Here is a 103342-nt window from a genome sequence, read left to right on the forward strand (position 1 = left end):
GTTTGCTCATTGCGAATTGGTGCCTCGAATAGTGCTGACTCAGTGGATATCCGTGAAGAAATGAGTGATGGAATCAAGTCACTTGCTCCCTAATCATGTCGCCATACAAACATAATCATAAATGTACCTGCCAGATAGAAAAATTTCCATGTGCCACCCAACCCATTTCACCAAGCACCAGTGACAAGCAGTTCACAACTTAGGGAGCATCATCTCAAACCCGGATCCCTCCTATTGTTCACCCTGATGGACCTGCCCATCCCTCCTCACCTGGCTGTTTCTGGGTGCAGGACCCCTCACTGCCTGAGGCTAAGGCCACCTGGGACCAGATCCAGAGCCCAGGGCTCCTGCCTCTTCCAGCCTGACTGTCCCTCCTGCTCCCTCAGTTCAGGGCTCTTAGCCTGACAGCCTCCCTCTTAGCTGGAGATGCTGACATAATTAGCATTCATTCTGCATTCCACCTGGATTTGCATAATCGTGCACAGTTAGTGACCTCATCAGTGCCATAATTACCAGACTCTGCTCTGACATTTCAAACGTCAGTCCCAACTACATGTCTCTTCCTCCTACATTTACTTCAGTGGGATATTTAAGGGGGTTTTTGCAGACCTTGCCTTTTCCCAGACATGACTCTGGCTACAAAAATGCAAAAAGATCAATGTCCCTTTATGTAAGCATTTCTGCCTCTAAAATTGGAGGGAGGGTGGACTTTGGTCCCATTACATTTAGTACGGGGGAGAGGGGAAGCCTGTTGCATTTTCCATGCAAACATCTGTTCCCTGAATACACACAAGTCCCTCATTTTCCCCTGTAGAGAGGGGAAAATCAGATAGGACACCTTGGCTGAGATCTGCATGACAGCTGAGTCAGACAGAGGAGTGTGCAAGCTGGATGTCCTATCGACTTTGAAAAAGCTAGGTGTGCAAATTCTCCAGAGCAGACTTTTTTCACTTTTTTGACTGTGCTGCAGACTCCGTGTTTGTGTCCTCCCAAAATTCCACTGTTGAAGCACTAACTCCCAGGGCGGCTGGATGTGGAGCTGGGGCCTAAGGAAGTAATTTCAGGGAAATGAGGTTATAAGGGTGGAGTCCTGATCCCACAGGACAGTGGCTTCATAAAAAGTTATACCAGAAGGCTAGTGCTCTTCTCTCCACCCTTCGCACCGAGGAAGGGCCATGGGAGTGCACACAGAGAGAAGGCCGTCTGCAACCCAAGAGGGAGCCCTCACCAAATACCAACCTGATGGCACCTTAACTTTGCACTTCTAGGCCCAAAACCTGTGAGAAAATAAAAGGCTATTGCGTAAGCCTCCCAGTCTGTGGTAATTTGTTCTGGCATCCTAGCCAGAACAGGCAGTGCCCCTCGGCCAGAGATGCACATTTCCTCAGACGTGGTGCAAACGCAGGTGTGCAGTCACACACATGCTGCATGAAACAACAGCAACCTCCCCACATATGGGCATGAGGCATTTTCTCTCCTGTTCCATCCTATTTCGTATATATTTTTTTATCTTTTTAGGGCTGCACCTGCAGCATATGGAAGTTCCCCGGGCTAGGGGTCGAATCAGAGCTGTAGCTACTGGCCTACACCACAGCTCATGGCAGCCCACTGAGCAAGCCCAGGGATTGAACCTGCATCCTCATGGATACTAGTCAGGTTCCTAACCCGCTGAGCCACAACGGGAACTCCTGTTTCATACTTTTTAAATGCTGATTAGGACCAGCTAAATTGATTTCATGATCCGTGACTAGCTGGCAAGTGCAATCTGAGAACTTTGTTCTATGACAGCACTGTTCTTGCTTTGGTTTTTGAAAGTCCAGCCCCTCCAGATGCTTCCCTGGAAGAGACCCCAGGAGGTAAGCTAAGCACTTTTTCTATGAATTGCTGGCATCAGAGGATCATAGAATAACAGAATTTTTTTTTTAATGAAAAGCTCTTGTCTCCAGAGGTGCAATCAGCAAATTCCATAATGCAAGAAGTAACCATTTTTCTTCAAAAAAGCAAATATTGAGGGGAAAAAAAAGAAGGGTGTTATATAGTAGTACTGTCCAGTACAGCTGGCAGTAGCCACCTGTGGCCACTGAGTACATAATATGTTCTAAGTGTAAAATACACACCTAATTTTGAGGACTTCGTATGAAAAAAAATATTGTAAAGTATCACAAGAATTTTTATATTGATATATGCTAAAATAACATTTGGATATACTGGGTTAAATAAAACATATCAAAATTAATTTCACCAATTCTTTTTTAAATTTGCCATCTAGGAAATTCAAAATTATACATGTGGCTTGTATTTTTATTGAATGGTTCTTTTTTTTTTCTGCACTTTCTAGGGCCGCTCCCATAGCATATGGAGGTTCCCAGGCTAGGGGTCCAATCAGAGCCGCACCACCAGCCTATGTCAGAACCACAGCAGTGCCAGATCCAAGCAGTGCCTGGGACCTACATCACAGCTCACGGCAATGCCAGATCCTTAACCCACTGAACAATGCCAGGGACTGAACCCACAACCTCACGGTTCCTAGTCAGATTCGTTGACCACTGCACCACGACGGGAACTCCTGAACGGTTCCTTTATAAACTAAAACAAACTCAAAAGACACATGAATTAAAGGAAATATATAGACCTTGTTTGGATCCTAATTCAAAGAAACCAAATGGAAAGAAGACACAATTGGGTAAATTTGAAAACTGGGCATTTGATGATATTAAAGTATTAAAAATCAGAATTTTAGAGATGGTGATTATGATACAAAAGAGACTTTTTTAGAAAAATGTACAAATTAAGTGATACAATATTTGGGATTCACTTCAAATAAATAAATAAAGGGGGGGGGAGGAGAGGAGGCTGTAGGTGAAACAAGTTAGGCCATAGGCATTGAGGGTGAGCACTGGGTACATGGGACTGCATCACATCAGTCTCTTTGCTTTCAGATGTGTTTTAAATTCTGCAAAATATGAAATAAAGTTTCATATTTTGAAATATATTTGAAATATATTTTTTGGCTGTGATGTAGACCAGGAGCTGTAGCTCCGATTTGACCCCTAGCCTGGGAACCTCCATATGCCAAGGGCGTGGCCCTAAAAAGCGAGGAAAAAAAAAAAAAAAGGTAAACAAAATCAAAGCAACCCCCATACAGACCACATGCGTATTCATTCCATGAAGTAAGCAGTGGCTATGAGGTAGTCTCCAGAGCAGGACTGCCGGCTTCAGGTCTGCACTTTCCCCCACCAGTGAGCTGTGTGATCTTGAGCAAGTGACTAAGCCTCTCTATGCTTCAATTTCCTCCTTTGTGAGTGGGGATAACAGTATCTACATGACAGGGGTACTGTTTCCAATGGCTGCTGTAACAGACTGCCACACACTTAGCGGCTAAAAAGAACACACTGGAGGTCAGAAGTCTACAATCATTCCACAACACCACACTCCTTCTACAGGCTCTCAGGGAGAACCCGTGTCCTTCCCTTTTCTGGCTTCTGCAGACAGACTGCACTTCTTGGCTCAAGATCCCTTCTTCCAACCTGAAAGCAAGCAGCACTGTGTCTTTTCTTCCTCGGCCTCCTGCGATGGCCCTGAGCCCACCTGGATAATCCAGGCCAGTCGACCCAGCTCAAGAGCCTTCTATCACACCTGCGACGTTTCCTTCTCCAGGCACAACAACATATTCACAGGTTCTGGAGATGAGGACATGGCCATCTTCAAGGAGACATTATTTAGTAACCACAATGGGATTGCTTTGAGAGCTACATATGTGGAATAAATACTTTTTTTTTTAAAGTGTACTTGGCACATGGTAATCACTAGTTAAATATTAACTGTTAATCAGCGATTATTACATAGTATTTGTCAATCAAGTTTTAAAATCCTGAACCTGTCAGAAAAAAAGTTGCAGCCAAGGATGGCTTATAACTGAAGGAGTAAAAATGGAAACTTCCTTAGAAGAAACCTGGAGTGTTCCCTTGTCCCCATTCGGCTCCATCTCTTCCTCTTTCCTGAGGGCTGGATAGCGGGACGCGCTGGAGCTGGGGCCACCACTTCTGACCATGAAGTAACCCGGGGAACAGAGGCCTCCTGTAGCAGAGAAAAAAAAAAAAAATAAAGAAATGGGGCTCCTTGAGAGCTTGGTTGAGCAGAGCTCCCACCTCCAGCCTGTTACACGAGACAAAAATAAATTTATATTGTGCTTAGGTTTCTTTCATCTGGGGGCTTGGTCACTCACAGAAGAATGTAATCCTACTGATACTTTAATTTCCATCTGTTTCCCATACATCGTAAGAGGTGCCAAACATGCGGAGAGGCCACAAAATGAAATAAGGAAACAGTCTGCATCTGGAAACCCACAGGGCTTTGTTGTTCTCTTCCCAATATATGAACCCGAGAGGGGAGCCGATGTAAGCACTCCCGTTTGTCCCAACTAGGTTTCATGTATTTCTTCCTTTTTGATCATCTTTTTAAACATCATGATCCTTGATGTGGCAAAAACAATGTGAGAGGAAAACTGAACTCAGGCTATAAAGCCACGTGTGGGAAGAAATGCATGGTTCAGGTGGGAAGTACCAGTGAGTGAGGTTCTGAAGCATAAAGCCCCAGAAGACTGGTGCTGCCTGGTGCCCAGGTCCCCGGTGGGCAGAGTGAAGAGGGAACAGAGACTGAGGAGAGGGGGCCAGAAACAGGACAGAGAGAAAGGGAAAGACTCACCTCTTTGAGAACACACCCTTGATTCCTTCTAGCCCATGGATGCCCAGGAGAACTACTTGTGTGGTTTTCATTCTTTGTACATCTTTGAAGCAACTCTGGGGAGAGGAAAGACCCATCCAAGTACTATGTTAAATGCCTTTGGAAATAGAATCATTTCAGCCAACACACACATTAAATATGCTTAGGCTGGTACCCACGGTGATCAAGACACCTTTGTGACTGGGCAGGGGTGGGTATGCTGGCAGCTAATCTGGCATCCCCTACCTCTATCCTCGAGACTAAGCAGTCCTTGGCTTGGTCAGGAGTATCCTGCTCCCCTCTGCATCCTGGGAGCCTCAGGGAGACAGACGCCACCTCTGCTACAGAGCCACTCCAAGGGTAATCCCGTCTTCCTTGCCTGTGTCGGGGGAAATATAAACCTGTGACCCAACCAAGGCCAAAGACATTCTAGGAGATATTTGCTGGAGGTTTATGAGCAATGCCCCCTTACTCTCAGAAGAGAAGTGGCTTTGTTCCCCCTCCTGGACAAGAGCAAAGAGGTCACACAGGAAGGAGATAAAGCCTAGACTGTGGCCAGCAGAGCAGAGACAGAAAGAACCTGGGTCCTGAAGGACACCTTCACGGTGCTGGATCAGCCACTCCTGCAGCCCACCTGCCTCTACCCTTCCACGTGGTGTTATGGATTAGCCTTTATGAAGTTTGGGCAAACTCATCTTACTTCACAATGAATTCACTGTGTGTAGTGGAGAACTGTGAGCTGGCTTTTTCGCTGTTGTCATTGTAATCATCGTCATTTGCTTTGTTTGTGTACTTTTAGCGCGAATACCCAGCACCATGTTTGAAAGTTACCTGACATCCATCACCACGGATATCACGAAGGGAGAACACCAAAGAGAGATGATTCTTTAATGATCAAGAATGAGTGGAATTTTGAAAATATAATGGTGTTTAACAAATAATGAATAAAAATGATTGCAAGCTCTTCCTAAGGTGATAAATCACCTAAGATGATTTTGACCTGAGACCAAAGCTTTCTCTGGCTCCATTGGCAGCTACAGGTGACCCCTGAACAACTCAGGAGTTAGAGGTGCCAACCCTCCGTGCAGTGGAAAATCCATGTATAACTTATAGCTGATCCTTCCTACATCCCAGTCTTCTATACCTGAGGCTCCATATCCACGGATTCAACCACTCTCGGGTCTTACAGTGCGGTAGTGGTTACTGTTGAAAAAAATTCACATATAAGTGGACTACTATTGATCAAGGTTTAACTGTACTTACTTAAAATTCTTTTTCCTGGGACCTTTTCAAATTGGCCCTTCTGCCCATGATCAGTAATGAGGGTGTGGAAAGATAAAAGTTATGATCTCACCTTTTTTTTTTTTTTTTTTTTTTGGTCTTTTGTCTTTTTAGGGCCACACCCTTGGTATATGGAGGTTCCCAGGCTAGGGATCTAATCAGAGCTACAGCTGCTGGCCTACACCACAGCCACAGCAACGCCGGATCCTTAATCCACTGGGCGAGGCCGGGGATTGAACCCGAAACCTCATGGTTCCTAGTCTGGTTCCTTAACCCCTGAGCCACGATGGGAACTCCACCTTTCTCTTTGATTGTTGTTTGTCTGTGCCCAACATGAGTGTGCAAGGGATACATGGTGAAACAGGAGGAGAAAAATGCAGCTCACATCTCCAAATTCTCCAACTCCCAATTTTTTTTTTAATCTGTTGACCTTCCTGCTCAGCTCCACCCCCGGTGTGGTGACATGATGGAGACACAAAGAATGCCCTTACTGGTTTTAGTTCCAAGATCCAGACGAGGAGAATCCCTTTGGAAGATTTTAACTAGAATCCTGTTTCCTATAGATTTGCCAATATAATTCCCAATGTAATCCATATGGATTTTTCTTTTGTTAAGAGTAAATCGGAATTTGGTGAGAAGGTTGGTCTCGGAGATGCTCCCCCCGCCCTCCACCCCGCCTTGCACTCAGTACTAGATTCAGGAGAGAGAGGCTGTGTTCAATACAAATGCAAAACGCTCCACTCAGAATTATCTGTGCTCTGCATGAGTAACGACAGCAGCTTGCAAGTGGGCAGGACTTGGCAGAGAGGCCCCATCACAAATCCAGCGCCGCACCAACATGCTCCACAGAAGCGCCTGTGAAATCTGCCTTCAGTCGCTAATTTCACACTCCAGGGACAGAGCTGTGAACAGTTTAGAGCACCAATTTCCCATTTTCATAATAGTTTCCTTACCCCTCAGACACCCTTTTAGTGGCTTTTGCAGGGGGTGCCCACCTTTTAAAAATCAGAATGTTGGTTCCTTTAAGGTTACGTACTGGGTTTGCTTTTACTTAATTATCTCTTTAATTTCATGACTTTACAAATCTCAGAGATATTTTGTCTTTAGATATTTTGCAAACCTCTCCCTGGCTGGGTTGTATTTTCTAAAAATCAAAATGAATCACTCACATATCCTGCATTCATTATTCCCTCTGCTGCAGCTTTCTAAATGACGAAGGGCCTTTAGATGCTTCCGTGATGAGCACGAATGCATTTGAAATGTGCCGTTAAGATATGCGTTTCATATCCTTTCAGATCATAAAATGAGTTTTCTTCTCTGAGTTTCTGCAGACCTGAGAAATACTCTTCTCTTCTAGAAAGAGTTGCAAGACATGGGGAGGGACCTTTGAGACAGACAGGGGCTGAGTCAGAGTTGTCCGAGCTGATGAGATTGACGGATGGGAAGGCATCACTCCAAAGAGGGGAGTTTGTAAGACTCTTGGTGGCCAGGGGTGTATTTGGGATCAGGGTTTGATTATTCCTGTTGTCCTTGACTTGGTTGTGCTTTTCCATCAGTGACGAAGCTCACATGGGACAACTATTATTCAGATCATGCTCAGGTGTTTCCCCACCTATCACACCTTCCATTTCCTTCTGCTCCTATGAATCCTTTAAAACTAGCTCATACCTCTTCTCCTCTGAGAAGCCTACCCTATGTGTGTGAGCTACGCTGGATCCTTTCCTCTCCTGACTGCCTCACAGTGCCTGCAATTTGAATGCTTCATGTGTTTTCTCCATAACCCACCTGATGCCTTTCTCCCCAAATGATGTCTCTAAATGCAGGTATCACCTCTCCTTATAGAGAGTTCAAAGACTTAGTTTTGATACCCACACCAAAGATGCAGTTCCTCTTTGGGAAGAAAGTAGCTTCAGGCATGGCTGGATCAAGTAGCTCAAGTCAGGGCTCCACTTCTTGACTCTTGTTTTTCTCTGTGTTGTCCAGATATACATGCAAACCTTCTCAACTTGGTGGCCTCGTTTTACATCCTTACAGTAATGAGTTCTGGTTTATTTTTCCAAGTAGCTCTCATTGGCCTGGTTTGGGTCATGTGATCATCAGTGAATGACTTTGGCCAAGGAGAGAGAAGGGTAGAATATACTGATCAGCCAGGCCTGAATCATGACTATAAATCCAGAACTGGAAGCTAGTGGGGTCAGTCCTTTCACATGGAGTAAAGAGGGGATAGGAAGAAATTGGTCACTAAAAAGAAAATCAGGCTGAACTTCCAGGAGAAGAAGAAAGATGCAGGGCAGACAAAAGCAACAGCTGTCTCTTTGTGAGTGAACGAGGCAGGAAAGAAACCCATGTTCAGTGTTGAACATACTGTGAGGAAAAAAAAAAGATGAAACTGGAGACAGGGAAAGAATGCATTTAAGAGAAAGTCAGCAGGACTAGGTATTTATGGGCATTTTGTTATTGTTGAGTTGAGAAAAGACTTGTAATGATGTGTGACATATAAATACTTATTAATGGAGGAAAATGTGCAAAGGAGTGTGTGTAAAGTATGACATACTATGCGAACAAAAGGCAATGTGGCTATTACTGCCAGTAAATCCTTATTTTCCTCAGGATCCCCAGTTTCTATGGAGAGATTAAGTTTTATTTACCTGTTTTTAAATATTAAACTGGCAATTTGGGGCCTTAATTCCTTGGCCAAGAGAAAGAATGTGTATTTTTGTGTAATCAGGATCACCGGCTCCATTTCATCTAATGTTCTGTCTAAATCGTCAACTTGATTTAGGGCTTGGCTGATAAACTTGGATGTGTTTGCTCTTAGCCTCTGTTAAACAAAGAATAATGTCACAGGCAGTAACTGACTAAAGAGGATGGGCTTCAGTAGTGGTGGTAAGTTACGTAAGAAAATTGGTGATTATAAGAAAATTCTCCTCTCCCCTGATAATAAGAGTGGTCAAAAAGGAAAAGGAATTGAGAACCCAAAACCTCCACTGTGGCTGCAGGAATCAAACATCACTATTCTCTTCCTCTCACCTGGCAGTTTGTAAAGTAGGTACATGTCCCCACATCCCCCAGTCTCACTACGCCCCAGGCTTCACAAGCACTAACCTGATTTCTGGTCCTTTGAATTCCCAGACCTGTCCCCTCCTCTGAGCCTTTGCATTAGCTGTTCCCCCTGCCTGGCACACTGTTCCCTCAGATCTTGCTTAACCTTCAAGACAGCCCACACACCTCCTCAGAGAGGCCCTCTCAGACCATCTAAAATGAGAGACTAGCCCCACCACAAGTCACTCTATCCCATCACACAATCTATTTCCTTTATTGCATTTTTCACAACCTGAAATTATGTTCATTTGTAAATTACCCAACAAGGCTGGGTAGACTGAAACTCCTGGAAATAGATGAACCTTGTCTACCTCGTTCACTGCTGTTTGCTTAGAACCTAGCCTAGCAGACAATGTAAAGTAGGCACTCGATAAATATCTATCAAATGAATTCATTACTTCATTCATGGAAAGTGGGGTCAAGCATCTTCCTTTGGGGTTGCGTTGCTTTGCCTTTGGGTTGTTCCACTACCAGTATGTGCATCTCATCTCTAGCAAAAGGACAGTCCCCTGAGGGAGTCAGCCTTTTGCATGAGACCAGAGTTTCTTGGTCTCAACATAGTGACATTTTCAGCCAGGTGACCTTTGTTGTGGGGCCATCCTGTGCATCGTGAGAGATTCACCAGCATCCTTGGCGTCTACCCACTAGATGTAGTGGCACTCCATCCCAGCCGTTACAACCAGAAATGATGCAGGCATTGCTGTTATCTCCTGGGGGAAAAGCACTCCAAGTAGAGAATCCCTATATTACACCAGTGCCAAGGTCAGTGCCAAGTGCATGCCCTGTTTACCCTTGTTGGCTGAAGATGTGGGCTTCAGTTTTATCTCCTTTGAGGACTTTAGGCCATTGCTTTTCTAAAACTTTGTACCTTTTCTAGTGCATCAGTTCCCCCATAAAGCAATATAATAGCACCAAGAAGAGGAGGCCAGTCAGTCAAACTGGGTGGTTGGAAGAGGACAGGTGGGCTTCATAAAGCAGAAGTTCAGTTATGTTCACAGCCATACCTCCAGACCATAGAACTTCCCCCTGGCCCACAGTAGGCTCTCAGAAATATCTGCTATTGAAACACCTCTCAGAGCAGAACAGATTGAAACACTGAAGCAAATGATAATACTGGTGACTCTGAATGCACTGAACAGGGTGCTATTTTTATTCTAAAGGGGGAGATGAGTACATTGGCTCTATCAGGGAATCTTGAAGTAGATCAGATTGGTTCTGGGGAAATCGCCCAGTGTGGTTCTGGGGAAAATCCCAATGACTAACCCTAGGTAAGGAAAGATGTTCAACAGCATGACAAACCCAGGAAATGTGGGTCCAAGCGACAATCAATTCCTTTGTGAATGTCTGAACTGGAGAAAGGGTATACACTTTTGTTGAATTCATATATTCTAGCGGTGCATTTAAACCACTGGGAAATCTTAATAAAAATGTTAACAATAATAATAGTTATTGAATATTACATGTGTGGTACATTGTTTTAACAATTATTTATTACTCAAGACTCATTTAACCCCCTCATATAACCTACCTCTATGAGACAGGTATTGTGACATTATATTATCTCTACCTGACAAATGAGAAAACTGGGGACCAGAGATTCACTTTCCCTAAATCACTTTGAACCCAGGCAGTCTCCAACAAAATCACAGCCATAAAAGTACAAAAGTTCTTTTAAACAGACCTAATAACTACTTTAAAGAATTTAGAGGAAAAGATGGATAAAAGACTACAAAGTGGAGAATTTCAACACAGATTCTGAAAAATTTTAAATAGACCCAAAAGGACATTTCAGAGCTAGAAATTCAATATCTGAAATTAGAATGTTTTTAATGAGCCTAATAACAGGCTGGACATAAAAGAAGAATCAGTGAACTCAAAGTCAGGTTGACAGAAATCATCGATACTGACTCAGAGAAAGAAAAACCTGAAGATTTTTCTAAAAAGAAGAGAACCTATGAGACATGTGGGACAATATCAAATAGTCCAACACATGCATAATTGGAGATTCAGAAGAAAAGGAAAGAGGCAAAGAAAGAGAAGACATGATGTTGGCAGTTATAATGGGTGAAATTTGCCCAGAATTGATTAAAGACATGAAGCCAAAGATTCAAGAAGCTCTAAATAGGATAAATACAAAAAGGCCACATCATCACAGTGGAAAAGAATCCAACTAGGAACCATGACGTTGTGGGTTTGATCCCTGGCCTCACTCAGTGGGTTAAGGATTTGGTGTTGCCGTGAGCTGTGGTGTGGGCTGCAGATGTGGCTCGGATCTGGCATTGCTGTGGCGCTGGCGTAGGCCGGCAGCTACAGCTCCAATCAGACCCCTAGCTTGGGAACCTCCATATGCTGCAGGTGCAGCCCTAAAAGGACAAAAAAAAAAAAAAAAAAGGCCACATCTAGGTACATTATAATCAAACTTCTAAAAATCAAAGGTATAGAGAAAATATTAAATATAGCTAAAGAAAATACATGCTATTCAACAAAACAATCAAAATGATGGCTTCTGACTTCTCTAAGAAACAGCAGGTGTTATAAGGCAAAGAATATTTTTGAAGTGCTAGGGGTTAAAAACAACAACAACAAATTGCCAAATTAGATTTCTATACCCAGCAAAAATAGTTTTCAAAAGTGAATATGAAATCAAGCTATTTTCAAACAAAATCTGAGAGAACTTGTCACCAAGTAAATTTACCCCACAAAGAATTGTAAAGGAAGTTTTCAGGCTGAGACAAAATGATCCCAGATGAAAGCACAGATCCACTGCGAGGAATATAGAACAACAGGAGGATAAATACATATGTAAATATAAAATACTACTTTAAATAAATTAAGTACTGACTTAAAGTAATAATATTGACAATGAATTGTAAGGGGTCCTGTCCACATGCCCCTGACCCCAGGGTCCCTCCACGGGGCCCAGGCTATGGTGTGTGGGTTCAGGGCGTCACGTAGAATGGGTTCTCGAGGCTGAGCACACACAGCCTCGTTCTTGCTGGAGGGTCAACAGGCTCCATGAGGACCCAGGTCACATGTGCCATGACATGTGTCGACACAGCAGTGCAGCCAGGGGACAGGGCACAGCTTGAGAGCTCCCAACCCCCACCCTGTCCCCTGTCGAGCCAGCAGGTGGAGTGGGCGATCTTGGGGATTTCTCCCCCGCACGGAATCCACCCACAGGTGCTGGGAGTCCACACCCTGTGCCAGCTTGGTACCAGGCCCTGGGGAGGCAGCCAAGATCCCAGGCCTGCCCCGCAAACTCTGCCCTCATCACGGGAGACAGACGATGACCAAGAAGGCAAAGCAACGCTGCAGGCAGTTTCAGCGAGCTGGACATGTACTGGGGAGAACCTTAACCAGACTGAAGTGGTGGAGCCACAGGCGGCCGGACTTGGATGGGGACTCCGGGAATGAGGAGGGGACATGTGACCTGAGTCCTGAAGAAGGAGCAGGTCATGGGAGGGGTCGAGAACCAGGCAGGAGCAGGCCCTGCGGGACCCCTGGAGAAACGGCCTCTCGCCGCCCCCATCCAAAGCCCCTGCAATAGCAGCCCAGGGCTCTTTTGAGGGGCTACAGAGAAGAGTAGATAAAAGCCTGGACCCTGGCAGCAAGTAGTCTGGGTTCAAATCTCAGCCCTATCACTTACTCATTAACTTAACTACCGCTCTGTGCCTGTTTCCCAATTTAGAAAGAGAACAGAACCGCTGCGAGGATCGAATGAATAAATCCTCACACAGCTTGTAGCCCAGGGCCGGCACGTGGGGGGCCCGAGTGGCTGGAGAACACATCAGCAGATGTCCTTGGAAGTCAGAGCAGGCACTTTTAAACCAGCCCACATTCAGATCCCACCTCTGGAGCATCTTTAATGAGAAAATTGCGCCTTTCCAGAATGGCCAGGAAATGAATACTCAGAGACTCCCAAATGTCTATATTCTGTCTTGACACCAAATGATCTTCCAGACACCCAAGGCTTGCTCTCAGACTTGTCTTCACTAGTGATACAGGAAGGGGTGAGTGAACCACAGACCCTAAACCCAGGAAGGACCTTTAGGACTATGGTAGTGGTTACAAGTCAGGGCTCTGAGGCCAGACTTGGGTTCAAACCACCACTCATCAGTTGTGTGACCTTGAACAAATTTTCTGAGCCTGTTTCCTCATCTACAGAATGGAAATAATCATCACAGAGTGACTGTAAGGCACAAATTTCCTAAATGCACACGTCCATCCATATAATAATGACGCAACACCACAGGGATGTGAACTGTCATGGTTCATCTTACTGTCATCACCCAGGACAAAGACAGTCTGAAATCCTCAATGTTAGTGAGGTTTGCAGACAAGGCCTCAGAGGTGGTGGGGAGAGACCCACACTAAAGACAATAATCACAGGGGCCCAGAGAGACGCCCCTGAGCCCCCAGCCTCTGGCCCACGCCCGCAGCTGGAATGGATGCATGTTTCTGTGTTCTGGTTACACAGAACTTGCTTGGGGCTCAGCATTGTGTTGCTGTGAGCCCCTCCACCTCGCAGACTCCAGGGACTGCCATCAGCCAGGCTCCTTGCCTTGTCCATTTCATCCTTCCTTGTAAAGGAAAACATGTGCGCTTGTCCTGCCTGAGTCTTCATCCCCCACCTCCCCGTACAAGGTCTCTGCAAACCTGACATTGTGTTCTTTCCCTTAGAGGGCAACCACTCTCCACCAGGATCCTCACATTCCTGCTGCAGGGGGGCTGCCAGCCGAGTGCTGCCTTGGGTCCCCTCCACAAATTCTGGGGGATGGAGAAAAGCCCCACAAATGGCACAGCGAATCCACAACTGCAGTGAAAGAGCCTGTGATTAAACCGAGATGTCAAAACCAATATGCAAAGAATGTGATTAAAAGACAAGCTTGGTTGGCACCAGAACATCACTCTTAACTGAGCCTCTGCCTCCGTTTTTACATGTGACAAGGAAATTAATGACAGCTTGATAAACCTTCAAGAAAAATTAATTACCCCTGCTGCCTGCCCCTCCCCTGTGTTGTTTAACCTGCACTCTCCTGCCCCCCCCCCACCTACCCCCTAGTGGGCTCCCCCCCTGGGGGGGTTGCTGATTATACAAAGGGGGGGCAGGGGGACTGCAACATTCAAACAGCCTCAGCTGTTCACCTCTCCGCTGAAGCTCCTCTCCAGGCTCTGAGTGAGTTTGTTTTTTGGGCCCCTCTGCACAGATGCAGCCCAGGAAGAAAGAGGCAGTGTGCCGGGGGGGTGTTTATGGCAGAAAGAACAGAAGGAATTAGATGGGGTGGGAATCTACACAGCATTGAAATGGGGATGGTGCATTGCATTGTCTGCCATGTGGCTCCCTCGGGGACTAGATTTATTCCCACAGGATGAGGGACAGAGGGAGGGAGAAGGGATGAATGTGGGGGTTTCAGGAGAGGCAACGGAGCTAAGGGGGGCGGGCCTAGGCTGAGGCCACATGTGTACAGGGGGTGAGGGGGTGTGATGTCAGGGGATTTACAACTCACGACTCACTGGGATTCAGGGCATAGGCTCCCAGAAAAAAGATAATGGGAATACGAAGGGCGGTGTTGGGGGGGAATTCATCACCACCTCCTCCACCCCTCTCCACCCTCATGCCGAGATGCAGGGTGAGCTTTCTGCAGGAGGCGGACACCAGTCCTGTGCGTGAACTTGGGCTGTCATTGCCGGACAGACACCAAAAACCAGGAGTGAGAGAAACAATCACAGGGATGGGGTGTGGGGAGAAGGCATGAGTGGGCAACGCCGAAGGGCCACAGTGCAGCTATGAGCATCACTGTCATGGCAGTGACCAAAGGGAGACAAAGAGACAGAGATCAGGAGGTTCCCTGGTGGCAGGTCCCCTCCCAGGACAGTGGATCTGGGGAAGCAGAACCCACCTGGGCCAGCCCTGTGAAGCCACCTCAGGCTTGCTGGTTTCTGCCTTTAGCAGCCCCGGCCGCCCTGGGACCCAGGTCTCAGCCCCAGCACAGGGGACCCGCCTCTCCCTCTCTCTGTCTTCTGGGACTTGTCTGAGCTCCAATGTCACCATCCAAACTTCCAGCCCTGGTGCCCACCCCCTGCCCCACTGTGTGACCTCCTCAGTCAGGTCCAGCACACCTGACCCCACCCTGTGCCCTTGCGCAGCCTCAGATGGGCACCCCTGGGGATGTGGAGGGCCTGGGACACGGCCTGAGGCCCCTTTCCACGGTGGGAAATGATGCTTGAATCACTTCCATCATGCCTGACACCAGTGTGCCTAGGACGCAGAAGGGGGCAGGAACTGTGTCCCCTTGGCCAGAACCAGCTTCCATCAGGGCAGGAGAAGCAGAAGAGGAGGCGCCGAGCTGATCCGAGCAGCCAAAGTCTCCAAAACATCTCCCACCCACAGACGAGCGCCCTGCCCACAGAGATGCCTGGGCGCCTGGAACCAGCAGATAATAGATGCCCCTGAACTTGCAGAGTCCTGCCCGGATTTCAGTCTTAACAAGTAATTTGCAAGAAGTAATTTGCCAGCACCTGGCGCCAAAGAAAGAAGACACGTTATTAAGGTCTGAGAGGAGTGGGCAGGGCAGGAAATGTGTAGATCTGCTTGAAAAGAAAAGATTCAACTGTCTTCTCGGAGCAGAGAGGGTCAGGACCACCTGACTCCCTCCCAGGGGGCACTCTCAGCCAGCGGGCACCAGGGAGATGGTGATCAGAGCAGCAGAGGATATGTAGCAGTTGCTAAATTCCAGCAGTCCTGCTAGGGGTCAGCTAGAGAGGGCCACTGTCACCAGGACTCTAGCCCTCTGACAGCAGGTAGACCTGGGGTTATGCCAACACCATGGGAGACTATAAACAAGCAACTGCAGAGAGACAGGAGAGTTATGGGGCCACCCTCAGACAGTTTTGTAGGGGAGCAGTGTCTGAGGGAAGAAAAGAGTTTCCATTTCTTCCCTGGGCTCTCCCCTGCCGGCCTGGAGCAGCTAAGGGACTGAAGAGGAAGGCGTGGGGCCTCCCTTCGAGGTGGGGGGGCTATGAACAGGCTGTGACCCACAGCAGCAGGACACAGGCTTGACAGGGTTAGGGCCAGGCAAGCAGGAGGTACCCTGATGACTTGTTTTATGCCCCCAGCCCACCTCCAACTCCAATCGCATCTGTCAAAACATGTGGTCTGTTTTCAAGAGCCTCTTCTTTCAAGCTCAAGTACAAACCTAGAGCAAAACCACTAAAATGATACTGGTTGAGGAGCAGAGGTGAAGGTGACGTTCCTCCCATGACAACTGTCGGCAAGAGACCCAAGAGTTAAGTGAGGCTCCAACATTGCTGGCATTCCCTCGAGAGACCCAGCCCCGCGGAGCCACGGGAGACACATGGATACTATTTAAAAATCCTTAACGAGATGCAGGCTGCTTGTTAACTAGAGGAGCTATGGCAGGGGAATGCTGGACATAGCTGCTCCCAGAGAGCCTGCTGCCTCCTCTGCCTGTGGGCCCACCATTCGCCTCATCAGTCTCCGAAGTCATGGAGGAGGGAGCAGGGGGGGAGGCTCCCACCTGCTGCCTGATGAATTCCTAATGCTGGAGTGGGGATATGAAACGGAGATGTTAGAGGGCTGATGATAAATAATTCTTACCAGCTCATCAACCTCAGCATTGTCCACAGGCAGTGCCTTCGGCCGAGACCGCCTGGTCGGAAGAGGCTTACCTGATTGTTGGCCTGGCCTTGCTGCAGGGGGCACGACACCCTGCTTGCCCTGGACAGTCTTTCGAGGTCTCACTGACATAAGAAAATATGCATTCAGAGCAGAACTGAGGATGGAGGGAGCACGCCCATGGAAGGGGTGACACTCTGGACAAGCAAAGCAACGGCCTCCTGCTCAGGTGCTCTCGCTGGTCTGTCTCCTGCCTCCCTCACAAGACCCTTGAAGGCAGCAGTAGCAGGTGAAGAATGGATACCTTTCATCAACTGCCAAAGACCTGTTAAGAGCCTCTTTGAGAAGGCCAGTCCCCTCAGGATGTCCACTCTCTGTCCCCACCCTGTTCAGTTACTCCCAGGAATGAAGGCCTGGAAGGAGTCAACTGCAAATGGACTCACTCCAGAGAAAAAGCCATTTGCTGATGGGTCTGCCTGGACTTCCTACACCACAAGCTCAGCTGCAAATGTTATGTACTTATATGTGAGATGGAATTTGAGTGTGGAATAGATTCCATTCCATAATTCCCGGAGTTATCCTAAACGCATCTCCACAATCTCGCCAGAGAAAAGCTGATACTTGTGTGAAGGACTTATGTGAAGGCTTCCTCACTGAATCCAATTTAAGGCTAGCCCCAGGCCTGTTTCCTGCATTTCTAAAATCCAGAGACAGGCCAGGCCACTTCCATGAGAGCTCTGCCCAGAATTTCCCCACGGAGAGAGTGAAAAATACAAGGGCACTCAAGACGGCCCATTTCTCAGGTTTACAACAGGTGCTCGATGTCAGAAAAACCACCACTTCTCAACAGAGCCTCAGGAAACGACGCTCCCTAAGGACTGGCTCAAGGCTGCTCCACTAAGCGGAGTGTCCCCTGGAAAGTGGGGAGGGGCACTTGGACACAGAGGAGGGTATACAGAGAATCAACAAATAATGTTTTATATTCTACCTCCCCAAAAAAAAAAAAAAAAAGAAAGAAAGAAAGAAGAGAAATAATTTGCCAGATTGAGCAGCTGCCAAGAATCCACCCTAACTGGCATTTTCCCTGGGCGGCTGTTCTCCTCGAAGGAACCAGACTGGGGCTGGGGGCTCCTCCTTGGCGTCACGGGCCCTCGCGGTCTGCGGGGAGTGACAGAGCGCAGGGCCGATGTAGTGCACGGGTCGGCTGCCCTGCAGGAGGCCGTCGCTTGGCGTGTCCCCTCCTGATTAAAGGGCAGCAGCAGTTGTTCCCCATCAGTGCTGACAAAAGAGGACGGCTTTGGTCCCAGGGAGCTCACGGGAGCGCCTCGGATGCCAAAGTCTGGCGCCTGCCACCTGGCGTTCTTCAAGTGACCCTTTCCAGAGAGACGGCCACTGTGAGGGAGAGGGTTTGTGTGGGGCCTCCATCCGGCCCCGGGAGGGGTTGCTCTGCCCGTGTGGGGGCAGGAGGACAATGTCCGGAACCTGACCCTGCCCTGGCCTTGCATGGGACAGGGCTACAGGTGCCAGTGCCCACAGGCCTGGGAGTCAGTCTCCTGCAGAGGCTGCGGGAGGGGCCTTGGCCCACAGGACGAGCCTGTCCCCAGCCAGGCGAGGCCCCTGGAACTACAGGCCCAACAGGGCCCAACCTTCTGGCCACCAGGGCAACCCCAGGAAAACGGAGGTCTCTGTCCACACCAGGACTTGAGCTATGTCAGGACAGGGCCTGTCCCATCAAGTCCCTGTAACCTGAGTCGTCGTCCCCCGCCCCCGCCCCCGAGAGAGAGCCTGCCTTCGCCACCCAGGAATGGAGCAGGCACCCCCTCTGAACCGCATCAGCCTGGGTGGGCAGTCACCCCTGAAATTCACTGACCTGCTGAGGGGGGGTCTACGTTCTTGGGAGAAAAGCCCTCCGTTCACACCACCCAGGCCAGAGCCACACACACCCCGAGGCTCCAACATTCCAGAACGCTTCTCCCCTTGGGTCAGAGGTCACACTGTAGACCAATCCCAGCCAGCAGATGTGTCTAGCTTGTCCCTCCTGGTATGTTTTGAAAAATGGGAATCCAAGGTAAAAACACAAGATTTCACTAGAAAATCTGGTTCCTTGATTCTCCAAAGGTCTCAGGAAAGCAGGCCACCTGGGCCCAAACTCTCTCCTGGTGGCCTTTGGTGGCACAAAGTCCAGGCTGTCCCTTCAGACAGGTGCAGGCCCCGTGGTTTGCCAGAGTCCCCACCCCTCCCTATTCTTCCCAACTTGGAGACCCAGGATCTGCCACCCCAGCTCCTGGGCTGCACTGGCCATAGGCCACTTGCTGGCTGCGTGTCCTGGGCCACCTCCTTCCCTCCCTGAGTGTGTCCCCTTCTACAACGGAAACCCACCCCACAGGGCGGGGGAGATGGCCTGAGTCAATACCCTGAACCTGCTTGCAGGTGTCTGGCAGGTCCTGATCCCTCAGGATGTGCTGGATAGGGGCTGGCTGGCTCTAGCCCTCCTCACTCCTCTGTCACTTGCCAGGCCCCTCTGGACACTGGCTTTGAGACCCTGCTCCCGACAGAGAAACCGGATTTGGCCATTTCTCTCCAGCTTTCTCCACGCCCGCCTCCTTCTCCCCAACCCCCACCCCATGTTCCACACCAGAGGGCGAGTCCCACAGAGCCTGCAGTCCTGCCACGTGGAGTCCTGGGTTCCCACCATCCTGATCCCACGTCACTGCAGGCCCCTCCGACGGACGTGTTCGGATTTGCTCCCACATCTCGGACCTGGAGGTGAACCCCTCCTTCCGCCAGCGATTTCAGGACCGCCTGCCTGGAGAGCTGGTCAGACTTGCGAGCGTGTCCTTTCTTCTTACGCTCACGCTCCATCCGTGAGACACTTCAGGCTTCACCAGATGGAATGCTGATATATGCGTTAGGTACTTCGAAAGCCATCAACTGTAATCCCATGACTACTGGCTGTACTTTTAATGCTCTTTGCCCCCAAGCCCCCATCTTAATTGTGGGCCAGCTCAAAACACCCACACACGGAGCACGAGCCAATTGTGTGCCTCGCTGCCTCACCTGACAGTGGGGGTCCTGAACAGTGAACAGCTGACCTGCATGAATTAACGTGTGAGCCCCTGTACGTCCGGGAGCTTTTAAACTTACAAACAGGTAGCAGCTGGGTTGCCATGGTGACCTGTGGACCGACGCCAGGGCTCACCCTCCGCACTCATGGCCTCCTCTGATCAGCAGGGTCACGCGAGCTCTGCGAGAAGGCAGAGGCATGGCCTGGCATCTTAACGACGCCGGACTTGCTGGGTCTGAGTGGCGAGTGTGTGGGGATGAGAGAGGGCGTGTGTGTATGCGTGTGCATGCGTGTGTGTGAGGCTGCACGCACGTATGTCCAGGCCCCACATGTATGGGATGAAAACTGATCAGCCCCAAAGAGCTGCTGGACACAGATCTCTTTCATGTGCTACCAGAGACCAAAGCTGTGAGGGGTCGCTGGATGGACAACTTGTGTCTCTGCGTCAAGGCAGCTACTGACTCAGCGCTGAGGAAGCCGCTCTGTGGGGCCCATAGAGACCCACCCACCCCGTGGCTCTGTCTCACCCCAAACCCTTCCCCCCTTTCTCTTCCCCCTCTTCCCCCTCCTGCCTCTCCCCACCCCCAGCCCTCTCTCATTTTCCTTCACTGCTGCTTTCTTTGTCCTGCAAATGCCGCCCCCCCATCATGGATGGGGAGATGAGACCTAAGTCCTTGCCTCCTACCACATAAGACCCTTGACACCACTGTACCCACCTTTTTGTCTTGCAAATCCACCCCAACTCAGGGAAAATACTTACACACATACAAACAAGCATACATCATATGCACAGAAAGTAAACCCAGACCAGAAGCAAGTCCTCCACCCAATGTTTTGGTTTCCCCAGAAGCCAACCCAGAGGCAAGGCTTCAAGCCCAAGAAGTTTATCTGGGAGGTGATCACAAACACCAGTCAGGATGTGGGGCAGGGAGACCAGGAGGGTTGAAGGCCATGAGTGTCCTGTCTGTCTGGGAACCAGCCTGCAGGTTGCTTGCGAGCCCGCAGAGCCCGGCCCCTGAGTGCCTGAGGTTCTCGGGAAGGGGCACAGGCCCACCTCCAGCAAGTTACATACTTGGGCAAAAAGAGCCCCATCCTGCTGGGGAGCCCACAGCACAAACAGGCACCACAGCCAAGAGAACCAAGTGTGGCCCCAACTCCATCAGACCTGGGCCCCAGAGGCATTACTTTCCCAGCTCCTCCTGTCTCTGGAGCTCCCACAGAGCCCAGCCTGGCAGCAGGGACCCTCAGGGCGACGTAGGGGCTGCAGCAGGAAGCCAGGCAGGGGACTCAGGGACATTCAGAAAGAGCAGCCCACCCTGCTATGCCACTCTCCAGGGCTCTCCCCTCTGCTGCAGAACCACCCCCACCCCCAGCCTCCAGACATCCTCACAACAGGTGACACACATGCTCCAGTCCTCAGTGAGCCCCTACTGTGTGCCAGCGCTGGGCTCAGTACATCAGGAAACGGGCTTCTGCTCTGGGGGAGCCGATGCTCCAGGTGGGCCAACAGATAAGAAACTAGAGCCAGAAACCACACAGTAACATCTGACCTGATGGGCATGCAGAAGAGCAGAAAGTGGGGACACAGGCTCCAGGAAAGTGACAACGGGCTGAAGAGTCTGAGCCAAGGAGGGAAAGAGAGGGAGCAGCCCAGGGACTCGATGGGCCAGCCCTGGAGCCATCTCCTGTGACCCATTCTTGCCCACTTTCATTTTCCAGGCTTTACAGTCTCCTTCCCGAAATCAACAGAGCCCAGACCTGCTGGGCCCTGGCGTGACTTTCCTGTTCTATGACACTAAGACCCTGGGACAGAGTGTCTCAAACATTTAACACAACCGCAATGAGAAACATTTCACATGGTTTCTCCCCACACACAAACATACCTATTTATGTAAAAACAAAGCAGGAGTTTTCCCGAACACGGCTTCTCTTCACTGCACGCCCCACACTTTGATATTTCCTGATCTATTCTATTTTGGTCTATTGCAGATTTTAAGTGCCAGGCTCCACTCTCTAAATTGATTTCAAGACCCACTAATGCATCACAGCCTGCAATTTGATAAACTCATCCGGTTATGGGTGTGTCAGACCAGATACCATTTGTCCTACAGTGAGGGGAGGCCAGGTTCATCCACTTTCTCCTGCAGTCAGAGGGAGGCGAGGAAGTAGCTGTGCCCCCAGGCCTTGAGAGGTCACCGCTCCAAAGTTTGCCCAGGAGGCTGCAAGGCGGAGGCTGGGATTGGGGGCCTGCAGCTGCTCGGCCCCAGAGCCTTCCAATCCCACCAGGGAACAGCTCCCCGGGATGGCCATGGGGGACTGGCCTGGAGGAAGGCCTCCCAAGAACTCCAGACCCACCCTCAGAACCACTCTCAGGAGCTTGCAGACAACCCCTCGGCCTGGAGAAACAGGCAGAAAGCTGCTCTTATACCCTGAGCAAAAGCTGCTTTTACTGCTGCCACATGGTTGTATCCCAATCTGTACGGCACTGAGCTCTGTGGCTTCCCTCCCTAATGGCCACCTTCAGAGGGACAGGGCGGAGGGCCAACCCCCACCCAGAGAGGGGCTGAGCCTCTGAGGACCCCAACCATCTGGCCAAGACCCGCCCCCCAGCTCCTGTGGGACCACCAATCCCTCCCGTGTACCCAGCATTACAGCCTCCAACTACACGCTACCCACCTCAGGGCGTCCCCCCTCATCCCCTGCCCTGAGCAAGTCCTCTGCAGACCCGTCTGCTGGGGGCAGGCCTGTCCTCCTTTCACCCTCTGCATCCCCTCTTGACAGACACTGCCCCACAACCTGGGCCCTAGGACACGGCACTTCAGACCTCTGAGTCCTGTGCCACCCTCCTGCCTCCCAGAGAAATCTCCACATTATTCCCAGGAAGACAGCCTCATTCCCTTTGGAGGCCTAGGGGGTGGCAGAGCCAACCAGGGAACAGCACGAGCTCTGGAGTCGCCTCCCTGGTGCAAATTCAGCTCTGCCACTTCCTGCTATGTGACCTTGGGTAAGTTGCTTAACCTCCATTTCCTCACTGGAACAACATACTATGCAATAATCTGAAGTGCAAGAGCCAAAAACTCAGCTCCTCAGGCATCTTCACCCACAGCCAGGGTGTATTGGTGGAGGGTGTAGGGGAAATTTTCTTTTTTGGTCTTTTTTTTTTTTTTTTTTTTTTTTAAGGCCACATCCACAACATATGGAAGTTCCCAGGCTAGAGGCTGAATTGGAGCTGTAGCTGCCAGCCTACACCACAGCCACAGCAACAGCAGTTCTAAGCCTCATCTGTGACCTACACCATAGCTCATGGCAATGCTGGATCCTTAACCCACTGAGAGATGCCGGGATCAAACCTGTATCCTCATGGATACTAGTCAGATTCGTTTCCACTGAGCCACAACAGGAACTCCCAGGGGAAAATATTTTTTAAATGAAAGTATTTACTAACACTTTAAAGTTAGATTTTACCTAAAAATAGAATTTCCATCTTCTCTTTAAAAAAGAGAACATCTGGGGAGTTCCCTTTGTGGCTCAGTGGTTAATGAACCTGACTAGTATCAGGACATGGGTTTGATTCCCAGCCTTGTTCAGTGGGTTAAGAATCCTGTGTTGCTGTGGCGTAGGTTGGCAGCTGCAGCTCTGATTCAACCCCTAGCCTGGGAACTTCCATATGCCACAAGTGTGGCCCTAAAAAGACAAAAAAACAGAGAGAGAGCATTGGTCCACACTGGGCCCCATACCTGCCCAGTACTGGAGTTGATGGCAACCACTTCTTTTAGACAAAGCAGAGGCTCTCCAGTCCTCCGCAGTCCCCACCACTCCCTATTGCCTTACTCCCAGCCCACCTCACGCCACCTCACGCCATTATAAGCTTTGGGTTTGCCACCCTGACACAGCAGCAGTGGGATCACAGTAAATAACCTGGAGGTAGGAATAAAAAGGCCTGACACTTACAACATGCCCAGCACTGTTCTAAGGACTTTACAATCATCACTTAAGCTCACCTGAGGGGCAGGGATGAACACCAGCCCTACTGGACAGGTGAAGAAACTGAGGCCCAGAGAGATTAGGCGACTCGCCCAGAATCTCACACACATCAGGCACAGCTCCGAGATAGGACCTGGGAGCCCAACTCCACACTCACCGGACTGGGTTAGATGGAAGGCAGTGAGCAGGTCCCCTTGCTCCCAGCTTCCTCCCCGCCCCTGCCTTTAACCTTGACCTTCCCTCCTCCTTTACTTCCCTTCTAGACCTTCAGCCCAGCATCTGCCTTCCTGGGCATCTCCTGTCCTCAGGTGCAGAGCCTGCTGGCACCCTGAACCCCTAATCTTCCTGCCTGCCCTCTGCCCAAGAGCAGGAACCAGGTATATAAGGACCCCGAGCGCAGGTGCCCCCTTCTTTCTGTCGTATTTTGGAACTGTCATCACACACCACCTTGAGCACTGCCCCCTCTCTCCAGCCTGCCCACTGATTCCAGGTTCCCACTTGGCCGTAAAGAAGAACCTTGTGGTCATCAGTGTGTCATCAGTCAGGCCCCCTTTTCTTCTGACTTACATTATCTAACTTCCAACACTTACTGAACAAATATTAACAAGCACCCCCTGTGTGCCAGGCACTATGCTGGGCACTGGGGACACAGCTGGAAATAGGCACAGACCCCGCTTTTGTGGAACCCACAACCCAGTGGGCAGACTGGTAGTAAAGCAATAACACAATAAACAAAAAAGTTTTCCTGGAGTTCCTGTCATGGCTCAGTGGGTTACAAACCCAACTAGTATCCATAAGGATGCAAGTTCGATCCCTGGCCTCGCTCAGTGGGTTGGAGATCCATTATTGCATGAGCTGTGATGTAGGTCACAGATGAGGCTTGGATCCCACGTTTCTGTGGCTGTAGTGTAGGCCAACAGCTGAAGCTCTGATTTGACCCCTAGCCTGGGAACTTCCATATTCAAGTGTGGCCCTAAAAAGCAGGAAAAAAAGTCAGTTTTCCTGACTATGGCACATGCTGTGAAGGAACCACAAGAGGCTCAGATGACTAAGAGTAGCAAGTGGAGGTGAAGGCTTTGAGGAAGATCTCCAAGAATACCTGAGACCTGAAGGTTGAGAAGGAGCGCTTTGTGAAAAGACAGAGAAGAGAATTTCTGGCCTTGAGAATAGCATGTGCAAAGGCCCTGGGGCAGGACAAAGATGGGGCAGGGCAGAAAGGAGGCCTGTAAGGCTGAGGCTGAACGAGGAGAGAGGTGTGTGGCAAAGAGGAAGAGGCAAAGCCTTCCACGGTGATGGAGACCAGGGGTCCGCCCAGACTTGATTTCTCTCCTCAGTTAGACCCTCTGACTGCTGTGTGGTGTGGACTGCAGGGGCAGAGGTAGCAGACCTGGACCAATGAGGAGGCTACTGCCGCCATCGCTGTGTAGATGGTGGGGTCTGGACCTTCAGCTTTGAGCAGCTCTACGTTCCTCCTTACAGCCTAAGCAGTGACTTAAAGGAAACCCTTCCTTTTGGAGGTCTGCCCTTCAACCCCGGTAGTCTTTACTTTGAGGCTACAGGACCCCAAGCTCCCTGCCCCGCCAGCCCCTCACTCATCACTACGCAAGCTTCACACCAGACTGTAGGTCCTTCTGGGGCTTGAACTGTCTTCCCCAAAAGATAAGCTGAAGTCCCAAACCCCCGCACTTATAAATGGGGCCTTATTTGAAAACAGGATCTGTGCGGACGCAATCAAGTTAGGAGGAAGTGGTCCTGAACACCACCATGGCTGGTGTCCTTGTAAGAAGAGGGAAATCTGGACACAGTCACAGAGCGCAGCACCACAGGAGGAGGAGGAGGGAGAGACGAGGAACGCCGACTTCCGGCGTCCACCAGAAGCGAAGAAAGGCGCGGGGCGGTTGCTGCCTCAGGGCCTGCAGCAGTAACCCACCCTTCCAACACCCTGATTTTGGACTTCTGATCTCCTGAACTGAGAGAGGATAAGTTTCTGTTGTTTGGAGCCAGGCCATGTGTGATCCTTTGTTGACAGCCCCAAGGAAACAGACAGCCCCTCCCACTGGTCCCCTCACATCCTGCCTCCTCTTTAAATTCTCCTCTGTTCCCCAGTCAGGGTGGCCAGCATGCCCGCTGCACAGCCCCCACTCCGTTTGGCCCGGTGGTGTCTGTGCTCGTCATATATCCCGGAATGCAGGACACTGCAAGGCCACCGTCTTGATCTCCCTCAACAGGTGGCTCAGTCACAGCCTGCAGGTCAGGGTTCATTCACAGACTGGTTTTTTAATACAACTGTTTTACTCTTTTAAAATGGAGGAACCTACGATTTAAAAAAATTAGGATGTTTTCTATTAAGATAAGGGTTTCTCAGGGTTTTCCCCAGAAAGACATGCCTTCTACAATGAGCTGCACTGAGTCACAGCTGCCCCTGGCTGGATGGGCGCCCACTCCCCCACGGCCACAGACCCCACCCAGCCTGAGTCCCCCAGACTCGGGGACCACACACATTTCTGGAGGAAGAGAGTCCAAGAGAAGAAAGAGCACATGCAAAGGCCCTGTGGTGGACAGATCAGCATGGCTGGAGTAGAGTGACATAGAGCAAGGGAGGGGACGAGGAAGAGGGTCACCCAGGGCCCAGGTCAGCACGGTGAGGAGTGTGGGTTTTCTTCTGAGTGAGAGAAGACCCTGGAAGATTCTAAGCGGGGGGTGACACCATCCGATTCACATTCACAAAGGACACGCCCACGCCTCCCTAAAACAGCTGCACCCATCTGTATTCTCGCCTAGTCTCAATTTGGCTTTAAGTCAGTTTCTTTCCTCAGATACCTTTTTAAGGGAAATTTGATGTTCCACTATTGCGAATGAAAAATTAATGTCACTTGCCATAAACAGAGAGAATCCATAAAACAAATACAATGAAAACAAAGCAGTGCCCAGAGAGGCACTAAAGTCATGCCAGGACCGAACTGACTTCCTCTGTGAACACCCCAGAGACCGAGGGAGACTTGGTGAGTGGGCACGTTTTGCACCTTAGTGTTAAAGCTGGTTCAGGAACCACCCAAACCATCTCGCCTGTCCTCTGTGGGCATCTGCAGCTCTCTGGGGAAAGAGCATTTTGAATTATATTCACACTTCAGCATTTCAGGTCCTCAAGGAGCAAAATCACATTTTGGGGAATTCCTGTTGTGGCTTAGCAGAAACAAATCTGACTGGCATCCATGAGGATGCAGGTTCGACCCCTGGCCTCGCTAAGTGCATTAAGGATCCAGTGCTGCTGTGAGCTGTGGTGTAGGTCAAAGAGGCAGCTCGGATCTGGTGTTGCTGTGGCTGTGGTGTAGGCCAGTGGCTACAGCTCTAATTCAGCCTCTAGCCTGGGACCCTCCATATCCCATGGGTGCTGCCCTAAGACGACAAAAAAATTAAATTTAAATTAAAAAAAAATCATAAGGTTTTTATCCTTTCCTCCCCAGAACCTGGCAGGAAATGCTCCATAAATATTCACTGCTACGTTTTTGCTGCACAAGCCACAGACAACAAACACTGTGTGTGGGTTTGATTTTGTTTGGGATTTTTTGGTTTTGTTCTTTGTTTTCTGCAAAATTGTTCAAGAGATAACTGTGAGCTAAAAGACAAAGAGAACAGTTTTGCATTGTTTCCATTTTCCCCCTGACAATCCTCATGGGTAAAACTGCTGCTGCACCAGCCTCATCTCATCTCCGAGGTCCACCCCTGCTCCTCCAGTCTATCAACAACACTGCAGCCAGAGGGATCTTTGCAAAGTGTGAAGATTGCGGCCCCACCCTGTACAAACACCTGTGATCTCTGTTATGCTCAGAATAGCAGCCCTCCCCCCCGTCACAGCAAACAAGGCTGTTCCCTGCCACCCTATCTGACCTGTCCCATCTCTCTGCTCCAGCCACAGGGACCTTCTCTCTGCTCTCTGAACTTGCCAAACTTCCCCCTCAGGGTATTTGCTCTGGCTGGTCCCCCTGCCAGGGAACATTCTTCCCAGACTTTCATGTAACTCACCCTTCAGAACTCACATGTCACCTCCCCAGAGAGGCCTCCTTCATCACGCTGTTTCAGTGGCTCCCACCCGTTCTGACAATCCCCTGACGCATGCATTTCCTTCAGGGTGCTGCAAGTATGTTCATTTGCAAGTTTGCATCTTCACTCTCTCACCCTCCACTAACATGTAAAGATGGGGACACCTGTGTCCTGTCCCCTGACGAATCCCAGAGCTGGCACAATGCCTGGCATGCTTCAAGCACTCAAGCGACGTTTGCTTCCTGAATTCTCACCTTGGAGGCTGGAGCCAGTGCGGTCTGTCAGGTTCTAAGCCAGATGGAGCTTTCGAAGGGAATCCTTGGGCAAAGGGCAAACAAAACCTGAGGAATGGTGACTTGGGGAGTTCAGGAAGCAGTGATAACTCCTAACCAAAGAATCAGTCTGATGGGGTCTTAAGTGGTCCTGCAGGCCCTTCCCATCACCTTCCAGAGACCCCATGTTGAAACAGTCCAGATGCTGCGAATATGTCCTTATCAGCTGTGTCTTCCAGGAGATTCCAGAACCATCTCCACCACGCATTCTGCAGACAGACACTGCATCCACCCGACCAAGGTCGACTAGTGGTGACTCTGTACCACGTAGTGCTGGTGCCACTGGGCTCCAGGGAACTAAACGAGGTCCCCAGTTCCCTGGGCCTTTGCATTCCGCTGGGTAAGCCTGTCGCTTGATGAAGTATGTAAAGGAACGCCATCATCTCTGAAGCAGTAGATCAAAGCAGAGCAATGTGTTCAAAGTGTCACTGGTGGCTTGAGTTCGTCCAAGCAATTGGAGAAGGATCTTGAGGACAGAGCTTGGTGCTGAAATCTGATGATGGGGAGAAAAATTCAGGCTGAGGTAGGTGTGAGGGTAACATAACTGCAAAGCAGAGTAGAACCAGCAGGACCCAGCATGAGAGGCCACAACACCCACTGTCAGGAACTTGAGTTTTGTCCAAAGTATAATGGGAGGATTTTTAGCTTGGGAAATTTGAAACATCCCTTTGACCACAGCGCTGAGAATTCACCACACAGAGCCCAGAGAGGAATCAGAGGACGGGCAAAGAGACTGGTGGAGTCCACCGAGCAGGTGGCCTGGACGGGGTGACCACAGTGGGGATGGGAGACAGAGAAAGCTGATCTTTGGGGCTTCCTAGCGTCCAATTTGGCATCCTTTTGGCTGCACCTCTTCCTTCTCCTGTTCTGTACCTAATGCCCTTCTAGACAACCCATCATCAGCCTGAAGACCTTTACAAAGCCCCATCTCTTCCCAAATCAAACCCCACACAAGTTGTCATCAGCTCTTCCGTCATGCAGCAGCTCACAGCTGAGCTCTGAAGGGTTCTGAAATTGCAGCTGCATTTAAATGCCTCACACTTTCCCAGGCTTTGTTAATCACTGTTTTTCGCCCAAACATGAAATGGGGTTATCAAGGGTGTTCACTTGAAATTGCCTGTGTGAGACAAATGTCAGAACATTTCTGGAGCTGCTCTCTATAGAGAAAGCTTTCCAAAAGGCCCAACTCAGGAACTGGCATTAAGTGGGTGTATCCATTTTCTCTTGCCGTGTAACAAATTACCACACACTTAGCAGCTTAAAACAACTCACGTTTCATCTCATAGTTTCTGTGAGTCAGGATTATGGGCATGGCTTAGCTGGGCCCTCTTTTCCAGCATCTCTTGCAGGCTGTTTTCAAGGTGTCTAAGCTGGGGCTGGAGTCTTATCTGAAGGCTCTGCTCTCAAGTTCATAAGGTTGTTGTTGGAAATCAATTCCTTGCAGACCTTAGACTTCGGGTCTTAGTGCCAAGCTGGCTGTTGGCCAGAGGCCACCCTCAGTTCCCTGACACCCAGTTCTCCCTAACATGACGACTTGCTTCATGAAAGCAAGAGAAAGTGTCTGCTAGGGAGACAAAGTCATAATCACATGTAACAAAGCTGTGGACATGACACCCCATTACATGTACCATGTTTTATTGCTGAGAATCAAGTCAGAGGTCCCATCCACACCTGGGGGCTTGGGGGGCGGTATTCATACGTGACGTGAATACCAGGAGATGGGGGTCACTGGGGATCATCTTAGAGTTTGTCCCCCAAAATCCCCTGAAGTAGGCACCTCCTGAGATGACCCCAAAGAACCTTATCTCCTGGTGCACCATCTTGTGTAATTCCTTCCCCTTTGGTCACCTGCTTCTCATCGATAGAACACCTCAAAATTGATGGAGTGTTGATTCATGATTATGTTATAAAAATTTACACTTCCATCTTTTCGTTGTTTTTTTTTTTTTTGGCCACCCCTTGGCATATGCAGTTCCCAGGCCAGGGATCAGATCCAAGTCGTAGCTGCTGCAACACTGGATCCTGCATCCTGGTGCTGCAGTCTGCTTCCACCTTGCTAGAAGACTATCTCCTTTGCTAAACTTGACAAAGTTATGGAGTTCCCACGTGGCTCAGAGGTTAACGAATCTGACTAGGAACCATGAGGTTGCAGGTTTAATCCCTGGCCTTGCTCAGTGGGTTAAGGATCCGGCGTTGCCGTGAGCTATGGTGTAGGTCACAGATGCGGCTCGGATCCCACATTGCTGTGGCTCTGGCGTAGGCTGGCAGCTACAGCTCTGATTCGACCCTTAGCCTGGGAACCTCCATATGCCATGGGAACAGCCTAAGAAAATGCCAAAAAGACAAAAAAAAAAAGAACATGCTGGGGGGACCCCTATGACAAGGTACTGAAATTGCCCCTGAGCCAATAGCCAGCTAGGGACTGAGGCTCTCAGCAGGACCACCCCCCAAAACCAAATCCTGTCAAGCACCATGTGAGTGAGCTTGGCAACAGGTCATTCCCCAGTCAAGCCTTCAGATGAGACCCCAGTTTTCACTGACACCTTGATTGCAGCCTGTGAGATCCCTAAGCAGAGCACCCAGAAAAGTGGTGCCCATTCCTGACCCAGAGAAACCAGGAAATAATGAGTGTTGTTTAAGCCACTAAGTTCGCCAGTTTGTGACTCAGCAATGTATAATTAATAGAGTGGGTACATAGTAAGTCATCACCGAATAACTGAATGAATGAAATAATAGCTGGAAAGCATGTGTGAATTTGGGGAGGTGTGACCAGGAGAGCCCTTGGGCCAATTTCCCTCCTTGTCACAGAGCCACTGAAGAAGGCTCATCATCTGACACCAACTCAATACCTGCACACCTGCCCTGGCCCAAGCAGGCACCAGGCACTGTGCACAGTGAATCCAATAAAACACCTTATCCCGGCCCCTCTGGAGTTTACGTGCCAGAGCTGGAATCCTCCAGAACCACCTCTTCACACACACACAGCTCACCTGGGCAGAGTGGGCAGGGAGCTGGGCAGGGTCTGACCCTCCCCCTGACCTGGGAGCGGCTTTGGTAAAGCGCTTGGAGCTCACCTGAGGCTGATGGCTCCAGCCTCCAAACACGCCCAGGGGCCTCCTTGGATGCTTGGCAATCAGACCAGGTACCTGTAAAGTCATTGAAAAATCCACATCACCAAAGAGCGTATGGATGCGGAGGGCTCTTTCTTCCCTCACCAGTGACCATTAACCTTTCAAAAGATGCTTCACGAGCCATTTGCTGAGCCGCGTTCTTGGTGCAGTGCCAGGGGGAATGACGCTCAGAAGTGGGGAGAATGTGAGAAATGCCACAAATGAGAGGCCTGGGCAGTGCAGGGCCCTGGGCCACCTGCCACACGAGGGCCTGGCGTGGATGTGTCAGCAGGCCAAGTCTTATACAAAAAATAACTTCTACTGCGACAACAGTGGCAGGAATAGATGAGATCTTGTCTCTCCTCTGATCTAAACCCTCTGCTGCTCCCACTGACTCAGAGTAAAAGCCAAGTCCTTACAGTGGCCTCGGGCCTTCCTGAGTCAGCCTCTTCTCACAGCTCCTATTCCCTGCCCCTTGGCCCTTCGCTGTCTATCTGGTTCTACGGACCAGATGAGCCTGGAGGTCCAGCTACACCTCAGGGCCTTTGCACCACCACTCCCTTTGCTGGGAAAGCTCCTCCCCACGACAGTCTCAGGCTACTCCCTCTCTGTGGCTTTCTTAGGGGACCCTTCCCTCCACTTTGAAAGTAACCCCCAACCACATCCCTCCCCAATCACACTCCATGGTTTCTTCCTCTTAACACACTCATCAGTCTCTGACGTTCCCTGGTGCACTATGTCCTGGTTACTCTCTCAACCCCCACAAGGACATCAGCTCCATCCAGAGGGGGACCTTGCTGGGCTTGTCCACTGCCAAACCCCTGCTTCAGGGACCAACACCCAGGAGGTGCTCAACACATGTGTGTGCAATGAATGGTGAGGAAACCAACTGAGCATACACCTTGGGAACTTACAAAGCATTACTGGAAATTTTCATTTCATAAAGCACTTACAAGTACCTTTTGCTGCTATCTCGGGAGGGTTAGATGTGGCTTGACATGAAGAGTTAAGAAGACAGGAGGGCGGCCCAACTCACCCCGGCTTTTCTACAGACCTCAATAGAAATGTTACATCTGCCGGTTCATCGAAACACTCAGTAAAGATGGGATATATATAACTAGCTTTTTCTTGTTTCCCCTTTAGCACACAACATGATTTAACTTGTTTCACTACCTAAAACCCCTCCTCCATCTTAGATGGACCATGTGGTAGCATCCAAACATTTTGGCCATCCTGAACCCAGGAACCCCTTCTGCTCCTGCTACCTGCCCGGGTGACACCATACCTAGGCCTCGTGCTGCTGCAGCCTGTGGGGTGAGATGTGTGTTGAAGTGACCACGGAGGTTCCCAGCTTTGACGTACTTTATTCAGTGGGTCCCTGATAGGGTTGGGGTGGGGGGGATTCTGGCTGGGGACCAGCTCCCAGAGTGGATGTGGGGGCCTGGCCCTGCTCCCACCGATGGACAAAGGCCCGTCAGTTCTCCTTGGGGGATGTGATTCACCCTGGTGCCCACCTGTCTGCCCATCTCCTCCTACAGCCCAGACCCCAAAGACGGCCTGGCTCCTGTCCCTGAGGTCTGGTGCTCTGCTCCCAATTCCTTCTGGTCAGTTCCTCTAGTCCTGGCCTCAGAAGATGATGTGAATTCCATCACCTGCAACCTCAGAATCCAAGTGCCACCACCACTGCCTTTTACCAGGTTTCTGCGTCTTCAGTCCCCCAGGGCCTTTCTGGTGCATTACAGATGAGGGAGCATCTCCAAGGAGCCTGGGGAACCTGAAGTCCTGAGAAGCATCAAGGGCTTCAGGAGGGAGCCCCCCCCACCCCCAGGGAGGCCACCACAGAGACCACGGAGACCTTGGAACAGGCTGGCAGGGACACTACTCAGGCCTCAGTGTGTTGATTTAGGTCCATGGCTTATGGTCCCTCCCTAGAATCCCCCACCAGACCAGCCCCCGGCCCTCCTGCTCACAGCCTATCTTGACCTGGGGCTGGCCAGACTGTCGTCACCGCCCCCACATGCAGCAGGAGGATGTGGGGAGGTGAGAGGGTGATGATTAGCACGTGGACATGGGTGTGAACAGGTCAGGAACCTGAAGTCCTCTGAGGCTAAAACGCTCTGGGAACAGAGGACCCTTCTAATATTTAACTAGACATTTATCAGATGTATTTCTGGGGTCCTCATTTTCAGAGGGGACTGAATCCCATCACTTGTAGGTGTCGCTTCACACATCAGTCGCCTGAAACAATCAGACGCGCTCCGCTCCCCTCCCCTTCCAGCCTCAGTCACCTGACCAGATGTCCCCTAGGGCCAGGTGGTGTGACACAACGCAGAGCGTGCTGGGGTTTGGGTGGACTTTCGTTTCCTCATCCATGAAGTGGGTATCTACCTACCACTTCATTTAACAGATGAAATGGAAAAGCCCTCCTCGTTCCTTCTGAATGAGCCATGAAAGAGGCTCTGGGACCAGCCTCCAGGGTGAAGGGGTTGGCAGGGCCTGGTGCCCAGAGGGGCTGATGAGGCGTCAGGAAATGGGGCACGAGCATGACAGGGCGCTCGGGGAGACCTCTCGCAGTGCGCGGTGGATGAGCCATGTCCACAGGCACCCCGACCTCGAGGGGCTGGGAGGAGGGGATCCAAGGTGCCTCCAGGTGCCTGCTGACCCCTGCTCACCGGGGCAGCCCCACTTGGGTTGACCAAGGACCAGAGCTGAACTCCTCGGCCTCCCATCAGGGCAGGTTTGGATTCTGGTCCAGAGAAGCCCCCGGTGACACTCTGAGTCACTGACACAATTCTTCTCCAAGTGACAGGGGAGCTCCTCATCAGACGGGGCTGCTGGGGTACAAATGACTCTCAGTTGGGCGAGAACTTGTTTCCTCATTGGCTCCAAGGTGGGTTCCTACCCAACACTGAGAAGGTGGAACCCAGGACCAGCTGGTCCCAGCAGGGAATTCTCTGCAAATCAAAAGAACAACAGAGCACATCCAATTGGATGTGCACACTTTTCAACATATACTACCCTGTGCCTATGAGGATGCAGTGACATGGCACAGAACGCTCACCAGTGGGGACCCTTGAGTGGGAAACACCACCTCTCAACACAGGATCTGAGAAACAATGCCAGGGGCTCTGCTCTCAGGTGACAGAGACACCCCTGTGGTTGCAGAGCAGCTCCATGTCCAGCTGTGGCCTTTCCCAGAGTCACCTCTACAGGTTTCAGGTCTGACCTCAGCCCTGACTCTCCTTGAGCCGTCAAGAATCCTGTCCCCGGAGTTCCCATTGTGGCACAGTGGTTAACGAATCCTACTAGGAACCATGAGGTTGCGGGTTCAATGCCTGGTCTTGCTCAGTGGGTTAAGGATCCGGCGTTGCCATAAGCTGTGGTATAGGTTGCAGTCGCGACTCAGATCCTGTGTTGCTGTGGCTGTGGTGTAGGCCGACGGCTCCAGCTCCAATTAGACCCCTAGCCAGGGAACCTCCATATGCCGTGGGAGCAGCCCTAGAAAAAAGGCAAAAAGACAAAAAAAGAGTCCTGTCCCCTACTTATCAAAAAGGGTTCCTAATTATTGCATAATACTAATTAAAAGTAATGAATGCCTTAGAAATGTTCTTTTAAAATAAGTTTCTTAAAACTACAGAGACAACTTGATCGTCCCATTATCCACAAAAGATGACGGACAATGAGGTATTTGGAGTTCCTACTGTGGCTCAGTGGAAACCAATCTGACTGGCATCCATGAGGATGCAGGTTTGTTCACTAGCCTTACTCAGTGGGTTAGGGATCTGGGGGTGCCATGAGCTGTGGTTTAACTCAGACATGGCTTGGATCTGTCATTGCTGTGGCTATGGGGTAGGCCAGCAAGTGGCTAGAGCTCCAATTCAACCCCTAGCCTGGGAACCTCCATATGCTGCAGGTATGAGTTAAAGATCTGGTGTTTTCACTGCAGTGGCTCGGGTTGCTGCTGTGGTATGGGTTCGATACCTGCCTGTGAACTTCCACATGCCTGGAGTACAGCCAAAAAAAAAGCCAAAAAAGCACCCCCCTCCAAAAAAATAAATAAACAAAAACAAACAACAAAACAAAACAAAAAACCATGGTTTTGGAATCAGACTGCCATGGGTTCAAATACCAGGTCTTACATTTGCTGCGTGACTTCAGGCAAATTATTTAACTCAGCTGGACTTTTATTTCCTCGTCCATGAAGTAGGTATGGTACCTGCCACACGGGTGGACGTAACAGTAAAGAAAAGAGCACCCATCAAACCCTCATGCCACACCTGGCACATTAGTCCCCTTCCTTCATGCTCAGCTGGGAAGCCAAACACACGTTCACTGTGGCTTAGGTGGTCGTTAATTTGGGGGTGCTGTCGGAAGCTTCTGAGGGCTTCACTGTTCATTAAAAGCAAATCATCTTAGATAATCTCTTTTTCCTCTTTCTCCATTCCTATTGCTGGTGATTTAGAGATGGCACAGAGGGGGGTGTCAAGCAGAGGTGCTGAGTACTTTGTGTCACAGGTCCCTGACCCTGAAATGGATGTATATCTTAACTGTCTCAGAAAAATGTGTGACCAGATTGTGTCCGTGGCAGACACCATTCACTGAGCACCTACTGTGTGCTACAGGAGCACACATTAGCTCATTTAATCTTCACAACCACACATGGAAGTCAATATTATTATCAGACCTATTTTAGAGATGAAGAAACTGCAGCAGAACTTCAACAAATTAGCCAAGATCACAAAGCTGTAACTGGCAGAGCTGGAACCCAAACCCATAAGCTCTGACTCCAGAGCTGTGAATGTCACCTCTGGTTTCCATGAAAGATGGCTCAATAGCCACACTTCTGCAGGCATGACCTAGCCCCTGAGGTGGTCTTCATTCCAGCACACCCTTACAGAAATCTCAAAGACCCTAAAGTATTCTTCCCAGAAATAGGCAGGAGAGTGTGCCATGGCACCATGGTGGGATGCTCAAGGAAGGGACACTTGCAAGGTGTCTGGTCATTGCTCCTCTAATACCCCATTCCCTGAAACCTGTGCTGCAGAGGGCAGGCTTGAAGCCAGGAGTGGAAGATGAGGACTGAGTCCTCCAGACCAGAGAGGGCACCACCGACACATGCCCCATGAGCGAGACGAGAGGCAGACAGGGATGAGTGTTGGATAGTCATAGATTTGTTCATAAGCATCTGTCACTCCGTTCTCTGGTTCCTGATGCCTCTTTGGCAAAGACCTCTCTTTCCCACTTTCAGTCTCTGGGGTCTCGATGGACATGGCCCAGTCCTGGTCCTACAGTGTCTGCTTCTCCCTAAACACTGCAATTGGTCCAAGGAGGAGCACATGAGAATAACTGCTCAAATGTAACTCAATCAAAAGATTGCTCTGGTATGAATGGAAAAGGTTGGCTCCCTTTCCACTGGGGTGGTTCAGCTGGGAAAAGGTAAGCCTTGACTTGTGCCTTCAGATGAAGCCAGTACCAAAGAACATTAGACAAGAGACAGAGAAACTGAGTCCTGATGACATTTTGTGAGCACCTGGATACAGCCATACCTGAGGGTCAGGTGGCCTTGGAACACTTCAGTTACATGAGCCCTTGTATTGTTCCTTGTTTTTTGTTTATTTAAGCTCATCTGAATTGCAATTCATCTTCATTTAACAACCAGAATCCTACTAACTAAAACAAAGATGAAAAAAATTATGGATCAGTCTAATCTGGTGTAACCAGGCTCATTCATACCATCTCTATACAAGTGTGAGGTCTTAATCATAGAAGTCATCCAGTGAGCATTCTTCTAAAGCTCTACAATTCCATAGGGGTGGAGTAGAAGTAAAAGGAATAAAATTATTTTTAAATTCTTGTGTTATTGAAAGTTGGCTAGGCACACTGCATATGAAAACTCTTGCTCGAACTGCATATAATTGGATTGGCTTATGAAAGAAATCCTTCTGGAGGTTATTCTAGGTGCTACTCTTCCCACAAAAGTAAAATTAATGGCCTCTGACGAATATTGTGAGCTTCAATTATCATGAAAGGAAAAAGACTCTCACAGTGAGAGCACTAGCTCCTCTGAACCCCAAGCATGCATCCAAAGACCCCGCTTACTAAAAGGTATTGGATTACTTCCCCCGACTCAGAACTGCAGTTTCAAAGAAGGGATGCTGGTAGGAGCTGGCGCCAGAGGGGTGCTGTGTCTTCTGGCAGCAGGAGGGTGGGGTAGGAGGGGTGTCCTCTCCTGAACGGCCAGATGAGCAACAAGCTGTCAAGGCTCTTGGCTGGGAGCCACAGAGACCCACATGGGTGATGTGAGCAGAGCGGCCTTTCCTGCAGGATCTCAAGCCCCAGAGACTGGAAGAGACAGGGGAGACCAGGCAGGAGCCACAGGAATCCACGGGGCCAAGAACGAGCGTCTCACACCAGAAGGGGCTGCCCAGGACGCTGCCCCCGGAGAAGGGACCTCCTGCCATTCCTTCTTCTTCCTTTCACTTGCTCAAAACAAAGTCCAGGAAAGTGTGTGTGAGGGGCCAGGCTTAGACCAGTGCCCACCAGGGGGAGAGGGAGAGCGAGGCCCCTCAGGTTCGTGGTGGGAGGGGCCCCTGGGGGAGGGGCCATGGCCAAAAGGACACAGGGCAGCGTCAGAGGGAAGTGGATCATGGGCAGCCAGAAATGACCCGTCTCCTACGGGTCACTTGGGATGGGATCACAGTGAGCCCGGGGTGCCACACTAAGGACCCTCAGCTTCCCTGGAGGGCAAGGTGGGCACGGGGCACAGGATGGAGCTTCACGGAAAAGACAGCTCCCAGAACTCTTGACTCCAAGCGAAACGCTACAAGGCTGTACGTGCAGGGTTATTTCTTTTTACAATGAATATTTACCGCTTTCCTAATAAAAATGATTTTTCATTTAGAAAATAAAAATCTAGTTTCTGCAAGCGGCAAACCAGAACTTGAGGCTAATGGATACAAATGCCTCCAATCAAGTCATCTGCACACTTCTGGTCCCCGTGGTGGCTCCGGGGTTGTGGTCAGTGGGGCGGGGGGGGGGGGTCAGAACAGTGAGTCGCCTGGAAATACTTGCCTCCAGGTGCCCAGCTGGGCAGACTGTCCCTTAAATTGCCCATAATGAGATCAGATCAGGAACAACTACATGCCGCATTCGCCTTGTGTAGACACAGCCAACACCCACGTGGGTCTCGCTGCCGACCTTTCTTGGCAGACAGTGTTGTCGTCAGATTCCCATTTTCTCTGCAGCAGCCTCTCCCCTTAAGGCCCCTTGTGCTTTGTGCCAAGCAGCACGTTGTCAGGGCCTCTCACCTCATTCCCTGAAGAGCAGCGCTGACGCCAGCAGATGGGACCGTGTGGCTAGTTCCCTGAACACCTCCAGGGGGCCCTGTTCCAGGGAGGGTGCGAGTGGTGCCTCGGAGGGCGCAAAGTCAGCCTCTATAGGCCGCCCTCTCCTCAAGTCCACAGAGAGACCCTCACCCATCCGAGAACCTCAGGATTGGAAGGTCCCTTGGAGACACCTCATCGGGGCCCACCTCCATTCCATCCTGGAGGGCTCTGCTCAAAGTGCCAGGCTGGGCTCCTCACCCTTGGCTTTGTTGAGACATCACCCGGCAGAACAAATCTCAACATCAGGGGTCCAGTCCCCCATCCTGGGTAAAAGAATGAAGCACTTGAGGCCTGGAGAGGAGGCGCCTCTGCCAAGGATGCTCTCCAAGCAGAGCTGGGATGAACAACCATGCAGCACTTCACAGTTTGCAAAGGCCTCTCACCCCATGTTGTTACATCTGACCTTCATGATGGCTGGTCAATGGCAGATGACCCTGCATTTCACATGGTGAAGAGAAAACTGACCAAATGATGCATCACTGTTGTATGTATCACTAAGAAAACACTGACAACTAAATTATGATGCATCAATGAGACTCCATTGATTATGTGACACAACCAGATTCAAGGGATATTAATGTGTGAAAAAGGTGCCTCTCAGAATCAGCACAATCCTGTCTTCTTTCCAATTACAGATTTTATTGTATAGATTTAGAAACTGATTCACACATGCTCAGAAGTCAAGCCTAAGGTTTAATCTCAGCCCCCTTGTGACCTTCTCCAGTCTTTCGTGACAGACTGGTGGCAGCCCCATCTCCCTTCACTTCAAAGCAGCGGCTCGGGATCAAGGGAAGAACTGGAATGTGCTGAACTGTTGAATCAAAGGCAGCAGCGGAAAGCCTCTCCCCAAGGTGAGTGAGCAGGGGGGCAGGAGGATGACAGGGAAGGAGGGAAGGAGGAGAAAGATCACCCATCGACCATCTACCTGTAGGCGCCACCTCTACACCAGGGGGCAAGAGGTGGAGGCGGGTGAGAGGCTGCAGTCCAGCGAAGACCTGAAGACTCTGCTCCCTTATCATCTTCTTCCAGACAGTCACAAAAGGACGGCAGGCAGGTACCTTTTCCCACGAAGACCAACATCAAGAATCGTGTCCTTATTCTTTCCCAGCCAGGGTTGTTTGGAACCGCATCAGTTTGTTCATTTATGCATTCCATGGCTACTTATTGAAAGTCTACTAAGTGCTGGAAATCTTGCAAGGGCTTGAGATGCAGCCGTGAAATATAAAGTTCAAATCTCTGCCCTTAAAAGCACATTGTCTACGAAGTTCCCATTGTGGTGCAGCAGAAACAAAGCCAACTAGTATCCATGAGGTTGAGGGTTTGATCCCTGGCCTTGCTCAGTGGGTCGGGGATCTGGCATTGCCATGAGCTGTGGTGTAGGTCGCAGACATGACTCGGATCCTGTGTGGCTGTGGCTGTGGCATAGGCTGGCATCTGCAGCTCTGCTTTAAGCCCCGAGCCTAGGAACGTCCATATGCCATGGGTGTGGCCCTAAAAAGCAAAAAAAAAAAAAAAAGCACATTGTCTAGAAGAGGGAAACTGACAAAGACACAAAACGCAAGGGACGTGTATCAGACGCTACGTGCAGCCTGACCTGTCTCCCACTGCAGACACTGGCTCAAGGAAGTCCACAGGATTCCTGTGTCCGGATCACCTCCTATTCACCCCACTGGTGAGGGAGGGCCCCCACCCTAAATAGGATGAAACAGCTAAACACACGACACCAGAGACTGGGCAGATGAGACAGACAGCAGCTTATGAGTCACATACACGCACATCCCAGGGGCAGGACACTCCATGTCGTGCACCTGGGGTTGCACTTGGGAACAGAGTGAACAAGCAGGGGCCGTGGGAGGCAGGCTCTGTAGTAACAAGAGGGTGAGGTGGCCCCTGGGTCCCATGGGAGGATGTGACTGAGTTGTTTGAACAATTCCACAGGCGAAACCCCAGGTGATGGCAGGGCTGGGACCTGAACACCTGCCTTTGGCTCAAGGAATCTCAATGATGCGTCGACATTTCCAGTAAACGCTGGTGTGAACCCTGAGGCCCTTTCACAAGAATAAAGGATGGAGAAACTGAGGCAGAATCTACAAGCTGTGTCTGCAGGACTGTGAGGCTTCCGATGAACGTCTTTTTAACCTGAATTAGCTGGGACATCGACCCCGCTCTCTTTCTCAGTCTATGCTGGTTTCATGAGTGCTTGGACATGAACTCGCTTTCGCATCTAAGCCCTCTGTTTCCTTCTGCCTGTTGGAAGGAAGGCAAACGAGGGGACATTTAATAACCTATTTCCACCCTCCAGTTCCGTGATATTAATTTGACTACACAGGATCTTTAATGCTTCACCCACAAAGACTCAATTTCATACATGAATGAGTCAGTGTCAAACGGTAGGAGGAGGAGGGGGGTGTGCCATGTTTTCCTGACACCTCTTAAATGGTTTCTTATTCCATATTGATACAGATCAAGGACCATGGATTATGCTGACAAGCTCATAAATTATCTGCTACTCGCCAACAATACCAAGGTCCTGTTTTCTTGATGGTGTAGTTGATGTTGATTGCAGAGGATGTCCATGAACTTGAAATTGTTTCACTTGTTGCTTACATGCCAGGGACCTTGAACTTGAGAGCTTCCTGTTCCACACAGAGGTACAGATGACACTCATGGTGGGAGTATTGCCAAGGGACATAAATTAGTTAACCATTACAGTGCGATGGAGAAAGGGGAGATGCACTGCTAATTGGGGCATCATGACAGGGCTTCTGAGAAGCTCACAGAGATACGGTGTCAACATTGAAACCCCAGGAGTGACAGGGAGCAGTGACCACATTTAAAGCCAGAGGTCATTAGCACGGGCAATCGGCAGGCTTTATGACTCTGAGGGGGAGGCAAAATCACTCTGACATGTTAAAGTGGGCATTTTATTATTTTTCAGAAGCCATAATTTTCCGACAATGAGTTTGGGGATCCTTTAAGGAGGATAATTGATTACCTGACAAAGAACTTGTAGCATTGCCTCCTCACAATAGGAGAGAGAAAAAGCAACAATACAGCTCTTTCAAGCAGAAATGGGGGCATTTTTCCAAGAAAACACTACAAAGTTTGTAACAATGGGAGCCAGAGGAAACACAAATACATCTCGCCTTCTCGACAAAGATTTAATTAAGAGACTCTTCATGCTAAAAAACAAAGTTTTGCCTGTGCCATGAAAGGAAAAGCAACAGACTGAGGGGGAGGGTCTCCCTGACAAAGAGCCTCTTAATTATCCATACACATCCTTGTGATGGAATTCCACTGCTTCACCTATTTTTAGTTAATTCTCTTTTTCCGCCAAATGCTACATGTTATTACTCACGGCCACAGTCAATTCAGCCCACAATAAACCCAGATGAAACAGACTTGGGTTTATCCCCCTCGAGGAATTTTAATAACGGTAACGCTCTCAGGAATGTAAACCCGAGCACTGAAGCTGTTTGCACAGAGATGCACCTGTGTCTCCCGGGTCCCTACGCAGACCTGCAGCCCCAGTGGGATCTGAGGTGCTCACCAGCCGACACTCCCAAAGCCGGGGACTCCCATTCTGACCCTTTGCCACCCCACCCCACTTCACCCCCGCCACTGCCCCTGTGACTCCTGAGGCTTCTCTTCAAAGCCCTGCATCAGGCTCAGGCACGCCCGAGTCCTTGGTGTGTGTTTCCCGACCGTCCCTCTGATTTTCTCCTGAGATGTGACCAAGGCCCTAAGGCTGAGGTCTGCTGTCCCACCCAGACCCTGAGCTATGAAACAGACCGTGGTGGGCACTGAGGAGAGGAAAGGACAGCCCCAAGCAAGGCGCCCTTCCCGATACAACTGGGAACATCCGAAGAGGCAAATCTGATCCCAGTCACACCCCTGCTGCAAACCTTCCAGAAGATGCCCTCGGCCTTAGGAGGGAGCCCTAACTCCCAGGTCCCTGCCCCTCTCCAGTCCTGCCTCCCACCACTCACCTCTGTGTTCCCTTGGTCCCGGCCACACCGGCCTCTCCTCTGGCCTCGGACATACCAGACTCCCAGCACCTCAGGGCCTTTGCACACACTGTTCCCACCTCCTGGAATATCTCCCCACCCCGGCTCCTCACCTAGTTACCTGCAGCTCACCTGGCATGTCTCAGGTGAAACGTCACCTCCACGAGGATTCTTCTGTGTCTCTCCTCATCCCCAGATCTTGGTCCAGGACCCAGGTCAGGTCACCCAAAGCCCCTCTCATGACACCATGGTCCCTTTCCTTCCCAGCAAGGATCACATGCAGCGACTTGACATCTTTATTATCTGAGGAGGATCAAGACAGATAAAAAGGACATTCGAGGCAAATCCAATGAAGCTGGGTACCAAAGCGTCGCAGCAAACGTTTGCGATGTAGCAAACACGTACCGAGGATTTACTTTCGGCCAAGGGCCGTTCTCGGTGCCCGGCACTTATGAAAGCACTCGACCCTCCACACCGTGGACACTGCTACTGCGATCCCCGTTTTACAGACGAGGACCCAGGAAGCTTGCCCAGCCAGGGACTGGCACTGTCAGAGCTCCTGCCCTCAGCCACCTCTTCTGAACGGAAGGCTTTGTTTAGAAAAATGAAACTAAATTCTGCTCCACTTCTGTTCCTCAGCACCTGTCCACTAAGCAAACCATGGCCTTGTTCTAGGACATCCTTGTCCTAGGATGTGCAGGGAGGGCTCACTGAGTGTCAGGAGCTCTCCTGGGTGCTGAAATGATTTGCCTGGGGAGCAAGCAGACTCTGAGTTGTTCAAAGATCTCAGACCTATGACTGTAGCAGAATTCACCTATTAGACGAGGAAAGGGGTGTTAGAGGCTAACACACAGGCCTGTCCTTTGAGGTCCCAGCACACACACAAAAAAGTAGATGAGAGTGAAGAGTCCGTACTTCACTCCAGTTCAGGCAACAGGTCTCACCCCATGCAGTGTCATCATTGCAGCAGAGCAACAGGTGAGGTGGGGCTCCTCAGGCCACTTGCCCCCCAAGATGTCTGCAATAACGTACCCTCCAAACCAAGTGTCCAGGGAGCACCATGTAACCACACCTCAGTCAGCCGGGAGGCTGACCAGACCCTCTCCCAGTTGACCCCTCACTGTCTCACATCCAGTCCCCATACTCTACCAGCTCGCTGAACTGTTCACCCCGCTCTAGAGGCCCCACCTCTTCTGGTTTCCACTGTGGCTAGTGGTTGTTCCGTGATGGGAGGGAGGACAGGATCTTCCCAAGATGATGTAACCTCAGAAAAGACTGTTGAAAACAGTCAGACCCACCACCTGTGAGGCTTCAACAGCAAGCAAACCAGCTCTACCTGCCCCGTCTGTTTGGTACACACAGCGTCTGTCTCCTTCCCAGCCTGTTGTTACCTGGATCTCGAGAGACACCAGACCCCAGGAGGCATGGCAGAGATCTACCACACCTGTTTCACTATCTGATTAGGAGCTTCCTCGTTCTATTTTCCCCCAATTTTTTCATGTCATATCTGACATACTGTAGGTCCTGACTGAATATTTTCCTAAAGGAATGACAGAAATGTTGGTTTGGGAAGGTCCTGTTGGAGTAAGAATCACCTCAGATGCTTTCAATAATCACTTGAGATGACGGTGCAGAAATCATGGTATTTCAACTCCCAATACTTCAAGTGTGTATCTCCTAAGGAAAAATACATTCTCCTACATAATATCAATAACATTTTCACAACCAAGACAGCTAATGTTGACAGTGCAACACAATCTAACAGATAGTCCAAATTTAGTGTTTTTTGCATCTTAGGATCATGCACTGCATTTGGCTGTCATGATTCTTCCATTCTCTTTAACATGGAACAGCTGCCATCACTTGGTCTCACATAGTGTTGACCTTTTTGAAGATTCCAGATGGTCACTGTGGGCCATAAATCCAGGAAGGGCTCAAAGTTGGTGGGAACATGTCAAAAGGAAACAGAAACGATAACAAAAGGTTTCCACTGGACAGTGTAAAAATATTTCAGCATAAAAAAATGTATGGAAATGGATAGGAATACACTGAATTTTTCTTAAACCAATGAGCTACTAGTGACACTAAAAGATGATTGGGGCCAGAGACAATGCTTTCTGAATATGCCAGCTGATAGGTATAAGGAATGACAGAATTTGCAAATGTAATAACTGACTCAGGTACAGACATCAGTGGATGCCAAAACCACTGGGGAAAACTATTCTGGGGAATAGCGTATCTCAAAGTTTCACCCCATATGTCACTTAGGAATTGCAAAGGAGAAAAGGAGCCTTTACTACAGAGAAATTTGGTGAATATCACCTTAACCAAGGACTCCAACCTGGCATCCTGATGACATGAATGGTCTCTTCTGTGTGATGGGCTGGGCAGAGCCTCCTTCTGCAGTAATCCTGCCTGAATCTACCCGGAAAGAGCCACACATCCCAGAGGCCAGTGAGCTGGTCATGTCTGACCTCACCGGGGCTTGCTGGACACTCCCTGCCCCGAGCCAGGCCCTGTTCAGTGCTGGAGATGCAGAGATGGAAGCTCGGTCTTTAAGGATGGAGACAATGTTCAGGAGTCTGGGTCCTTAAGGTCTTGGGCATTTGGATGACCTTTGAATGATTTCTAGATGACTGTAACTTTTCCACCAAAAGGAAAAAAGAAAAATACATCTATTTGTTGTTATCTTCTCCTGATCAAACCTGATGGGCTGGTTTCAGAATAATCTGCGCTAAAGAGGTACATTCAGGAGCAATTTGTGGGCTCTTGGTCATCCCATCGAGCAAGATGGCTGGGGTAATGGGGGCTATAACCACCACAGGCACCATCAGGATCTGTGGCTACAGCACCAAAGGGCATCAGCCAAGCACCCGTTGGAACAGGAGCTTTCATCAGTGGGTCCAAGCCCCTCTGCAATGCCGCTGCTGTTGAGAAAGCAGAATTGGCCACAAAGAGCAGCAGCTTCAGAACCAGCCAAGAAAACAGCAGGAGTAAGGTCTGCAAAATGGCCAAGTCAGACCATGTGGTCAAGAATGGGGGGTTTTTAAGGATTCTCAACAACCAGCTCAGCAGCCAAAGAAGTGAACTTCTAAGCCCTCAGTCCCCCATTCTGCACAAATATTGGGAGGGCTAACTATGTGCCAGGCACACCTAGGTCCCTGGAGATGCAGCAGAGACCAGAATAAATGAGATCTTGGCTTCAGGAGATCATGATCCACAGAGAGACAAAGACAATGAGTGACAGCCCAGAGCCGAGAGAGCAGCACACAGCAGGGCCGCATGTCTCCTTGTTTCTCACCATTTTTGCCCCATGATGGCTTCTTACTGCCCCGAGCCTCTCCCCCTGAGGCTTCCAGCTGTAGGAGTCCACCTGGCCAGGAGCTGACAACGCAGGAAGCAGCCTTCAGTGAATGACAGATGGGAGCTGGTAGGACATTCCCCAGCTGCCTCATTCTCAACCACCCCTTGAGGCCTGTTCCATCCGGTCTCCAGGGGAGCCAGCAGGATTAGCCTGGTGTCCCATGGTGGTAACCCACTCAGGATCCCACCAGATTCCATGTGACAATCCTTCTCCTCCCGTCTCACTTCCCCACTCTCTCCAGAGCTCCCTGGGGGTACCTCCCAATCACACCCAGTCTCAGGGTCAGCTTCTGGAAGAGTCCAGCTCAAAACCATACGAAAAGCATACAGTAGTCAGATGGCAGTGAGTGCCCTGAGGAAATGGAGGTAGGAGAGGGTAGGTGCGGTCACGGAGGGAAGGGCTACAGCTGACCAGAGAGCAGGCAGAAGGAGCCACTGAGAAGGCAACATTGGAGCACGTGCCCAGGAGGTGAGGGGGCAAACTGGAAGAAAAGCAGGGAGGGCAGAGCAAATATGAAGACCCCGAGGCTCTTGCTGGGAAGAACTGGAGGCCTATGTGTCAGGAGAAGAGAGAGCTCAGGAGAAAAGCCAGAAAGAGACTGGCGGCATGAGGAGCCAGAGCGAGGAGGGCCTTGTCCACCGCAGAAAGGGCTTCTGCCCAGTGCAAGGTGAAGAGATGGCGGGCTCTGTGCAGGGAGCCGTGTGACCTGACATCCATTTACCAGGGTTGCTCTGACCAAAGGTGGAGAACAGGCCACAGGGGGTGAGGGCCAGGCAGGGAGACCAGGGAGGGCTCCTATGACAGTTCTCAGAGATATGACGGCCAGGGGTCAAGGGGGAGCAGGGCAGGTGGGCCAAGTGGTCAGATTCTGATCTAGGTGGACGGCAGGGTGGCCAGGTGAGCCGCGAGAAGATGATAAGTGTGCAAGGAGGGGAGGAGCTGAAGTGAGCTGGAGCACCCAGGAAGGGGGAGCTGCCAGTCCTGAGATGGGGACTGCATGGAGGTGGGGGGTGCCAGAGAACCCAATGACTATGAGACAGGGAGGGATCCAGAACAAATCTGAGTGTCTGCAACTGGAGATGAGAGAACAGGTCTGGGCTCCACATAGAAATAATTATTTTAAAATAAAAATAAAAGGCTAATCCTGATGTCTCAGACCAATCAGGTCATATTACAATCCTCTGAATATGATAAAGGATACTTTTTGTCAACCTGGAACACACAAGCTTCATAATGAAAATGAACAACCAGATAGAGATGGTGCAGTGACAGCTGGACCACAGTTACTGCCATCACATCCTCACACCAACCCATTTCTCATTGTTCTTGCATCAGGTGGGGGTCCCCAGTAGCAGAGACTGAGGTGGTTTTCAGTTCAAGATGTTTTGGGGATAAAAACACTTGTGAAGGGTAAGTGGGGGAAGAAGGCCAGGCAGGAGGTAGTTCGATCTTTGATGCAGGCCTGACAAAGCCTCAGCAAAACCGGGGTCAGGGTGGGGAGCAGAGGGGGGCTCCAAGTTTGTACAGCTCAGCCCGCATTGGAGCCAAATGTCCAAGCTCCTGGTTCAGTCACCAGGAGCAGGCTCTCCCAGAAGGGCAAGACCATGGACAAGAAAGCTCCCTGCAGCTAAGATAGGCCCTGAAGGTAGTAGCATCTTGTACCATATATAAAAATTTGGCAAGAAAATCTAGGTATTGCAATTACAATTTAGAGAGGGTGGAAAGACTTTAAAAACCAAGATGGATAATCCTGAAAGTACAAAATGGGGAAAAAGAGACACACTGAAAAAACTGAAATTCACAAACAACTCATACAACTCAGCAACGACAACAAAAAAAACTAAACAACCCAATCGGAAAATGGGCAAAAGACCTAAATAGACATTTCTCCAAAGACATATGGATGGCCTGTAGGCACATGAAAAAATTCTCAACATCACTAATTATTAAAGAAATGCAAATTAAAACTACAGTGAGGTGCCACCTCACACTGGGCAGAATGGCCATCATTAATAAGTCTACAAATAACAAATGCTGGAGAGGATGTGGAGAAAAGAAAACTCTCCTACACTGTTGGGAATATAAATTAGTACAACCACTATGGAAAGCAGTATGGAGGTTCCTCAGAAAACTCAATATAAAACCACCATATGATCCAGCAAGCCCACTCCTGGGCATATATCCAGACAAAACTATAATCTAAAAAGATAAATGCACCCCTATGTTCATTGCAGCACTATTCACAACAGCCAAGACATGGAAACCACCTAAATGTTAATCAATAGATGAATGGATTAATAAGAGGTGGTACATACATACAATGGAACAGCACTAGCATAAAAAATAACAAAATAATGCCATTTGCAGCAACATGGATACAACTAGAGATTCTCATACCAAGTGAAGTAAGCCAGAAAGAGAAAGACAAATACCATATGATATCGTGTATATGTGGAATCTAATATATGACACAAATGAACCTATCTACAAAACAGAAACAGACTCACAGACACGGAGAACAGATTTGTGGTTGCCAAGGGGAAGAGGGAGGGTGTGGGATGGACTGGGAGTTTGGGGCTAGTAAATGCAAACTATTCCATTTAGAATGGATAAGCAATGAGGTCCTACTGTACAGCACAGGGAACTATATCCAATCTCTTGGAAGAGACCATGATAGAAGATAATATCAGAAAAAAATGTATATGTATGTATGACTGCGTCACTCTGCTATACAGCAGAAACTGGCACAACATTGTAAATCAACCATACTTTAATTAAAAAATAAGTATATTAAAACTTGAAAAATTTCATTGAGAAAATATTAAAATTTGGAAGTTTTATACATAATTACAAATTCTCTATATACATCTGTAAAAGTATTTGTAAATCACTAATAGATGAAGAGTTCATTCCTGTAGTATACAAAGAACTCTCACAAACTGACAAGAAAAAGAGGCAATGACTATAAAGAGAGAATTTATGGAATAATGTATCTCTTCTGAGCTCACAAACTGTTGGAAATACATCTCAGAGAAGTAAAAGTACTTATATCTTGTACCAATACACAAGGATGTCAGTACAGTGTTGTTCTTAGTGGCCTGGAACCAGAAATAAAATTAATTCCCTTTACTAATGGAGCAACTTAGCACTTTGTAAGTATAGACACCCTGTGGAATACTGCACAGCCACTGTAAAGAATTACTTTAGGGAGTTCCTGCTGTGGCTCAGTAGTAACAAACCCAACTAGTATCCATGAGGATGTGGGTTTGATCCCTGGCCTCCATCAGTGGGTTAAAGGATCCAGTGTTGCCATGAGCTGTGGTGGCAACAGATGTGGCTTCAATCCTCTGTTGCTATGACTGTGACATAGGCCAGCAGCTGCAGCTCCAGTTCAACCCATAGCCCGGGAACTTCCATATGCTGCAGGTATGGCCCTAAATAAGCTGAGCCATAACCAGAACTCCCTCCTTATCTTTTCTTAATTCTACTTACCTGGTGTTTACTTTGATCGTTTTTTCAAGGGTCTTAAGATGGAATCTTAGGTCATTGATTTTTTTTATCCTTTTTTAATATATGCATTTAAAGCTATAAATTCTCCTCTCTGCACTGCTTTGACTGCATCTCTCAAATTCTGATGTTATATTTTCATTATAATTGAGCAAAATTTCCTCAAAATAAATTTATTTGGAAAAAATACTGAATCTATTTAGAATAAAATATAATGCAAATAATAATTCAGTTGGTATACAAACAGGTCCAAAATTATGAAGGAAAAACAGAAGTAACTAAGGTTTGGGGCAAAAATCTTGTAGCATGAATTTGAAAAGGCATTTTTCTTCAAAATTTATCAAAGAAGTTAAAAGCCAAGTAATCTTCGTCTATCAGGAGTAAAACTGAAAGCTGGCTGAGATATCAGGATTTTGTTTGCTTGTTTTACTCTGAGTCAGCTACCTAATCTGCTTGCAGTAACTAACTGCTCCCTATTTTCTGCTCACCCCTTTTTCCCTAGTAACACAACCCTTGCTATTTAGCAGTGCAGAAGCAGGACTACAGTTCCAAGTCTCCCTTGCAGTGATTTGGGGCCAGGTGAGTAAGTGCTGCCCAGCGGAATGTGAACACAGGTAAGAAGCATTTCTCCTAGGCTGTGCCCATGAAAAGAAGCAGGTACTCTATTCCTCTCCTTTTTTCTCTTCTCAGTGCTGAAATGCAGAATAGTGTAGGGCACCTGGACCAAGTCGGTCAGGCCAATGGCCTTGACATAGTGGAGCAAAAAGGTAAGAGTAAGCCTGGGTCCTGACAGCTTCATGGGCCAGACCTGCCATACCGGCTCAGCTTTTCTCATGAGAGAGAAATAAACTCATATCTTGTATAAGCCACAGACTCTATCACAGCAGCCAAACCTAACTCCTAACTAATTCAGAGACCTCATATCTAAATAAAGACCTCACAGACATTCTGATATGGAATGGCAAGACACTTCCCACCCAAACCAAACCTAGAGGGGAAGCAAGAAGAATAAAGGAGTTAGGTTTAGAGCCTTTAAACATAACTCACAGCAGAAATAAAAGGAGCTGATTTTGTGGGTTGAAAAACTGAGCCCAAGACAGATGAAATGAATCATTTACCAAAGTTAGAAGCAAATTTTACTACTAAAGTATACAGGTTCACAGTCTACCCTGGAATGGCAAGTGACAGACCTGAGGCCATATCCAGCCAGGAGATGTGTTGTGACCAGCCCTAAACTGGCTGGTCTGTGCAACTGGTTTTTAACATTAAAAATGAGAAGATTCAACAACATATGTATCAACACGCTGTACACTTGAAATATCTTACCATTTTGGTTGTCAACTGTACCTTTAATAAGCTGAAAAAAATAGAGATGATTTCACATAAAAATCTAGGTTTCCAACTTCTTCTGAAAAATCAAAGACACGGCAAGACAGACATACTTTCCATCAGGCGACTCATGACCTGAACAGTCACAGCAGCCTTCACTGGACTGGGCTGTAAGGGTGAACTGGCCACAGTTCTCAACACTCTCTGTTGTCCCTGACCGTCATCACTGTTTTTTATCTGATTGCTGGCTTTTTTTTTTTTTTTTTTTTTTTTTTTTTGGTAAACAAGCCTCTACCCATCTTTTTGCTAAAAACAATAAAACAAAAGATGAATCAAGAGAGCCACACATTTCAAGAAAAATGAGAGCACTTATTTCCTTGTGGAAACAAATTTCCTATGTATTTATTATGCAAACAAAACACAATTGTGTTGAAAAAACACTCAACCAGCTTCCCTCCCATACACCTCCTCTCTAGGAGCCCTGCATAAGCATGTGAGTTTTGATCTTGTTCATATACTCTCTGGGTACAACCTCCCTTCTCCTCTCACAGCTCTTCTAACCAGAGCAGGGTTTCTTGGGCCCCTTCATTCAGGGGAACCTGCTCACTTTCCAGATGACGTCATTCTGATGGGAGCCAGGCCTCTATGTGGAGGTGTTTTCTTTGTTGCTTTCTTCCTCTTGGACCCAGGAACCCATCCAAGCCATGCCTGCTTCCCCCAACGTGTTAACACAAACAGCCTGCTTCACCAGCTAAAGAAGTACGTGCTACCTTAATTACACGGTTGCTATTGAAACACTCGAGTGATAGACAAAACCCTTCATTTGGGAGGAAAATTAGTTGTACACTAACAGGAACACATTTCATCTTCAATTAAAATCGGCGACACTCCCTTGGCAGAGAACCCTGGCTGTTTCTTTTCTGCGTTCCGTCTCCTCCCTTCCACGGGGAACTTTCTGGGCAATGGGGCCAGGCTTTGAGGCCCCATGAGGGTCTCTCCTATCATCTCCCTTCACCAGTCGTTCCCTTGCCTTGTGGAAGCCCCCGCTGCCCTAGCCCACCTGGAGTGGGACCGTACCCCCAAGCCCTGTCTCTTCCTGTGCCCGGTCCCCTCCCCGCAGCCCCTGAAGAGCAAAAGCTGCCAAGTCAGGGGCAGCTGCTCCCCCAGGGCTCCTGGAGGTGAACGAATGATTAAATACGATGAATGACAGTGAGCGGAAGGCGCAATGTGTGAAAGTGCTTGCTTTAGCCCGAACTCCCGGAGTGCCACAAATGATGAAATCATCCATCTTCCACCTGCTGCAAAGAGGAATCCGCCGCAGCAAGTTGGAAAAGTCCTGGCTCCTCCTCGGAGTGATTCCTGCTCTGGGAGGTCCCTGCCCTAGCTGCCCAGCTAAGCCCCAGCCCCTGGGAACTGTGCCAGAGGACGCCCCACCCCCGGAGGACTTCTCTGAGGAGGAGGGGGTGGCCAACACCCTGACCCGCCTTCCACAGGGGCTGGATGTCCCTGACCCCACAACTTGCTGACTCACTAAACAACTTAAACTCTCTGCCACCACAGAGGAAAGGAAGCCGGTCAACCCCTGCTTCCTCAGTCACTGCCACACTCATGTGCTCCCGACATAAAACAACTCAATTTTCATCATCTCACTGGGAACATCTCAGTAACGCTCTCCAAGGACTGAGACGGAAGTGCATTTCAAGGCTGCCGAATCTAGGACACACAGAACTTTCTATCATCCTACTGACTGAACCATCAGGACAGGCCCCAGAGTCCCAGCCCCCACCTCCCCTCCACCGTCCACGGGAAACACACCTCGCTGTTGTCTTCCCTCCTCACTTCAGTTATTACTACCTGAAATACTCGAGAATTCCATCAACTCTAAGATGCCTTAGGAAGAAAGCATGGGGATGCCAGGGAGCAAAGAAGCACAGACAGAACCAGGAGACAAGAGAGGGCTGCTCCAAGCAGAACCACGGTGGGGGATGGGGGTTCTGAGTTCAGGGCAATGGTAAGGATAGCTAAAGCTACCCAGAGAATGAGAACTGCCCCCTGCCAGAAATGCACGGGGCATTTTTCACGGATGTAAGGAGCAGGAGAGCATTAAACTGAGTTACCAGGGCTTCCATGAGAGAGTGGGTGTGATTTCATGAGAGGCCTTGACATAGTGGAAAATCCAAATTAATTCTGTGCTTATCTGTTCACGGAAGAGGATGAGGAAGTGGATGCCAGAAAGAAAAAGTGACCAAAATAGGGGATTTTTTTAAAGAGGTAAAATACGTGTGTGCACGTGTGCGCCTGTGTGTTAATACACAAGTATTACAGAAAGTAAGCAAGAATGAGAAAAACAAAGTAGAAGAATGAAGAGAAAAGGGAACCACAACGAAGGGAATTGAGGTTATTCATTTCTTGATGTTGTAGTGAGAGCTCCTCTGACACAGATAAACTTGAGAAGCTGCCTTCAGCCTGCCCTAGAGCCGGAGCTGGTGGCTTCTTGCAGGTGCCAGCTCTGGCTGGGACCATGGTGCCCCACAGAGCTCCGAGGGAACCAGCCCTGAAGCCACATCCATGGTCTTTTCTCCTGTGAGTCCTGCATCACCCCACTGCCTGCATAGCCCCCCCCACCCCCAACTCACTGCGCCAATGTGAAAGCAACGCTTTCTACCCCTCCCAACTCCCTTCTCCGGCATCAGGGCTTCACAAATCACAATGCATGAGATCACTTCGCGAGACAAAGAGGTGTCGCATTAAGCAACACTGGATCCTGTACTGATTCTCTTCACCTCTTCAATTACCTCAAAGACAACATCCTGATTTGGTGCTAATATGCCTTTAGCACATCCTAAAGCCTTATCATCCTTTGGAAAAAAAAAAAAGAACAGGCCCTGGGCTTAGTGCAGAATGCAGCCCCTCTGTTTAGGTGGATTGTTTTCATTTCTATGGTTACCATCCTCTTGCAGCAAGACATGCTGGTTTTTCATCTACACTGGCGATATGGTTTCCATTTCAAATAAAAGTCTTTTAGTGAAAATAAACATGGGTTTATTTAAAGAAATATATTGAGGAAATATTCAACAAACTTCAGGCCAACTACCTGTTTTTGTAAATCAGGTTTCACTGGAACACTGTCATGCTGATGCATTTATATACTGTCTCCAGCTGAGCAGAGTAAAGAAGCTACAACAGAAACCAGGTGCCCCACAAAGTCTCCGGCCCTTCATAGAGCACATGTGCCCACCCCTGGAATAAGGGGCCATCCTGGTGATGGGTGTGGCAAAGGGCCGATGGTGGCCTAGGATGACTTAAATTGGGTAACCAGTAAGGAGCTTGGGCTGCAGGGCAAGAAGGTACCAGGCAAACCCCGATTCCCCCCACTTCCATCAAGTCCTTTCTCCTGACCCCTCCTCAAATTTCTCATCTGTAAAATGGGAAAACAGCCCCCCCACCATGGAGCTCTGGTGCAGAATAATGGATCCTAAGGAAAAAGCACAGGCCCAATACCTGGCAGGGAGCAGACAGTCAGGAAGCAGCTGTGATAATCACTATGAGTGTAGATGGGGAGAAAACACATCTCTTGGCAGCTGAGATGAGAGTTGCTCAGAGAAGAACTTCCATAGTCGGGGGGGATCAGAATAGAAGTCACCTGGGCTTGGAAAATGTGGGTCCCAAATTGGGAAAAGACTGCAGAGAAATAACTACCCAGACATAAGGGAGGTCAGGGAGGAGACAGAAGGAAATTCAGTTGCTAAGCAATGGGTGCTGATGCTGAAGTTGGCAGAAATGGCCCAGGGACCAGAGCATCCATTGATAAAATCACCAAAATCACCTCCCACTGCATTGTTCCAGAGTCACCAGTAAAATGTGCCCATTTTGGACTTTCTATAGATACAGGATTTGAGCACATCTACCAGCCAACACCTAGACTACAAGGAGATTCTGTGGTCCTTTCAAGGCAGAATTGTGACCGTATCAGATTTGCTGTGAAAACTATGGGCACAGGTAAGACAAGCTGGGTCCTGAGGCCAGGACAGAGAGACAGGGAGAGTTTCCTGCAATCCGTGAGTTTTCAGAGGCTTGGGTGCTCTGACCACACTGTCCATCTCCCAACCAATCTGGTGGGTTCCTTGAGCTTTGCCAAGGTCGAGCCCATCTTTGTCAGCATGATCATCATTTCACCTGGTGTGCCAGGAAAGTGAGAGACAAATTTAGAACTCTGAGAAGGAGTAAATGCTTATCTTGTTAAAGAGTGCCTGCCTCTCTCTAGTCCCCACTTCTTCCTGAGTCCTGCCTGCAGCAACCCTTTCTAGAAACATCCACATGCCTGAGCCAAAAAAAAAAAAAAAAAAAAAACATTTTCCTTGGCCTATGAGGTTGGGTTTCATGCTTTGACAAATTAATAAATTCCTAATTTATAGAAACCAGAAGAAGTTGGCACAATTATTTATCAATTGTACAAATAAGGAAACTGAGTGTCCTACCTTTTAACCCCGCATCCTTGTTCTCTCCCAGCCAATGGAAAGAAAGATGATGCTCACACCTCATTGGCTACTTTTGGTCACAGGGGCGTCTGGGAAATCTAGTGCCTATAGGAGGCCAAATTCCCTGCTTCTTTAAGAAACAAGAGAAAACAGAGTGCCATCAGGGCGAACTGGGTTAGGAATCTGACTGCAGGTCACTGAGGAGGTTCAGGTTTGATTCCCAGCCCAGTGAAGTGGGTTAAAGGATCCAGTGTTGCCACAGCTGTGGCTCAGACAGCAGCTGTGGTGCAAGTTAGATCCCTAACCCTGGAACTTCCACATGCCATGGGCATACCAAAAAACAAAACAAAACAAAACAAAAGAGACAAGAGAAAAGGACATGGGAGGGAGCATCCCAGTCTCTGTCTCAGCTCAGCAACCCCTGCCCTGTCCCCCACCAGGTCAGATGGGGCACAGATGACCTTCAAGCCCAACACCAAGGGCATCTTGCTCACATTGACCTGGCCAGGTCATCCCTGCAGGAGGACAGCACTCAGATCTGGGCAGGATCAAGCCTTCTGCAAGTGACAGGCCAGGGGGAAAAAGCGGGGAGCACCGCTATCCACGAAGGGCTCCACCCGCTTCCTGAGGCTCCTGGGGAGCCCGGGCCTTCCCTCGTGCAGCTGCTCCATCCTACACCAGGCACCAGAGACCATGCTGAGCTGAGGGGACCCCCGGGCAGTCACTCTCTGCATCAGGTTGGAAATTCCACCCTTGGAACAAGACGCTCATGACAGCTCCAGGTGTGCCGTCTGTCACCTGCTCAAAACAGGCTGTCTTGGGTGTTGTCTCCACAGGTGCAGCTGAGTTTGGGGAAATAACGCTGTTTTTGGCACCGGCCTCAGTAGGAGAAGACTGACTCCTAGACTCTAGAGACCAGGTCTGTCTGTGCAGGAACTTGTTTCCAGGAGCTCGACCTGTGGCAGCGGGCCAATCAGAAGAGGCTCTGCAGCCCCCTGGGCTCAGCAATGATGGTGATGGGGGAGGATGTGTTCCTGGACCAGCTCGCACTTGGCCTGTAGAGCTGGGAGCGTCAGCGCTTGGCTGCCAAGGCTCGGGACATGTGTCATCCAGGTGAGAGGGGACAAGTAAAGAGGGGCACTGGGAGTGCACGGGGCCCCCAATCCACCAAGAAGGCCAGAGAAGAGGGATGTTGGAATTAGATGGGGAGTGGGAACCTGAAGGCAACGGAGGAGGCAGGTGGGGGGAGCAGAGATTGAGAAGTTTCATTCATTCATTCACTCATTCATCCATCTGACACATATTTACTGAGTCCTACTACATGCCAGGCTCTCTGTGAGGTGCTAGATTGAAAGGGACAGATAGGATCCCCCATTCATTTATTAATTTAATATTCCAACAAACACACACTGAGCCAGACACTGCCCTGGGGATATAACTGTGAATATAATCCCTTCTCTCCTGGAGCTAAAATTCTAAAGGGGGTTCAAAAGTCTGTTCCCCAAAAGCAAATGAATAATCTCATGACCCAGAGATTTTAGTAGGAAAACACCTGCTTCCCAGGAGACCAGAGCCCACCAGGCACTAAGAGGGTGGGAACTGGAGGAACAGGTGTGGACTTTACAAGACACCTTCTTCCCCATCTCCAGGGAAAGCCAGTGTTGGCTGCAGCCTGAGAAAGGAACCTAGGGCTTCAGGGCCCCATGAGCCCCTCAGATGAGCCCCTCTCAGCACCCAAGGGAATGCCCCAGACCAAGGAAGTAACAGCACAGGACCTGGGCTGCTGAAGGTCTGACCCAGGATGGATGACATTGTGAATGGAACGGAAGGGGGACCCCACAGTTATAAATTCCTCAGAATTTCAAGAAGGATCCAGCTTTCCTGCCAGCTCAGTCTCAGGGAGCCCCTGCTCGGCTTCGAGGGGTCAGAAGGGTTTGCTGGGCTGTGTAGACACGCCGTGTAGACACTGCACCAGCAGCCTGCGATGTCCAGGATTCTGCTCAGCCAAGAGCAGAGTTCACCTGCATATTTAATCGCCTGGTCCCTGGAAATTGTCTTCCCATCTTTACTGCCCTGGGATTGAATCTCCGCCAAGCTCCTCCATTCCTGGTGAGCGGGTCAGGGACCAGCCTTAGGAAGCTGCTCCAGCTCAGCTGGGGTGGGTCTGTCTCCAGGGCACAGACTGTGGTTCAACTTCAGCTACTCTCTGCTCCCCGGGAGAGGCCATCACTGCTGGAAGCTCTGGATTTAAGGTCTCACATGAGAGACGAGAAAGCTCTCAGGCCAGGAATTACCATGGCTCAGAGCCCCTGGCCCTCTCCACTACAAGTGGATCCCAAAGTGCAGTGTGAACTAGAGCACAGTCCATCTTGGGCCATAGAGCTACAGCTCCTGCTCACCCTCACCTGCAAGGGGGGGCCCAGACCCCCACCCCCACTGATTCTGCAGCCCTGCTCCGCAGGCGCAGGGGAAACCAGGGTTTGCCTGTCCTTAGCGGGGGCGGTGGACAAGTCTGGGGCAGACAGTGGGGGTCGCAGAAGGGGCAACTGGAGTCTGGAAAAGAGGAAACACCTGGGTGAAGTTTTTCCATTTTGCCTTTTTGGAAACCAGATGTTGGAATGCCAAGAAATTGAACCGAAGAAGGTGACAGACTGAAACCATACCTGAGTGTCTTCTGTGCGGGAAGCCAGCACATCACAGCGGTCAGCTTCCTAAGAGCAAAGCCTCTGCAGAAGGATTCTCTGGGTCCGAATCCCAGTCCCCACTTACAAGCTGCGTGACCTCGGGCAAGTTAGGTAAACCTCTCTGTGCCTCGGTTTCCTCACCTGAAAACCAGGGACAATGACAGTGTCTGCTGCACAGGACCATGGGACAGATTAGAGTAGAAAGGGGCAGTAAAGTGCTCGGCAGTGTCTGCCCACAGGACACAGGGCTTAAGATGCCTGATATCATTGTCATCATCATCGTCACGACTGAATTTGATGACACTCTAGTGACCTCCATTCCTGGCCTTATCAGCTCCATGCGGTTTTTGCTGGGATCAAGTCCGTCCCCTGGTTCGGACTTTTACCTGAGAAATGCAGGCTGCGAAGGATGCTCTGAAGCCATCCCCCCATCACCACCACCATCAGCAGCCTCACATGTCCCGGGCCCATGGCAGGTGCTGGCCCATCATCCCTCAGAGGGCAGCACTCTACAGTTTGCAGAGCATATGATTTCTCATTCACTTTCCCAGCATCAGGTGGTCCTGGACACTGCCCCGCTTCATCCTGGCCTTCCTGCCTCCCTTCCTCTTCACGAGCAACGCCTCCCCCGACACATGCACAGTGAGAGGGACCTTGTCAATGCCTGAATCAGACCATGGCGCCTCTTTGTGTATAACCCTCCAGTGCCCCTCTCAAAGGACAGATGGGCCAGGCCCTGCCTCCTCTCTGATCCCATCTCTGCCCACACCCCACACACCAGCTGCCCTGCCCATCACTGCTGCATCCTACATCCCTCCAGGTTCCTCCACCCTGCACTTATTTACACTTTTACTCTCTATCCCCTTCTTCAAATGTCAGTTCCAGATGGAAAGGACACTAGTCACCACCACATCCCCAGCACCCAGCAGGTGCTCAGAAACACTTGTGGACAAATGGTGAATCATTGTGGCCCTAGCTGGGGAGGGGGCAGGTGCCGTTAGTATAATGGATGGTCTTAATAATAACATCACCTTGTGCTCACAACCTGCTTTACAGCCTGCAGGTACTTAAGCATCTGCCATCCCTGAAAGGGAAAAAGAAAGCAAATCTAGACTCTTAGCCAGAAAAGGCAGGGAAGGAGAGACTGAAGAATGAGCAAGGGATGCGTTTTCTAGCATTGAGCTACTTCCTGGTCTCAAGATCAAAGAGGGTACCCAGAAGAGGAAAACCTGGAAAAGTCAATGCCTTTTCCTGAAGTTTAGCCCACAGCAGAGTGTCAGGGAATCTGTAGCAATGGAGGCTTTGGGGTATCATTTTTTAATGTATTAAGAAGCAGGAAGAGAAAGAGCAGCAGGCTCTGAGCCCAGAGCTTTGGAAGGTCCTCCTGCGTCTAGCGGCCTGACAGCAGCTGCCAGGGCAGGTGCGTCTGGGGCAGCGAGGCCCCTTCCTCCCCACAGCCCTCACTGCTCTCGGCTTAAGGATAAGCGACCTTTTACGGCTTGTCTCTTGAGAGCTATTGGAAGCAAAGCTGCCAATTACAGGCTAAATCTCAAAGCCTCCCTACAGAAATCCCTCTTACTAAACCCAAAGCCCTGATTCATCGGTGCCCCTGATTAGCGACCCGCTGGCGACAGTGGGCTGACCTCGCAGGGCACTTCCGCTTGGGGGTTGGGGGCCCCGGGCACTCAGGGCCATTAATCACTTAATCCTCACCTGGGAACGTGGTCACATGGCCCCCAGGAGCCAAAGGTCACAGGGGCGGAGTCGGGCTGGGCAGGACCACAGAGCAGGGGTCCCGGCCCACAGCACTGACCCCTGACCACTGGCCGAGCCCTGACGGTGCCCTCGTGGGTGGAAAAGGGGCCTCGGCCCCAGCCACCAGTGCTGCTCCTCATATCTCTTTCCAGGAAAAGGTCCCCCAACCCGAGACGGTGAACCCAGTCCCACTGGACACTGCAGGGGACTTTCCCGGAGGACTTGGAATCTGGGCTGAAGTCCCAAAGATAGAAGTGTTGCAACCCACTCATTCTAAAGAGAATACTGGAAACGTCCATGAGAGCCAGCGGCCACCACCCCCACGTAAGAGGGACATTGTGAAGGAGATTCCCAGGAGGGAATTCACAACTGGATATGTTTTATTTTGTTTTTTTGGTTTTTTTTTTTTTTTTTTGGGTCTTTTTGCCATTTCTTGGGCTGCTCCCGCAGCACATGGAGGTTCCCAGGCTAGGGGTCGAATCGGAGCAGTAGCCGCCGGCCTACGCCAAAGCCACAGCAACACGGGATCCGAGCCACCTCTGCAACCCACACCACAGCTCACAGCTCACAGCAACGCCGGATCCTCAACCCACTGAGCAAGGCCAGGGTCGAACCTGCAACCTCATGGCTCCTAGTCAGATCCCTCAACCACTGAGCCACGATGGGAACTCCCAGGATATGTTCTTTGGCCCAGAGTGAATGAGGGAGGCTGTGCAACACCCCAAATAGGCCCCAGTGCCACAAAGAGAGGGCACACATCTCTCCCCCACTGGACATTCCCAAGGCTCCAGGAAACCTGAGCTGAGGGCAGCCTCCCAAGAGCCTGGCCCTGCGGGTTGGAGTGAGGCCAGCTCATGCTGGATCCCTGGGGAACTGGAGAGCTTCTGAGCCAACCCATGCTGACATGCCCCTGATGACCGGTCCTTGTCATGGGAGATAATGAATTTCCTTACCACATGAGGCTCATTAGGACTCGCTCTTACTTGCAGCCAAAAGCAAGCTAATGGACACTCCATCCCTTCAAAAGGACTTCTCTGACCTCTAGCACCCAGCAATTCCTCCCTCGTCTGGACTTCAAGACCTGTCACTGTACTAACCCACCGCACCCTGGGTGCTATTTATGCCCCCTACCAGCCAGGGGCTCCCTAAGAACAAAATATGATTCATCTCTCTCCTCCTTAGCCAGGACCCTATACTTAGTAAGTTTTTGTAGATTTTATTGCACAGATGAATGAATAACTAGAAACCAGACATCTCTTTTTACTTTAAAAGCTAGGTTGATGCATTTTACTGTTTCTGTTTTTAAAGTAACACATGACTGTCACATAAACTGCTCTTTCAGACTGTATGGCAATATTCTGATGCCAATAGCCATGGATATTAAGGTGCTTTATTATAATTAACTACTGTCCATAAAAGCCCCTCCCTCTTTTTTCCAGATGACAGTATTTGAAGATGCAGGAATTTCCCTCCAGCAAATAGTCCTCTTTAAAGTTCACACTCCTTTTAACAGATGTAACACATGATGATAAGCACATCTGGACAGGTAGTTACCAAGATAAATTGTAAAGGGCCCAGAGGACTCCAATCAGAGTTTCCACAACTCACCCCCCCTTCCCGTTAGTTGTGAGAGCTATTCATCCTCATGAGGAATAAACCTAGACGTCCAGGATACAGACCAGGCTGGGCTCCCTGGGAAACCTTGGATCTGGGAATTCAGGAAGGACCATGATGAGTGGACATGCCAGGACCCACCATGCAGATGGAAAGAGGCTGTGGGAACCAAGGGCAGGGACGGCACTCAGCATCAGGACCATGAAATGCCACTGCAGGTTTCTGAAATCCCCATCTCCTCTGAGAGCCTTCCCGTCCCATAATCTTCCCCATCACAGTAAACAACTCCCTGATTCCAGTGGTCCAGCCACATCCACTGCAAACGCCACAGTCTATACATCTGGCATTTCTCGCTGAACCATTACAGGTGCCTCCTCACTGGTCCCGGCCTCCACTCTTGCTCTCCGTACAGTGAATCCTCTGCCCACAGGCAGAGGGAGCTATCAGCACATTCTCTGCCCAAATCTTTCAGTCCTGTCCTACCTCATCAGAATAGAGTCCATGTTTCTGTATCACGTAGGGCGAACAACTTGTCCACGTTTGCCTAGGGCTTTCCCAGAAAGTTGAAAGTCTTGCTTCCTCCCTAATGGCCTTCCTAATGGATGCTACTGGGAGCCTGGCCCTAGTCCCTTCTCTCCATTCCTGGTGAGTCACTAGGGCAGGGTAACTAGAGCCCAGCCTGGCCAATGAGGAAACTGAGGCATGGCCAAGGTTCAGTGACTCACTTTTCTTCAAAGGGCTCATTACTCTGGGGTGATTACAGGTGGTTACAGTGCGGACCCTGGGCTGGGTCCCAGCTCGGCCACTTTCAAGCTGAGAAACTGCTAACCTCTGTGTGCCTCAGTTTTTCCATCTGTAAAATGGGTAATAAGGATAATCGACTCGTGGCTTTTTATGAGTGTGAGGAATCCCATGAGGAGGAGCCTGACTCTGGAACCAGACGCTGGTCGACCCACCAGCCCCTCCACTGGCTCCAAGACCCCCAGAGCATCAGCCGCCGCCATCTGCAGATGGAAGATAATGGAGCGCCTCTGCACAGAGTTCTTATGAGGGTTAATTAGGATTTGTGGTTTGTTGTTTGATTTTTTCATTTTTGGCTGCCCCATGGCACATGGAGTTCCTGGACAGGGATCAGATCCAAGCCACAGTTGTGACCTAAGCCACAGCTTTGGCAGCACCAGATCCTTAACCCACTGTGCTGGGCTGGGCATCGAACCTGCGTCACAGTGCTCCCAAAATGCTGTCAATCCCTTTGCACTGCAGTAGGAAGTCTAGGTTTTTTTAATTTTTTAAAATTTATTTGCAGTGTCTCTATGAAGCAAGCACAACATAGATTTTGTTAAATAAAATACACAAAGTGCATGAAAAGTGCTCAGACCAGTGCCTGATGCCTGCACACTCAGTGAAGTTGAGCTGCTCTGATTTTTATTGACAGAAAAACAAGATCCAGGAGCCACCTCAACCCATCTGCTCCTCTCCCACCCACGTCACAGCCGCCAGGTCCACGTGTCCAGGCTCCTCTGTCCACCTGGATCATCTCCCCTCTGAAGCCACCTCTGCTCTCTGCTCCCATCTCCCTACCCCATCTCCTCCAGACCCTCCCTCCAACACATTCACACAGGGCTTCTAGCACAAGCAGGATGTTGAAAAGAGGAAGGGGGAAGGGGCTGCTGTGGTGGGAACAGGTTGGGTAATGACAGAGGCAAGAATGCACATGGTGAGAGTGAGAAGGGATTAGGAGCAGAGGGTTGGTAAGAAATGAGAGTCAGATCCATAGAGGTGACTGGGCACCAGGAGGTAGGGGCCTGAGACCCCACTCGAGCAAGGACTTCATCCCTCGGGGCCAACGTCCCCCTGATCCAGCCACCACCTGTCATCTGTCTGATGCAACACAACCTATATTTAACATTCTTCTAAACCAGATGACTTCATTATGTAAATTTATTTTAACAGCAAACCTTATGTACTTGATATAATTGGAAAATAAACGGAAAAAGAAAATCATGTTATAAATTCCTCCTAGATACTATTTTCCACCGGAGGCTCAGAGCCTGGGGTCTGCTCTTTCTTTGTTAAAAAGGAAATGACGGCATGTTAGAAACATGCGTGAAATTGAGACTTGTCTTCTTAAGGGAAAGGAGAATTTTAAAAGACTAACTTAGGCTGTGTCTTGGTGCTACAGGAGAAGCATCTGTGGTGTCGCATGAGGGACCCTTTGCATCAATTCTCTCTTAGATACATGTCCCCTACTCATATCCCGCAACCTTCACTGTGCCCAGGCCCACCTACCACCACCTATGTCTCTGTGTCTTTGCTTGAGGGCTTTTTCTAGAACTGAAGGTCATTCTGTATGTGCATGCAAGTACACACAGACAGACAGACAGACAGACACATACACAGATGGCTGGGAATCACGGGGAATTAAAAACCCCACCAAACACCCACCATCCCCTTCCAACCAATGACTCTCGGGAGTTGGTGTGTAAATAACCAAGAACCCAGTGTGACTGTCTGACTTTCCCCTTCCGGGGAGGTCCCTGGCCTGGCCACTGCTTTGCTCTGTGAGGAGGACCTTCAACTTCCACCTTCTAAAGTCTAGAAGAGAAGCTCCTGGGTACAGTGGGTGAGAAAATGCATCATAATCCTACCATTCCCACAAGGACATCTTTCTTCCCACACCAGCTGAGGGGCCTTCCCTGGCTTTCCCCCTCCCCCAGCCCAAATGTCAGACCCCAGTCCTGAGCGATTCAGTCCAGAAGAGCCCTGAAGGCTCCTGACTATGTAAACCAGGAGTCAGGAAGGGCCTGTCTGAAGATTTCCTCTGGAAGGGACTGATGGCCATCCATGAACTTTTGTGATACGGCGTCGATGACTGAGGAAAAAAAATGGGAATGGCTCTGGTCAGATTTGCAGTCTAAGAAGCCCACTCAAGCTGCTGCTGCAGAGGGTGCACTTGAGCAATGTCAGTGGGATGCCTAGAGCCCAGGGAGGAGGTTGTTGTAAGGTCCAGGCGAGAGGTGGGGCGAGCTTGACACAAGAGGTGGTAGTGAAGATGGAGGGGCCAGTGTGGGTGATACACTGCGTGACAGCATAAAAAAAAAATGCAGTTGGTCTTTGTCTCCAGTTCCTGGCCCAGACTCTACAACTCTCACGGAGTGCCTCACTGTTCCTAAGACTCCCCTTCTGAGAGCACCTGATTTTATGCTAATGAGGTGACTTACAGTGGGGCTCCTGGAGAGCCTCAGGATGGGGGCTGGTAACCAGAAAGACCAAACAGGATTAGAGGGCAGACACTCTCAGCCCCGCCTTCTGACCTCTTGGAGGTTGGGGAAGAGGAAAGAGAGTAGCTGAAGCCTGGGTTATAAACATTCTCCAACAAAGACGTTCAGTGAGCTTCCCGTCAAGGATCACACTGGAGTGCTGGAAAGGGGGTGTGCTGAGAAAGCAAGGCAGGCCCCACACCTCGGTGAAGCTGTGCTAGCGAACCACCAGACCCGAGCGCCGGGTTGCTGTGGGAATCCCCAGTTCACAGCCAGTGGGTTGGAAGTATGTGGGGCTGGGGACTTGTAACTGGCATCTAAAAGGGGGTAGGTGGCAGTCTTGTGAGGGTCTCAACCCAGAGGGTCTGCGCCAACTCCGGGCAGTTAATATCGGAGACCGAAAAGAATTCTTGGATACCCAGTTGGACAACTGGGGGCTGGTGTTTTCTAAACACATCACACACATGAAGTGAAAAAAACAGGTATGTGTAATGGATTTACATGATGGATATGAGGAAGAGGATATTTCTGACCAAGGCAAACAGGTCGAAGAAGGCACCATTCTCTGAAAAGACACACAGAGGAGAGGAGCACGAATGAGAGGACAGGGGGCCGGAGATCATGAGTTGCATCTTAGGCTGAGTTTGCACAGTGTTTGGAATATCCTGGTAGAAATATCAGGAAGCCTATCTAAAAACAGTACCTCAACTAGGGCCAGAGAAGAGGCGTGAGTTATTGAAACCACCTGCTTAGAGGTGGTACACGAAGGAAGAGGCTCTTTAATTATAGCTGGGGAGCCTGCAGCACAGAACAGGAAAGCGGTTTGGCAAGATTCACACTATCTGTGGTATCTCCGTCTTGGTAGGCTGAGTAATGACCTTCTGAGATGCCTACGTCCTAATCCCCAGATTCTGTCAATGTCTCCTTACAGGGTGCAAAAGGACTTTGCGGGTGTGATCAAGTTAAGGATCTTGAGCTGGAGAGAGCGTGCTGGATTATCCAGGTGGGTCCGATGCCATCACTGGGCCCGTGTAAGAGGGAGAAGGCAACGGGAGGAGGAATGCAGGCAGCCTCCAGAAGCTGCGAGGAACAGATTCTCCCCTGGAGCCTCAGAAGGAACCAGCTCTGAGACACCTTATTTTTAACCCCATAAGACTCATTTCTAACTCTAAGCTCCAGAACCACAGGAGAGTAAATTTGTGTTAAGCCACTAAATTTGTGGTAATTAGCTAGTGCTGCCTCAGGAAACCACTACAATTGAACTTACATCACCAGTGAAGGCATGAGCATGGCTCTGTTGGGGATTCTGAGCAACATGCTCTGGGGGCATTTACTCTTCACATAAAAAGAGTGTCTAGGGCTGGTGTGGTGGCTCAGGCTATTTCTCTCCTTCTCAGCCTTCAGGTTAGTACAGTCTCTGCCCAGAATCAAAGGAGGGCTGTCACAACCCTAAGCCTCATGACCTCGGTGACAGCATCTAGAGCAATTAAAGAGGACAGGAGGCCACATTTTGAGAACCTCTAGATTTAACGGAGAAAAATATTTCTGCAAAGCTCCAAGAGACTTCCTTTTCTACCTCCTTGGCCAGAAATGCTCACACGCTCATCCTGGGATTACACTGACTGGCTTAGAGCAGTGATGACCTTTTTCCTTAAGCAGCGCTGACTGTCATCTGGGGAAAAGGAAATGATAAAAACGTTCTGCTCTGAGCTTACGCCCATGATCCCAGGTCCCAAGGGACTAACCTCCACCCTCTAAATTCCTTCTCCGAGTCAATGATTCTGAGAACAGGACATGGTGCATGGAGATTGGCCACTTCACAAGAAAGTTCCTTTCTACAAGATTACAACACCTGCCTGATCAGAGCCCACCAAGATGCAGCTGATGCTCTACCAATCCTGAGTCCTTCCCCAATGAGCGTCTCATCCCTGTGTTTAGAGAGGTTCTCCCTTTGGGGAGTTGCAATATCCATTCCATTGCAGTTTGAATCTCAAAGTTTTTGAAAGTTTAACATGCGCCTCAAAAAAAGCAATTTTATATTTGCAAGGAAGAAGGAGACTGGATACTGGGGAAGTGACCAGCAGTTGCTGCCGCTACCTTCTTTGTCATGCTCACTTGTTACAGCCATTTTACCTACTAGACTTTAACCCAGTAGTTCTCAGATGGGGACAACTACAGCTCCTAAAAAAATACTGGCAATATCTGGAGTCATATCTGGTAATCATAGCTGGGGAGATGTTGCTACTAGCATCTAATGGGTAGAAGTCCGGGATGCTGTGAAACATCTTACAAATCATAGGGCCAGCCCCAGAACAAAGAATTAACCTGGTTCCAAATCTCAAGAGTACCAAGGTTGAGAGATGTTCATCCCTCATCCCCTTAGGAGCAGGATAGGATGGCCAGATTTAGCACAGAACTTACTTGTATTTATACTAAAAAAAAAAAAAGATTATTGTTTATTTGAAGTTTAACTGGGTGTCCTGTGTTGTATCTGGCAATCCTAGAAAAGGATCATAACCTATTCTGCAATTCTGCTAAGGCCTGGTACTGAATAACTTAATAAACATTTGTCAAATGAATGTGCAACTCACCAAAGATGTGCGAGGCCTCTGCGTGCTCTGATAACCCTGATCAAAGCACCTTTCTCAGCTGCTCCATGCACAGGGTCAGCTCCTCCCTCCCCAACCAGGCTCAGCGATGAGACTCCCCCAGCAGCTCATGTGGCTTTCCTTTAACTATCTCCCCCCCCAGAGAAGGCCTGGCGTCCTGCTCTGAAATGCACTGCAGGATCCTAACTCAGCCAGTGGGTAACCCAAGAACAAGTACCAGTGAAGGGGGCTTTCACTGCTACCTGCATCTAGGCCAAAGCAGAAAGCTTTCAGTCTCATATAGGGTCTGCTAGTGGCCTCTGGGGGTGTGGCCCCATCCAAAGCAAAGAAACAACCCACTAATTGTCTAAACAGACACCACCAAAATCTCCTATGGCCTGGTTTATGATTTTTTTATGAGCCCGAGTGAATGCAGCTATACTCAGGTTGTACCAATTCCTCATCCACAGGGGAAACTTTTAGGAGGCTGACGGTGGGGAATTCGATTCATGAGGACCCATTGCCCTGGATTTTCACTCCAGTTTTGCAGACTCTGGAGGAGTCCCTAGGGCCCATACCAGTCATTTCTGACTCAACGAACATTTCCTGTGCACCATCCATGACCCAGGTACCGGGCATGCTTTTGATCCCCGTAATCTCACCTAACCCACATGGCAACCTGCAATGACCTCAATATTATTCCCATTCTCAAGACAAGGACACTTAGGCCCAGGGAGGTAACCGTTGCTGGCCAGTGAGGTCAGAGTCCAGGTTAATTGGAACCTCAGCCCTGGGGCTGCTCTGCTTTTATTAAATCACCACCAACATTAATCAACTCATAAGTGCATTTTCTGAAAGGTGATTGTAAAACACGGTGTGCTCTCAAGAGAGACTAAATTGAATTGTACTTATGGTCAAATGGACCCTGATTTTCCCCTTTAGAAAACTATCGCCCACCAGAGACCCACAAGCTCTGCCCTGTCCATGGAGATCTGCAGCTGTGCTGCAGAGGGGCTACGAGACTCATTTTAACACAGTAAAACTCAGGTGTTTAATCTCTCTTGTCCACTTACCCATGCTAACTACTGATAGATAGTTAAGTAGCCAGACAAATCATTACGGTTATCTGGGCTCTTAGAACAATGTCTTAACCATAGGCTACCCCACAGTCTTTCACTGATAAGAAATCTGATCTCATTGGTCTCCAGCCCCCAGGAAGCTGCAATTACTCCTGTTTATAATTTTCGCACCTCCCAAACTAACCCTTTATTCCTGATCACGCACTTTTAGGCATCAGGCATTAGTATAAATTACACTATACAATTATTTGTAATTAAGAGAGAAAATGTGTACTGTGCTGCAAAAATGAGCTCTGTTTGGCTGAAGTTAATCATGCCTGTGCCAGAGCACTGGCCTAGGGAGGCAACAAGAAACACAATTAACTTTCATCTGACTTAATGGAAGTTTATGTTGCTGTTTTTCATAATCATAATATCTCGAGACATATAAACAATTTTTCTCCAATCTAATTGCATTTCTACCAACAAGACAGCTTGAGTTTAACTGAAAATTCAGGCAAAATTAACCACAAGTGCATATTCTATGGATGATGCTAGAATTTTTGTAATTAAACCCATGTAGGACTGTCCCCATTCAGCTGAGAACTTGATCACAATCCCCTGAGGAGACCCTGCAGCCTCTTCTGTTCTCCGTGGAAACAAGTCTTGGCCCAATTCTGTGAGCCATTAAAGCCCTTGATCGAATTCTATGCTCTTGTGCTTCAGAGACTCCAAACGCATCCCAGGCCACATTTTTTCTACTTTTAACATTTCTCCTTTACACATCAATTTGTCTGAGACACATTAAAAGCTCGACTTTTACAGCCCTCATAAAATCCCATCTGCGCCCAGCTCTGACCCATACTCAGCCAGAAAGTGCTCGTACAAAAACAGCTCGGGCTATATTTTAGCCTCTTGATGGAAAGATACACACACAGCAACAGCAATTACTTTTGTCACTGGGTATAAGTCAGGTCTTCTCTGCAAAATGCCTCCAAGAAGGACACAGAAGGAAGAAATTAGGCTTACACACATCAAGGGAAAGGTCCCCTCCAGGTTAAATCAACAAGGGGGTTGGGGAGTCAGGAGCAGGGAGAGGAGCCTGAGAAGCCCAATGATCCAGCCAGGACGGTCCTGATGAGAGATGCCATCAGAGTGAGGAGGGACACAGAGGGGAAAGGGTGTCCCAGACAGTGTGGCTGGGCTGCAGAGTCAGGAGGTGCAAGGGCCTGAGAATTATACTGAGCACCCCCCCCAGTGCCACCCCCGAGTCATGGCTGAGCCACTTCCAAGGCTGGGGGGCTACTGGGCCCCTGAGGCCCCTCGTGTTTCCCAGGCAGACACTGAGCTCCCAAAAGGAGCTGGAGGTCCCCACCTGCCTGCAGAGAACCTGGAAACTTAGCCCGGGGCCTCAGACCTAGAGGACCATGGGTTGACTGAGAATTATGGGGGGAAATGTGGCCAGAGGGCCCTTTGCAGACCCTCCAACTCTGTGAGTGTCTCAGTTGGTGAGTTAGGCCCAATCCACAGCACCTGCCTCCAATGAACACACATGTGCTTACACATGCACACATGTACTTAAGTACCCAGGCACTTACACGCAAACATACACACATACACACGCATGTATATAAGCTTAGACACATAGGGACACACGGAGAAGGCGCTCAGAAAAGAGATCTGCTCCCTCCTAACAAAGGAAAAGGAGCAAAACACAGACATCACCATGTCTGGTCTTTGAACAGCAATAGTGGGGAAAATGTCAAGTCATCAAGTGACAAAACTCAGTCCAGCCCACAGCCTCCACTTCTCTTGTGAGTCCATTTGCCCTGCGTCCATGATTGCGTTTCCTGGATGGGGAGAAAGGGATGGAGCAGAAAGTGTGGGCAGGGCCAGTCTGGGGAAGTGAGGCCTCCTGAGCCTGAGGCCTGAAGGAAAGCAGTGTGTGGTAATACAGTGGTTTTCATAGCTTTTTTTGCCTCTGTACATACACATGAACAGGCTGTCAAATTTGGGGGGGGGATGTATTTCAGATAAAGAATTATCTTCAGTGCAAGTATGTACCAAATATTACATGAGACACAATGTTACTAAAAAATTATTTGTGGAGTTCCCCTGTGGCACAGTGGGTTAAGGATCTGGTGTTGTCACTGCATCATCTTGGGTAACTGCTGTGGCGCATGTTTGATCCCTGGCCCAGGAACGTCCATGTGCTGTGGGTGCAGCCAAAAAGAAAATAATTTGTTGTTTATCTAAAATTCGAATTTAACTGGGATTCCAGTATTTTATCTGGCAACCTTACCCCCCCTTCCACACACACATTCACACACTTATCATCCAATGAAATCTTATCTATGATTGAACATAAAAAGCAGTTAAAAGTCAGAACTGGAGCTCCCATCATGGCTCAGCAGAAACGAATCTGACTAGCATCCATGAGGACTCCGGTTCGATTCCTGGCTTTGCTGAGTGGGTTAAGGATTTGGCATTGCTGTGGCTGTGGTGTAAGCCAGCGGGTGCAGCTCCAATTCGACCCCTAGCCTGGGAACCTCCATATACTGCGAGTGAGGCCCTAAACACACACACACACACACACACACACACACACACACACACACAGGAACCTCCATATACTGCGAGTGAGGCCCTAAACACACACACACACACACACACACACACACACACACACACACACACACACACACACACACACACGTCAGATCCTACCCCTGAATCCTCCTGCCCAGCCCTCATGCCCCAGAGGTATCTTCATGGCCTCTGAGAGCCCACTTAGAAAAGTCACTGGTACAGTGGGAAGGCTCTGTGTCCCAAAGCCAGGCACAGCTTCTTCTGGGTCCAAACTCCACTCGCCACCTTTGGGAACTTGGACATGACCTTTTACCTCTCGGAGAGTCATTTTTCTCCTAAGATTCAGTTTGCATTTGAATCTGAGTATCTGCACAACTGTGCATGTCTAGAACACCCACCCGCCCACGTGCCCCCTCCATCTGTCCCCTACCTTTTTCCCACAATGCCGCCCCCCCTTCCTCTGGGGCTGAGGAGGGAGGCTGCTCTGGAGCGGGTTCTCTGGAGGATGGAGAAGCAGGGAGGGTGGGCTTTTCCTGGAGGACACCTGGCACCTCTCCCCAGAGCAGGAAGAGTTACTCTCATCTTGTAGTTAATAGCGAAGGGGTTTCTTCTTACATCTCCATTACCCACTACAGAACCACTGCAGGGTTGAAATTAAATGAAAGCCATTCATTCTTATAGGAAGGGCAGTGAGAAGGATATACTGGAAGATCCCTGACCCTACTGCTCATTCTCTTTTGTCGTAAAGGAGAGAAAAGTCACCACAACAGCCTGTCGGGGGGTGGGGGGAAGGCGTCCTAATAAACAGCTGCTCAAAGGGCAATGGTGGCTGGAGAGCCCAGCTGATGACATGATAGGCATTTGCACATGAAGGATCTTCATTTCTCAGGCCAAGTTTATGGACCTGCCACAGCTGGGGGGTGGGTGTGAGATTTAGGATTTGGGTATATATATATTTTTTATTTTATTATTTCATTTATTCTATTCTATTTTATTCCCATGGCATGTGGAAGTTCCCAGGCCAGAGAATGAGCTCGTGCAGTGATAGTGCTGGATTCTGATTCTGAATGTGCTGCACCAGAAGGGAACTCCTTAGTGTAGTTTTTGTTTTTGGTTTTGTTTCTTTGGCTTTTTGAGGGTCACACCCACAGCATATGGAGGTTCCCAGGCTAGGGGCTGAATTGGAACTACAGCTGCCAGCCACAGCTACAGCCACTCAGGATCTGAGCCACATCTGCGACCTACATCACAGCTCACGGCAATGCTGGTTCCTTAACCCACTGAGCGAGGCCAGGGATTGAACCACAACCTCATGGTTCCTAGTCAGATGCATTTCCACTGCGCCACGATGGGAACTCCAGCTTTGGGTATACTTGCTGGGGGTTTTTTGGGGGTTTTTTTGTTTTTTTTTTTTTTTGACTCTATCAGTTCTCCTGGAACATTAATAACATGTTAAGTTTGAAGAGTGATGTCAGCCACATAGGGGAGGGAAACCTTATTTTTGTCTCTCCTCTTCATTCTACAACCAGTAAAACATCCACAATGCAACAAAGATGCTTCTGCCCAACACACTTGGATACCAGAAAATTCCACACATCTGTATGTCTAAAGGTGGGTGGACTAGACACACAGAGGAAGCAGAACCGGGGGAACAGTGGGAGTGGTGCCTGTGTTTCCAGCCCTCTGGCCATGGCAGCCAAACCCAAAGCCCCAGAGAACCTGGTAGTAACAGACGGCAGTGCACACAACACCAGCCTCTTGGCCACAGTGGCACCTACAGCAACAGGTAACCGAGCAGCAGCAGCAGTGGGGCCTGGGACCCCCTGCTCCCTCCAGCTGCTGAGTCACCCGTGATTCTAGTCCCCTACCCCCACCCCCAGTGGTGGAGCCTGCAAATCTTACAACACCAGGCATGGCAGAGGCACCTGTGTGACTCCGGCTTTTCCCTTCCCTTCCTCTTCCACAGTGACAAAGTCCCTTGCAACTCAGAGACACAAGGAAAGAGCCCACCCTCCCAGTGCCCTGGGTGGCAATGCCAGCAACACTGGCAGCGTAAGGCACCAACAATCCTCGAGTTAAAAGAATCAATAACAAGGGCTCAGAATAACCCCTCTGACAGAGACGGTGGAGGAGAGAAGCACCAACTCTCAAATATAACCAGGCAGGCAGCTCAGAAACAAGTAGAAAGGTGCCCACCACTTCAGATGCACCAGCAGAGGGATAACACATCAAGTACCGTGAAGAACCACAGTGAAATGTACCACAAAAAGAAAATGACAGTTCTCCAGAAGCCAAACTTAGAGTCATGGAATACTGTGATCTGACTGACAGAGAATTCAAAATAGCTGTCACAGGGAAACTCAAAGAGCTACAAGAAAACTCAGAAAAGCAATTTGGTAAGCTCATAAATAAAATTAATAAATGGAAGGAATACTTTACCAAAGTATCTACCAAAGAGATTGGAGCTCTAAAAAAGAACTGAACAGAAATTCTGAGATGAAGATCTCAGTAAATGAGACTAAGAATGCATTCCAAAGCATTGGAAATAGAGCAGACCACATGGAAGAGAGAATCAGGGAGCTCAAAGACAGAACTCAGAAATGATAAAAGTATGAGAGAAAAAATTATTTTTAAAAAAGAGGAAATTCTATGAGAACTGACTCTTTTAGGAAGGTCAACATTAGGGTAATAGGAATCTCAGGAAAAGAGAGAGAGAAAGGAGTAGAGAGTTTAATTAAAGAAACAATAGCTGAGAACTTCCCAAACCTGAAGAAGGAACTGGGTATACAAGCCCATGAAGCTAAGAGAACACCTAATCACCTCCATGCAAAAAGATCTTCTCCAAGACATGTTATATTATAATTCTCAAAAGTCAGTGACAAAGAATTTGAAAGGTGGCCAGGAAAAAAAGAATGGTAACCTACCGGTGGGGGGAAAAGAAAAGCTCCATTAGGCTATCCGCAGATTTCTCAGCAGAAACTCTGAGAAACAGGACAAGAGGGAGTGGAATGACATTCTCAAAAGACTGAAAGATAAAAACTGTCACCCAAGAAGACTCCCTCCAGCAAAGTTATCATTCATATAGGAAGGAAAAATAGTCTTTCCCAGACAAATAAAAGCTGAGGGAGTTCAGTAACATGAGACCTGCCCCACAAGAAATGTTGAAGGGAACTGTTCTACCCAAAACAAAAATGCAAAAGGACACAAAACTTTGAGTAAAGTAACAAACAAGGCAGTAAGAGAAAAACTGCAACCCTGTATCAGAATAGGGTTTTTAAATGCTATATTATAATCTTAAAGGTTAAAGGGGGGAAAGGCAGAAAAAAATAACTACAGCTACTCCAGTTTGGCAACAAACTCATACCATAAGAAAGAACACTTTGAGAAAACGACAACAAAAAAGGAGAGGAGAGGAAAAGTATAGAATCTGTGTAAGTACATGAAGATAAGATGCTATCAGCAGAGAAAGGAACACTTTAAAAGATGTTTTATACAAACCTCATGGTAGCCATAAAATATAAATCTAGAGACACAAAACCACTGAAATAAGAGGAAGCTGATGGAGTTCCTGTTGTGGTGCAGCAGAAATGAATGTGACTAGTATCCATGAGGATGCAAGTTCAACCTGTGGCCTCGCTCAGTGGGTAAGGGATCTGGCACTGCCGTGAGCTGTGGTGTAGATCGCAGACATGGCTCAGATCCCATGATGCTGTGGCTCTGGCGTAGGCCGGCGGCTACAGCTCCGATTCGACCCCTAGCCTGGGAACCTCCATATGCCGTGGAGCAGCCCTAAAAAAGGCAAAAAGACAAACAAACAAACAAAGAAGATATAATAGTTATTAATATATACGCACCTAATAAAGAAGCACCAACATATATAAAACAGTTATTAACAGACCTAAAGAAAGAAATTGACAGTCACACAGTAATAACAGAGGACTTTAATACCTCACTTACATCAGTGGGTATATCATTCAGACAGAAAGTAAACAGGGAAAGAGTGGCCTTAAATGAAACATTATACCAGATGGATCTGATAGATTTGTACAGAACATTCCATCCAAATGCAGCAAAACACATATTCTTCCTAAGTGCACACTGAACTTTCTCAAAGATAGGCCATATGTTAGAATACAAAACAAATCTCAATAAATTTAAGAAGGTTGAAATCACATCAAGCATCTTTTCTAATCACAATGGTATGAAACAAGAAATCAACTCCAAAAGGAAAGCTGGAAAAATCACAAATGTGTGCAGACTGAACAACATGCTGTTGAACAGCTATTAGGTCAACTAAGAAATCAAAGGAGAAACTGAAAATTTACCCAAAGACAAATGAAAATGCTATATACCAAAATCTATGAGATGCAGCAAAAGTCATAATAAGAGGGAGGTTTCTAGCAATACAGGAGTATCTAGAGAAACAAGAAAAATCTCAAACAATCTAATTTTATACCCAAAGGAACTAGAAAAAGAAAGAGAAGTGAATCCCGAAGTCATTAGGAGGAAGGAAATGATAAAGATCAGAGTGGAAATAAATGAAACAGAGACTTAAAACAGTAAGAAAGATCAATGAAACTAAGCTGGTTCTCTGAAAAGATAAAATTTACAAAACTTTAGCTAGACTCACTATGGACAAAACAAGAGATGGCTGATAAATAAAATCAGAAATGAAAGAGGAGAAATAACAATGGATATCACAGAAACACAAAGGATTATAAGAGAATTATGATCAGCTATATGCCAACAAACTGGACAACCTAGAAGAAACAGACAAATTCTTAGAATCATACAACCTTCCAAGACTGAATAATGAAGTGATAGAAAATATTGACTACACTGACCACTAATACAGAGATTGAAACGGTAATTGAATAGCTCGCCCCCCCCCCAAAAAAAATATTCTGGGCTAGATGGCTTCACAGGTGAATTCCACCAAACATTCAAAGAAGATTTAATACCCATCCTCCTCATATTATTCCAAAAAAAACCTGAAGAGAAGGGAATGCTTTCTAACTCATTTATGAAACTAACATCACCCTGATACCAAAACCAAACAAAAAGAACACACAAAAAGAATATTATAGGGCAGTATCTCTGATGAACACAGATACAAAAATCCTTAAAATACCAGCAAACCAAACACAACAATACATTAAATGGGTCATACAATATGATCGAGTGGGATTTATTCCAGAGATTTAAGGATGGTTTAACATTTGCTAATCAATCAATATGATACACCACATTTTAAAAAATAAAGGATAAAAACCATACTATCATCTCAAAAGCCACAGGAAAATATCTGACAAGATTCAACATTCCATTCAAGATAAAAAAAAAACTCAATAAAATGGGTATAGAAGAAATACATGTCAACATAATAAAGGCCATGTATGATGAACTCACTGCTAATATCACATTCAAAGGTGAAAAACTTAAAGCTATGCCTCTAAAATCAGGAACAAGATAAGAATGTCTATTGACAGCACTCTTATTCAAAATAGTATTGGAAGTCCTAGCATGAGCAACTGAGTGAGAAAAACAAACAAAAGGCATCTAAATTGGAGAGGAAGAAGTAAAAGTGTCACTATCACAGACCATACACAAAATTCAACTTAAAATGGATTAAAGACTTGAAGTCTTGAAACCATAAAACTCCCAGAAGAAAACATTGGCAGTATGCTCTTTGATGTAAGTCTTAGCAATATCTTTCTAGATACCTCTCCTCGGGCAAGGGAAACAAAAGTAAAAATAAACAAATGGGAGTATATTAAACTAAATACTTCTCCACGGCAAAGGAAACGATCAGCAAAATGAAAAGACAACCCACCGCATGGAAGAAGATATCTGTATGTAGTATATCCAATAAGGGTTAATATCCAAAATATATAAAGAACTCATACAAATCAACAACAAAAATAAAACAACAGCTGATTTAAAAATGGGGAGAGGAGCTGAATAGACATTTTTCCAAAGAAGACATATAGACAGCTAACAGGCACATGAAAATACCTTCAATATCACAAACCATCTGGGAAATGCAAATCAAAACCACAGTGAGGTATCACCACATGCCTGTTAGGAGAGCTGTTATCAAAAGGGCAAGAAATAACAGGTATTGGTGCAGATACAGAGAAAAGGGAACATTTATACAAGGTAGGACTGTAAACTGGTACAGCCACTATGGAAAACAGTATGGAGAGTCCTCAAAAAATTTATAGAACTAGCATATCATCCAGCTAGCCCATTTCTGGGTATTTACCCAAAGAATACAAAAACAATGCACAAGCAAAGTGGCCCAGTCAGACATATATATACATTCCCTTTCTTTCATTGTCTATCTCAAGAGATTGGCTATAACTCCCCGTGCCATACAGTAGGGCCTCATTGTTTATCCATTCCAGATGTAACAGTTTTCATCTACTAACCTCAAACTCCCAAGTCCATCCCACTCCCCACCTCATATGTGAAATCTAAAATGTGGCACACCATCCTGAAGAGGCGATTAATATATTTGCAAAGGCAAATAAATGGAGGACGTCCACTGATACTTGGCGGTTACTTGCTTTGATTTAGGTATAACTTTTCTCTCCACTGGTCTGGAAATGGTGAATTTAAATGCTGAGACCTGCATCACAAGGATGGTTTCCAAGTTCCTGGTTTAGGCTGGATGAGGAATGTTCCCAGTCCATCCTGTCCAAGGATGGATATTACCTGTCCTTAAACATCGTTTTCCTCAGAAGCAGGGACTTCTCTCCAAGCATAGACCACTCCATTTTAAACACTTAGTGACTATGAAACGTAAGTCCACATCCCTCAGTGGCCCTAGCTTCAGATCCATAGCTTCATCTTAGGAAAAACCTGGCCCATAGCTTTCCCCACCCTGACATTCATTGCTTGAGACTTAGCTAAATTCTATCCCAGCTCCGTAATCATTTTATGAGCAGTTCCCAGCTGTGTGAGTTGATGGGCAGGGCCTATCTCCTGGGGACCTAGAGAAGTACCCAAGTAGTGTTTGACAAGGTGGAAGCCAGATGTGTTAGGGTGGCCAACAGCCTTTGTCACTGGCTCCCAGTCAGGGGCCTGGAGGTGACCTGACCCACCTCAGTGGCCACAAGAGGAGAGCTTTTCTGGCTAAATGTTGAAAAAACTCTTCCTGTACGGAATATTTCAGAAGTTCACGCTCTAGTGAAAATCAGATCACCTGAAAAGCTGTGTGTGGCCTGCAGTAGAGACAGACACTGTCCAGAAGACAGCCAATTTGTGGATGCAACATATCTGGCTATTTCAGAGAAGAGGGAATCCTTGATGGACTCCTAGTGCACTGGAGTCTTAACTATTTGAATTTGAATCAGGATTTTTTCAGTTGCAAGGAGTACAGTAAATAATTAACAAGGTTTAAGCCAATGCTTTCCAAACTTTAATGTGCATACAAATCACCTGGGTTCTTTGTTCAACAGCAGCTTCTAACTCATTAGGTCTAGGTTCATGGCTGTAACAGCCTTCCAGGCGCAGCCCATGCTTCAAGTCCAGGGACCACACTTTGGGTTGCAAAGGGCTATACATTACAATCACTTGTGAAGCCTTTAAAAACCCGCCAATGACTGAATCCTAGCATCAGAAATTGACTTAATTGCTATAGAATATGGCATTGGCATCCACATATTTTAAATCTGTGCTTCTGATGTGCAGCCAAGATTGAGAACTGCTGGCATAAGACAGACAGTTAATTATCTCACATAAAATTTAGTACAGAGAGGGCATTCCTAGGACTGGGTTTGGAAGTACAATATTGTAATTAAAGGAGCCAGAATCTTCTTGTTCCTCTGTTCAACCATCTTCATTGTGTCCTCAAACTCATGCCTCATGGTTTCAAGCTGGCTGCACAATTCCAGACATCGCATCCTCACACAGGGCAGAAATAAATGACAGACTCTTTGATCCTTGCTTAAGAGAAAGACAAGAGTGTGTCAAAGTCCTTCATGGAACTCAGCTGCCAGCTGTCCCACTGACACCTCCTTAGACATCTTTTTGGCCCAAAGTGGGTTATACATAGGGTTGCCAGATTTAATAAACATTCAGTCTGTCCTGAATTTAAACTGGAATACACTATACTGAAAAACTATTCATTGTCTATTTGAAATTCAAATATAACTGGATACTCTGTATTTTATCTGGCCCTAATGACACACACAACCATTAACCAATCACAAACTGAAACAGCATTATCACTTTTGGTTTAGCCTCCAGCCCCCACAACTGACCCACCTCTAAATCCTTTCCTCAGCCTGAGTATTTCTCTCTCATTGGCCAGATCTGGGTCACATGTCTGTCTATGAGTTAATTGCTGGGCTAGAGGAATCAAATGTGCTGATTGGCTTGGCCTAGGTGTATTCCCCCTTCACAAATGTAATGGAAATAAGGGAGAAGCCATGCCCCCAAAGCACAGCTGGAATGCTATCAGCTGAAGAGTGAGCTAATCCTGTTTTTTTTTTTTTTTTTTTTTGGCCTCTCCCACAGCATGCAGAAGTTCCTAGGCCAGGGATGGAACCCATACCACCGCAGTGACCCGAGCCACAGCAATGACAATGCCAGATCCTTAACCTCCTGAGCCACCAGAGAACTTCAACTTTGTCTTAGTCTGTATATTCTGGGGCTGTGATGTCCCTGGAGGGCTGTCCCTCCCAGGATGGCCAATTCTTAAGAGATAGAAAGCAACTTGCCTGTGAGTGTACTTTTCAACTACAATCAACCAATCCAGAGCCCACACTCCAGCCACCTCCGCTCAGGCCCTCACACTCCAGGCCCCTATCCACCTGCTCTAATCACCCCAGGGCCAGGTTTCAGACACCCAGAGGTGCCCCTCTGCCCCAGAGCCCACTGAAACCCTTCCAACTAGCCAATCCTAAGCCTGTTTGCCCTGCTTCTCCCTCTCCTTGCCATGGAAACCACCACAGAGCTCTTGCCCACAGTTCCCTCCTCTCCCTCTGCCCCATCAGCCACATCCCCATGGTCCTCTGTTACGTGCTTCTCTTCCAAAGTGGAACAAATGACCTCTTCAACGGCAGCCATCTTCTCATCTGTTGGCCTTACCATACCTTGATTTTCTGTTACTACACTATGAAACAGAGGCAAAGGATTTCTTCTCATCCTGTAAATATACATGAGCACCTAACGAATGCCAGGCACTATTTGGTGCCCAGGATATAGCCAAGAACAAAGCCCACACAATGCTTCTCAGACAGATGTTCTCACAAGGTAAGATCAATAAACGCATATAATTTGTGTCATGTTGGATAGCGATAAGTGCTGGCAAGGAGGACAGGGAATTGGGAGGGTGGGAGGGAGGTGATAATTTTAAATAGAGTGGCCAAAGGGGGCCTACTGAGAAGGTGACATCTGAGGAGAGACCTGAAATAAGGGAGAGACCACACAAACAACTGGGGGAAGAGCAGTCCAGACATAGGGAACAGCAAGTGCAAAGGCCCTGAGGTCAGAAGGGAGTTTAACTGGCTCACTCTGGCTGCTGGGTGGAGACGACAGCAATCATCTGAGCAGGAACCTGTTCTTCTCAGCATCCACTGCCCTGCCTGGTACACAACTGACCAGCAATAAACACTTGCAGAACAACCTACAGGTGGGGCTCGCTCACCTCCCTGGAAGGGTCCTCTCCTCTGTCACAAGATATCCGGCTGTGGAACACGGCATGGGGGTGGGATGTCCACACACACACCTCCTCCCACTACCACAATTTTCTTTCTTCATGCCTCTCACAGAAGCTTCGACATCCAACCAGCTCCCTTACTCCGTCTCTGGACACTTCTCTTCCCTCCTCTCGTCGGATTTGGGAATCCCCAGAGGGAAACATCCATCTCAGTCTTTCTGGCTGGACCTGAGTGATGTCCTGACTGCTCCCCCACAGCTGTGGTGTGGGGCTGGGGTTCCTCAGTCACCTGGAGACCAGCTCCTCTTTGCACGTTCAGCGCAAGAATCCAGAAGCAAGAGTGATGTTTCTGAACACTCTGGACTAACGAGTTTTCAGAGACAACTGCTAAAGCTCTTGAGAAGACAAAGAGAAGGAGTGGTGTGGCTGTAAAGGGAGAAGGAACCAAGAGAGATGTCTGTCGTGCTGTAGACAAAGTATCAGATCAGCCGTGATCTGGACACTCTCTTGGTTCAGCCACTTCAAGTCTTTTACTAAAAAGAAAAAGTTTTACGGGAGCAGAAACTCTCGTGTCACTTTTCCCCGACACTTTATTTTGAAAAATTTTAAACAAATTTTGCAGTGAACACATTATACCCACCACCTGCATTCCACCATTAGCATTTTACTCTAATCGTTTTATAATATATCTGTCTCATATCCTTCCAAAGATTTCCTAAGCATCTAGAGAGAATACTGGCCCCAGGCCAGAAGAAGAGGGAGCTGGGATATTTCCTTAGGAACCCGCCCTTTGATGGAATAATTCTCTCCGGTTTCTCTCCAACCACTGCTCACTGAACAGGAAATTAGGCTGAGCCCAGAGAAAGCCAGCTGACTGGTAATTAATGCCTGGGAGTGTTCTGAGAGGGTGAACACCAGTGCCAGGGCACCAGGGACAGAGCTCACAGGGACCATCTCCCAGCTCCATCCACCTGACCCAGGGCAGCAAACACAGCTGCAGCTCCACCCTCCTTACCTGAGTATCACAGGCCCTAACGCTGGAAAGTCTCTTGAAGGACACAGGCCCATTTCTATACTTGTTTTTGACAAATGAGGAAACAGAGGCAGAAGATACCCAGGGAGATCATAAGCTTCATGTCTCAGGCTGTATCTACCTCGAATCACAATGCTGGGCCTGGGGTCCTGGTGCAGAAAGACTGGTATTGATTGACCTGGACAGCAGGCTGGTAAATGGATTTAGACCAAGACATGGGAATTGCTGTTGGATTCACAAGCAAAGCATCTCCATCCCTTTTCTAATATAAAATTGTTCTTAGCTGTCCCCAAAGCATCAAGCAAAAGTGATGTTAAGACCAAATCATGTTTCCAACAAATATCTTTTGAGTACTTCCTTTGCCTGGCAACATTCCAGGGCGTGGGGCTACTACAGCAGTGAGTAAGACAGGCGCAAACCCTACTCTCTAAGAGTGGAGGAGACAGATAATCTCATTAGAAAATGAATACACAGGATAATTTTAAAGAGGAAAAAAATGCTAAGTAGCATTAAATAAAGGGAGGGAAGGAGGTCAGACAGTGGTGGTGGGCGAGGCTGCTGTAGATGGACAATCTGCAAAGACTGAACAGTTAGACCATGCTGAGGATTTTATTTAGTTATTTTTTTTTCTTTACTTAGATTTTCGTCCATTTAGTTTATTCTAACCAAAAGAAAATAGGGGAGGAGGCTTCAAAGGGGGAGGGAAGTGAGCTAAGACATAGGTTCCAACAGAATCCCTTGCTGCATGTGACGAAGAGATTATTCGGACAAGAGTGAAAGGGGGGAGGCCACATGTGAAGCCAGTGTCATTGCCAGGCTGGAGTTAATGAGGTCTGGACCAGGGTGTGCCGTGCAGGTGGTAAGAGCTTCTTACCATTGGACAGACTCCAGGTATATCTGGGGGACTGAGGGTGGGGACTAAGGCAAAGAGAAGAACGAGGGCAATGTCCATCTTTTAACCTGAATCACCAGGTTGATGGTCGACCACCAGCTCTTCTCTCGTGGAAGCAATAAACATTTGCTGTAGGATCTGCCATGCCGATAAGCTCAATATTTGGCTCTGATTGTAATTTTGCATCAGTGACTCTTGAAAACCAACAGAATGTCCTGGCTTAAGAAAGTGTAATGGGGACAGAGGGGAGAGCCAAGCAAAGAAAGCCATGAAACCTTAAAATGTACTAATATTTTTTTCTCTCCATTATAAAGGTGGAGAAACTGAGGCACAGAAAAGTTAAGAAACTTGTGCTGGGTCACATAGCCAGTAAGCAGTAAAGCCAAGATTTAAACCCAGAGTACATGTTCCTAACCACTACACTATTTAACCAGTCATGGTAGAGGATATTGAGTTATTGGAATATTGAGTTATTCCAATTTGAAAGGTTATTTTTCACTGTTGGGAATAATGTTGATGGGAGTAACTATATACTAGTTTCTTTGCCACATTGAGTAAGTGTTTCTGAAAACCAGTTCCAGAGAGCAAATGAGGTGGTCTTAGGATCCCTTGTATTCTGTGGCATCTGTCAGCCCCCACCTGGCAATTCTACAAGCTTAGCTTCATGCCTGAAAGTTTTTTCTTTTGTGAAGGAGCTGAGAGTTCTCCACAGTAGTTGAAGTGGCCCTGAATATAGTTGAGTACCTTCCTTGAGGTGAGGGGGATAGGAAGAGGGGCATGAGTCTTCTAAACCTCTAAATAGAGCCAGATCAGCGCTGCCCGTCCCCAAACCCCAGCACATCATCTCATAGTCAGCTACAGCCAAGGCACAAAGGGGCTTCTGAAAAATGTTTTTCTTTTCTGCTCGTCCATGTGGTGGCTCTGACATTTCTCTGGGCTGGAGATTTCTTGGCTGAGATAATCCCAGGCTTCCTTCCAGTCTCAGGGTGGAGAACAGCCGTCCATCCTAATTAGGGTCTGGTTGAGAGGACCAGTGCCAAGACACAGCAAGAACAGGGACCTGTCCTGCTTCCTGTTTGCAAGGGGGCGGTCTAGGGATTGCGAACCATGAATGTCTTTGCCCTACCTTCTGCAAAGTGGTCATGCCTCCGGAGTGGCCACTTGGAAGTATCGAAAGCTCTGAAGAACTGGTGTAGGTGCTTATCAATCAGTAAATGGCCTGTCACCAAATTTTCCAATTGATTACGTAAACCCTTATGTTTTGGCTTCTGTCATCAGGAGGTTAAAGGGAGGAAACCTTGGACGCTAAGGCCTTTGGTCAAGGAGGCGTGGCAGCTGTGGACACTGCCCAGGTGTTACTGGCTTAATTCTGTAAAGTTGTGGTAAGCCTCTCTGGGTGCAGGGCTCTCCCAGGCCTTGAGGGACACCCAGATGAGTATGGCCTTCACCCTAAAGAGCAAAGTATCCAGCTCAGGGTCCTCCCAACACTAGTCATCCATCTACGACCTCTTGATTTTTACAGCACTCCAGTGACATCTGGGAACAAAAGGATGCTTGTTGACATGCAGTGTGCTGTGCCACCTTTCCTGGGGTGCCCATGAGCTTGGCCTACAAAGGCAGGGGTCTGTCTGTGACTAAGGGAAGGAATCCCTCAGGAGAGCAGGACAAAGACTGCTCAGTTCTCATCCAGACTTTGCCCTGAGCAATTTTATGACCTTGGTCAAGGCATTTTCCCACTTGGGCCTCAGCCTCTCTAACCCTATCATTAGCGGTGTGGACCACTGCATCGCAAAGGTCCATCTCTCCTTCTAACAGCCTGGGTTCAGCATCTGAGAGGTGACAGCATGAAAAGCCTGCCTGGGTCAGAAAAGCAAAGAAAATGTGTCCTGAGGATGCACCGCTTTTCACAGCACAGGTGAGGGAGGTCCACCTGTGCAGGCAGGTAAAGCCTGGACTCTGAGAACACACTCCAAAGTCTGAGGCCACAGTTAACAAACAGCTGCTTCACCTCCATTGGTCTTTTCCAAAGTGAGAAATCCAGGTGCATTCCTGGATCAGGATCTGCTTTTCTCAGGACTGCCTCCGCTCCAGGGCAGGTAAACCATGACAAGGAGCCACTGTTTCCTCCCCAGGGACAGGAGTAAGGACAGAGAGAGAACATAACTTCCTAGTATGTCATGCCCATAGGTCTTTATCAAGTGAACACTACACCTGGCCTCTCACAGGTTCAGATGTCTTCGAGCAGGTCTCAAGGATTTAGAGGGATGCTTCATTCATTGTTGGGGTGCTTCAGCAGCTTAGAAAAAGAGGCTCTGGCTTTCTTTGCTTGGACAGCCCTTTCTGGAGAATCTGACACATCATCATTTGAATCATGTCCCTTTGCCTCCCCACAGTCTGAATTTTCTTAGTTACAAGGGACAAAGTTCAACTCCAGCAAGATTGATATAAAAAAATTTATCTCATGAAAATTAAAAGTTCAACGATACCTTGCTTCCAGTATAGCTGGATCCAGAAGCTCAAGCTGTAGCCCCTGAATCCCCATCTCTCTAATCTATTTACCTGTGTTAAAGACATCACTGCATTAGTAATCTAGAACGCACGGTACTCCTGTGTCCTGAGTCCAGAATTGGTCTGGAGGCAGCATTTGCTGCCCAGGTAGCAGGTCTCCTGAGCAGAAGACTCTGGACTAGAAAATTAGTTAAGCATCAAAATGTCTAGCAAATGCCAAATTCCAACAAACAGTGGTTGAGCCTACTGAGTTAATTCAGTTTTTCCAAAAGTAGGTGCCCTGTAGTGACAGTAGAGTACAAAAGGTCATTTTACATGTCATGTCCATAAACATTATTTTAAGGGACATGTTTATTTCAATGTATATTATGAAAAAAGTAAAACACATGGACATGAACTCCATGGTTTCACAGCCATTACTGTATGGGCTGAGGTTTAATTTAAAAGAACGAGTCACTTTAGAGAATATTAAACATAGTAGTACCAGCAGTGCATTGAGATGGCGAGATCAACAAGAGTGGGCTGGGGTGTGAAAGGTGCCACTCAGGAAAGGCAGAGTTACTGGCAGGCTGGTGTTCAGCACTGGAGCTCAAGCCCCATTGGTCTGGGGACATCCCAACCCCACCCCATTAAAGTCAAAGAGGATGTCAGGTTGACCTCACCCCCGCCCAATGCAGTAGGAAGGTTTGGCCCCGAAAAGAAATTAGGTCTGTTTTTCTCCACATGTCTCCAGGCTACTGCTGGAGAAAACAAGTTCCGGTTGGCTGGCCTGGCTTCACTTAAAATATTTAAAACTGGCTTCTTTTGCCCTTCACGGGCGATGTGTTTCAGGTACTTCCCTCCCTCCCAGGGCAGGGCTGCAGAGAGAGTTTAGATCATTTGTTTTTGTGTAAAAGAGGCTGATTTATAGAGCCTCTTCATTAACAGCTGTTTTAATGAAGCAGGTTACTGTCCCGAAGGGAGGCTTAACATACAGTGTTACTTATGCATAGATGCTGCTGTCATTTAAAAGGATTGTTAAAATTGTGCTTTAATAGCGAGCTGACATAAATCTTCCCCTGGCCTATTTGGACAGGGATGAGTGCACCTAACAAGTAGATGTGCAAAGGAGCTTACAGGCAAAGGCACCCAACAGCTAATTGCCTCTGAAATGAGTAGGATGGGAACATAAGCACTCAAAACCCAGGTTTTATGTCCAGTAAAAATAAGAAACAGTTCTGCAGGCTGCTTGCTTTTTGCCAACACAGCATTTGGAGCTGCTGACCGTAGCCGGTGAATTATTCACCAGGTGGTGGCTTCCCCTGCACTCATGTAGAAGGGAGACTAATAGGTCGATGGGCAGCCAGATTTTGCTGTTTTTATTTCTAAGGCAGACTCTAGAGACCCAGAGAGGGTGCGTTCTCAGCAGGAACTGCTTCATCATGATTTGCAAAGAGCAGGCAAAAGGTTGAGTCTGCCTGAGGTGCCCTGGGTTCTGCATTCAACAAATATTTATTGAGCACCTAATATGTGCCAAATGCTATACTTGACCAGGTCACTAAAGGCCCCTTTAATGGCGAGAAAACACGGACTGAAATCCCCCCTGGCGGCAGGTGGTCCCTGGAGAGAGAAGGGTGAAGTGGACATGATGAGGTGGGTCTGGTGGTTGCCATGACTGCCGCCTCCTCCAACAAGTAGCTAAAGTTTAGCTCACTTTTACAGAGCCCATCCATCTATATGAATCACTTTACTTAACCCTCGCGACCCAGGAGGTGCACAGTATTACTAACCTCATCTTACAGGAAACTGAGTCACACAGAGATTAATCGAGTAAATGGCACAGTCGGAATTTGAACCACAGTTCGTTGAGCTTCACGGTCTATTTTAATCACTCTGACATCTTGCCTCTTCTCCAAGGAAATGTAATGGCTAAGAAACAGATGCTGAGCCTGAAAATTCAATAAACAGGACTCTGGTAGGATTTTTCCAGTCCTGTAGGGCAGAAAAGAGACAGGAGTTGGTTGCTAAGCAACCTACCTGTAGTCGGTGAGCAACTCCTGGGAGCTGGGTCAATATTATCATGTGATCAAGACCTGACCAACCAGAGCACCCCATTCTCCAGACTGTGGTGAGTGGCTCAGGATGTGACCCAAGATGCCCCAGATGCAGTTAGCACCCGGGCTTTTCAGTGACGGGAAAGAGGGGTAAGTAAGCTAAGAGGATATCAACCCAGAGGGGCTGGGGGTCATCCTGGCTACTGCCGAGGGATGGGTTATCTTAGCATAAAGCCACTGTGGAAATAAAAAGAGCCCAGATGACATTGTCAGGATAAAGATTAAGCTGAGCTTTATATGATCCAATAAATCCCCCATGTGCTTAAGTCATTTTAAGTTGGTTTTTTCCATCACTTGTAACCAAAAGTGTCATGACAGCTATCGTAAAAAAAAAGCATTAAGGCTCCTATTTGACAGATGTTAAAACTAAGACCCCGCGCAGAAGACAAGAAAAGGGGAGGAACTAATAATTACTATTTGCTATACCTGCAGTTCACTGTGCCAATGCTTTACCTAATGTGATTTAGCTGGGTTGCAAGCCCTAATGTGACACTAATAGTGAGATATCTCAAGTCACATTGTTCCAAGCCTCAGTTTCTCCATCTATGTGACCAGTGAGCCAGGCTCTATCCATTTGTTCCTTGTGGCGTTAGTACCACCTAACATAGAAAGTTTTCATGGTCAATGGGTCCAGGAAAGGCTGTACCTTCTAGCTTCCTCTTTGGAACATCAGCATGTTAAAGGCTCTGAAAAGCCCCGCAGCCGAGACACTCCTGTGGCTAACCTAGCATTTCCAAAAGGTATGAGTTTGGTTCTGAATTCATCATGGATATTCAAAACATGAATAGAAAGAAAAAGAAGATATCCAATAAGTAAAATCCCATTGTCCTGACATACCAAAAACTGTCTTAAGGACTGAAATTTTTGATTCACTCTGGAAAAGCCCATTTTGAATCTCTCAAAGGCTAAATGAATGGGAAGTCATCAAGCTGCAGCATGCAAACCACAGGCTAGACAAAGAGAACTGTCCTACAGAGCAAGTTGTCAACCTAGACATGAAGTAGTAAGCCTTGGATAGCGAGACATCCATCTGTTATAAGCCAAGGGCTAGATGACCTCCTCTTGAAACAGAAGGCAGAAAATAGAAAGTTTTTGTTCTAACAACACAATGCAGAGCACAGAGGGGTGACCTATACAAGCCCACATGATGGTCACACCCTCATTTCCATCCATTCCAGTTATCTGAGGTTTCTCAGTACTATTATCCCAAGCAATTAACCGCACATGGATTGGGGGTGAAGGAGACAATACTTCCACAGGCAACCTCTCTGACGCTTGCTGTGTCTTCACCGTGTATGAAGCTGAACATCCCTCTGCTGGCTCACCTGTGGTTCTCTCCAGACAGACTTCATACTAGCAGCTGCAACAGTCTCTGCCCCAGGCTGGGTCCTTGCAGGAAACAGATGGCAAATCTCCAGCGGGAAACTGAGAAGGGGGTAATGGAGTGAGTGTTTACAAGGGGACTGCAGGTTAAGGGAACCAAGAAAGGATGGTGAAGGCCCTGAGGATTAGCATCGAGGTAAGCTGTTACCTCCCCAGACCTGAAGGTTCGAAGGAAGAAGCGGACATAGAGCCCAGGGAGGGCTGTGGTTTCAGGAGAGGGCCCCTGACAGGAGCGAGAGAAGGAAGAGAAACTCAGCCTTTGCCGCCCTCAGCACTGCAAGTCTGTTCCTGAATACATCTGAGGGGGAAGGTCAAGGCAGAAGTTTTAAACTTTTATGAAGTGCAATTTTTCTTTTCAATTGTTAGTGCTGTGATCATCCTGCCTGAGGAATATTTGCTTTCCTCGGCATCTCAAAGATTCCCACCCATGTTTTCTCCTAGTTTTAGCTGTTATGTCTATGACCCATTTGAAGTTAATTTTTACATGGCATGTGTAAGGGGTTGAAGTTCATTTTTTCCCTTTATAAATATTCATTTATTTATGAACCATTTGTCAAAAAGACTTTCTTTTCCCCACTGAATTACCCAGACACCTCTGCTGAGCATCAGTTGACTATATATGAGTGGTGTATTTGTGGACTCTCCTCTGTTCCATTGATCTACACATCTCTCCTTATGCCAGTACCTCCCTATCTTGATTACTGCAGCTTTACAATAAGTCTTGAAATCAGATAATCAAAGTCCTGGAACTTAGTTATTTAAAATTTTTTTTTCTATTCCAAGTCCTTTTTGTTTTCATTTAAATCTTATAATCAATTTCTAAAAAGTCTCCTGGAATTTTGGTTGGGATTACAAATGCAGTTTGGGGAGATCTGCATTTTAATGATAATACCAAGTCTTCTTATTATATCCTAATCAGATTATATCCAGTTATATCCTTCTGTTTATTTCAGTGTTTAATTTCTGTTGGTGGAGTTCCGTTGTGGCTCAGTGGTTAACGAACCCGACCAGGATCCATGAGGTTGCAGGGTTGATTCCTGGCCTCGATCAGTGGGTTAAGGATCCAGTGTTCCCATGAGATGTGGTATAGGTCGCAGACTGGCTCAGATCCCACATTGCTATGGCTGTGGTGTAGGTTGGCAGCTACAGCTCCAATTCAACCCCTAGCCTGGGAACTTCTATAAATTGCTGGTGCAGCCCTGAAAAGACAAAAGACAAAAAAAAAAAAAAAATGTGTTGGTTATATAGTTTTTAGAATACAGGTCTTGTGTATGTTTGGTTAAACATATCCCCAGGTATTTTAAAGTTTTCTGAGCTATTGCAAATGGCATTCTAAAATTTCATTTCCCATTGTTCATTGCTATTATATAAAATTTAAATTGACTTTAACTATTGATTTTCTATTCTGGGATCTTTCTAAATTTGCTTATTACTTCTTGTCAGCTATTTTGTTGATTCTTTAGGACAAATGTCTCTTTTAAACAGCCTTGATCCCCTCCTCGGAAGTAACCGCTGTGATCTCTTCAATGCCTCTTTCCAGATCCTTTCTCATATATTTTCCCCACATAAATATGGACCCATAAAAAAGACATCTTATTTCCTGCAAATGGTATCAAATTGTGTTATCATTCTTCAACTTGATTTCACTCAACACCATGTCTTGAAGATATTTCCATGACAGAAATGAAGATCTAAAAATTCTGTTAAATTGTTGTATTTTTAGTTTGGAGAAAACCATTATTTGTTTAGCTGTTCTGTGAGGGACATTTAGGTCAACTGCAATTTTTTGCAACTACGAGCATTACTGCAATGAGCATCCTCAGAAATATCTCTGTGTTCATGCGGGTAAAATTTTCCCCAGGACAAAATGTGACTAAGGGTGAACTAGCTAGTCCTGGGATACATACAGGTGACATTTTCAGAGAATGATGACCCCCCTCTTCCTGGGGCTCCTGGTGAGACTCAGACCTGCAGGGCATTGCGTGGAGTCTGAGAGGGAGGGGATGGAGGAGCTGGCCCTGTGAGGGAGGGAGAGAGAAGGGTATGGCGCTCATGGGTACATGTGTGCATAGGGGACATAGATAATGGTATACATGTATGTATGGAGATCACATACACACAGTGTACATGGACAGACGTATGCTTGTGGACATGTATGTATGGTGCTCAGGGCACCTGTGTGCATGGGGACATGTATGTACTACACATGACATGTGTGTGCATGCGGTGCACGTCCACATGCACATGACATGTGAGTGCTGACTTGCAAAAATAACACAGACAGGTCTGGACTTGCATGCCTGTGTGCATGTGAACAAGCATCACCATGTGTGTGCTGCCCAGGCTGGTGTTGGTGCAGGTGTGGGAAGTATAGGTGCATGAAGGGAGGTGCTCACGGGGAGCCCATGTGTGGAAGTGAGCGTGTTGGCATGTGTGTGAAACTGATGACTCTCGTTTGCAAAGTGCCACTGCCTGCCAGACATTCTTCTAAGCACTTTCTCTGTATTAACTCATGTCATCCTCGCAACAGCTTTTCTGAGATAGGTTCTTAGGTTTAAGGAAACCAAGGCACAAGGGTGTTCAATCACATGAGCCAAATCACACAGTTTGGTGCTGGGACCTGGACCCAGAGAGTGTGGCTTCAAAACCGGTGATTCAACCTCTTATATTTGAGTGTTTGTACACAGCAGAACACTGTGCATACAGTGGTTACACGCAGTGTGTCCACAAGTGTGTGTGTAAGGTGGTGGGAAAATGTGCTATGTGTGTGTGCAAGGCTCCATGGATGTGTGCATACGTGGGAGTGTACCTGTGTGCAATCACATGCAGCTGCTGTAGATGTGCTTTGTACAAACGTGGATACAGGCTCACAGGCGAGCATCCACACACCCCTGTGGGCACCAGGCAGGCACGCTCCTTTGGGGACGAGGTGTGGGTTTGCACCCAGACCTAACGGAGGGATCACAAAGCCCTTGAGGAACTCGGAGGGAAGCCTCTCTCCCTTCTCTCCTCCCTCAGACCCTAGCCCTCCTCAGCTCAGACTCTGCAGTGGCCTCAAATGACCCACAAGGCCTGGTCTCCTGGCCCCTCCCACTGCCCTGCAACCTCCCACCTCAGGGCTTTTGCACCCCCTCTTTCTTCCTCCACCAGCGCCCTTACCCAAGCAGCCACCTGACTCTCTGCCTTCGGTTTGCACTCAAATGACACTTCGTCAGTGAGGCCGTCCCCTGCTGCCCCATCTGACGCCACATACCCGACCTTTGTCCAGCTTTCTTTTCTCCACCGCACTGTGGTCATGAGTCCATGTAACTAATAAATGCATGCGTTTCAGTTCCGTCTCTTCCCCCAAACTAGGCTGGAAGGTCCAAGAAGGCAGGGATCTCCGCCCACCGTTCTCACTGCACAGCCCTGGCGCATAGTGGGCGCTCTACAGACACATGCTAACTGGGGGAGTGAGCTCTCCCTCTGGGCGCAGCACCTGATTGTCCTTCGGGAACCTCCATCCCGCGCTCTCGGCTCATGAGCTGTGAGTGGGGGAGCCCCAGACCCACTGCACGCGGGGTCCATGACCAGGCCTGGCAGGCGGTGTATCCGCGCCCACTGGCTACACCTGGACCAGTGGTAACGGCACAAGTGCTCAAATTCCTGCCAAACCCCCCCGCACCCCGAAGCCTGTGTCCTGGCCCAGGGCTGCTTCTCCCAAAAAGAAGGGCACCTTTTCCAACCGACATCAAAGCACCTCAGGGCCTAGCCCTGGCTGTGAGCAAATCCCACCACCCTGACCCCAGTGTTTGGGTCAGAGATGAGCATGTGACCAGGCTGCTCCAATCAGGTGAACCCTGAGAAATTCACTGGTGCCACGGTTACGGGCGAGGCCCATTAACACTTCTTGGGACATAAAAACAGACTCCGGGTAATAAAATAAAGTCTAACCTTTTTGTTTTCCTTTGTGCTTCATCTGGTGTCAGTGGCTCACAGGCTGCCTCGGGCGGAGGCCTCGCACCCAGCCCTTCAGACCAGAGTTCCTGGGGCAAAATGGCTGCGCCGGCACCTCAGCGCACTGCGCGTGGGGAAGCGCTACAGCCGCGGACACTCAGCCCAAGATGGCGGCTGGGGCGGGCCGTGTGCAGAGACGCTGCGCCCGGCACTGGAGCCCCAGCCGCCTGCCCGCCTGCGCCTGCGCGCTGGGAGAACTCGCCCCCTCCCCGCCCTAATGACCGGGCCCTGCGAAGCAGCCCCGCCCAGGGCCTATCTCCCGAGCACATGTGCTGGAGAGCCCCCCATGCTCTTTAGCTTGAGCTCACACCTCTCCGTTCTCAGATGAAATCAAAGCTTTCCTTTGCTTCTCTTGGTCTTGTTCTATTGGCAGGAGGAACACAGGCAGAAGGACCCTTGTTGTGGACCGACCTGGGAGCGTTGGTAACACTGCCAGGAAAGAAATATCTTCCTTCTGGGGTTGCTGCACTGGCAGTGGTTTTTTCCCCAAATGGGGGAAGAGGAACAGGGAGAAACTGGCTAGAGCCCCTGGATTCAGCTCTACTTGAGGCCAGCCCCATCCTCGGGCCTTTACAGTTCTCTGAGCCCAAACATACATTCCCTTTGCTCGCATCTGTTTGGTGTTGGATTTTCTCTCACTGACAACTGCTGGACACCTGCCTGACCCTGGAGGTGAGGCAATGACGTCGAGCATGGCAGCTATGCAGTTAAACATAACCCAGCCCTTGAAAAGCACTTTGTCTTTTTTAAGTATTTCATGTAGAGGAAGGGCTTCCGGAGGTTCTGGCAGGCTCTGACCTCATCCCTAGTATCCCTTCTCTCCCCCCAACCCTGGGTTGCTCCCTTTAGGAACTGAGACCAGGGCAGCCTCTGTCTCCCCTTCCAAAGGGAATTTCAGGTACTCACAGATCCTCTCTTTCAGCTGAGTAATTTTCTTCTTTCCCATTTTGTCATCTGGAAAGATGGCAAATTGAAGCACTTAATTTTCCTCCTCCAAACCAATTAATATGAAAGTGCACAGCGCTGAAGCACGACAGCGAGGGCAAGCCATTTGTATCAATTAGCAAAAATAAACATGAGCTCTGTGCAAACTCAGAATAAAAAACAACCTTAGACGCATGAAGCCCAGCAGGGAAGCCCAGGAATTAGACCCCTGGAGCCTCTTGGAGGAAGTGGGGTTTGAGGGTGCTAATACAGTTCCATCTCATCCCCTAGACTTCTAAAGGTCCCCAAGTCAATATGCCCAGGAAACAAGAGAATTTCCAGGCAAAGCCACACCTCACCGTTCCCAAATTTCAGCTCATCCAAGCTGGGATGTTGAGTCTATCTCCTAAGCTTGTCCTTGGCTCATCCACTTTTCTCCCTGGGCTGAGCCCTGTGATCCATCATGGCTTTCCTGGATAATTATAACAGCCTCCCCACAGGTCTCCTGGCTTCCACTTGGCTCCCCTCAATCTGAACTCTCATTCCTTCAATACATATTACAGTCAGAGTGAGCTTTAGGGAGTTCCCATTGTGGCTCAGTGGTAACAAACCCAACTAGTATCCACGAGGATGCGGGTCTGATCCCTGGCCCTGCTCAGTGGGTTAAGTAAGGATCCAGCATTGCCGTGAGCTGCAGTGTGGGCTGCAGACACTGCTCAGATCTGGAGTTGCTGTGGCTGTGGCATGGGCCAGCAGCTGCAGCTCCAATTCAGCTCCTAGCCTGGGAATTTCCACATGCCAGGAGGGTGAGGCCCTAAAAAGAAGAAAAAAATGAGCTTAAGAAATGTAAATTGTCATGTCCCTCTTCTGCTCCGAAATGTTTAATGGCTCCCCATGGCTCCCCACTGCTCTTAGGATAAAATTTAATCTCCCCATAGTGGCCTCCAAGGCCCTGCATGGTTTGACCACCCCTCGGACTCGTCTCCCTCCAGTCTCCTGCCCCAGCTCACACCACTGCAGCCGCACCAACCTCCTTGTTGTTCTTCCAATTCATCAAGCTCAATCCTGCCCCCAGGCCCTTTGCACCTGCTATTTCCCCACATCTTTCCCTGTTGGCTCTTCCTGATCGTGCCTGTCTCAGGCTCAAAGGTGACTCCCCCATCCCACCCCATGCAAGCTAATGTCTCTGCTGTTTATTCCTTCACCTTCACTCAATCCATAAGTATCTGTGGAGCATCTCTTGTGCTCCAGTCACATTCTAGGCCCTGGGGATACAGCAATAAACAAGAAAGACAAAAACACTGCCTGGTGGAGCTACATTCTGGTCTGGGGAATGGGGTGGTTAAGAAAAACAGCAAGTGCTCCAAAAACATTTATCATATGGGCAAATCTCCTGAGTCCTGAGCAGATGGAAAGCTCCTTCTCAGGGTCAAGGTTGACTGACTCCAGAAATGCAGATCAAAGAGTGGAGGTGACAGACTGTCTACAGGGAACTGAGTCACCTAGGAGAAAGTGACAGGTGTCATCAGACTTTCTTCTAAATTCAAAGAGGGCAAACAAACATTAATGAAACATTTGATGTCTGCTCTAGCTCATATGCAAGTTGTAGGTCAAATTTAGGACCAGAGAGAGTTATATTGTAAAGTGCTGTGTGTGTGTGTGTTTTATTACATGAAATAAATGTGTGTAATCAATATGTTTTATTAAGTCCTAGTGCATTTGTTGTTTTAACTATTGATGGAGGTGCAGTGTGGGACCTCTGCCCTAGAGAATTCGGCAGAGCCTGGAGCACTGGGGGAACTCCCTAGGGGGCTCAGGGAGGGTCCTCTGGGTGGCCCAGGAGTAATGAAGGCTTCTGGCTTAATGAGCACACACTACATGCCAGGACCTGCATCAGCGTTCACATGTGTGATTGCACTGACTCCTCGGGACAACCCCATTCAGCAGAGTCTTGTTATTACTTACATTTTACAGACGAGGGAACTGAGGAGCAGAGGAGTCTAGCCTTTTTCACAAGATCACAGAGCTCTTAGGGAGCAGAGTCAGGACTTTAATCCAGGTCCACCTGACTTATCCACAGCCAGAGTGATAACTTATTCCAGTTGGCCCAGGACTGTCCCAGCTTGAAAACTGGAAGTCCCATATCCTGGAAATCCCTTGAATCCCAGAAAAACCAGAACTGCTATCACCCAAACCAATGTCCATACTCTGAACCACAAAGTTAAACGTCCTTTTTTGGGAAAGCATACGTGGGGGCGGGGAGGGTCTCCACCCAGGTGGAAACACATGAAGAGGGATGAGAACCTCGGAAAGCGACGGGGGTGCCTGAGGAATGAGCAGTAGCCATATTACACTGGAATTTTTATATTTTTAATTATAAAGTAGTTATAGACTCACAGGAAGCTGCAAATAAAATTATGCTGAGTCCTGTGTACCCTTTACCCGACTTCCCCCATTGGGAGAAGAATTATATAGCTGGAACTCCGTATCAGAGCCAAGAAACTGACCTTGGTACTGACTGTTAACTAGACTACATACCTCATTCAGTTTCGTCATTATCTACATGCACTCGTGTGTGTGTGTGTGTGTGTGTGTGTGTGTGTGTGTGTGTGTGTGTCTGTGTGTTAAGGATCTGGCATTGTCACTGCAGTGGCTCGAGTCTCTGCTGTGGCAGAGGTGCGATCTCTGGCCTGGGAACTTTCACATGCCACAGGCACGGCCACAATAAAATAATGTTATGTAATGGAATCAAAGGGTTTGTAACCTTTTGCAATTTTGTTTCATTCACCATGATGCTCTTGAGATCCACTGGGGCTGTCGCACGTATCAATAATCCACTCTGCTTTATGGCTGAGTCATATTTCATGGTCTCACAGTACGGATGCACTAGAGTTTGCTTAAACATTCACCTACGGAGGACGTCTGGGTTGTTTCCTTCTCATCTGATTTTTAAATACTTGTCAGAGGTAAAGGAAGACGGGCCTGACTGTGAGGAGCCCGAATGCCAAGATGGAAAGTCGAGGCTTGATCCTGTTGACTCTGTGCCAGAGCAGAGTCTAAATGAAGGGGCAGGGTGTGGGGAGCTATGCACTAGGAAGTACACAACTATTCAATTAGAAGTCACAGAAACCCAAAGCAAAAGAGGTAGGTTTCTGGCTTATGGAACGGTCTAAGAATTGTATGGCTTCAGGCATGGCTGGATCTAGGGATTTCAATGATGCCATCAAATCTGGTCTTTCTCTTCTTCTCTCTTCTTCTTCCTCCTTCTCCTCTGCCTTCTTTTTGCTTTTCTTCCTCTTCTTCTTTCTCTCTCTCTCCCCCTCTTCTTGGCTCTACTTTCCTCTCTATTGACTTGATTCCCCACAAGCCCATGCTGAGTGGCACCACGGACAGCCCCCAACCTCCCTCACACTCTAAGTAACTTGGGGAGTGCCAGTTGCCAGCTGGTTCCAGGAGCTGCACCTCCTGAGCCAATCACTGAGGATGAGAGAATGCACTACTCTGATTGGCTAGAACTGTCATGTGCCCTCCCCTGCAGCCAGAGTAGAATTAGCCTGAGAGTGGGGAGGGGAGAGTCTCCAGGGAAACCTGGGTCCCTGTCACTGTAAGACAGAGGAGGGAGGGATGCCTGATGGGCACCTACCTCAGGTGATGACTGCTGAAGGCCTGCTCTGCCAGCATGTTCAGGATGGACTACAGGTGAAAGGTCAGCTACTGTCACAAGCCAGTGGACAGATACACAAGGCACAGTGGGAACAGTGCTGAGAGCTCATGATACTCCTGGGAGCCCAGAAAAATATTCTAATTTGTTTGAAAATCATGAAGAAAAAAAATCCTGGAACACATTCATCTTTATATTAACATAGTCAAAATTTATTTTAGGAAAAAAGGGCCTGTGAAGATGAACAAAGTAGGACTAGGTGCTTGTGTGGACATGGTGGGCAAAGGGAGGCAATTAGGAAGGTGTCCCAATTTTGACCCTGGCATCTAAAGGAATGGTTTGCTCATCTTAAGGAAGCTGAGTGAAGAGTTAAGTGCCAGCTGAATTAGTTGAAATTACTAATGCAGGACTAAAATGACAGAGTTGAGGTTTGAATCCTGGATCTATGAGCACCTGGCAGGGCAGCCTCAGACAAAACCCTTTACCTCTCTGACCCTCCTGTGGCTCAGGAGGAGGAAGACAGCGAGAGAGAAAGGAGGAAAATCCTGGCATCGGGATCTTGGAAGCCAAGAAAGAAATAGGCATTAGGAAGGTGGAGGTCATGACCAGGGCTGGACCCTGCAAAATAGTCCAAAATGTGTGATGGGGAAGGTATTTGGGAAGAAAAGGCATAATGACTGTGGTTTTGTCTGGGCAGTTTCTAAGCCCTCTCCTTTTCGTGCATTATTCTTTCATTCAACCAACAAATATTTACTGGGCTCATTCCACTGTGCATCAGTCTCCAGGTCACCCACTTAGGAAATTCCCACTGCAGGGCTCTTCTGGAATGCTCTTGATTTCCACCTGTCCTATTTCTCAGCCACCTCTGATCATCTGAACAACCTTTTTGTATCCAGTAAATTCCCACCTTGCCTCAACTGATTATGGTTTCTGTAAATGGAAACCAAATGGAGAGCTCATCCCCTACAGCTGGTCCATGTGTTTGGGGAGGAGATGACTTCCCTACACTATGTAAGGATGGGCATGTGACCTAAGCCTGGCCAATCAGAGCAGACAATCCTTTAGCTCTGAGGGGTTCTCACTATAGTCCAGGAAGGGTGAGTCTGGGACACTGCTGGAACTCTCACAGAGGAGAAAGTATCTTTCCATTGGGGTTGCTGAGCTGGCAGGACAGCATGCCAGAGTTAATGGGAACCATCTCTATCACTGTAACAGAAGAGTCTTCCAGGCAATGAGGGATGAGAGATGAGACAAACACTTTGTAGTGACATTCAAGCTCCTGGATCCAGCCCCTCCTGAAACCCCTGGACCTGACCATGGCTGGGCCGGTAACTTCCCATTTTGGCTTAAGTCATTTTGAACTGGGCTTACATCTTTTCAATAAAAAAACCTCTGCCTTTTTTTTTTGCCATGTCTTGGGCCGCTCCCGTGGCATATGGAGGTTCCCAGGCTAGGGGTCAAATCAGAACTGTAGCCACCAGCCTACGCCAGAGCCACAGCTATGCGGGATCCAAGCCGCATCTGCAACCTACACCACAGCTCACGGCAACGCCGGATCCTTAACCCACTGAGCAAGGCCAGGGATGGAACCCACAACCTCATGGTTCCTAGTTGGATTCGTTAACCATTGAGCCATGATGGGAACTCCAAAAAACCTCTGCCTTCTACAGAGACTACAACACTCTAAAGCGAGTGGCAATCTCCATGGTTCATCATGGACAAGTGGCTGCACAGACAAATGTTATAATCAATGTGAGATGGTGGCACACAGTAGGTCTCCATATTTGTTATTCACCTTCCACCTCCCAGGTGGACTTACACATGAGTTTGCCAATTAGAAGAAAAGAAGGGGAGCTGCAAGCTATTTTCTCAAATCAACACTCTAAGGTCAACAACTGGAATTTCACATCCCCCTGCTTGCTAAACTCACACACCTTCCCACACCAGCTTTTTATCACAGTCTTGGGCCACCCAAATTATTCCAAAATAGACATCCTAAATTTCAAGAAGACAAGCAAAGCTAGTGTTAATGAAATGTTTAATGTCTGTTATAGCTTATATGTTAGTTTTACATCAAATTTATGGGCCTAGAGAGGTACATTTATAATGTTTGATGTGTACATTTTTATTACATTGGAGGACACACATATAATCAACATGGACTCCTGATTTATGACCATCTTTATAAAATTTAGAGCATAATTTCATTACTTCTAAATATTTACAGAGGTTCAAAGTTGTAGATTTGCTTTTACAGCATATTGTGACATAACATGGTTCTGTCTGTGATGTGTTTGATGCTAAGCCCTTGGTCAGGAAACAACCCCCCAAAAGAACCTTGGGCCCTTGGGGGTGTGTGAATAGCCTTCTGATGACCTTGGAAGGAGGCAGTGTCCAAGGGCAGGGCTGGAGAGGATGGAGGACATTTAGGTGGAAATAACCCCCCCAGTGAGTGGGCCAGCAGGGCTGTCATGGGGCTCAGAGAAGACCCCTCTTCTGGTGGGCTGGGAACTGCAGAAGGGACTTCAGGGAAGAGGCAGGGCTGGGCAGGGCCCTGAAGGGCAAGTGAAGCCTCAGGAGACAGAGGAGCTGGGGTGGAGCTTCCCAAGGGAGCCCCGTGACAGTTGCCATCCTGGAAGTTTCCTTTCTAAGATGCTGTGGTTCATGCCCTGAACTCTAAGAAACCCAGGTTTCACTCTGTTACTTCTTCCGTAAATATTCCCCAGACCTCTTGGAATAGAGAAATGAAAGGACAGAGCATAAATCCACACAGGGGTGGTGATGCTCTTTGCCCAGAGGAGGGAGAGTCTGAACGAATCCCCTATTCTGGGTGTGTAGGATTCATTGGGGCTTGTGAGTGGGCACTGGCTACAAAATGGGATTGGTATGCAACCTCCTGCAAGGGACCTGGGTGATGTCATCAGACAGAAAGGAATCCTCCCAATGGTTTCCACCATGAGGAAAAGAGACTAGAGGATGTGTGTGGTGTGTTTGTGTTTGAGAGAGAGAGAGAGAATGAATCAGCAGTAGGTTCAACTGCAAGTGACAGTAAATCTATTTTAAAAGTGCCTTAGGCAAAACACAAGATTATTTCCCTCTCTGGTAGGCAAAGTCCAGAAGTGGGCAGCCAGGGCTAACAGGATGACTTCACTCTGATCAATGATTCAGGCTCCTTTTATATTATTATTCTGTCAACTACAACACATGGCTTCTACCTCATGATCCAGCATGGCTGCTTGAGCTCCAGCCACCACACTCATATTCCAGTTATCAGTGAGGAGGAAGGTACAAAAACATGTGTTCCTCCTTTAAGACACTTTCTGAAAATTACACATAGTACTTACAATTCCATTAACAATGACTTAATTACACAACCACAACTAACTGCAAGAGAAGCTGAGAAATGTAGATATTATTTTGGGCAGCTACATGCCAGCTAAATTCTTCCTTTACTAAGGAAGAAAGGGAAAACAGCACTGGAGGAGCAGTCTCTTCCATACTGTGCTTGAGTGTTGAAGCCCCTAGGTGTATCCTGTGGATGTGTCCCTGCCTGTGTTTATAATAGTGTTCACAATCCATTACTAAGCACGCCCTCCACAAATGCTGCTGAATGAATGAATGAATGAATGGGCCATGAATGTCTTAGAAATGCGTATGTGTGTGTGAAAAGATGGGGTTAAGCATGAGTATGTATGTTCACACACAATTAGTGTATTCACTAATTCACTTATGTAGTCAACTAATATTTACTGAGCACCTACTATGTGCCTGGGACTGTGCTGCAACATGCGAATCAGCAATTTAACATGGCAGTCAAGTTGCTGCCCTCATGGAATTAGAGTCCAATGGAAGACATGGACAAACCCCAAATACACCGATAACCAAGATGATATTACAAAGACACTGGTGTGATGACGAAAATAAACAGTGATCCTTGAAGGATCAATGGGGAAATCAGGGGCATCCAATAATGACAGGAGGGTTGTGGCAGGTGTCCCTGAGGTGGTGACACCGAAGGAAACCCAGGAGCCCATACACCCCTAGACATCTCCCTCCAGCTCAGACCCCACCCGTGGCTCTGGGTGTTGAGCTCCAGATCCAACTCAACATCTCCCCTGAGGTCCATCCTGACCCAGAGCCACGTGGCTGAAGGGAAGCTCCTGCCTCTCTTGTCCAGAACTGCCCTCTCTGCCTCAGTCTTCCCCGGCTCAGTCTGTGGCCCCACTAGTCACTAAACAATGGAAGGAGCTCGTGTGGGAAGAGCCAGGGAAGCAGCGTCCCAGACAGAGGGAGCGGTCAGTGCAAAGGCCCTGGGGCAGGTGGGATCTTCCTGGAGTGCAGGAGTAGACAGGTAGTCAGGAGGCCAGGGCACAGCCAGCCCAGGGTGACCCCCAAGGAGGGACCCAGGGGAGCCACCACCCTCCCCACCCGCCCCGTCCTGCTGATCCCCTGCTGGGGCTCCCACTGCACTGGTGGGACCAGGCCCAAAGCCAGAGACAAGGGTCCCGTGGTGTGAGGCACCTCAATTAGGCTGCGGGCACAGAGAAGGGGGAGGTGGGGAGAGTGAACGTCGGGGACAAAGGGAACACAGGGGCACAGGCTGCAGCCGAGAGCAGGGCTCTGGCATTTATTCTGAGTTAGGTGGGGGACACGGGGCATGGTGAGCAGAGGGGTGACAAGATCTGAAGTGTCATCGTGCTGCTGTGGGGACAGTGGATGGTAGAGGCAGGTGGAGGCGTCAGACAGGGAAGTGTCTGCAGGGTCCAGAGAGGGGTGACAGTGGCTGCAGCTATGTGGAGACAGGGGAAGTGGGCCTGTCCTGGAGTCAAAGCAGAAAAGCCACACTGAGCACCTGCAGGTGGCACAGGACCAGGGGTGGGCTCAGGCTCGGCTTGAACTGCAGGGTGACAGTTCAGTCGTGGACAGAAACAGCCTGAGCAGATGGGGTTCAGGCATCGAGAGGTGACGGGAGACAGAACTGCACCGTGGCCAAGAGCCCCCTCACCTTGTGCCTCCCCCTGCAAGTCCATCTCTGGCCTCTGAAGGAGCAGCGGGCAGAGGGGGTGAGGCTCCCAGGATGGCCCTGAGCCAGGCAGCACCGTCCTCGCGTTTATCCTCGTCCACCAGGAGGGATCGTGCTGGGCCGAGAGCAGGCGTCCTGCCAGAGCAGTGGCGGCTCCTCAGAGGTCACCTCCGCATCCTGCCCCTGCTCAGAGTCCACAAGAACTGGCCTGGACGCAGCAGGACTCGATGGTGGAGGGACCGCAGGCCAGGCCCACGTCTGCCCTGCAGGGGCCACGCTGCCACCAGGGCCCCTGCTCAGCCCCAGGCCCAGGCAGCCTGGCTGAGGGCTGGCCCCGCCCTGCAGAAAGGTGACCCGTGCAGCCTGGCCTGAGGCAGCACAGCCTGAATTAGGTCAAACCCCAGCCCCACCTCTTGACCTGGCGGAGTCTCCTCCCCTCTCCGGACCCAGTCTCCCCATCTGTAAAATGAGGCTTTATCACCAGAGTGTCAGAGCCACTCAGTCAACATGAGCCTCGCCCTCCACACGGTCCAGTCTCCTTGTCCGGAGTCTCCCCTGTGGAGCTTATGGGGAGGGGGGACCCCAAGTGCAGCCCTCAGACTGAGCACAACCTTCTCTGAGCCAACAGCCCCCCTGGAAACAAGCTCGGCCCTGCGGGACCCCTACCCACCGACACCTGCAGGAGATGCCGGGCAGAAATGTGGGCAGAGCCCGGATTTAGCACCAAACACACCTGCGTGCGTGGCCTCCCTCTACCCGCCGCTGGCGGTGTGACCCGGGGCAGGTCACCTCCCCCTCCAGCCTGGGTGCTGCTCTGTGAAATGGGGAGCATGGAAACCCCGCAGGGTGAAGGGGGTCGATGTGCATCGAACTGCCGGGTCCACAGCAGGTGCTCAGAACCAACCCTGTGTCCTGGTCCCAAGTGGAATATCTCAAGCAAAGTTGTACAGATAAAACTGAGTCTTCCCTCCTCTCTGAAATGGGGGTGGAAGGGAGACAGGAGGGAGGGACAGCTGGAAATGTGAGGGGAAGCAGATCTCACAAATGACAGCTGCTGCTGTGGACGCCACACTCTTAGCTGGGTGGTCCTGACCCGCAGGAGAACTGCGGAGACATCTGTGATCATCATGATAGTAGGAGACCCCCCCCCATAAGCACAGGTGGGGCTTGGGAGCCAGACATCAATGTCCTTGGGGTGTGGGGCACAGTCCTGTACACCCAGGGCCTGTGTCCAGCCCAGATGGGCTTCCCATTCCCCAGGTGCTCACAGAA

The 103342-nt window shown here is 48.6% G+C and overlaps 1 long non-coding RNA gene across 2 annotated transcripts; it reads right to left on the reverse strand.

Moving 5' to 3' along the window:
- LOC106508180 lies at window positions 2504-92574 on the reverse strand. 2 transcript variants are annotated; one of them, XR_002339973.1, is made up of 7 exons: window positions 92400-92574; window positions 42797-42967; window positions 31237-31308; window positions 28085-28655; window positions 4969-5101; window positions 4705-4799; window positions 2504-4077 (listed from the first exon to the last, which is right to left on the reverse strand). It is a non-coding gene; the product is annotated as an uncharacterized LOC106508180 (long non-coding RNA). The 2 variants fall into 2 exon arrangements; XR_002339972.1 differs by having other exon boundaries at window positions 27813-28655.

Source organism: Sus scrofa, chromosome 17, assembly GCF_000003025.6.
Source record: "Sus scrofa isolate TJ Tabasco breed Duroc chromosome 17, Sscrofa11.1, whole genome shotgun sequence".
Taxonomy (NCBI): domain Eukaryota; kingdom Metazoa; phylum Chordata; class Mammalia; order Artiodactyla; family Suidae; genus Sus; species Sus scrofa.